General features: G+C 41.7%; 7 protein-coding genes, 1 long non-coding RNA gene and 4 pseudogenes across 12 annotated transcripts; 7 read left to right on the forward strand and 5 right to left on the reverse strand.

Annotated features, from left to right (window-relative positions):
* LOC129378896 (traf2 and NCK-interacting protein kinase-like) overlaps positions 1 to 12,250 on the reverse strand; it is a 45,617-nt pseudogene extending 33,367 nt beyond the window's left edge.
* Positions 12,251 to 16,115: 3,865 nt separating this feature from the next.
* On the reverse strand, positions 16,116 to 37,047 carry LOC129378937 (phospholipase D1-like; annotated as a pseudogene).
* A 14,174-nt stretch (positions 37,048 to 51,221) lies between these two features.
* LOC129378927 (myoneurin-like) lies at positions 51,222 to 58,750 on the forward strand. The gene is given in 10 exon segments (XM_055059434.1): positions 51,222 to 51,272; positions 51,833 to 51,891; positions 53,625 to 53,666; positions 53,669 to 53,903; positions 54,734 to 55,668; positions 55,867 to 56,026; positions 56,111 to 56,289; positions 56,368 to 56,460; positions 56,662 to 56,787; positions 57,165 to 58,750. Coding segments are annotated over 8 exon segments (2,160 nt in total). The 5' UTR covers positions 51,222 to 51,272; positions 51,833 to 51,891; positions 53,625 to 53,641; the 3' UTR covers positions 57,572 to 58,750.
* Positions 58,751 to 59,050: 300 nt separating this feature from the next.
* LOC129378933 (leucine-rich repeat-containing protein 34-like) lies at positions 59,051 to 62,823 on the forward strand. Of its 3 annotated transcripts, XM_055059441.1 has the most exons (10): positions 59,051 to 59,198; positions 59,967 to 60,079; positions 60,149 to 60,213; positions 60,305 to 60,391; positions 60,559 to 60,687; positions 60,761 to 60,856; positions 60,932 to 61,086; positions 61,601 to 61,756; positions 61,840 to 61,966; positions 62,520 to 62,823. In XM_055059441.1, exons 1-10 carry the CDS (start codon positions 59,065 to 59,067, stop codon positions 62,709 to 62,711), a joined length of 1,254 nt encoding a protein of 417 aa, XP_054915416.1. In that variant the 5' UTR covers positions 59,051 to 59,064; the 3' UTR covers positions 62,712 to 62,823. The 3 variants fall into 3 exon arrangements, with proteins under 3 accessions (XP_054915416.1, XP_054915418.1, XP_054915417.1); XM_055059443.1 differs by lacking the exon at positions 59,967 to 60,079 and having other exon boundaries at positions 59,057 to 59,198; XM_055059442.1 differs by lacking the exon at positions 59,967 to 60,079 and having other exon boundaries at positions 59,058 to 59,198; positions 60,080 to 60,213.
* On the reverse strand, positions 62,794 to 69,575 carry LOC129378929 (leucine-rich repeat-containing protein 31-like). The gene is made up of 10 exons (XM_055059437.1): positions 69,361 to 69,575; positions 68,631 to 68,813; positions 67,639 to 67,782; positions 66,928 to 67,095; positions 66,196 to 66,357; positions 65,941 to 66,123; positions 65,001 to 65,168; positions 64,773 to 64,937; positions 63,879 to 64,034; positions 62,794 to 63,316 (listed from the first exon to the last, which is right to left on the reverse strand). The coding sequence occupies exons 1-10, from the start codon at positions 69,371 to 69,373 to the stop codon at positions 62,949 to 62,951; spliced, it is 1,710 nt and encodes a 569-aa protein (XP_054915412.1). The 5' UTR covers positions 69,374 to 69,575; the 3' UTR covers positions 62,794 to 62,948.
* Positions 63,280 to 64,802, forward strand: LOC129378938 (uncharacterized). The gene is made up of 3 exons (XR_008608112.1): positions 63,280 to 63,336; positions 63,883 to 64,017; positions 64,675 to 64,802. It is a non-coding gene; the product is annotated as an uncharacterized LOC129378938 (long non-coding RNA).
* Positions 64,931 to 84,404, forward strand: LOC129378928 (kelch-like protein 15). Of its 2 annotated transcripts, XM_055059436.1 has the most exons (11): positions 64,931 to 65,058; positions 68,670 to 68,823; positions 78,837 to 78,924; positions 79,673 to 79,781; positions 79,925 to 80,063; positions 80,697 to 80,885; positions 80,966 to 81,190; positions 81,847 to 82,008; positions 82,096 to 82,305; positions 82,738 to 82,928; positions 83,357 to 84,404. In XM_055059436.1, exons 4-11 carry the CDS (start codon positions 79,762 to 79,764, stop codon positions 84,108 to 84,110), a joined length of 1,890 nt encoding a protein of 629 aa, XP_054915411.1. In that variant the 5' UTR covers positions 64,931 to 65,058; positions 68,670 to 68,823; positions 78,837 to 78,924; positions 79,673 to 79,761; the 3' UTR covers positions 84,111 to 84,404. The 2 variants fall into 2 exon arrangements, with proteins under 2 accessions (XP_054915411.1, XP_054915410.1); XM_055059435.1 differs by lacking the exons at positions 64,931 to 65,058; positions 68,670 to 68,823; positions 79,673 to 79,781 and adding an exon at positions 77,003 to 77,239.
* Positions 70,821 to 75,933, reverse strand: LOC129378930 (eukaryotic translation initiation factor 2 subunit 3). Its single transcript, XM_055059438.1, has 12 exons — positions 75,810 to 75,933; positions 75,010 to 75,073; positions 74,801 to 74,928; positions 74,525 to 74,646; positions 73,892 to 73,986; positions 73,653 to 73,811; positions 73,000 to 73,134; positions 72,842 to 72,936; positions 72,617 to 72,761; positions 72,065 to 72,234; positions 71,822 to 71,994; positions 70,821 to 71,059 (listed from the first exon to the last, which is right to left on the reverse strand). The coding sequence occupies exons 1-12, from the start codon at positions 75,876 to 75,878 to the stop codon at positions 70,996 to 70,998; spliced, it is 1,419 nt and encodes a 472-aa protein (XP_054915413.1). The 5' UTR covers positions 75,879 to 75,933; the 3' UTR covers positions 70,821 to 70,995.
* Positions 84,405 to 89,480: 5,076 nt separating the features above from the next.
* On the forward strand, positions 89,481 to 94,316 carry LOC129378935 (MICOS complex subunit MIC26-like; annotated as a pseudogene).
* Positions 94,317 to 94,627: 311 nt separating this feature from the next.
* Positions 94,628 to 96,245, reverse strand: LOC129378936 (diamine acetyltransferase 1-like). The gene is made up of 5 exons (XM_055059444.1): positions 96,195 to 96,245; positions 96,034 to 96,114; positions 95,207 to 95,308; positions 95,087 to 95,127; positions 94,628 to 94,977 (listed from the first exon to the last, which is right to left on the reverse strand). The coding sequence occupies exons 1-5, from the start codon at positions 96,223 to 96,225 to the stop codon at positions 94,801 to 94,803; spliced, it is 432 nt and encodes a 143-aa protein (XP_054915419.1). The 5' UTR covers positions 96,226 to 96,245; the 3' UTR covers positions 94,628 to 94,800.
* A 3,046-nt stretch (positions 96,246 to 99,291) lies between these two features.
* On the forward strand, positions 99,292 to 107,070 carry LOC129378932 (acyl-coenzyme A thioesterase 9, mitochondrial-like). 2 transcript variants are annotated; one of them, XM_055059439.1, is made up of 16 exons: positions 99,292 to 99,417; positions 100,851 to 100,945; positions 101,709 to 101,735; positions 102,030 to 102,075; positions 102,615 to 102,785; positions 102,855 to 102,892; positions 102,974 to 103,057; positions 103,135 to 103,238; positions 103,767 to 103,840; positions 104,497 to 104,564; positions 104,640 to 104,751; positions 104,841 to 104,931; positions 105,171 to 105,256; positions 105,335 to 105,422; positions 106,472 to 106,622; positions 106,785 to 107,070. In XM_055059439.1, exons 1-16 carry the CDS (start codon positions 99,404 to 99,406, stop codon positions 106,838 to 106,840), a joined length of 1,305 nt encoding a protein of 434 aa, XP_054915414.1. In that variant the 5' UTR covers positions 99,292 to 99,403; the 3' UTR covers positions 106,841 to 107,070. The 2 variants fall into 2 exon arrangements, with proteins under 2 accessions (XP_054915414.1, XP_054915415.1); XM_055059440.1 differs by lacking the exon at positions 101,709 to 101,735.
* A 945-nt stretch (positions 107,071 to 108,015) lies between these two features.
* Positions 108,016 to 116,646, forward strand: LOC129378931 (pyruvate dehydrogenase E1 component subunit alpha, mitochondrial-like; annotated as a pseudogene).
* Positions 116,647 to 119,685: the final 3,039 nt, after the last annotated feature.

Here is a 119,685-nt window from a genome sequence, read left to right on the forward strand (position 1 = left end):
GCTGAGGTGGGTTTATGTTTCCAACTGCATTGGAAACATTTCTCTCATCACGCGAGTCACATGATCAGCAACAGGAAGTTACTACTGGCAAAAACCACAAAGAATACGACAGGAAGTAGACAGAGGACGATGGCGTGTTTTTAACGACTCATCACATGAATAAACTTAATTTCAACTGCATTTGTTATTTAGTAGAAATCCTAGAATTGCAAAACAAAAAAATTCTCCTACATTATCACTGACAAAGTTTTGCTCGTATTTGTAAGAGAAACGAAGCTGCGACTTCCCAGGTAAATACAGTTATGTAACTCAGATGTAGATCTAACAGGCTGGAGCCAGAAAAGTCAAAAGTTAAATGCTTCAGGGTTGACCCCAGCTCTGCCCAAAACAATGTTTTAATATGAGACAAAGACATCCTGAATAAATCCAAAACCCAGTTTGTAAATGATGATTCAGGAAAATTATAATTTCTCCCTGCATTACATTATGAAGGAACTGCAATAAAATAAAGTTTTTGGACGGGTGAGTTAAATTTTATGAGTCACACCCAGACATGATACTGTTAGAAATTACTAAAACAGAACCTGTCTGACAACATGAAGGAGGCTGACAGGCTAATCGGTGAAAGTTCATAAATCACAAATTAGGTTTTAAACATTCTGGGTTAGCCCAGGCTGCTAGCCTCTCCAAAGCTAACGTAAATAGTTTAGCTAAATGCTGGGAGGATGGATGAAACAAACCATGTAGTTTTATCTATTAAACTGTTATAAATGTCTTCATGCTGTCCGATTTAAGAAGAGAATAGAAATATGTGTTATTTTCTCACAGAGGAGACATTCAGGTGAACCAGCAGCAAATCTAAAACCTTCCCAGTTAAAATAAAAACCTAAACCAGTATCAAGTTTGGAGCAGGAAATCAGCAGGAAACTTCTGCTGAAGAGTCCAGAACTTTGTTTGTACTTGTGTCTGCAAGGGAATGATTAATGAGTCTTTGAAATACAGGCAGTGATTTAAAATACTTCACAGATGAATCACACTCTGCTTTCTGTAGTCGGTTTTATTTTTCTGAGTTTGCATCAGATTGTTTCAGTCCAGGTGCCATAAAGACCCAGCAGTCTGCCTGAACTCACCTCTCTGAGGCGGATTCCCTGACAGTCTCTCGGGTTCTGGTTGTATCATTTGTCTAAAGCAGAAACTTTCAGTGCGACACGACTCAAACAGCTTTTAACAGTTTCTCCAGGCGGAAGCTAATAATGTTGTGATCGTTCACAGAACTTAATCCCAACTGTTGTGTGAACCTGTCGTCTCCGGAAGGTCCAGAAATTAATAAAACATCCAGAAATCGGCCCAAAGCGGACGGACGCATAGCGGCCGTCATCTCAGTTTATCTGCACAACTCAAACCTGCACAAAAACAAACAACATCTATCAGTTTCCGGCGAGGGATTTTACTTCCTGATGCTGTTTCTGCAGCGAGACGCTGAAGGTCAGATGATCCGTCAGCCTTTGAGTTACAGGCAGCTTTAAAGGGAAGCTGTTTTACTACGAATCTATTCTTAGAAGAGGAAATAGATCATCTTCAGATGGTTCAAAGCGCTTGAGAAATGATGTTAATTGGACCGAATCGAGCAGACAGGAGTCCTTTCTGCTGCTGAGGATTCTCCAACAATGTCACCATGACGAGTCAGAAGCAACAAATTCAACAAGAGTAACCGGCAGCTGACGTCAGGAACTACAGGAACTACTCGTTTCAAAGAAGAGGGGATACGATGCATTTCTCTGGTTTCTTTCAATCAACACTTTTTTTTACTAAACTATCATTTTAAAATCTACTGATTCAGAAAAATAATCAGTCTGATGTGGATGTCATTTTGAGATCGGTTTCTAAACGTGTTTTCACGCCTGATAGTACGATAGATTTGGTTCGACTGATGGGTAACCTGTTCCCTCCCTGGCCTGTGGGGGCGCTGCACTAAAAGCCACTGAAAGAAATGACATAAAAACCTCTGAAGACAGTGAGGGGAACTTCCTTCCTCACCAAATGGAAACAAAAATGAGGAGGCGTCAGATTTTAGTGTTGGAGGATTTCTCTTTGACTAGGAGCCATTTCTCCTGCTAGCGCGCGGCTAGCAGGTTTGTTTTGGTTGCATTTACCCAGAATGCCCTGCACTGTCATCCACTTCCTGCTTTTGGAGCGGCTCAAAAGAGTTAAGGGCTCAAAATAAAATGTTTAGGTTTTACTTTGGGGAAGTAATTTCTTCTGTCTTCTCTTTTCTTCCGCCTCTCAACGTCATAAAAGACAAAAATGAAACTTTTTCTCTCTCCCTCTGTGTGTCATGCTTCACTTCTTCATCTCAGATTTTTATCAGCATGTTTTGGATAGTTTAGTTTTTGTATTGTCTGAACCTAGTTTGCTATCTTGTTGATTTTACTCTCCCGGTTTTGGGTTTCGCTGCCCACACACACCTGGTGTAGTTTCTAATTTCAACATCTGCATTCCTTGGATTGTTATTTCTGTGTATCCTGCAGTTCGCCTCCAGTCAGGACCGGCTTCTTTTTTAAGCTTCTGGTTTCACTGTTTCATATGGAAGCAGATTCGCCATTTAATAACATCCATCTCAGTTTACGGTTAAATTATTATAACAGCATATCATCTTCCTCACTAAATCCAAAGGATGAACCACAGCTGACTTTCTGATGCTGTAATGAAGCTTTTAAATGAAGCTTGTTTGACCAGAGTAGAGAAGAAAACAGCCTTGACCCAGAAAGCAGTGATCTCTGTTGCAAACATTGTTGCACTCGGTTTCATTTGATGCCATCCTGGACAAACAGGCGAGTGCAACGAGGCGACATGTAACATTTTAGAGATAACGTTCTCACACGGAGCCCGGACGTTTGGTCCTAATCTCACATTTCGAACGCTGCTGACACAAACCAACATAAAACCTTTTCCTTTGGTGCTTTGATGGAGCTGATTACCTACATGTCATGAAATAAGAGTCTACTGGAGTTGCTAGATCCAGACGGTTTATGAAAGGCTCATTTTTCCAAACACCAAAAACAAAAACCAGCAGCATGAGTTCGTTTTAAATGACTGGGATGTTTTCAGAATCACTAGAAAACCAAACGAAAGTGTGGAAATGTATAAAACTCTGAATTTCAAATGAAGATGAAAGATTACAGTTAGATTGAAATATCTACAGGAAAATCCTAGTTTAACTATGTTTGTAAGATTATGTCTAGAAAAACCCAAAGTGGAGCCAAAATGTGATTATGTAACAATTTCCACCTTAAATAATTTTGGTTAACAGAAAAAAATGTTTTGTGCACATTATATATATTAAATAATTTAGCAATTGCAATTTCAAGGCTGAAAATGATAAAGCAATAATCAAACAATGATCAAAAATCTGCAGATACCAAGGAGACCATAAGATAAAAAGGATAGAAATACCAAGTAGATTTAATTTAAAAGGTAAATATGTTGTAGCTGATCAAACGCAGGTTGTAGAAACATGATTGGCTCCTGTAATTAATTAAGTGGAGAGCTGGTCACGACATGATCAGAGGTTAAAACACGTCACACGCCAAATTCCTCACAATGTTCACGGCGTGATTTCCTCCAAAATGCCCGTTTGTTCCTGTTTGCTTTGGTTTCAGGAGGAACCCGACACTAATTTGTTGGTTCCTTCTTCGTCCAGTGAGATCACCCTGCAAATTGCAGGCTGCATGAAAGAGTCACATATTGTGATATTTTCAGGAAGTAGAATCACTAAGATCCCCCTCTCTGCGAACAAAAGGCCGCGGCGTCGCAACATCCCGACATTTGTCTCCAAATTAAAGCCTTTCAGGGGAATCTGAAGGAGACAAGAGCTCTTCTGAAACTGCAGGGCGGTCACACATGAAAGGTTGCTCTTTGCTTTAGTTCACAGCAATTAAGAACAAGGGATTTATCAGCAAATCCATCAGATTCATGAGAAAAGGCAACACTTCCTCTTCATGCTGCGTAACGTCCCGCCGATGGAGGTCAGCTCAGGAAACGAGAAGAAGCTGCAGCCACCAAGGAAACCTCAGCGTTACAGGCCAGGATTTTAACATCCTGATGTCGGAAACCTTGTTGACGCGCTGATGGGAAATCCAGAGCTGGATTCCTGGAAGGCGACGCTCCTGAAGGCCTGATGGCCCCGAACTCTCAGCTCAACTGGAGACCAAAACTGAAACATTGGTTCAAATTTCAGCAGCTGATCGTAACATAATGAAGGGTTAAACCTGATATCTTTGTTTACAGAAAAACAACTGATTCATTTTATTTGTTGTTTTTGTTCTTTTGTTGATTTATGTTGTATATTTTAAATGTCTCCCAGTTTCAGAGTTAAATTTTAAAGTTTATTTATATTTGAGAAAGTGTTCTTGCATCAATTTATCATTTTATTACTTGAAAATGATCTGAAAACAACAATATTATGATTAATCATAATAACCTCTGGAATAATTTGACATCCTGTCTGTTATCATGTCAGGTCAAACTGTGACGTGATTTATACATCGACCGAGGAAGGAAGGAGAAAGAAAGAAATCCATTCACATCAGTTCAAAAAGCTATAAAAGATTCATAACCTTAAAAAGGATTGCATCTTTAATTTTAGTATGTTCTAGAATGATTTAGTTCCAGTTAGTTTTTTGTTATTTTGTCAGCTTCAGTAACTTTGGTCATGTTTCCGGCTGAGTGAACGTAGCTGTTGTTGTTCAGCCTTCCTGTTATCTGCTAAAGTGCCGCTCTCTCCCTGAATGAGCTGCAGACATGTCAGAAAATGTTTGCCAGAAATAAAGTGTGTTTTAAATAATCCTCACACCTCACTGATCCTGAAAGCAACTAAGTTTGAGTTTCCTTCTGTCGGTAAGAACTTCCACAACGAAGAGTGTTGCTAGCTCGACCTAGTGCGGCTAAATGCGGTGCGTTTACTTATCAAATGAAGGTCGGATTTTTCAGTTGAAAAGCTCAGGTGTATATTTCTGATATATTTTTATCTCTGAATGAACTGCAGGAGCATCTTCTTCAACCTGCTAGTTTTTACAGTGTAAACACAGAAACTCTTCACAAGGAGCTGAAATAAAGGCGACATCCATCCTTTCTGCTCTCCGATCAATCAGACAGACTGAATAAACTGATTCCCTGCCTTATCCGATGCAGCACCACCCGAAGAGGAAAACCGAAACAACCGCAGTCAGAAAACCTGCGCAGCCGCTTCACTTCCACGCCTGAATTAACAGATTTTAACGCTTCCCTGCTCTGCAGGAGCAGCTTTGCAACATCAACCACACTTCTCTTCTTCTTTCTAAAACCACAGCGCTGTCAGCGTTCAAATAAAAACCGGGAGCCGAGGCGGGAACAGGCGGAACACAGAAACCTGATCCGGTTTCTGAAAATCAGACTTTCAGCTTCTCTATTTGAGTTTTTTCCATGTGAGAAAAAAATTACATCAAAATGTCTTTGTCTCTTCAGATTCATTATAATTTCTGAAAAACAGAAGCCATGTCGTGAAGTTTCTAGGAAATAAAATTAGTTAATTTGGGATATTACAGAGAATGCTAATTAATTCTCATTCATTTCTGGCCTGGAGAGTCGAACGGTGAAATCCAATCAGGGCTAAGATGATTTGCAGCAGCGATGCATTATCACTCATTTGTCCAAGTGAAAAGAAAAACATGTTTTTCTGGTCCTGAGGATGGATTTTTAGAAAACTTCAAGTCACAACAGCAGCGTTCAAATCAACACTTTCAGAGGAAAACCTCTACAAGTTAAATAAAAAGGTTGGATGGTTTTCAAAATAAAACAGGAAACATGAAGTTGGTGCAACTGTCTGAATATTGAACAGTTAATTTATGCTTCCAAAGCAGAAACTGCATATATAAGTTGATTGTTTTTCTGAAATCAGGAGATTCTGACCCAGAAAACGACGAGTCCGACTGCAGGGTGGCTCCAGCTTTTCACAGCCGTTCCCCATTCATGTGTTTGTTATTTTTTATGAGCTCACACAGTTTGTGTTAATTTTGCCCCATCAATCATTTTCTGCAGAGGAGGTGTCAACTTGTAGAAATGTCAGATCGATTCGTCGCATCCAGCAGACGTAATCGCTTTCAAGGTAAAACAATCCACAAAAATAAACCGGCAGGTTATCTGCTGTCCAGCCTCTCACAGGAAGTCAATAATAACCTGAATTTCTTTGTGAGAATAAGATTTTTTGATGTGAAGTCATAATAAAGAGGAGGAAACAGAAACAGCCTGAGCAGATTCGACCGTCAGAATATATTAAATCAGGAAAAATGCATTTTAACCTCAAACATTTCATTTTGATTTTTATTTAATTCATGCAGGAATAAATATGAGTTGTTCATGTAAAAGGAGCAGAAAAATCCCACTTCCAGAAATTTCACTCAAGTAAGAATAGAAATATTTTATAGTGAAATTAAAAAGTAAGTTTTTCAAAAAAGTTACTCAAGTAAATGTAACGAGTTACAACCCAACTCTGAATATGGAGCAATCAGTGAGTAACAAGAAATATAAAACCTTTTTGTTCCATGATTCCTTCACATTAAAAAATGTAGATAAATGTAAACCGCAGCAAGGAGACAAAATGCGTTAGTTTTAATGAGCAGATATCAGCTGCAGTGAGTTCTGCAGGGTGAACAGTAAGCTGAGTTTCCAGGTTTTGCAAGTCTTACCTTGTAGACCTGCCCATAGGTGCCGTTTCCAACCAGTTCGACCAGCTCAAAGATCCCAGCCGGGTCCTGAAACAGAGACGAAGAGCTGAGCGACAGCTGAACGGATTTAAAACGCAGCTGACCTTCACACACAAACACCCGTTATTAAAGCGCCGCTGCAGACCCAAGTATTCACTTTAAAATCCTTCCTGTCAGCACAACGAGTCCTGCAGGAGGGAAACTCTGCAGCACGTTCTCAGGCACTAATCCTCTCAAAATGAACTTTCTACATCGTTTGTAAAACATGTTTCATGAAGAAGAGACTAATAAACGTCTGAATGAAGTCAGATAAATGTTTTCTACAGGTGACTACATTTTAAATGACTGGAAAAGCTTAATTTAAATACAGGTAAAGTTTTGAGTCAGACATTAGTTACTTTATTTCAGCCATCTTGTATCAGAAGTTCAATCAGTTTATCAATCGGTGAGAATCAACCGTCTTCTCTTGTGTTGTGAAATAAACAGCATTCAAAAGTATCTAAAGCAAAAACTGAACTAATAATTCACTTTAATCTTCTTGAGCTTGATGAAATGTTTTTATAACGTCTTCTGAATCATTTTGTTCAGGAATCAAAGGTTTGTGATCTGAGCTGAAGTTTGTTTTTACGCTGATAAATAATCAGCTACATGAACTTCCTTCATTTTATCTCATCATAAAAACACATTAATCTGTTGAATCTGATTATCTACCACAGTTTAAGCTAGCTGTTAGCCTCGGCTAAAGCTAACAGTTCTTTATTTTCCTCTTCATTAAATTAGAAACATACATTTCCCTTTAAATGTTTATGAATTTCCACCAGGCTTCTTTAAAACAACTGTAGATTTAGAATTTAAATATTTAATAATAGAATTTATTTTAATTTAAAAGAGAAGTAGCTACCTAGCTGAGCTAAGCTAAATAGCAATAGCTAGATGCTAAAGCTAGTTTTCAGTTGCAGCTTCAAGGACAGAAAGTTGGTGTTAAAAAGCCGTAAGACTGAAACACATCCAGGTAGCTAATTTAACTAAAGGCTAAATTAATTCATTATTAAAACATGACTGTTTAATATTTTTTAGCTTTTAACTTCAGTTATTTTAGCAAGATAAGCATTAAATTTTCTCCACCAAAGGTAAAACAAATAGCTAAACAGAATGGTTCTTTGTAAACATGTCTTATACAGCTCAGGCAAAAAAAAAAAAAAATCTCAGGTAAAAAAATATCTCAGGTAAAAAAAAATCTCAGGTAAACGAGGAGCTTAATCTTATTTCCAGGTTAATTAAAACCATAAAATACTCCAAACACAATCTTAACGTGTGAGTGTGTGTGTGTGTGTGTGTGTGTGTGTGTGTGTGTGTGTGTGTGTGTGTGTGTGTGTGTGTGTGTGTGTGTGTGTGTGTGTGTGTGTGTGTGTGTGCCTACAGTAGCCCACCGGAGAGCGTTGGGACTATTACAGTGCATCCTCCTGAAAAGGATTAGCTTAAAAAGCCACGTTCGTTTCCACTCAAGGTCAAAGTCAAGCACATGAAATCCTGGAGGACGAGCGTCACGTGCGCGTGCGCGCGCCTCCACGTGCACACGTTAACTGTTACACTGTAAGGCCACACAGAAGAAAATACAACACTGAGATCCGTCACAGCTGAGATTTCCACGCTGACATGTTTGTTTTGATCGAACACAGAGAAATCCCGTTGAGTCTGAATCCAGTTATCTGTGGCGGCTAACGGTTTCATGGTGTCGATTACATCATCATTGTTTCTGCTTATTGACTCAGACGTAAACCATCAGATCACAGGAAGATTACAGGTTAACTCCCAACACAGGACGGGAGGATTCAGCTGTAAGCTGCTGCTGTTTGCATAAAGCAAAGAACAAACAAAAAGGCAAAATAATACAGAAAAATAATGTGCAAAATGAAGAAAACACTCCAATAGAAACAGAACAAAACAAAAAAAGAGACACTATGAGGCTGAAACATGAGAATCAGGAACATGAGAATAAAGAGCTGAAATAATTAAATGAAAGTGCATTGTAGCTGTAAACTCAAACCAAATATGACTAAAAACTGATCCAATACAACAAAACATTTCCAAGAAATAATCCATATCTGTAAGAAAATTACAATCAACCCAACAGAACAAAAACGACAAGAAGGATTTCTCAAAACTGAGTTTCTACCAGTAAAACCAATGAGATGAAAATAATCACAATGATCTGAAGACCAGAAAGAACAAATCACAAAACAGACGCAACAAAAGCAAACGGAGAGACAGTTAAGAGAAGAAAGCGAGACACAATCTGGCTGTAAAAACAAGATGGAAAACAACCAGAGGGAGACACAAAGTGGACGCAGTGCGACAAACAATCACAGACGATCACAAAATGACAAAAAAGAACAAAAACGTGAAAGAAACAAGCACAGCTGGTCAGAAAAAAACCCTAAAGAGACAAAAATAATGTCAAAAAGAAGCAAAAACAAAAGAAACACAAGGAGAAAAGAAAAGAAGATGAAATGAAATCTCTTTTACAAACTGACACCAACACATCAGCAGTTTGAAAAACATTCCTGAGTTTAACAGTCTGAGGCGAGTCAACCCAAAATCAGCTAACTGCTGCTAAAGCTAGCTGCTAAAATACTTTGTATGTTCTTCATTAGCATGAAAAATGAACAAATGTTTCTCTAAATGCCTGAAATGTCATCAAATGCATAGAAAACAAAACTAGAAACATGAACATTTATCTGAATCTGAAACTGCTGAATAGCTAACTAGCCTAGCTCAATAAACTAGCCATGTTGCTAGCAGATTAAGCTAGATTTAAATCACACAGTTGATTTCCTGAAACTTTTCTAAATCTTCTAGCATTCTGGTAAATATTTTATGCATTTCAGATGCTTACTCTTAAAATGACAGTTTGTTAGGAGGCACAACCGTTTGACGTGTCCTTCTCTTCAGGACTCGGTTTGCAGAAACCGAGTCACAGCCAGATGAGTGAGTAGGTCAGATAAATAACCTCCATCTCCACTGTTTCTCTACAGCAGCAGGTGTGCAGTGACTGTTCAGTCTTTCTGAAAACTAAACAGTTTCATGCTCAGAAAATCATCAACTGAGCTGATTTTATCAGCAAAGCACAAAGAATGAAGCTTGCACAACTTATAAAAATGTTTTCATTAAAACACAAATTTCACTCGATTTTATGTTTCAGTGCAAGAGAAAGTAGAACAAAAAGGGAAAGTAAGCATTTAAAAAAATAAAATCTGAAAAATAGTGCATAGCTAAAAGATAAATTTTAGCTATGCACTCACTTGTGGTTTTCCACATGTATTTTAGGCAATGCATGTAGAAAAGTGTTTGGGTTTGATGACATCTACACACCCGGAACACACAACCCCCACAGTGACACACGGTGGAGGCAGCATCATGCTGTGGGGATGATTTTCTTCAGAAAGGACAACAAACCCAGAACATACAATGGAAGCCAGGTTTAGGAATCACAACTACAGATTCCTAAAATACACAAATACTGAAGACTCCCTCTAAAAACGTTCATAAATGTTTATGCTAATAGTTCACCTGATATTTTACTAATACCTAGTCTTCCTTATCTACAACTTGCAGAACAACCAATTAGCACCAAGGAACATTAAATGATTAGCATTCTGTCCAGGTGCTTCAGGTCTAAAGTTGCATTTTTTTTATATATTTTAAAAATCTGTGAATTTTCAGTGAACAGTTCGAACTTACAGGCTGAGTCCAGTACAACCAGGTCGTTATTCGGCGTATGGATGGTTTTCAGTGGAAAACCTCCAGCGAAAACTGCCTCCAGCGAAAACTGCGCATGCGCAGAACCGCCGGTGGGAGTTTTTTTTCCCCTAAGCACCGCGGACAAAAACAACGTCCGGTAGCTTTATGCTAAATGTTTTCTTCCACCTGTTCGGTTTAACACAACTGCTGACACTAAATATCTGTGCGACATGAGCTTTTCTTGATAAACTGGAGACGCTCTGGTTTGTGTTTGAGATGCTAGCTAACGATCTGAAGGCTACAGGGTGAAACCACAGCGCCATCTGGCGCCCTGGCGTGAAAACGACACCAGATTAATGTCTGACCGGGAAATTTTAGTCGATCAATATCCAGAATAAGTGCAGATTCCAGACAGTGGTCTTTACGGTTGTATTTCCTGATGGTTTGTCACAGTGAACTGTGCTGCGTCCTCAGGATGGCGCTGTAAGGCTCGTCCAAATGATTCAGCGGTGATATAACAGAAACCCAGACAGCTATTTATACCCTATCAGAGGTTCTGATGGGCCGGACCACGAACACTACACCGGGCTGGGAGATGGGATGCAGAAACAGGAAGTGACCTAATTTCTGCTCTGAAGCACTGAGGGAGACAGAGCTGGTTCTGGTCCTGGTTCTGCAGAACCTCTTCCTCAGTGTTTCCTCACATCTTTCTGCCTTCATCACCTCCTCCTCCTCCTCCTGCTGCTGCTGCTGCTTCCTGCAGGTGTGTGTGCTGCAGACACACACCGACACGCAGACCCACCCCGCCGCTCATGTCCAGACCTGACGGCGGCTCTGCAGGTACCGCCGAGTTGCGTAAGCAGCTGGAAGCAGAAACAGGCGGGGGCCGCGCGGATATAACCCTCCGCTCCATGAAACGCTTCATCCAGCCATCATGGCTGACCTGTGAAATAATCTCAGTTTTTTTTCTTTATAACGCGTGCACGCGCACACGCTCACATTCCGGCACTGCACTTCCTATCAGCAGCTGTGATGCAAAGCTGCTGTCGCCACATCACGAAATGGCGGAACTCGCTGCTGTTGCGGTTATCGTCGCTGCTATTCCGCCGCGTGCGTGAGCGCGTGCGTGCGTGAGTCTGTGAGAGAGGAGAGGAAGTGCGCGTGCGTGCATTTGATGTCTTTGTGCAAAGTGTCAGTGAGGAGCTTAACATCTGCCCCACATAGTGCAGACAAGAGCGGCTCTGCGCGCGCGCGCACACGCACGCATGCGCGCGCGCGCCAGCGGCAGCTCTGGGCCTCATTACATCACGTCCCAATTGTTGAGCAGAAAACACCAAAACAGAGAAACCACCGATACATCTGATCACCGACCTGATCTCCTCAATCAGCGTCCCCACGCGCGCGCGCATCTACACAAGTGTGGGATTGGCGCACGCGCGTGCACGCTGAAAGCGCCTTTGGAGACACATCCACTGTGATGCTGGAGAGGATGGAGAGCTGGAGGAGGAGGAGGAGGGAAGAGGGGGGACAGGTGTTGCACATGCACGCGCTCACACAGAAAAAGGACACGCACGCGCACACGCACAGAGCGAGACATTTACCCGTAGTGCAGACAGGTCTATCTCATCCAGACTCCGCGCCGGGGAGTCGCTCGCCATGGTTCCGTCGGTAGAAGCGCGACTCAAGATGGAAGCTTCCTCAACGACCATCGACCGGGAAGTGATGAAGGCTCGCTCCTCTTCTCCTCTTCACCAGGCCGGAGCGCCGAACCCCCACCCGCCCCGACAGGAGCCCCGAAAAATCCACTGAAGGCGATGCCGACCGGAGGAAAGATCCGGGAGGCGCGCAGCCCGCAGAGCCGAGAGGAAGAGGAGGAGGAAAAGGAGGAGGCGATGTGCGCGCAGCTCCAGGTGCTACATGCTGCTCGGACCGCCACAGCCCGTCCTACATGCCTTCATCCAGAACCGGGACCGCGGAGGACAGATGCGTACAGGAGCAGCGGCCGAGGCGCACTGAGGAGGCGGCGCGCTGGCCGGGAGTGGCCAGAGAGGAGGCTGCGCTTCACGGGGAGCCGCCCACCGCGACGCGCCGCACACACCTCCACGGAGCGCGGCGGGACCGGACCGAACCGCGCAGCCGCACCATCATTAGAAACCTCCAGCTAAAAGCGGCGCTTCATTCAGAGCCGCGCAGAAACAGGCTGGGGAGGGGGGACCGGCCCTTTAGAATGGGTTTTCTAACATTTAATATAATATAATATAATATAATATAATATAATATAATATATAATATAATATAATATAATATAATATAATAATGGCATTTTGTAAAGTTTTACATGTAGACTATATTAGTAATAATATTATAAATAGTGAATAAGTTAATATCTAATGTATTAATTGCAGTTACATATTAGTGTGTAATATTATAACCATTAGCATTATAACAATAATCTACTGAGTTCGTCGCTTCAGACCAAATACCTGCAGAAAGGAGTCGTTGCCACGGCAACCTGTCGATTATGGTCTTTAAATCAATTATTAATTTTATTCTGCAAAGTCATCGGCAACATGTTGGAGCAACGCTGCTCCCATTTCTTCTTTTCTAGACTTTTGTTCCATTTTTTCTAGTTGCGGCGTTGAATGTTTGAACAGTTAATCCTCTGCTCTCACTTTTTACTTTTGGACAGGTAGGATTTGTAACCATGGCAACAACGTTTTATTTGTATGATGCCGAGGAGCTGATTAGCATCTCAAAAGCTAAACTAATATTCCAACATCCCTCTAACTGACCAGAGATTTAACTGGAGCAGAAAAAGCTAATGAGATGGATTAGCTGAACTGGCTAGTTGATGCTAGCAGTCTTCAGTCAGAGGCGTTTTCAGATATATTGGAAGCCTGACTGCTAGTGGAGATTCTTCCTGCCCACATTTCATCTCCCTTTGGGAAAATCAGGTGATTTTGAGCTGAACTGAGCTCCAGGTAACTGGTTTTATTGTTGCGATCAGAAGGTAATGAGGCCTTGTTGCGATCAGAAGGTAATGAGGCCTTAATAAATAATATTAAATAACAGACTTTCATGTTGACAAGAAGCCATTGTTTCCACCAAGCTCAAGAGTTTATAGTAATAATAACTAAAGAAAAAGGAAATCAAAGGTCAGTTTTGACTCTGGCTAACAACCAGCCAGCAGAAAAACTCAGACATCCTGGAAGGGATTAGTTTCAGTTTTAGACAGACATCATGTTCAGGCAGGTAGAAGCAGCTTCCCGAACAAAACCAAACCACAGAACAGTCAGTGTTTCACCTGGAGATAAGACCGAGGGAGACACAACACCTGAACCTGCTGGAGTTCAGCCCTCAGTCACAGATCCATCATCTCCTCTCCGGTTGACCAACTGGCCTGCTGTCACCGCCGTCTATGTTCTACTGGCTCCACCTAGAGGCAGAGCTGAAAACTGCATCCTGGAGTGAATGAAGGAGCGAACAGAACAAGAGAAATAAACCATAAAAACTGGATTATGGTTTATAAACTGCTTATAAAAGACTTGTGCAACCACTGAAAAAAATATTTTAAAGTTTCTGGGAAAAAAGGCTGAAACGCCAGGAAACAATAGTGCAACAAAAATAATAAAAAAATTTTTTTTAAATGTGCTAACTTCAGAAAAATGCTGTTGCATCTTTAGGAGAAATTGCTGCAACCACAGAACAAATTGCTACAACTTGGGGAAATGCTGCATTTTCAGAAATACTGAAACTGCAAGAAATAAAAGCAAAAAACCCCAAAAACGTAGAAAATAGTTAAAACAAGTTTAAAACTTTACAAATTGGTTCCATAAAATAAAGTAATCCAGCCACTAGGTGGAGTCAAACGGCAGATCATTTGGAAATTTCATAGTTTTTTGATGTCCAGAAGAAAATGGAGTTTTACTTTGTCTTTTACGTTACAGAACAGTAGCAGAATCACGAATCCATTACCTATGCATGACTCCCCCTAGTGGTCTGGAGTACTTCTGTATTCTGTGAAGGAAGTTTGCAGGATTTCATATTTTGATTTAGCGACTTGTGGCATTTCCTTCTGTTTTTATTTCCTCCATTTGCAGCATTTTTCTGTTGCATTTGTTTTTTGTGTTTGCATGTTTCTGCCACCGTAACCGGAACCAGTCATGATTTACCAACCTGGACGGTTCAGATCATTTACCTCCAGAATTTAATCACCTGAAAACTACATTTTTGCTCCTTAGATGTTGAGAAATGGAGTCAAGAAATGAAGAAAAATGCACGATGTCTTCATTTTCATTAACCCTTAATTTATTGAGTCCAATGTTTCACTGGAGCAACATGATGAGACACAGAAGAGCAAGAAACAACAGTCTGTGCAAATAGTGCATTTCAAAGAGAAACAGGCAGACGAGAGAAAAACCAGGCGGTCAGATTCAGAGCCACTGCAGCCAGAAACAGAAAACCTCTGCTCAGTTTGTGCAAAGCTGCAAAAAGTCTTGATTTGACAGAAAAAAACCACTAACTGGAGGTAGAAACACAGAGGTAGCGTCATAGAAAGCTCTCCGGGTCATGCTGAGGTCAGCCGGAGGTCATGGCAACAGGCTGGGGTCAAGCTGGTGGCGACCCGGGTCGCGGCTCCATGCAGATAAACACCACAGAACATTTAGTTACAGTTTGGCCTGAAAAAACCGCAGCTGGTCATAAACAAAGGCCACCAGAGGGCAGCAAAAACAAACCAAACACTCAAATTTAAATCTTTAAGAGAAAATATTCCTCATGCAAATAGAGTTTCATATGGACGATCTTTTTATTGCACTTATTTATCTTGGTAAACTTCATTGCTTAATAATTTTACTGTTTGTTAATGGAGCGTTGCAGCAAACTTTCGCTCAATATTTTCATTTTAAACGTACAGTTAAATGATGATAAAGTCTGTTTATTTCTATGCCGAATAAGGATAGTATACAGATATTAAAAATAAAAAGGAGGAAGAAACTTAAGATTAAAACTAAAATGAAAGTTTAAAGGAAAATGTCAATTTAAAGAAATAAAACCTGAAAATAATTTTTTTAAGTTTTTTTCTTTCAGATTATTATTTTTTTTCATTTAAAATTTTCAGATTTAGACCATTTCAACCCAGTTATAGATTTATTGTTTCAAATATAAGTTTTCCAGATTCAAACCTGTGGTGAGAAATTATCCAGTAGAAAGTTGTACAATTTGTCCAAATAAAAAAAAATAATAAAAAAAATTCACTGACACCCAAATACCTCCAAAAATAATACAAAATAAATAAATAATATCTTCAACAGAATCAAATTAAGTGTTAATATTTCAGATTTTTAGTGACTTTAGGTCATTCTGCTGCCCTCTAGTGGCCAGGAAGTGACTGTACAAACCAATATAACCACTTCTGGACTCTTCATGCAGCACAACAACAGTTTCAGTCTGAGAGGCAAAATGTTGGTTGATTTTGAGAAGAAAAGCTATAAAGTGATTTAATTTGAGACGAAGTTTGTAAAATGATTTCGGCCCAGAAGAATCGCGTCACAGTGAAGGGAGGAGTCAGTGGAGCGAGTCCGACGGCTTCCATGGGTTTTGGCACATTAACAGAATTAGCATCGAATTCCGCCGTTTCTATCCGTTAGTGTTGAGCTGCGTTTCCCAGCGCTGGATGTTGCATAGTGTTCACAGGAGCAGAGCGGCAGAGTCAGTATCCTACAGGAAGTGGGTTTTCAGGCACCGCGGTGCTGGATGAGTTTCAACCAATCAGATCCAATGATCAGTGACTGGAGACATGAAACCTGCGACTGGTTGAGGAACTTTGGGAGTTTTGGCTGTTTGGACGAATCGGGCCGGTTCCCGTCCCTCCTGGAGAGCAGCAGGTCTTCTGTAGAGCGGGCCGCTCCGCTCTGCCGGGTTCAGGCTTGCAGGTTGATTCTGTCTTTGGCACAACGGCTGCTTCCGTCAGGCTGGACCTCGGGCGGGTCGCCCCGCCGTCATCGGACTCAGCCAGAACCTGAGCAGAAGGAGCGGCTCCCGGTCCGACGCGCCGCTCAGGTCCAGACCTCCATGGGGACCATGGCCTCCTTGCAGCCGATGGGCGGCAGCAGGTTCTGTTCGATCATGAACTGGAGCGGGAACTGGACCAGGAAGCCGCGGATCTTCTTCAGCTCCTCATGGGCGCGGGCCGGTTCGTCCCGGGCCAGGCCCGGTTTGGCCAGGAAGCCCTCCAGCTCCGAGATGTTCCGCACGTCGCTGGACGGCAGGCAGCGGAAAACCTGCAGCAGCGGAGAGAAAGGTCAGAGCGGCGCAGGGTGAGGGGTCGTTACCAGGGAAACACCGATATCAATACTTTTTATCATTTAGATCTGATTTAGCAACAAACTTCTGACTATAGGAGTTTTTATGTTTTTACCTTGAAATTATTTTGTTAAAACTTTTAGTTCTAAGTGCCCAAAAAAAACAACTTTAATAACAAATTTACATTACAAAACTACGGAAGACGATTAGTGCCACTGGAAAAAAAAGGATCTAACATTTCAGCTGAGAAGATTAAAGTCGAACTCTGAGAAAAAAAAAAAACAAAGTTTAAATTCTGAGAAACAAAAATTTAGAGATTCTCTCATGTTAAATGTTTGTAACTCGTGTTCTGACTCATGTTGGGTTTTCAGGAAACATCAACATCATTTAAAGCTAAAAAACTCCAGGATCCTCCAGTCAAAACCCAAAACCTGAAAACTGGTCATGTGAGGTTGCCGTAGCGACAGCCCCACCTTCTGGTAGATGGAGGCATTGCGGGCGCAAGTGGCCATCCAGGTCTCCTTGTAGAAAAGTTCGCTGATGGGATCAGAAACGTCGATGGACGGATCGGTGTTGGCGCCGAGGATCATCCTGAGGAAGAGGAGACAGGAAGTTCAGACATGGAGGAAGATCAGCAGACAGGAAGTTCAGACATGGAGGAAGATCAGCAGACAGGAAGTTCAGACATGGAGGATCATCAGCAGACAGGAAGTCATCATGAGATTATAGACGTATCAGCAGAACAAAGTCAGAAAATCTAGTTTTAAAGAACTAGTGTGAGCCGCTCAGTTTGTGTTTCTTGGTCTTTTCTTGAATTATTTAAAAGTTCTGCAACTGAAAACTTTCAGAACCTGAGCTGAGCTGGTCGGACTCTAATCCTCTAAAACGTAGAAAAGAAATCCAGTCTGGATCGGAGAGTGAATCTCTGTTTGTGAAGCTAAACTGTGGAAGTTGAGATGAAAAGAGAAACTGCTCGTTGTGGTTTCAGAGGATGTGAATGTCGGACCTGAAGCATTCCAGGCGCAGCTGCAGGGCGAACTTCCCGGCCCGGTACGGCCGCCCGTCCATGACGCCGTCCACCGTCTCCGAGTCCTCCACGATGACGGCCACCTCGCTGTCCCGCTTCCCCAGCATGCTGCGGTCGTTGATGTTGGCGGAACCTGCAGACAAACCGGATCCGGCTGAGTTCTGCGCCACCTGGAAGGCGGCGCCGCCCGCCGGGCCGGGCCTCACCGATGATGACGGTGTTGTCGTCGGCGATCAGCATCTTGCTGTGGACGTAGATGAGCTCGGTGACCAGCGTCCCCTCCAGGTCGGCGTGCGTCCGCAGGCCGGTGAACGAGATGAAGTTCATCCACTGATCGTCCACTGCAGACAGAACCGACCGGGTCAGACAGAACCAGATCAGACAAAACCGGATCAGACAAAACCGGTCAGACACAACTGGGTTCAAACATTGTGCAGCAAAAAATTTGTTTGTGCTGCTTTTACTTTGCACAGTAAATATTTCTATCCAGAGGTCAGAGGTCAACATCACCTCACATTTACAAAATCAAAAAAATTTGGCGTCAATCAAATCCGTTGGTACAGCAATCATTTTTTATTTCTGCTTTATTTCGTGGCAGCGGCACCGCGGCCGGCGGCACCGCGGTCCGACTGCGTCAGGCTCTCGTTCTGATCCTAAACGCGGCGTGGAGGAGGCGGCTTACTCTCGGCTCTCAGCTGGGAGATGATGGAGTGCTCTCCTTTGTTCATGGTCCTGCAGACAGAAAAGCAGCAGAGATGATGAAGATGATGATGATGATGAGCGGCAGGTGGATTCGCCAGGCGCCGCCTCACCTGTAGTTGAAGTGCATCACCGCCTGGATGGCGCTGCCGCACCCTGTGTTGATGTCGCCCTCGAAGCCTGGCAGCAGAGGCGTCACTATGTAGACGCGGTACTTCGCTCCCTCCCTGCATCGACAACGGCGAGACGTCACCAACACACCGCCGCCATTTTGTTTTTATTGCATCATCTCCTGCATTTATTGTGACAAATTATAAGAATTTCATTGTTGTCACAATAAATTCCTATTAATGATATTTAAATCCCCCAATCCGGGCTCCGATTGGTCAACTCTCAACAAAATCAGTGGTGTCCAAAGGGTGGTCTGGGGGCCATTCGCGGGCCCTGGAATGATTTATTGCGGTCTCCGACTGAAATTCAAGAACAATTCAAACTTCATCTGTTGGCACAAGAGGCTGCACAGCAAATATACAAAATATTACCAAGTATTTTTCTTTCAAGACAAATATCTGTGACAGGCTCTGAGCATCAGCAGTACGATGAGCCTCAACACACAGCAGGAACACGCCTGCATGCGATTCGGGGCATAAAGCATCATAAAGGGTCATAAAGCATCATGACCTCTGACCTGTAAGCTTGAGGATGCGCTGCGCTATCGCGTCGCCGATCTTATTGTAAACCAGCTTGTTGTCGGCGCAGCTGATGAAGAACTGATTCTGGACGAACAGAAAAGGGAAACCAGAAAAAGCTCAGATCATTTTCACAACCTGCATCATTTATCAGTAATAATGAAGAACAAACAGAAATGAAAAGTCAGAATCCACCACAGGATGACCTTAAGCAGGAAATCTGAGTTAGACACACAACTGGCTTCAGCATCACAATCGTTAAAATCAGGCTGATTTCGGTCCAAGCTAACGGCTAAACGCCACGATGACAAATGTTTCTGGACGATGAAATGTCCAAGGAGTGATTGGAATAATCAATAATATTATTGATTTTCAAGTAATATAATATATATATTTTATATAATGGTATAATAATGCAAAGACACTGGCTCAAAAATGTATAAACTTTAATTTCTAAGAAATATTTCACAGTAGATCTGGAAAATATCCAAACTAAACAAAACAACTAATGAAATGGACTCTGAGGTCAAAACACCAGGCTGCAGATTTTTCTCATCCAGTGTTTGGTGGAAAGAGAGAAACAATAAATTATTGTTTTAATTTATTATGTAATCAACTGATTTATAGCCATTGAAATTCTGACTCCAGGAAGTTAATAGTCATGGATGTTTGTCATGAATCCAGATGTTTAAAGCTGCTGTTGTGACGAATATGGGCGAATACCTCGATGTAAATGAAGTGCTGGCTGTTCTCGATGGCGTGGACGTAAGCGTTGTGGATGGACTCCTCGTGGTATTTGATGCCAGCTGACCAGTCTGACGACGCCGAGAAGGATCTGAGGACAGAGACAGACGTCACTGAGAGGAGGACGGATTCGTTTTCAGACCCGGTTCTACTGAAACCAGAACTTCTGCTCCTCCTCCAGCTGTGGTTCTGAGTCAAACCAGCCTGTTCCCCTCCTGGCCTGTGGGGGCGCTGCACCAACAACCACTGCAGGAAACGACACTAAAACCTCTGAAGACACTGAGAGCAACTTCCTGTTTCACCAGATGAAACAAGATGGAGGCGTCAGAGTTTAGTGATTTCTCTTTAGTCTTTGGCTGAAGACCAGGAGCCATTGCTGCTGCTAGCGCTAGGTTAGCATGTTAGCTTTGGTTGGATTTACCCAGAATGCTCTGCTGTAATCCACTTCCTGCTTTTGGAGCAAAAGAGGCTCATGTTTTTCCGTCAGCTCTAATCTTCTGTTCCATTTCTAGTAAAATGTGACATTTTGGAGCCTCAAATCACCAAACTAACTAACAGCGACGTTTCAAACTGTTCAAACCCTCAGAAGTTTTAAGCTATTTATCCAATTCTTCCTTTAAGCCATTAACCAATTGCAGATGTCTCATCTTTACTGCAACTTATTTTTTTAGTTAGCCTAAAATAAGAAGAAAAACAACCAGTAACTGTAATGCTTAATGTTAATGTACATGTTTAATGAAACAAGATCAACTTAATTACATCACAGCAAACATCATAAAAGCTGCATGCTAACCTGCACTTTAGCATTGGTGCAGTTGGGGACTTGGTATCGAAGCTCTCCGGCTGTGAGGTGCGACTTGGGCACCAGGTATGGAAACGTCAGAGAGCGATACTTCGGCTTCACCAGCTGGCATGCAGGAGAAACCAGGAAACACAGCACAGATGTATCCAAACGTTTGGAATTTAGCATCAAAACATCAAATCAATGACACCATTGTCTCTGCACACGCTAACAGCGCCAACCTTGGTGAAGTTCCACCGCTGGATGAAATGTCGAGCCACGTCTCGCGCCGCCTTCCCATGGACGACTGACGCGATGTCGTGCCACGGCATTCTGGGAGTTTTATGTCTGTCTATGAAATCTAAAACAGACCAAAAGGGGAAAATAAGTGAAACAGAAGTGAATCCTGTTGGAGTGGAGATGTCAGAGGAAACGCACCATCGAAAGGTTTGTCCAGCTGAATCCAGTCCTTGTGCACAAAGTTGCAGTAATCCTTCCCGTGCCAGAACCTGGTGTCTCCAAACAGATCGCCGACGCCCGTCTGAAGACTGCGCACAGAGCGGCTCCCTGCAGCACAGGCACGGAAATACACATATTTAATAAACAGAAATAATACAAGAAATGCAAACTCGGCAAACGCTTCACTAGCTTTTCAGAATTATTAAACAAGAGTGAAGGAAAAAAATCTGTCTGTGGATGTAAAACATACAAACATCAAACCAACATCTGGAAAACAAACTTCAAAATCTCCAAGCTTGGAAATTTCATGTTCCAGAAAACTGCAGTTAGAAAACAAAGAAAAGACTAAAAGTTGATTTAAAATTTGGCTTCATAATGAAAATGACATTAAAAATGAGCCTAAACTGAAGGAGTTCAGATGAGCTTCTGCCTGGTGACTAAAGCTTGAAATCATCTTCATGTTCAGCGACTTTACAGCGAGAAAAATGATGTTTGGAGAAAAACAGAAACATGAAACAGGTAAAAGAAAAAAATCACATAAACCAAACATGCAAAAATCAACAAACCTGAATGTTTCACCTGAAAATCACTTCATGTACGAGAGTTTAAATATAAACCTGCAGTTTCTGTTGGGCAGCTTCAGAAATAAATATTTGTGTTTATTCAGTTCAATAAACAGAAAGAGAAACTAGAGAATCTTAACTTTCTGTCCTTATTGGTACTGATGGATGAACAGGCAGGTTATCAATAACTATTTATGATTGATCTTTTACATCTGCAGTTGTTCCAGTTCAACCAGTAAAAATTATTTCTTTAGCCAAATATAATCAAGTAAAAGTAAAAAATATCCGTCCAAGAAATTAATAATGAGAGTAAAAAAGTATTTGGTAAAAAGTTTACGAAATTATAAAATGATAATGTTGAATTGACTCCATTATAATTTGATTTACCTGAAAAAGACAAACAGTCAGAAACACCATCAGAGATTCTGTTTGTAAAAACGAAGATCAACCTTTGACCCACAGGACCAAAGGTTGTCGAGTGAAGGTCAAATCCACAGCAGTGCATGCTGGGTAACGGGGTCAGGTGGCCGCCGCGCCGGGACTCACCGGGCTGGCCGAGCGGCGGCGGCGGCGGTGGCGCCGCGCGCAGCTCCAGCAGCCAGCTGGGAATCAGAGTCTGCTGGCTGTTGATGCTGGACGACCAACCTGAACAAACCGTCAGCAATCAGCAACGCAACTGGCAACGCAACAGGCAACGCAAACTGGCAACGCAACGCAGCAACCAGCAACGCAAAGCAGCAACATCCTGCTAACCAATTCCTACATCACGAGTCCAAACTTTTCATCCTTCGGGCCAAAAATGTTTCAGTTTTTAATTAAAACTGAAAAAATATATTTTTTTTAATAGACATTTGTGTCTTTATTGCTTCAATAATATAACAAATAGACAATATTCTAATAAAACAAATTGTGTAAATTTTGTAGATCTGCAGGATAAAAACAGCGTCTCGTGTAGTTACCGTTTTATTTTCCAAAACTTTATTGGATTCATTATCCGCTTTTACCCCCAACAAATGTTGAGCAGCTTAAAGTTTTATCAATGACAACAGAAACTATTTCTTTTAACAAAAACAAACTTTGTCTTGTCACTAAATCTATAAAGTGACAATCTATAAAAATCTCAAATTAGTTGTCAATTCACGCCTGTTGACCAAAGGGCCAAATAAACTCACCCAGAGGGCCTCAAATGGCCCTCGCACCACAGTTTGGACAACCTCCTCTGAACTGGTCAGGCACCGATTCTTTTAGAATTTTATTTCCCTGATTTGGGGAAAAAAGTCCAAAGAAAAATTTCTGAAAGAATATTAAATCTAGAAAATGATAAAAACCTTTTATTTATTAAATATTAAAAAGTTATTTTTAATTTGTTTGCTTCAATATTAAAAAATATTAATAAAAAATGATTGATCAAATGTTTAATTTAAACAAAAATAATTAGAAGTTTGATTATTTTCAGGGTTTTTAAACTTTTCTCACAAGTTTAGAGATGAAAAAAATGAACTAAAAACAGTTTAAATTCTGTTACATGATTTATTACTGGTATTAATAATGTCTTATAGTATTTTATGAGTGGATCAGGGTGGATCAGTATAGGTCACAGTGGATCAGAGTGGATCAGGATGGATCACAGTGGATCACAGTGGATCAGGATGGATCAAAGTGGATCAGGATGGAACACAGTGGATCACAATTGATCAGGATGGAACACAGTGGATCACAATTGATCAGAGTGGATCACAGTGGATCAGGGTGGATCACAGTGGATCAGAGTGGATCACAGTGGATCAGAGTGGATCACAGTGGATCAGGGTGGATCAGAGTGGATCAGGGTGGATCACAATGGATCACAGTGGATCAGGGTGGATTAGAGTGGATCAGGGTGGATCACAGTGGATCAGGGTGGATCACAGTGGATTAAAGTGGATCACAATGGATCACAGTGGATCAGACTCACTCTCATCCTGCTCCTCCTCCAGGTCGCTGTCGCTGTCGGCGCGCGCCAGCCCGTGTTTCTGCAGGTGCTTCTTGATGCTCATCCTCGTCCTCTTCATCCTGCCCCGACTCTTCAGCCTGGGCTGATCTCTGGAATCCGTCACAGAGAAAACCTTGTTCTGGCCGCCGCCACCGGGGGGCACCGCCGAGCTGGAGGCTGCGGCCTGACAGCCAAGAACGGCAAGAGGAGAAGAAAGTTCAAAACAGGAAAAATTTGGTCTGATTTAAGATAATTTAAAAAAATAAAACAAAGCTACTTATTTAAAAACTGCAACGTTTTTAAATAACGTAACGGATCAATATGAAGGTCATAATGATGACATCATTAACGATCAATAAACGTTCATTTCTAATGAGCGTTTAACACTGGAAGAAATTTAATACCCACAAGAAATGAACAAAACAAAATGTTTTTTAAAAGTTACTCCAGTAAATGTAACTGGTTCTGCGCCACTCAGTCTGTGATTATTGATCAATAACTGATCGACGGGTTCTCCTGCCTGCTCCAGGTGCGACAGCGTCACGCTGCCGATGTCGGTGAGCCGATGCTCCCGGTCGTCCAGCGGCCGTACGCCAGGTCGATGCCCACGAACGCCACCGACTGGTCGATCACTATGATCTTCTCGTGATGCGCCCACAGGTAGACGGCGGAGGAGACGTGGTCGGGGTGCCGCATCACCTGGGGAGACGGCGCGTCAGACAGGAAGCGGCGCCGCGGCGGCGGCATCGACAGGAAGCGGGTCGGACCTTGATGTTGGGTGGAGGCAGCAGCGTCCGCTTGCTGTATCCGGAGTTGATTCCCAGAGCCAGCTCCACCTCCTTGTAGAGCATCACGAAGACCCGGACGCCTTGTTGCTGCAACGGGTCGGTTTCACCGTCAGAACGGTGTCAAACCGGAGGCCTGCGGGCCACATACGGCCCGCCACGCCGCTTTACGGGGCCCCGCATCATCACAACATTCCAGATCAAACATTATTTAATCAAATCAACTTACATCAATCAGTTCAGATAGTTTTTGGGGAAATTCATTCAAAATCAACAAACTGCCACATTTTTTGCAGTTTTCTGCTAAAATGATCAGAAACTTTAAGTTAACTTACCCACTGACAGCTGTTTATTGATATTTTATCAGTTTGTTATCAGGTTTTATCGATTCATTCTGGAACAAAATGAAGCTCACCGCTTTGCGCTTCAGGATGCAGTCGAGACGCCACCGGTTTCCCTCAACGACCGGCCTCTTCAGGAAGATCTCTGGACTCAACCTGCAGCACGAAGCAGGAAACTGAACTCACTTCCTCTTCCTGTGTCATCCTGATTCCACACATCCATTCTAATCATAATAATAGTTAGAGCAACGCTCAGCAGGAGGAAGACTCTCCTCCGGTCAGTGAGGAAGACTCTCCTCCGGTCGGTGAGGAAGACTCACCACCAGTCCGTGATGAAGATCTCCTCTTTGGCCTCCTCCAGAGCGTCCGCCACGTCCTCCATGTAGGTTTTTCCGTTCACATACCTGCAGGAGATGAAGCAAACCTTCAGATGATGATGTCACTACTTTGTCAGCTTCCGATTGGTTCATTCAGAATCAATCAGGAACGCCAGTGGACGTGTTTTAAGGTGGAAGTGGAGAGAGAGTCGTTACGTTTAGTGAACCCAGAAGGCGTTCAGGAAGGAAGAAGACGTTAACCTGATGAAGCTACACTGAAAAAAAATCAACACCTTACCAGGAATTTTGGTCTAATTTCTAGAGCAAAAATATGACAGCGCATTGGAGACACTGTAAATACGAGGAGCCATTTTCCACCAAAGAAACTCTGAAAGATTTGGGAAGTTGAAAAGATGCTAGAAAAAAAAATGAAATTTCAGACATTTTGAGAATAATCACAGAAATCATCTGGAAAATAAATTTAAAAAAAGATGTTTGAGAAGTCAAAGAAATTACTAGGAAAATTTTTAGATTAATCTCGGAAATTTTCTGGAAAAAACAGGGACACTAAAAATTTTAAACTGATAAAAGGAGCAACATTTCATTTCAAAAACCTATTTTTGTAGCTAAATTACAGAATAAATTGACATAAGAGCTCAACAAAAAAGGTATTTATTGTTTTAGCTTAAAGTTGCTTCGTAATCCATCGTTGTTGCTTGTGCATCAGACTTACGGGTACCAGAAACAACTGAATTAAAAGGTTCCGCTAAGAACCTTTGTGTAAAAAAATAATTAAAAAGTGATTGATTGCACAAACATGTTCAACACATTAAAATCATTAAACGAATCAAAGCTGGATGCGTTAAAGTTCTGGTGAATTTATTTTTATAAGGTTTATGTAAATATCTGGTTTAAAACTCTGTTTTCAACTTGTTGGTCATGTGCAGAAACATTAGGCTTTAACTGACCAACACACACACACACACACACACACACACACACACACACACACACACACACACACACACACACACACACACACACACACACACACACAGCCGGTATCGAGTTGCCCAGGTGGACAGGTGATGAGCCACTGAGTGTCACTTTCCCTCTTTGTGTCGAGTTACAACAGAGAGAATCTCCACTGACGAGATGCATCCTTTAAACCCAACATTAACTTTCATCTCTTCGCATTAAAAAGAGAAAACAACCCTGGAGAAATATTTCTAAAGTTTTATTTTTACTGTTCTACAGACATGGACTCAGCTTTGGACCTAATTGGGACGATTTCCTTAAAAATGCAGAACCTTTCCAGGTGAAAACGGACTCTGCCAGCTGGACCAGATCTCGTCTAGACAAACTGCATCAGTTTACAGCAGACGACTCGCCTCCAGTTCACGCAGACGAAAATAATCCAATTTATTTCACTTCTGAGATCCTCATGAACAGAAACAAACCAAAGTCCAGATCAGAATTTATTACGATCCTTTAAGCGATAATAAATAAATCTGAATTATGCCGTTATTTTCACAGTGAAAGCTGCTTGTCATGGTTACCATTTGGCAGGGATGTTCTCCTCCGGTCTGGCGAAGGATCCGAAGCGATGGTCTTTGAGGAAGGCGGCGCCGAACCTCTGGGAGAAGACTTCGATGGCCTGGCCCCACCAGCGGGCGTGTCTGTAGCTGGAGCACTTCAGCACCAACGACCTGAACAGAACCGCACAGAACCGGTCCCATTCAGAACCGCACAGAACCGGTCCCGTTCAGAACGGGTCGCAACATGGCTCCTCTATTAACCCTTCAGCAAGGTTTTCAGCAGCTCCTTCACAGGTTTGCTAATTGCTGCTGGCTAGTCTGAAGGAGCAGAGTGGAGGAGATGTGCCCCGAATGGTTGCCATGGAGAGGAAAGCAAAACTCCTGGTATGTTGATGAAGAGGAAATAACTTTATAACATAATAAATCTGCCCGTTAAATTCACTAAACAGGAAATGGAAACCAATTATTGACTTCCTGTGCCTTACCAGAGGCACCAAAACTCATCCCCTCCATTATCTGCGATGTTTGATCTGTGCTAGTTTGCAAGTTCTGGTTCTTGTTTGTTAAAGTGGAGTGTGGAGTGTGTGTGGAGTCAACGGTTTCAAAAGAAAAAGTTCAGGAACCTGGACAGGCTGTCGATGCGGAGGCCATGTTTGGTTTCTGTCTCTTTGGAGTCCAACTTGACGCTGAACTCTTGTCGAACAGCATCACGAAGGAGATGGCACCAGAGTCTGGCTTCATGTACATCAGGAAAGAGTCTTTCACCACCAGCCAGCTGCACAGAAACATCAATGCAACGTTAGCAATAAACTCCACATTCTCTGATTCATAAAAACGCTACCAGCTGACTTCAGACCAAAACAAATAAAACTCTTTACGTTCCATTTTTATCACAGGAAAATGTGTATTGTTCCAAACTTCCCTGTTGTGTTGCAGCAGAAAATGTGTGAGGGTTTGTGTGTGAATGAGTTGGGACTAAGAACACAGCCCTGAGGAACTCCACTGAGGTTCCACTCTGACTTTCTATGGTCTGTTTGTACGGAGGTTTGTTTCTGGTGTTAGTTTAGCAGCTTGCTAACGTTGTTGAGCTTGTTTACCACTTTATGAAACAGAACAAAAAGCCAAAGCTCTAATATGTAAAGTCAACTTTTATGCAACAGCTTTTAATAAACTCCAGGAATCCAGTTTTTTAACTCTTCAAAATAAATGTTAAATGTATTTTGTCGAGTGGAAAGTTATTTTCCAACATCTTGCAGGATGACAGGATGTGAAACTGTCAGGTCTGATGAGCCTGTGGAGGCGTCGTCACACCTGGAATCGTTTATTACTGTCTGGCGTCTGCAGATCTGGTTACTGAACAAAATCAGTTTCTGTCTCTGTGTGAACAAGCAAAACCAAAACCAGGAGAAAAACTCAGGAAGAGGCTGATTGGATAATCTGCAGCTATTTCAATCAGTTCTGTTGACGGTTTGGTCCTGTGTGGTTCTGGTTCTGTGTGGTTCTGGTTCTGTGTGGTTCTGGTTCTGTGTGGTTCTGGGTCTGTGTGGTTCTGTCTGGTTCTGGTTCTGTGTGGTTCTGTGTGGTTCTGGGTCTGTGTGGTTCTGGGTCTGTGTGGTTCTGGGTCTGTGTGGTTCTGGGTCTGTGTGGTTCTGGGTCTGTGTGGTTCTGGGTCTGTGTGGTTCTGGGTCTGACCGTTTGGACCAGTGGTAGCAGATCTTGCTGCGCCCGCAGCAGTTCAGGCCCGGGAATCGATGGCCACCAGAACGTTTCAGAACCATTCCTTCCCTGGAGACCCAGAAAACAAAACTTGTCTAAAATAAACATCGTTTGAAATAAGATATTTGAGTGAGAAATATTAAATTAAAACCTAATAAACTTACAATCCTTTGGGACCCAAATCATGAATGAAGGAAAGTTGGCTGACGTCTATGAACTCCATCTGAAAAACAAGAAATGAAGGAATTAAACCTTCGACTCAAAGAAAAGTTTTATTTCAAGTTAAAGCAGGATAATAACGCGTCCGGCTGAGAGCAGCAGCTTAGCGGAGGTTTAAAACAAACAAATATTTTTAGCAGGAAACAGGAAACGTTTCAAAAATAAAACGGTTAAATAGAGTCTAGGAAAATAATTTATCCTGAAGCTGCAAAACCTTTGAACGCTCAAGGTGTTGTCTGTACCGTGGCGTGGCAGCTCCGGTACATCGGCATCTGCAGCAGCTTGTTCAAATAATCCTCCAGTTGTTTCTGAAGCAAAAACACCAGTCAGCAAAAGCTCCACACACGAGCGACCGGATGAAATCAGAGCTGGGAGGAAAACCTTGCGGCTGGAAACTCCTCCGCTTTGGTTCTTCACTTCCTCTCTGGGCAGGACGGGGATCTGCGACTTCTCCATCTTCATCGTCGTTCTTCTCCTGATCGAATTCCTGCAGAAACAGAGAAGTGATCCATCAGCCAGCAGGTGGCGGGTCGCCGGCCGCAGCTGCGGGGTCGTTTGGCTGCGGCGGGTCGCCCGGCCGGCGGGTCGCCCGGCCGGCGGGTCGCCCGGCCGGCGGGTCACCCGGCCGGCGGGTCGCTCGGGTCTCTTACCCTCGTGGCGGCAGGTGGAGCCTCCTCAGCGCCTTGTAGGCCCGTAGGTCTCTGTGCAGCTCCACAAAGTGTTTCTCCTTCTTCTTCACCTCCCAGGTGAACTCGCCGTGCTTCAGCTCGATCTTGTACATGGCCGGCGTCGACTGCAACGACAGGAAACTTTAAAAACTTCAGTGTTTCACCATCAGGACGCTCCGCAAGAAAAAAAACTTCCAGATCTGATGCAACAGCCAGAATGTTTTTCTTCGTTTGGTCATTTTATCGTTGGATCAGATTTTCTTTGGAACTAATTTTTCTGGGTTTAATGGCTCTTCGTTCACCCTGTGTGCCTCTTGCTGCCGCCAGATTCTCCTGGATTCCCACCTTTTTTAGGACGAGACGTTCAGTGACAGATTTAATTCTTAACAGAAACGTTTTGAACCAACAGTTTTTATTTTATTCGCCGTGTTCTCATTTTACTGTCACAGAGCAGTTTTCACTTAAAAAAGACCATTTATTCTCTTAAACTTGGATGTTCTCTGAATAAAGTTTTTCTGTTTTGTTGCTGGAAATAGACTGAAATACTTTATAAACCCCAACCCTGAACTGAACAAAAACGTCCAAAAACTTTAGAAACTGTCCGTATTTTATTGAGACAAAAAAGCTGCACGACAAAATTATTTTGTTTCATGTGAGAAAAACAAAATGGCTCCGAGGATTTTCAGTTTTAGGATTCTGGTTCATGTGAAAAGTTAGGACATCCTCAGCAGTTATTAATGGTAAAAGCCAAAGCATGAGGCTTGTAGCAGAACAAGTGAAAAGTGAAAGCTGCACCTTGTTGACGCTCCTCTGGACGGTGTTGTTGAAGCGATCCTGATTGGACGTGTATCGCTCCACCTCCAAGATTTTGGCGGTGATGGGGGAGGACAGGAACACCATGGCGTCGGACTCCTTGAAACCCACCAGCTTGTAAATCGCGGTGAAGGGCAGCCGGTCGCCTGCGAGGAAAACAACCAGCGGTGACAAACCGACAGGAAACGACGGCAGGAAATGAACGCGACGCCAAGGCAGCTACCGGCTTCCGTGGCGGGGAATTCGCCGTCGCAAACGTCGAGATCTTTAGTGTCCAGCTGCTCCATAATGGAGGTCATGTCGCTGGCTACCAGGTGCAGAGTACTGGAGGTCGGCTCGGCCTGTCGCAGCATGCTAACGCTCAGTCTGGAGCCCAGGGCTCACCTGGAGAGACAGGTAACAGCAGTGAGGGTTTCAGTCACCCAGAGAGTCGGTGGAGAAACACCAAAACATAAAACTCGTAATGGTGGAAGAACAACTGGGATCAGATGAAATACAGATATTTCAGCTGATGTCTAAAACATTGAGAATATTTTAATAGTTTGTCCTTAATTTAAGCCTTTTTTATACAATATTACAAATACATTAAATAAACAAATAATTAAATTCCTTATTAAATAAGAAAATCAAAGTATTATTGTCTAAAATGCAACTGAATATTTAGTCATTTGTAATAAAACTTGCTGAAAATAAATCCTTCTAACATCAACATGTGAAAAGCTTTTTTGGTCTGAACATCAGTGCAGAGTGAGGCTGATCTGGGGATTATTTCTGGATTAACAGGTTAATAACTAGACAGCAAAATGAGTTTAACGGGAACCAGGTGAAACTGAAACTCCCACTAAAGGAGTTCAGAGTGGAATCTGCTTTCCCATCGAATTAAAGAAATAAAAACATCATATTTAGATTCAGCACCTAAATAAACCATTAATCTACAAACCAACAAGCAGAAAAAATCCCTCGACTCCATCCTTTCATTCACTCACAGGCCGTTTGACCCGGTTTCTCTCCCGCGTGTTTTTACAGGAGTTCAGACATCAATCCGTGTTTCGCTGCTAATCCTGGATGTCTGGATTAGCGTCGCACCGAGGAGGGAAAGAACAAAACCATCTTCACCAATAAACCCAGTAAAATCACTCACTGGTTTTCAACAGCTGCCTTTTGCTTTAAAGCACAAATATTGGAGAAAACATCCAGAAAGCTTTGAATTCAGACTAAAATCATATAATTTCTCTGCAAACATTTTTCATGCAAGATGCTGTGAAAACCAAACTGGTTCACTGCAAAATCACTAAATCTGTCCAAGTTTTGTGTTTGGATTCCAGTGCAAATATTCAAGAACAATAAAAACTCAAAAATAACTTTTCAGTTAATAACTCCTTAATATTGATGGAAAACAATTATTTCATTGGTAGGTTATTTCACTTATAACATTCTGCATATGTTTTAACTGAATAATCTGCCAATGAGGAATTTGTTTATCAATATTCAGGAATTATTGACTTAAAACAAGATTCTTTGCAGAAAAGTTATTTATGTCTTATTTCAAGTGTATTAACAAATCTGTACAAGAAACCAAACCAAACATAGTCAGTAAGTCATTGTGCATTGAAAAGAAAAGTGACCTTCCTCTCTCTCATCCACTGTCAAAAAACTAATTATGATGTTTTTAAAAGTTTGTCACCTGATAAGTCATTAAAAACATGTGGTGCCTTCATGCTCCTGCCACTTCCTGTCGTCCTCTTCATCGTTTCCACCAGTAGTAACGTCTGGTTCGCGACCACATGAAGAAAGGCCACCATGTTCTCTTCCCTTTACCAGCTACAGCAAGTCGTTAAAATGTTCTCTGCTTGGTTTTTATTAAACAAAAAGCTCCACAGGTTTCTGTAAAATTCACATTAAAGTGCAGGAAAGCAGAGTAAACACAAACCGCTGCTTCACCAACCAGAAGCCAAAATCCTGGAGCTATTTGTTTACAATCTGATGATATCCAAAAAGGTTTCGCTGGTTCCTGTCAGATATTTCTGGCTTCCACAGAAAGTGAAAAGGTGGTTTTGCTGCAGTTCGTTTGCTTTCACTTCCAGCAGAGCCAAAGCCGCAGAAACCAGAGCGAGAACAAAACTAACTCACAAATAACCCAAGATAAAGAAATGCCACTTCCTAGTATTGATGAAAGAGTCATATTTATAAGTGAGATAATCTGCCAAGAGATTATGACAAAGTATCTTATTCCACTGGCTGATTATTTCTCTTTATAAATAAAACTTTCACATTAATATTTAGAAATTATTGACTCAAAACAAGTTCCTGTATCTTGCTGACAAGTTACTTTTATTTTACTTTAAGTTTACTAAGATATTTGAAACAAAACAAAAATAATCAGTTAGATCAGAAAAATTTCCACCAAAACATAATAAAGATCAGAAACTTCAAACTGAGGAAGTAAAAAATAAAAATAAACGTCAACAAAACTAAGGCAGGTGCCATAAAATATATTTAGTCAGAATTAAATTAGGATATGAAATGTTGAGTCTGTCAGCATAAGTTACGCCGAACCATAAGTTGTGCCAGAAGTTATCAAAATAAATGATAAAATTGTTGCTTTGAGATCATTTTTATTACCGTTTTTGATAATAAAGCAAGAACATATTATCAAATAACCTTTAAATCCTAATGAATATCTAACTGGAACTGGGAGACATTTTAAATATTTAAAATAAATAAAGGAAACAACAGAAACAACAGATAAAATGAATTATGAATTCTCTCTGAACAACGTTATTTTACAGAAAGAGGTGGAGTTGAGACCAAAGCAATTATCAGAACAATATCAAGGTATTTCCTAACAACTGATTTTTCCAAAGGATATAAGCAATGAATGCTAAGCTAACGTTTAGAAGTGTTCTGATCTGTGAAGAAGCCCACAGCATCACTCTGCCTCCACCAAATGCTGATTCCTGCAGTTTCCTGCATGTCAGAGGCAGAAGACTAACATCACCTCTGCAAACTAATAACTGTCATGCAAATCGATCCGGTGCCTTGGGGCCGGCGGGTCGCCACAACCTGGTTCCGGGATGCGTTTAGAGAGAGTTTGGTGTTTGTAGTATGCAAAGCAAGCAGAGCAAACATCCTGAGCTGTCGATGCTCTGCTGGAAACAGCCGCTCTTTGTTAACCCAGAGGAAAACGTGAGTCTGGATGAACCGGCGAAGCAGAAAGTTACGACACCAAAGGTCAACCAGAAGTCAGGAAGGTCTGAGCCGCCCCTGAACGCCTCATTTACAGTCACATTTTTAATTAAATCAACCTCAAAACATCAGCAAAAAGTCTAAACTAACATTTATGTTCCTACTTTATCCTTATTCAGTTGCAACAAAAGGTCCAGGAGGAACAGCAGCTTTTCCATCAACAAGAAACAGGTCAGACGAGTGAAACGCATGTTCAGGCCTGAAATAGAAGATCTTTGTTTTTACAATATGATTAAAGCAAACAGAGGAACTCTGATTTCTCAGAAAATACATTTAAACCAGAGCAGCTGAACTGGGCGGACTGGGAGTGGCTCAGCTCCCAGTGGCAACGAGCAGAAACACCAAACCTTCGGCCTTCTAGGACAAACTGGTTCAAAACACTCAATGGGGTTTTCTCTACAAACTATTTTCAAGATTTTAAGTTTTGCATCAATAATGTCTAAAAAACAAAAATAAGAAATATATAAAAGTCATGAAATTATTTTTGGGTTTTTTTTTTTTGTTAATGGGGTGAAATGAAATCAACAAATTCAAATTTTGGTAGAAAAACAAAATCTGTAAATATAAACATGAAAACAGTAAGAAAAGAAAAATCTAAGAAAAATCTACTTTCCATTTTTCAAATAAATTTAAAAATAAAAAGGCCATATTTTGGTTAATTCATGAAGTCTGAGCAACTTTAAGAGTTTTCACCACACAAGCTGCTTCAATTTTACGAGAATTTGACCAAAATCTAAATAAACATTCAATCACTTTTCTGCAAACATCTTGGAAAATTAAAAGTTAAATAATTTTTGTTTTTGCAGATTCCATCAGAAAATATTCACATTTATTTTTCACGTTTTTCCAGGTTTATTTTTTTCTTTCCAGCCTTGAATTTGTGTTGCTGTCCTGCAGTTTGTCTGGTGACCAAAACTGTACTCAGTCCAACTAATACTCATATAAAGTATGCATGACCGTCCTGGGATCTTATTCTTGGATAAAATATATAATGTGTTTTACTGCAGTTTCATTAGAATCAGATTTCATACGGCTGACAAATCCATTAAGATGAAAAGAAAACAAGGAACAGCAGTTTCATTCAGATTGTATTAAACTATATTACCAGATTTATTCAAAATACAAGCCGGAATAATAATAATATAAAAAACATATCAAACTGGAAAACTATTTATTATTCTTTTATTTATTCTGATTATTCTTACTCAGATCAAATTTCCAGACTCTATTTTACAGATTTGACCTCATGACCTTGTGCGTTGGGAACCGCTGTAGAAAGTATCCAACCAGAACCAGAACCAGGTGAACTTTCACCCCAACACGCTGCGCTCATTAACAAGTTGGACTTCAAGTCCAGACCTGGTGGGGCTAACTGGTTTGACTGGAACCACTGGTAATCTTTCTCCTTCATCATTCCTGGCAGCATCACAATGCTGCAGCTTCGCCTCTTCAGACAGGATGTGTTCAGTCAAATCACAGCACCAAGCAACAGAAGACAACTTCCTGACGTTCAGTCAGGATTACGTCTCAACCCGAATGAACACTTAGAGACATCTGCCAAGGAATCAAACCAACTGAAAACCTGACAACTGAAAACCTGACAAACTGAAAACCTAACAAACTGAAAACCTGACAAAAACTGAAAACCTGATAAACAAACTGAAAACCTGACAAACTGAAAACCTAACAAACTGAAAACCTGACAAAAACTGAAAACCTGATAAAAACTGAAAACCTGATAAACAAACTGAAAACCTGACAAACAAACTGAAAACCTAACAAACTGAAAACCTGACAAAAACTGAAAACCTGATAAAAACTGAAAACCTGATAAACAAACTGAAAACCTGACAAAAACTGAAAACCTGACAAAAACTGAAAACCTGACTCTAAAGGTTCAATTGGTTGGTTTCACAGCAGATTAAATTTTTTCCCCAAAGTATAAAATTTTATTTGCATCCAGTTTTCTGTAAAACAATAAATTAATAATATTTCGTGATAGACACGTTATCAATAGACAGTTTGACAGAATATTTAATATTCAACTGAAGTCAGGTCCACAGCCGCACGGCATTCTGGGAGATGTTAGCTGCTCGGCCTCTCACAGCTCACTAAGCTAAATTGGTGGAATCTACTAACCCTCTCACTCTCTAGTTGCCTAGCAACGCTCATTATTTGGTTACCTAGCAACAATCTGCTGAGTAAATTGCGCAGCAGCAGTTTATTGATTTTTATTGATACTTTCTCTGACAAAACAGTGAATAATATAGTAAAACTTGACCATACGGACCGTTTTGGTGGGATTTCAAACATTCAATGGAATAAATCTAAATTCTTTCAAATTCATCACAGTAAATGATAAACAATATTATAAGAGATGATGTAACTACACACTCTGCCTCTAAGTCAGGGTCAAAAGGCGTATGTTTTCAGTTTTTACAGTGTAAGTAAATATTTGCTCCCCTCTCTTTACTCAAACGTCTCTAAATGCATCTGCAGGTTGAATTCCTGAACTCTGCAGAGCAAATATTCCCTTTGGCTCCAAACATCCGTCCTTCTGCTCCAAGATCATCTTCATCTGAGCAACAATCCAGATTGAAACAGAAACACCTCGACTCTCCAGCAGGCAGCGACTGACGGCGGTTACGTCGGGGCCACTGAGCACTCTCAGTAATTGGGTACCTGGTGGACTATTACCCCCCTCACACACCGTCACTCAACAGGCTAACCAAACACACACACCGCTAATATGCCAAAGCTAACACTGAGATGAAACCAAGAGTCTTCAGGAAACGAAGATGGAAGGAAAACCTGAGCAGGTCGAGCTGCAGCTGTGGGAGAGACGCCTCTCTGCAACATCCTGACCGCCGCTGACATTTCACCAGAACTCCAGCTGGTTCGTTTCTATCAGAACCCAAGAATTAAAGTTTAATCACTTCCATAGAAACACAGAGATGAGAGAAACTGCAGACTGGTCTCATTTCTGTTCCTGCAATCTGTGAAATCAGTTTGATCTTCTTTCTAACGCATTCTCAGTTCATTAAAGTGAATCAAAACCAAAAAAAATCAGGCAAAATACTTTTTTCCAAATCAGTTTCTTTCTGACTTACAAAACTTTGACAGAAACTGCAGGTGTGAGTCTGTTTTCATGTTTATATTTTACTCAGTGGGAAGAAAATCCAGAAGTTTCACTTGAATCAGAGGAGAAATACTTCAGAATAGAAGTACTGAAGTAAAAGTAAAAAATACTGCGTGGTATTTTAAAAAAGTTATTCAAATATCTGATTATATATTCAATATTGTCCAGCTGTATTGGGTTGTTTGGTTTGCATGTTGATGTTCATCCAACCAACTGCTGATCATTTGCCTGGATGGACGAACCTGGTTCACATTTAACTGGATTAAAAACATTTCAGAAATAAACGATTTGTGTTTAAAATCCCGTCTCAGCAGAAATTAATCCTCAAACGGCCCATTTTAGGAAACTTTATGAAAAACAAACTGTGAGGAAACAGATCCACACAACACTGACCTGAACCCGCACACCCTGAGGGACGCCGAGCATCTTCACAGGAATAAAACGTCCTCTAGTCACCTGCTCAGGTCTGCAGCTTCACCTTTGACCTCCACACACACCGCCACACACACCGCCACTGGTCCCTCCAGCTGCTGGCCAGACAGGCTGACAGGCGCAGCTGAATCTGCAGCAGAGACTCACACCGGCCAGCAAGACTCCAGGGGGCGGGGCTTACAGACCAGAGCGGCTATGATTGGCTGGAGGAGCCACATCAGCCAATGAGAGGAGAGGGAGGAGCTTTCCGCCTTAAAGCGGCAGAAACATTCAGAATCTCTGATTTTAAATCCGTTTAAATATTTACACCAACAATAAGCAACCAATTAAACCCACAATAAACTAATAATTCTGATTATTAATATTGTTTAAAGGGCAATAATCCATTTTATTTACGAAAGGGCTGGGGAATCAATCAATGGTGATCAATTTCAATAGATATTACATCTAATAGAATATTCAATATTCAACATACAGAATAGTAATTGAACCGCACAGCATTCTGGGAGATGTAGGCATCCACAGTTAACAGTTAATCAAAGTTAATTAGTAGTTAAAGCTTAACTATTAAACTTATAAATGTATTTAAGTTATAAAAACTAGCAAACACTCCAAAAACTAATTGAAACCGACTGAATTAAATAAACAAACAGTCACAATAAAACTAAACTACAATGGAAAACTCAAAACTGTCTCCCTGCTCCATGGTTCTGGTCGTTTGGTAATGTCTAATAATTGTTAAAATGGAAAATAAAAATAATTTAGAGTCATTTCAGACGTATAACCAGTGAAGAGTTTTACCTCCAGACGCTGGTTCTGGTCCCACTACACCCAGCCAGACCCGCCGACGATCATCTGCTGAACCCTGAAAATCCTCTTCTGATGCCAACATGTTAAAGTCAGAACATGCTACCGTCATGCAAGACGCCATAAACGTCACGCCGATTATTGAGTGTTTTAATGGTCTGGCTTCAAAATGTGTTGATTCGTGTATTCAAGAAACAAATAACATCTTGTGGACCAAATCCTGAGCAACGGGGACAGTTTTGCATTTTTAGCTGTTTCAGTTGATTGGTTTGTTGGCTGCTGTTAAAAGTTCACTAAAACATCGACAATAAGGTCTGAATTTCCTGATCTTTGACCAGAGTTTCACCAAACATGCTAAACAACAAATCTGGAACAAACCTCCAGAAAACTGAACAACAGGCGAAACACTGAGTTTCTGTCAATCAAGGCTTAAACCCAAATGTTATAAGTTTGCATCATAATAAATGGAACATTAACCAACATATTTGATGTGTATTGATGATTTTGATTGTCACTGGGTCCTGAATTATTAGTCAATAATAATTGACTAATATTTTTTGTGTTTTTATGATTTAAAGCAATTTGATCTGCCTTGTTGATGAAATCTGCTACGTAAATTAACTTGATTGATTAATTGCCAAATAGAATAAAATGATTTCCAACAGATCTTTTCATGTTTTCAAGCATCATTTTGAGCCAAATAAATACTTTAAATTGAACATTATGAAATTAACCGCGTTACAAATAATAAATACACATCTGATCAGTTTATAAAAATGGAACCGACATAAAAACCTAAAACTTTTGCAAACACAGCAAGAACGTTCATCACTTCACCAACACGTGTTGCTGCGCAGCGATGCTGTCAGTCATTACACACAGAAATACCATTAACATTATGTTAGCACGTGATGGCTGAGCTTTTATCATGCTTAATTATATAATTACTATTATTTCAAATGACGAATTTGAACATTTTGTCAAGATTACTCACATTAAAACCTAACAAAAATATATATATTTACTTTAAATGTATCAAAACACGAGAAAACATTGATCAGATATATTTGGCAGAGATTTATACATAAAGCTAATGTCTCAGTCCAAACACTTGACACTAAAATAAATGTTTCTTTAAGTGTTTCCAGTCATTTCCAGTCTGGATAAACATTGACTTTGTGAACAGGTTGGACTTGTTGGATCTTCTGGAATGGAGACGGAGTGAAACTGGAGGGAGCGTTTTGAGAGAACTCATTGTTGACATTCCAGAGGAGGACCGAAGCATTCGGATTCCCACCCACACTCCAGCAACCGCGGCTATCGCACAGTTTGTGTCTTTATCTGGACGAGGAGGCCACAAAAACTCAACGCAAAGCAGCTAAACCAACATTTTCTGACCAAGAAACTGATGTTTAACCTTCCCAAAGCAGCAAGGAGACACACAAACAACAACTTTCAATATTTACAAGGCCAAAAATAGATAAAGATATGTGCAAAATGTCAGGGTGGGGTAGCTGCTAAGCTAAGCCTTATTGAACACTCCCAATAATAAAATATTACTAATATAATAAATAAATTGAAGAATAATGAAAGCCAAAAGTTACATATTATTATGTTGACAGAAAAAGAACGCTGTTATTTTCTGCATTTATCTTATCAGGAAATCAGTCAGTGAAAAATGTTCTGGGATATTTTTGTAACCTTTGTTCGCATATTTATGATGGTTTATCCATTTCAGTTGGTGTTTTTACGAAATTAAACTAGAAACGACAAAAGTGCTGCAGAAGTGTTGGCTTCATAACTCAACATAATATTGGTTTCCTCCCCAAAAATTATATTCTTAAGTGAGAAAAAGAATCTGAGCTAATCCAAAATTCTTATTTAAAATTGTTCAAGATGTCTTTTGGGTACTAATCTTTGAAAAATTGATTTTATTTTCACTATTTCAGACTTAAAGTAGAAGGTGTCTAATGAGCAGGACGCAGGTGAATCACCGGTTGGACGTGTTTTCATGAGTCATCGCAGGCAGGAACACAGGAATGTGTTAGCATGTGGACTCGCACATGTTCCACGGAAAAATATCATTCCATTACACTGACAGGTGCTTCAATCATAACATAATTATAAAAATGTAACACACACAACAAAAATCATACTGAAATCTTCATGAGAATAGATCCAGACTTACAAAGCACGTAGTCGAGCTGAACAACAACAACAAGCCCAGCAATGAAAGCCTGAGTTCAACTCCAAAATATCCTTCCATTAAACAAATTAGCACAACTTCATCATGTTAGCTAAAGGTTAAACCAAATAATGAAATCCCCAAAAAATAAAAAGAAACAAGATCACTAACTTTGTAGTGCTTTCATTGCTGCTCACTAGCCTAGCGCAGCAGCTAACAGAGCACCTAGCGGAGCAGCTAGCACAGCAGCTAACAGAGCACCTAGCGGAGCAGCTAGCACAGCAGCTAACAGAGCACCTAGCGGATCAGCTAGCACAGCAGCTAACAGAGCAGCTAGCGGAGCAGCTAACACAACATTGCTACATTCCCACAAGCTACAAATTTTAGTGAAGCTGTTATTATTTGCTGTTACTAGAGGAATAATTGAGGAAATAAATGTTAATTTTTAAATTTTAACAAAATTTTAATGTAATGTAGTTAAAAGCATTCATTAACAACATTATAAGCTGATTTTTCAAACTAGGAATGTCATATTTCATAGCTACAAATGTAGCTCACCATAAACTTTGCTTTTGGTTGGGAAGATGGGAAGTCAGCATATTAGATCCATAGAGAGAAAATAAATAAGAATAGCTGGAATGAAGTTTGTTTTACTTTTGCTAACCAGCTAAAAAGTTCAAACTTTGGTGTAATTGACAAAACTGGAGTGATTGAGAATCATTGCTATCATGATTGTCAAAGGTTAAAACATGGTGCAACAACTTTCTCTATTTTACCATACTGCTGCTAAGCTAATTTTTTATAAACGCTAGTTAGCAACTAGCTAGCTTGTTTTAACATAAAACCATGCTAGCAAAGATGTGCTGACATTTCTGTTGAGCAAGAGTTTAGTTTAACTTTTAATTTCTTTTAGCTAATGGAGTTATATTAGTTCATCACTATTGTATGAATTACAACAATTTTAATTGAAATAAAAAGATTTTAAAAGATAACACTTCTAAATATTTATCTTACACATCTTATACTCAGTAAATATTTTGTTTTTACTTGTAATTTATGTAGAGTTGTTTTCCAACATATACAGATAAACGCTGTAAAAAGCTGTAGACTTTTATTGTTTCAACAGATTTTCTCAGAGCTGAGCTGCACAGACCTGCAGAACTTACAGAATAACAAAAAAAGTCACTGCGCCGTGTAAAATGCCTGACTGAGCTGCTGTGCCAATATGTGGTCGGTTAATATTATCAGACAAACCACAAAGATACAGGAGCCGCTTTATATTTTTACTGACAACAAATTAACATTTAAAATAAATAATATTTAATCAAATAAAACCGGATCTCCAGCAGATTGACTTCTCTGCTAAGGCTGCTCATTACAGAGCATTTAGCTCCAGTAGCTCCATAATGTGAAGATAAAATCATTAAAAATCATTAATCTCAACACCTTTAGTTCTTAGGAACGCAGACACTTAGTCAGGACAAATATTTATGTGGAAGCTGAAAAACCCTGAGACGATTCCTGTTTTCTTTAATCGAGGAAGGGAAGTGGTGTTTTCAGGGCGGATGATCCATCACTGAGTCTGACATCATGTTTTCATCATGGGCTGCTGGTTTGTTCTGCTTTCTGCAGGAAATCTGCTTCATTATGACTCAGAGAAAAACACAGAAATACAAAACGAGCTTCAGACAAAACAGTTTCCTCAACTAATGTTACCAGATGGCAGAAAACAGAAAGTTACTGCATCACAGCAGACAGGCAGGTGGAAACTGCGGCGTTGCACCGCCCCCTGGCGGACAGTCGGGGCAGCTGCATGTGTGTTTGTGGTGCAATTCTGCAGAGAAGCTGGTCAAGCCCACGCTGGTTCAGTGTGTGGTTTCACTGAACAGGAAGCTGCAAATTTCAACAAACTTATAAACATGTTTCAGCAGCTTGCAGCTGCACAAATGCTCACTCCGGTTTCTGCAGCAGAAAGATTTACTGCTAGCTCAAATATATTCATACACTGGAATGGTTCAGTAAAAACATATTTTCATTGTTGCAAATATCTTCTGTGCTTTGCTTTTCGCCTCCTTAAGAGTGCAGATCAGCTTTTTGTTTCCACTGCTTGCAATCATTAATCTATGAGATTGGAGGAGCTCTGAGCAATCACTCTAATCTTTAGATCTTCTTTATGGGTCAAATTCAAGTTTAAAGCAACTGATTAAATCAGTCTTACTCAACATTGAGATCTGACGGGGGAAGGAACCATTTTGAGTCAGATTTTATACTTTCATAGCGGATTGAGTGCAGAAGCAAACAACCGAATCTAAGATGACGAAATTCTGCAACCAGGGATTCAAAATGTTGTTTGATTGAAAAAATGAAATGCAAAAGTAAATGGAAGAATAATTTGCATTTATGTGGTTTATAATCCACGAATAAGTTTGTTTCACTAAATGATAGAAAATATTTCAGATACTGATGAGATGTTGACATTTTGAGCTAATTTGCTTGAATTAACATGCAATTGATTTATAATATTGATTTTACATTAAGAAATTTTATGTTAATTCAACAAATTGTGTTTTTAATAAAACATGATTTGCTTGACATGTTTATCAAACCCAAATCTTATTTATTCCTCCTAAATTTGCATGATTTTAGTCGTCTTGCTTCATTTAGCAACAGAAACTGCAAAATGTCTCGAACTGATTAATGTTGAATTTAATGATCTGGGATTTTTTTCACTCTGTAAGACGAGTTTGCAGATTTCTGAAAATTATTGGCAGTAAACCTGGAGCAGACGACACCCTGTGGGCGTGAAGCTGATGTTCTCATGCTTCAGGGGCGTAGCGCACGTTTAAACTCGCCGTGTGAACTGGAAAGACAAGACGAGGTCAACCATCGCGACCCAGAAGCTCAACGAACCCGGTTCCATTTTCAGAACAAAGTCTGGACAGAAAAATGTTCAAATTTCACTGGAGAAACTGAAACATCCACAGAAATCAGTGATAAAAACAATATTTACAGCATTAATTATGGTTATGAAGGATGAGTCAGAATCAACAGGTCTGAACTTCAACATCAGAAACAATCAAGAAGCATGAAGACGATTTAAAGGCCACAGAGATTCACAGACGTCATGAACAGCAAACCGCTCAACTTCCTGACCTACAAACGAGAAACTAACTTCATATTCGGTGCAGTTTTACATTCTTCTCTCCTAGTTTCCCCAAATCTACAAAAACAACCAGTTATGATATGAGAGAAGTGACAATCTGGGAAGGCCTGGGCGGCCATTTCCAAGGTAGCAGCACAAGAAGAAGAAGAATTAATAAAAGTAGTAGAAGAAGAAATTATTTATAAGGTCATGCCGATCAATGCTCAGAAAAATTACTAAAAACACAAGAGCTCCTGCTCAGTTGGCAGGTTAAAGGTCAAAGGTCATGACAGGACAGCTTGGAGAAGCTGAAGTGGTGAACTTTGCTCTGAAATGCAATATGTCAGCAGGTTTTCAAAGCTGCTTCTGAATGGAGAAGACGGTTTGTTTCTTTCAGATAGCTGAAAAATCAAAGTTCTGCACCGGCCTAGTCAAAGTCCAGACCTCCAGATTGAAATGCTGAGGGAAAACAGATGTCTGCAAACAGCAATGAAATGAAGCAACACCTTGAAGATGGTTTCCCTCACAGCCACAGTGTGTTGTATCAGTTATCAGGATGTTTTAATTTCTGGTTCGGCGTCTGAAGTTACTAAAATCGACAGTCAGCTGATGTTGCACTTCCTGCTTCTGGCTCAGCCAGCGTTGCGTAATCGCTGAGGGGGCGTGGCCTGATTAAGGTAAAGTCAGAAAGGTCTCATGCAGGAATCATGTGTCTCTTGTTTTCTGTCACAGGATCTTAATCTCCTGCATGACACAAAAATGAATCAGCGCTGACCAGTCAAACCAGTAGCACAACAGACTGGTTATGAGTTCAATTCACCGAGACATGATCGGCATTCGGCCTGGAACAGGAGAACCTCAGTTTACACCAGACACATTCAAGAGACAATCTTATGCTAAAAAATGCTAATTTTAACTTTAAAGAGCTGAAATAAAAGAAAAGTCATTTTAAATTATTACATTTTCCAAACATAAATACCTGATTAGTAGTAAAATTAAACAATCAAAGGGATAATAACCTTACAGACAGCAGAGACGGTTCTGGAGGAAAGAAGGCCTGATCATCCTGCTGAGTGTTTCAGTGTTGATTCCTCCAAATGTGTCGGATTTTGACTCTTAGTGTGTTTCATGCATGACAGTCTGGCAGACAGTAGATTCAAAACTGCAACATTTGTTACATTTTCTGCTGCTGTGGTCAAACAATCCAAACTAACTGAAAAACCTGTTCCCCTCCTCACCTGTGGGGGCGCTGCATCATAAAGAAAACAACACAAAACCATTGAAGAAAACTCTGCTTTGTTTGTTTTGGTCCTATTTACCCACAATGCCCTGCGCTGTGGACACATCCTGCTTCTGGAGCGGTCTCCGGTCCGCTTGGTGTCCAATCATTCAACCCAACACCAGAGTTAGCTTAGCTTTCACAGCTCACCTGTGTGGATCATGTGACTCGTGTGATATGAAAACACGTTTCCGTTGCAGTTTTGACAAATGCACTCATTTCAATATGGATGAAAAAACACTTTATGTTGGTATTGTAATATGTTTTTATCTGGCATGTTTTGATGAAGCAAATTTATTTTCCAAATTCCAATTTGTGCAATTTTATGGCTAACAGTTTAAGGAAGAGGATCTATGTTTTTAAACCATGATGTTGAAGCTCCATCTCTTCCAAATTATTGTTACAAGTAATAAAAATGGTGTCTTCCTGTAGTTTCTATGTCGTTTTGTGGCTGTGCTACAGTGCCACCAAGTGGCCTGGTGGACATATTACACCATTTTCTGTGTCAACGCATATTTTTTTTCTTAATCGCTTACAAAAATATACCGTCTCTGTTCTGTTCAAGGCCAAAAGGACATTTTATAATAAATAATCCAGTCTTTATGCAGTAGTAGATGAACTGGTTGAGTTAGAAAATCTGTTTTTAATATTTAATTTCAGGCTGATTTCCAGTCCAATCCAAGATTTCATAAAGTCTGGCAGGTTTTTTGTTTGTCCTCCTATGTTGATTTAACTCCAGGCTGCTGCTGATAGGAGGAGTTTATAATCTCACTCAGTTGAGAAACTTCCTCTCTGACAGTATCTGCAGACCATAAGCCCTTAAATAAAATGATTTTTGGTTTAAACAATGACCTGCAGCTGCTTCAGATTCTGGTTTGATGAAGATCAGAGGAAGCGGCTGCTGATCTGGAGGGTTGATTTAACTGACACATTAAATTAAAGATAAAGCACACGACCTTTCTGCAGCAGCATAATCTGTTTAACACCGAGTCCAGTCGCCATGTCTCACTCAGGAGAGAAACCTGTTCAATCAGCTTTTAGAGTCTCAATGTTTCGCCCAGAAAACAACGATTTGAAACCAACAGTTAGAGGAGAAACAGATGAGACCTTCATAAACTCCTCTTTACTTATTAATTATTACTATTTATAATTATTCCTTCTTGCTGCTGCTTCATTGCATCACCACCAGGTTTACCAGAACCAGAACTCCTGGGTCTGTCTCCTAATAATCATTGTGTAGCTAATCTCCTGGAGCTTTATGGCCGCTGCCAAAGCGCGCACACCCACAAAGTCAATCCAGCACTCCCACCATCCTGAGGACTGGAAAAGCCATCAAGACTCCTAGTATCCTACCTGTTGAGGAATGGAACCCATTAGCCAGACTGGTCCATTAGCAGAGCAGCAGTAAACTGCATTTCCCTTAAGGGACTCATCTGTACAGGATTAGTTCAATGAGACGCCATATTGGACCAAAACATAATCTGTGGATCTACAGAGGAAAAATCCAGAGTCAACGCACAGAATCAGCTGGTAGAGCTGGAAACCCAAAGAACGGGAAGGTCCGAGTTCCCAAAGAATGGAAGGTCGAGTTCCAAAGAACGGGAAGGTCCATGTTCCCAAAGAACGGGAAGGTCCACGTTCCCAAAGAACGGGAAGGTCAGAGTTCCCAAAGAACGGGAAGGTCCACGTTCCCAAAGAACGGGAAGGTCCATGTTCCCAAAGAACGGGAAGGTCCGCGTTCTCACTGGGAAAGTCTGGACTGGAAAATAGTTCAGAATGAAACTGGAAACAGTCTGGTACTGGACTGGAGATGGTCCACTACTGACAAGGGTTGGTATTGGAAAAGAAACAGTCCAGTCCTGTTATTGTTCAGTCCAGTCCGGACTGTTTCTGGACTGAAATGGTCCAGAACTGGACTGGAAACAGCGGGGAACTGGTTCAGTGCTGGATTGGAAATGGTCCAGAACTGGACTGGAATTGGTCCGGAAATAAAAACGGTTGGATACTGGACTGAAAATGTTTGGTTGTCGCACTGGAAACAGTGACAAAGCAGCCAAAGGAGAACTTTTTAAAATCCTTCAGGTGAGGAAAACCGGAACCTTTCAACAGAACCAGTGATTCTGCTGCTTCTGACTTCCTGTCTGCTTCACAAGCAGTTAGTTCAGCAACCTCAGCCCAGTGTTGCAAAGCGTTTCAACATGAGCAACAGCCACTTTCTGCAGATGTGAAGAACAAGATGGAGGTCTGCAGGAGGACTGACTGCAGCTCCAACCATCTGAACACCGTGAATGGGTCGATGCGGAGGGGAAGTGGTTCTGTTGGTTTGCACCGAGGAATGGGTAAAAAGGGGAAGAGGCGCGTTGCTGTGGCAGGAGTGACACACCGGGTGGTGACACAACCCTCATACAGGTCCGACCCGTTCCCAATCGGTCGGAACCGACACGTTTAATTCACTGGGTCACACAGGAGGAAGAGGAGGAAGAGGGATTCCTCCACACAACAACAAATAAACAAATAAATAAATAAACAAGCTCATCAGCAGAGCGGCGCGTTTTCCCAATTAAGCTCCACAAATTAGGAACAAACTCCAGCAAAGTTCTCCCACAGCAGCGTCCATTTCAGGCAGAACCAGGAAAACAGAACCATCAAAATGACACAGAACCAGAGGGTCCAGACACGAAGCTTACCCTGCTGATGAGAAGCGACGCGACAGCAGCTGCTGCTCTGACTGAGCCGAGCAGCGCGACCACAACCTCCAGGTTCCCGGAGACAAGCTGCAGCGAAACTGCAGGGACGGAACTTCCGGTGGCTTTGCTTTCAAAATAAGAGTCTGACAGCTGAAGATCCGCTTTCGTTTCTATTTTAACAAATTGACACGAATTTAAAAAGGAAAAAAAGAAAACATAAATCACTTTTGATTCATAGACATTTTTATTAAATATTTATTTGAGCTTGAGTTGTTGAAATGTTATTTAATGATGTAAATTTTATTTTATAATAAAATAAATTATGATCATCTAAAATATATATATATTGTATGTCATTAAATGAAATTAAAATACTTTCAGATTGGCTGGATTATTAAAATAAAAATGTCCTCAAGCAGGAACAGAACATAAAAGAAAACACTTGAGTTTGTCTTTTCTCATTTTTAACAGAAGTAAAATATATCTAATATTTTAAATGTTTTATCTGAGAATCTTTGGTATGTTTTGGTTTTCTCTGTCACAAAAGACAAACCAGATGATCTGATGCTCTAATCATTCAAAATTCTGCATTTTTCTATTTCAAAGAAACACTTTTGTGACTCAACAACTCAAACTGATGTATTTCCAAAGAAAACTGCTTTGTTTTGATATTTTCCTGCTGTGAACCATCAGGATGACGTTTGTGACTTTTATTTTGAAAAGGGAAGCGCATCAGGTTCAGTGGTCATGTTGTGTCTTTCATGCAGATGTTGGTTTTCCCCTGGAGGCAGCATCAGCTTCCTTCTTCACGCATTACAGGTGAAGTTATTTGTTTACCCCTGAATGAGTGGATTCTGCAGCGGGAACAGGGAGACAAACAAACCGGAAGTTCCTTCATGTCCGATGATTAGAGGGAAGCTAGAGTTCAGAAATGTGAGCCCTGTTCATCCATCCATTAATCTGTTCATTAATCTGTTCATTAATCTGTTCATCCATCCATCCACTCACGCTGATCGGTTGGTTGTATCTCCATCTGTACTGAAGAATACTGAGGATGAAACAAATCTGAGGATCTGTTTCATCCTCAGATATTTCCTTCATTCATCCCCTCCCCACTTCCCAGTCCCCCTGCCCCAGTTGCCCCAGAGCTTCGCCATGCACCATCTTCTCCCCAACACTCAGGTTCGCCCATAAACAGAGGAGAAAACTCTGCATGAAGGGACTGAACAGTTTGATGAGCGGCTCAGACAGTCAGGTTTACCAGCGTTTCAGCAGCAAAGCAGTTTTACATAATAAAAACACAAAGTCAACAACTGAAGCATTAAATTCAGTAAAGCCCCATCGTTACACATCAGAATGTTGATTAATGTTTCAATTATTATGTTTCTAAAGCAACTCCAAGCAGGTGGGGCTTTAGTCTGGGTTGAAAGGAACTCTGCTTCTGTTCGGTTCTGGTTCTGGAGATGCAGAACCAGAAGTCCTGAGAAGTCTGGACAAAGGGAACCAGCAGAACCGTCTCGTCTCCTCCAGCCTCTGTTGGCTCGGTGAGATGCAGTGACTCAAGCTGAACAGAGCAGAACCAGAACCAGAACCAGAACCAGGTGAGGCCTTTTCTGGCTGTTTGATCTCAAATCTCCCCCAGCAGCAGCGCCTCAGATGAGCGAGTCGTAGTGAAGATGAATGATTTTCAGCAGACTGTTTCATTTGGAGGATCTGACTGATAACTGAGTGAATCAAAAGGTACATAAAGCCAGATAACCTATCAAAATAAATCAATCACACAATTATTCAAAACTAACTAAATTTCCTTTTGCATCATTTATCTTTTCTTAGTTTCTACAAAAACTGGATAAATAAAGTCTTCTGGTTGCTGCTTTGGTCTCAACTCTTTCATTCCAGCACCTGATCTTCTGTAGTAGAGAATGTGAGTCCGTCTGATACCTCTGGATGTTTAGTTTGGTGAAGTGAGTCTGAACATCATGGTGAGCTCTAAACGTCTGTCCAAGTCCTTCAAGAAGAAGAAGTCATCCGTATGAAAAGACTTTTAAACTCATCCATTCTACATACACTGTGTGAAAAATGTCCTACAAACCTGATCGTCCTAAAACCATTCAGCAAGATACTTAAAGAAGTCCTCCAAGACTTAAAGTGCTGTGCCAAAACAAAGCAGACTGTTGCTGATTGATTAGAAAGTCAAAAGCTGCACAATCTGAAAGCTGACGGAAAAGATTATAGGAGATGTACAAGAAGGAAATGTTTCTTCTTGAAGAAAAACAGGCTGAAGTCAGCCTGTAACCAGGCTGTTTGGACAGAAGAAAACAGAATTACTTGAGCAGCAGGACAAAGGACATTAGGCATAAATCAAACATGGAAAAATAACCTCATACCATCACTGTAGGATGGAAGACCCAAAGCCTTAAAAACAGAGAAACCAAACCTGGAAAAATAACTTGAAGAACATCATCTTTTACCCAGAATACAAGGTTCAACTATTGTTATGGGAAACCCTGAGACAACTCAAGGACACGCGACACTACCAACCGCTTGATGGCCCCATCTGGAATCACAAATCTTAGTCAATAACTCACTTAAAATTTTCAATGAACCAAAAACAAGTCCAATACCTAACAGATGCTCATCCATCCAGATCCACTTCTTCTGTTTACCACCCAAAATCCACAAAGAGCCGGCAGAATGGGCCGGATGCTTCAAACCCCCAACAGCAGACCCACTGGGTCAGACTCAGGCAGTGAGTCCAACAGCTCAGGGCTTCACTGGCCTTCTTCATTATCAATGCTGACATGTGTCAGAGAAAAATATCCATAAAAATATGAAGTCAGAACTGGACCCAGAAACATAATAATGAGCCAAAACATACCAGCAAAACCACAAAGAACTGGGGAATCCACAGGCCCAGTCAAAGCCCAGATCTTAATACCACTGAGGAGTTCGTGGTGAATTGAAGCAAATGGAAACTCCTTAGACATTTGTCAGTTGAAGGTGAGGAGTGGAAGAAATGTCCCTCTGACAAGAAGCGACTCTGAAGGTAATTCAGCCAAGAGGGAAACTCCATCCAGGCAGTCCAAAGTTCTCTACATCCTAAACACATGATATAGAAAACTCTGGTGTTGTGTCTTGACAGGAACACCTTGTTGCTGGTGTTCCTGTTGCTTCCAGTTTATGGAGTTCTTCATGGAGGCTTCCTGGGTTGGTCCAAATCATCCAAACCAGTTTCTGACAGTGGACAGCGACGGTTTTGGTCAAATGGTTGAAACTTTGAAACAATCAGGTGTTCAAAAATACAATAATTCCCAAATACAAAGAACAAAGCTGGAATTGGGGAACCTGGGTTGACATTGAGCCACTTCAGCCCTGGAATGAAGACTTGTGTTCATTTCGTATCTCATCTTCTCATCTCATCTTTCTGAGGCATGTTTCTGCTTTGTGTGGTTCATCATTACTCTGACAGGAAAACTTAATTCTCTCCATGTAGTGTACACTGATAGAGTCAAAAGAGTGTGGTTGTTGTGGCTGGATGTGTGAGTCACCTGATGTAGGTTGTGATAAACATTCCTGAGACACCGGATGTCCCTGAATGCCACCAGTCCGGCGATGTTAGGTCAGAGGTCATCATCTGTTTTCAGAAAGTGCTAAATCATGTGAATGAGTGCTCAAAAGTCCTAATTCACATGGATGAATTAAATATCCATTCATCCATTTTCAGCACTGATCCCACTCATAATATTGGACAAACCACAAGATGACCTCAACACATAAACAATGAATAAATGGGTTTGGGATGCTGGGAAATAAACACAAAGGTATTTTTACCATTTGTCATATTTTCAAGAAACTTATGTACAACCCGGAGCATTCTCTATTTGGGAGATCCTTCCTGCCCAAAGCCATCAGTATCTACAATAACTCTTTGACCAACCTTAGATTATATGAGTTAACAACATTTAATTTCTTTCTATGATTAATCCAATAGTTTTCAATTATAATGTTCTAATTGTGTTAAACATTAACGGTCTATTTTACTTTAAAACTCCAGAGCTGATTGATTATTAGCGTTAATACGGTAAAATCAAGGAATTAAATCCTTTCTTTACTGCCATGACTCTAATCGAGGAGAGACGGGCATCATCTCAACCCCGTCGAACATCTTTGTTTAACAGTCATGTCTCGCGAGACATTCAAGATCACGTGGCTAATGGCTGGAGATCACGGATATTAGAAGGTAGTTTTTTGTGCTTTTAAATCCGTCGCTTTGGACTAAAAATAACGAATTTGTGCAATGAAATTGAATGGGCTGATGCCATATCTGAACGGTGCGTCTGTGAAATGAATGGGTTTGCGGGGTTTTGTGGCCGCTTACGTCGACCCCGCCTGTAAAACCGTCAAACCTTCGAAATAAGAGCTCAATGTTTTCCGCGCTTTTTATCGCTGCGAAAATAGTTAGCTTTGGTCTGGGAGATGATCCGGTCCGCTCAGACCGCTGGGGAGGGCAAACAGGCTCTCTACTGGATCTAACTGGGGGAAATGTTCACCTAAACCGGGGCTGGGCACGAAACAGCCCGCAGAGGTCATTTAAAGAGGATGTACAGCCGCTGTTAGCATTAGCTGGAGCTAAAGGCCTGCTCTGAAAACTAGAGGGAGCTTTTATTTTCCAAAATCTGCTTCTTCAGCTCACCTGTCTGAGCTGCAGACTTCAAGCCTTTATCAGCATAATACATTAATATTCAGACTATTGATGAACTTTATGATTGTTGTTTATTTTGTCTGTCGCTTTCATTGCAGGGTTCTGCAGAGAAAAGGAGGGGAAAGTGACTGAAGCTTCACTGGAAACAACACTAAGGGTGACTTTTCCTTCTGCTTTAAACTTCATGTTATTATCTGTGTAGAAAAATCAGTTCAGCTCAATTTTGACCTAAATATACTCAGTGCTTATTTTAAAAGTTTCAAAAAGCATAGAATAATAATTTATAAATAAGTTATTTTTTTAGAGGAACTATTCAAAGTTTGCTGCTTGTCAGGAAATAGTGAGGTGATATTAGAAAAGCTCTATATTTCTATCTTTATTGGGTCAGTTTATTATATTGTTACTCACATGATCAAACTCTTCGTTATTTTCTGCTCCAGAAAATAATGAAAAAGCTCCTAAAATAAAATAAATAAAAATACAAATTATATTAGGAAGGAAAATCAATTTGTTGGTGTTTTTATGAATTGTTAACATAATTAAAACATTGATGGATTATAAAGTATAATAAAATTAAATAAGAAAAAAACGTTTTTGTTCTATATTGAACAATTTTTTACTGTATTTCTATTTTCTGATATATTCATTAAATTAAATTTTAACTTTATCTCAAATGTCTCCAAAAAGCCATAAATTATTATTTAAACTTTTTGTATCATTTTTAATACTTACAATAGTGATAATATTTAAATCCAGTAATAATAATAATAGTGGTTGTTGTGTATAATACAATAATAATCGTCATGACTACTATTATAGGAACAATATCATAATTAAAAATATCTTGTAAAAATCATTATCTGAACTGACATTTAAAAATAATGTAATAATAATCATTTAAAAAACAATGGTACATTTGTAGTAATATTTATATACTTACTTATTTTAAGTCCAAAAAAGCCAAAAATAACACTTATGAATTTTTTTAAATCTATAAATAAAATATATTTAAAACATGTGTCAAATATACTTCATTCTCTTGTTTTTAAATAAGTATAAGTTTTTTTTTAAATTATTATTTGCATAGTAGAGCTAACCAATCTCAGCCCTATGATATAACTAATAGTTATTTTCAGTGTTTGTATTTGTTTTGTTTACAGGAAATATAATAAAAACTTTTTATAATAAAAATTAATCAAAAATACTTTATTGCACCCAAATATAATATTTATTCATGGGCAGGAGAGTGTAATTAATCAGTAATAAATCAATATTTGGAGTTAATAGAAATAACAGTGATGGATGGTTGTTGAAGGGAAGCTGGACTGGTTTCCAGTATGAACTGGCTGCAGGTCACTGGTTCCCCTGAGGAACCATTAAGGGTTTATAACCAGGTGACAACATGAGGTTTATTGATCTTCTATATTTAGTCCATTCAGCTCCGGGTCCATAAAGCCTGATTTCATCTCCGTTGTAATTCAGTGCAGCCGAGTTCCTTTAAATAAAGAGGAACCGTCCTGAGCAAGCATGTGGCGACAGTGGACAGGAAGCAGCTCCCAGCAGAGGCAGGCTCAGTTTGAGAGGACAGAAAGGAGGCAGGTGCTCTGAGCCAGGAGTACTTTCCCTCAGGAAGTTAGAAAGAGCTGCGGTGACTCTGAGTCTCAACCAATCAGCACATTTCATTCCTCAAACTGACAGTCAAGGTGAAAAGAAAGTACACCCCCTTTACATGCTGCATTTTCACGTTTCTGGAAGTAAAACCCTTAAGGAGAGTCGGGGTGTACTTTCCTTTTGCAGTGACGTGATCTCAGAGTGTGATTAGCGTGTTTCAGTCACTCAGTCCCTGTTAGCGTGTGAAAGCTGACCCGGTCCTCTGAATCGCCCCTCCAGCAGCAGCAGCAGCATCGATGGCTCAGCTCGCCAGCCACGGACGCTCCTGCAGCGCCTGCATCAGCAGCGGGAGATGGACTTCCTGTGTGACATCACCATCATGGTGAAAGACGTGGAGTTCAGGGCTCACCGCAACATTCTGGCAGCCTTCAGCGATTATTTCTCTGTCCAGGCGGAAAAGGGCGAAGAGTTCACGACTCTGGACCCGGAGAAGGTCAGCCGCTACTCCCTGGAGAAGCTTCTGGAGTTCGTTTACACCGGGCAGATGAACCTGAGCAGGTAGGCGCCGAGTTCACACCTGGAAACAAAACGCAAAAGAAACAGCTGGGCAATAAATCAATAACAATATCAGGATAGACACAAGATCAATGTCAGCTAATAACTAGTATATTCACTGAACTCTGATCCCGAACCACATGGCATTCTGGGAGATGTAGGCAGAGTTAGTTGGTGGCATCAACTAACTCACTCTCTGGTGACCTAGCAACAACCTTTTGAGTAACTTGCACAGCCAGATTAGATTAAATTAGATTAATTTTCAACCAATGCGCGGCCATCTTGTTTTATAGCTTCCGTTTATTTGGACTCTGGGTTCAGGTCGTCTCACAGAAGGCATAATTTAAATAAAAATTTTTAAAAATATTTTCTGTCATTTGCGTTTATTTACGGAAAAAAGTCGATTGTAATCAAATTTAATATGAAAAAACAGTTTTTATTTAACCACTCAGAGCTTTTTCGTACATTATTAGAAATACACTAAAATGTGCAACTAAACATATAAGAAATTTCTTTTTTTAAATAAGGAAATAAACATGTCACTGAAATCCTTTAATGAATGAACCAGGTGAAGATAAAATGATCACTTGAGTTTTGGTTGAACATATTTACAAACAAAGAAGGTTTTATCTTTGTAGATAAGTAAACATATCTACATCAAATACAAAATGTAGATATGTTTCTGTAATTAATTCATTTGGCTTAACTATGGATTTTTCAACAAGAGGTATTTTTATTCGGTATTCTCCAGTTAACAGTCGATTAGTAAATTCATGAATAATTTCAATAATCTGATTCATTGTGTGATTCCTGTTCTTCTTCTGTGGTTTCAGCACCAGGCAGGCTGCCGTGCGCCGAGCCGCCGTCTTCCTGGGAATGTCGGAGGCCACTAAGTACCTGGAGAAAGTCCCCTGGTCCGAGTCCGGCGAGACGTCCCAGTCGGCCGCGGACAAAGAGGCGGAGCCTTGTCCACCGAGTCCCAGCAGCCCGCCGTCCCCCATTCCCCTGTCCATCGCCTCCGTGGTCGGAGACTTCAAGGAGGACGGCCTGGAAGGGAAGATCCACGACTTCGACCCGCGGGACGAGGACCTGGGCGACGACGTGGATTACAAGCCCGCCACGCCGCGGAGCTTCGGCCGAGCGACAGGCAGGAAGAGAGGGAGGAGGCCCAAGAGCTTCAGCGGCGAGCCGCCAGAGCCGAGCGGCACCGCCAAGATCCAGAGCTACAGAGGCAGGGGGCGGCCCAGAGGCAGCGGGCGCGGCCGAGGAAGAGGAACTCCCAGAGAAGAAGATCTGTCTGCCGGCGAATCGGACGGCAGCGTGAAGGACTTCGGCGAAACGCCGGCCGACTTCGGTGACACGTCAGCCGACTGGAGCCCGTCCAGAGAAGAAGAGCTGCCGGCCAAGAAACCACGGCTGGGCGGCGAGGCGAGGAGAGGGAGGGGCCGCGGGCGAGGCCGGGGGCGAGGGAGGGGACGAGGCCGGGGGCGGGGCCGGAGGAGGATGGAGGAGGAAGACGATGATGAAGATGAGGAGAGCGGGGAGCTGGGAACTGAGGAAGAGCGCGAGGCGGAGGGCGGGGAAACCGACGGACTGGAGCTGGGCGAGTCGCTGACCTGCAGCGAATGCAACAAGATGTTCAAAGACATCAGCAGCCTGCGGCGCCACGAGAAGATCCACAAGGGCCTGAAGCCGTTCTCATGCATCTTCTGCTCCAAGACCTTCAGGCAGGCCACGCAACTCAAGACCCACCTGCGCATCCACACAGGTGAGCAAGACACAGGAGAGAACAACAAGACAAATAACACAGCTGCAAATGACAGAGAAACAGGAAAATACAGGAGAAAATAACAGGAAATACAGGAAAAGACAGAAAAAAGAGAAAAATCTGCAGGATAAACACAGATGAAATATCTCCCAGCTCCTCATTTGAAATACCTAAACATTTAAACCTGTTTGTCTCCAGGTGAGAAACCGTTTACCTGCAGCAACTGTGACAAATGTTTCGCCCAGAAGTGCCAGCTGGTCGCTCACCGCCGGATGCACCATGGAGAGGAGAAACCGTACACCTGCGAACGCTGTGGCTTCAAGTTCGCCACATCGTCCAACTACAAAATACACATCAGGTTCTCATCCTGCTGCATTAAAATGACCGAGCTGAGGAGGAAATGGCTGAATGTTCACGTCTTTAATGTGTTTTTTCCCTGCAGACTCCACAGCGGAGAGAAACCGTATGTCTGCGACATCTGCGGCCAGGCGTTCGCTCAGTCCAGTACCCTGACCTACCACAAGAGGCGCCACACCGGGGAGAAGCCGTACCAGTGCGACCTGTGTGGCATGTCCTTCTCCGTGTCTTCCTCTCTGATCGCACACGCAAGGAAACACACAGGTGGAGCTCATTATTACACATATCCACCCAGGTGGGCGGAGCTAACACTATTTTAATCTGTTCTTGTTCCTGTTTCAGGCGAAACTCCGTATAAATGTTCGCAAACAAACTGTGACGCCAAATTTGCGACATCTTCTGAGCTGAAAAAGCACCTGAGGAGGCTTCATCCAGGTAAATTCAGATTAGGATTGACCGCAATGCCGCTCTGAACGAGGAAGACAGAACAACAGATGCAACTCTCTTCCTTTTGAAACCAGATCAAGTATCTAAATGTGCCCCCCTCCCCTCTTCTCTGTGTGTGTGTGTGTGTGTGTGTGTGTGTGTGTGTGTGTGTGTGTGTGTGTGTGTGTGTGTGTGTGTGTGTGTGTCCAGATGGAAACTCTGGCGTCCAGTGCCTGCTGTGTGGGAACCGTTTTGCCAGCGTGAAGAACATGATCAAACATCAGGAGAAGGCTCACGCCGACGAAGTGCGACAACACAAGGAGCGTGCGCGAGCCGGTGAGCCGATGGGCGGGGCTTAATTTACACCTAAACAGTGTTTTCACAGTTGGGGCCACCAGGGGGCGCTGCAGAGCTTTAGAAGACTGTAGAGAACGAGAAAAAAAAAGGGAAAATAGGGAAAACATTTTTAAAGATTTTGGAAAAATTGATGGAAGACGGTCAGGGGCCGCACAAAACCAGGTCAAGGGCCACACATGGCCCCTGCGCCACATTTTGGACACACCTTTTCTAGATGGACATAATTCTTAGTGAATAATAAATTTTAAAAAAATTAATGTTCCTTTGCATATTTTGTAGCATTGTTTGTAGACAGCAGCCAATCCCGTTTGGGAACCCCTTTCTCACACGGTAACCATGGCGATTTGTCTCTGCAGTTGTCCTGCTGGCCTCCAGCCATCCGGTGGCCTTCGTTCAGAGCAAACTCACGCAGGACAAGAGTCTGGTTTCCATCCCGGAATCAGAGCCAAGCAACCCGGAACCTCCGACCCCGAGCCCCAAGGCCTCCGACCCGTCTGCCGCCGCCGGCACGGAAGACCCGCCCGCCGAAACCACCGCCATCATCCAGGACTTCAAGACGGAGCCGGACCACCAGGCGCTGAGCGCCGACGCCGGCCAGCAGGTGACCTTCGAGGCAGACTCGGAGCAGACCATCAACTCGGACACGCTGCACGCGCTGGTGGAGCAGCTGCGGCCGGCGGCGTCGCCCGCCACGGGCCTGGAGCAGATCATCATCATCAAGACGGTGGACCCGGCCGAGGCGCCGCCGCCGCCACCGCAGTGAGCCCGGAGGCGGGACGGACTCTGGACTAATATCTGACCCAACCTCACGTTTTCAGAACTGTTTCATTTCCAAAAACAACCAGAACCAGTTTAGATAACAGTTTCACCACTTAACAGCGTATTATCACATTAATGACCTCTGACCCCTCATTTTGTCCTATTTAAAGAATATTCTACTCCTTTTTCTTTCGACTAATTTTTACTTCTTTTTTTATTATTTCTGATGAACATCTTTAAAGTTTGTTCTTCCATAAATTACTATGTAAAAACATATTTTTTAGCTGATTTAGATTTTTCAGTTGCAGGGTAAATTAGCATGATTAGTTTTGTTTTGTGTTGGATATATTTTGGTGCATACAAAAGAAAAAGTCAGTTTTCTGGTTGTTTGGCTTTAATCTGGTGAAACTTTGACGTTTCCAGCTGCAGAACGGCAGTTGAATTTGAAATAATATTGGAGTGAAACATAAAAGCAGGTTTCCTCCTGAACGATGGCGTCATCAATTTGTCGATTCAAGAGTAAAATGTGAGCTTGAAGTGAAGAAATGGCTTCTGTTTCAGAGCAAGAGGATGAGAATCGAATCCTGCTGGTACCGGTCCGGTCTGCAGGTCAGAAAAGTTTTAATTAGTGCTTCTATCAATTTCCTGATGATTCATAAGAACAGCAGATGTTTTACATACTTGATGCACTTCAGTGTTTTATTCCAGGACTTCCTGGAAGAGATTCACATATTTTTGAGCTTTTTTCTCCTCAAAACATAATTTAATACTTAATAAGACATGATAAGTTTTGCAATATTTTGCTTCAAACTAAATATCCTAACTATGAATAGCTTCAGTTAAATCCTGTAAATTTTTTTCTCTGTTTATTTTCATCTACCTGAAACAATCTCATTGTTATTTTACAGCTTTATTCTGGGTAGAATAATCAGTGTATAGAGAAATTAATCTTTTTATTTTCCCATGTTTTGTGTAGAAAGTAGGGGGCCAGGAAAAGTTTTATTTATCGTTTCTACATCTGTTAGAGAATGTGTTTGTTTAGTTGGAGAACTGCTGTACACAAAGCATTTTCAGTTGGTCTTATTTTTGCAAAATGTCATCATTACTTGTACAGTTGTGAAGAATAACTGCGTTAGGTCATGTATAAAAAAATGAGAAAAAAATAAAAACGATGTGAAATAAAGCTAAAATGCATCAGTGTTGATTTGTTTCGATAGAAAGTGGAAAAATATTCATTATTAGCATTAGCTTTTAGCATTGCTGTCAATACTAAACCAAAACTGCAGAAACATCAAACTGAAAAAATGAACTAACATACATTCATTCTGTGTGATTCAAATTGTTGTTTTTATATTTCAAAAGACGATTCAAAACGGAATCAAGTGAATAAGCACAGCAGCTAAAAATACAAGTTAAAACTTAAAACAGTTTTGTTTCAGTGGCGGGAAAAACCCTGAACTGTTGACGCAGCGCGTGACGCAACTCTACCTTGTTGCCATGACCATGGCGTTTCTGGCCAAAGTGATCGCCTCTGAGACTATATCCGAGTGTTACAAAGCGATTTGTGACAATGAAGGTGTTACTATAAACCCGTTTGTTTTAGAAAACTTAGAGAGAACAACGGCGACAAGGTGAGAGTTTGAGCCTGGGTAAAAAAATGGCTGAAATGTGAATTTTTAACGAGACGAGACATTAGCTTCTGGGGCTAATGCTAAATATTTGGTTGAAGAAAAACTAATCAGAGCCGAACTGACTGACTTTCTTTAACTTCTAATTTTCTTGCATCCTTCCTTCCTTTATTTATTTATTTCCTTATGTCCTAACTTTTTTTGTTTTGTACTTCCTTAGTAACTATAACTGGTGATACATTTCTGGTAAAATTTCTAATTATTTAATTAAAGTTATACTCAGTATATCAGAATATATTTACAAAATATTTATGTAATGTAACAACAAAATATGTAAAAGTGTACAAAACTATCAGTATTATGAGCAACAACCCTTTTAACTGTTAAAGCTGCTGTATATGTTTTTACATATCTGTTGAAACTATTATGGGACAGCATAATATGAGACAGATAATCTGAAAAAAGCTAAAACAACCAATCGGAGCCAGGAGGCGGGTCTTGGTGCTGTCAATCACTCTCCATGAGGCTGCTCGTGCCTCCTCTGACTTACTCCCCTCTGCTCAGCCTGGTTAGCATAGCCTCCAATAACAGTGGATAAACGGTTTGCCTGCAGTGTTTATCTGTCATTATCTGTCTTCAGGTAACATTGTGCTCTTTATCGTGAGTGGGGCCATTTGAAAGCTGAATATTAATATTAATAATTAGTGAAGGTAACGCATTAAATGTGAAGCTTTTATTGTGAAAAACTGCTCCAGTTATTCCTCGTTGCAGGAGTTTCACCTTGAATCTAGCAGGAAACAGGAAGCAGAAAGGCTTCCCGAGACTTACTGACAATGACGCCCTCGCTCTGTCAAAATGTCTCCTGAACTATCCGACCCTTACAGGTGAGCGGCCCGGTCCGGATCCACAGAACCAGAACCCGGCGTGTTTTTCACCGGTTTTCGTCTGAACAGGTCTGGATATGGGGTACCACAACATCAGTGATGAAGGAGCAGCTTACCTGGCCAAGCTTCTAGAGGTGAGGAAGAGGAGAGGCCTGCTCAGGCGTTGGCGTGATGTCTCTTACTGTCGTCATGCGTGCTGTCGTTGTCATGCGTGTTGCTGCGCAGGCGCAGGACATGATGCTGCGATCTCTGGACCTCACCTTCAACAACATTGAGACGAATGGAGCCGAGGTTCTCGCCAGCAGCCTGCAGGTAGGTCAGATAAATGTCTGCTGCTGATCTTCTCCTCCAGGCGCAGAACTGGTGACACCAGTCCAAAACAGGAAGTGATCCTCACTCATAAAGGGATAGCAAACAGGAAGTGATCGTTTTCTGTGGGAATAGCAAACAGGAAGTGATCATCTCTCTCCGTCCTGCAGGGTAACAGCAGCTTGCTCTCTCTCAGGCTATCGGGGAATAAGATCGGTAGAAATGGAGGCCTGAAATTGGCCGGCATGCTGCGGGTGAACATGACGCTGCAGGAGCTGGAGCTGGGCGAGTGCGACCTGGTAACCTCCTGTGGACCAGAACCTCCTGGTACTGTGAGCGGTTCTTCCTCTGACCCTGCCTCTGTCCCTCCAGGAAATGCACAGCATGATTGACCTCAGCACCGCTCTGAAGAACAACACCACCCTCCGGTCTGTGGACATGAGCCGGGCGCTGCTCTTCAGCCTCCTGGTAGGAACTTCCCCACCAGCAGACAGCAGGTTCTGTTTCCAGTTCTGATCTGAATGCTGTGTGGTTCTGTCTCAGGAAGAGTGGGCTGTTCACTTCTCGAAGATGCTTCCAGTGAACAGCACCCTGGTGGAGCTCCATCTAGGTAAGATGGGCCTGACAGACACGGGCATGGAGAGGCTGTCTGAAGGCCTGAAGCTGAACCACAGACTGCGGTACCTGGACCTACGCTGGTACAAACCCGGTCCTCATGTTTTCACACATAGACAGGTCTTCATCATCAGTTCTCCAGGCTTCCTGAAGTTTCTGACTGTTTTTTCAACCAATTTTCAGTTAATTTACCTGACAGAACAGGTTTGGTAAGACGGGTCCGTCTGACTTTGAGAGGAAGCCAATGTTTGAAGAAAATCAGCAAAATACAGGCAGGAAGTCTGGAAACTAATGATCAAGATAACGAACAGAAAACCACCTAAGCCCCCTGGTGGAGATGTTAGGTCAGTCCACCAGCGACCCGCCATGTTTCTGTGTTAAAAAATGTTAAAAGTTACAAGACCCACCATCCTATTGGCTCAATGCGTCAGCTATTAACCTGGCTTAGTCCATCTTTACTGTTTCTGGTGTATAAAAAGCTCAATTTAAAATAATGCTTAGTCTGGAAGTAAAGCCCGGAGGCCCGCCAGGCTTATGATACAAACCCTGACTGAGCACCAGGCTTCCCGGATGCAAAATCAAACCTTTCATCTGCAGCAACCTTGTGAGCCGGGATGGCGCCCTGCATCTCTCCAAAGTCTTGAAAGAAAACTGCCCTCTGGAGGTCATTGATCTGTCGTCCAATCGGATCGAAGACCCTGGCGCAGAGTATCTGAGCGAAGCCATCTGCTGCGAGGGCTCCGTCCTCAGAGAGTGAGTCAGTTTAGTTTTGGTTTCTTCTGTGGTCTCCGAGGAGCCGACAGGATGACTGGAGGATCTGAGTTTGTGTTTTCCAGGCTTTCTGTCTGCAGAAACAACATCGGTACCCGCGGCCTGCTGTCCTTGGCCCAGGCTCTGAACGACAGCTCCACTCTGACCCACATCTACATCTGGGGGAACCACCTGGAGGAGCCGGTCTGCCAGGTGAAACCTCTGTTATTAGGGTTACGGTTAGAAACTATCCTCGTTTTTCACCCTCAGGAATCTGACAGAAGGACTCAGAGAAGATGAAATGGATAAATTATGAAATAATAAAATCAGCTGAAATCGAACCAAATAAGAAGAAAACAAGGATAGGAGCTAAATATTAATAACACTTTAAATCAATTAGACTGTTCATAAAGACCTAATATTAAAGTTAAGGCTTTGTTGTTGCCTATTCTAAGGAGTTTGCTAACAAAAGGCAGTTCTTATATACATGAGGTGAACAGAACTGGACCAGAACTCAACCCTGGGGAACATTGGTTGACTTCTGCTGTAATCCATCATCAGATGAAGCTTTTAAAACAACTGACAAGTATTTCTATCAGAGCCTGGAGGGTTTTCAGGAGTAAAAAAGGTTTTATTTGGTTTGTTTTTCATATAAACTTAAGGTAGAAGCAGCAATAATCCAGATTTGGCTGGAATAGTAGTTAAAAATGACTGTAGACTTTAACTGTTAATTTCTGGGGCATTGAAGTGTTTTTGCCTCCTTCAGGCCTTCAGGGAGCTGCTCAGCATCGGCCGCCTGACGCCTGAGCAGACCGACGTCAGGCCCTACGAGGTGGACGGCCATGTTTTCCTCGCCGAACTCTTCCATCGTTTGAGGAAACACCTTTTCTTTATAGACGATAACGATCAGGACGCAGGTTCAGATCCCCCACAACAGCAGCAATCAAACACTCAGTGAAACAATTTCATCAGAGGAAATGGGAGCATATTTACATCCAAAAAGGTCGAAATGTAAAAGAATGAAATAAAAGACAATAAAGTTAAATAATTGTGAATTTATTTTCTTGTGCAACGTGAGAATAATTGTTGACTTTAAGCCTCCAACAGTCAGAAGCTGAAATGTTTGGACCTCAGGAATCAGGTATGATTGATTGTTTCTGATCTGTTGAAATCCAAGTGACCTTTGACCTCCTCCCTACTCCTCAGAGTGACTCTCCTCCTGGCTGCTGGTCTTCCAGTCCGAACCGTCCGGATCCCAGTCCAGCCAGATGTTCCGGTTCTTCACGCTGAACCGCAGCTGCTGTTCCTCCTGCGGCCCGGTGCTCCAGCGCTGCATGGCCAGCCGGGCCAGCGCCGGCATCCGAGGCAGAGCCCCGAGCAGCGCCGGCAGCCAGGCCGAGCAGGGAGCCCAGGTCAAAGGTCGGAGGCTGAGGTCGGCCTCCTCCAGTGAGCCCAGGCCGCCCGCCGTAAACAGCGCCGCCCAGCCGGCGTCCCCGACCGAGCCGTTGTAGGACAAGTCCAGGACCCGAAGGGAGGACACGCAGCCGCGTCGGCACACGCCAGCTGACCCGGGAACAATAAAGGTCAATCATTCAGTACACAGGTCACAGCTTAGTCGCAGACAGCCGCCATCTTGGTCATGACAGTTGCTATGACAACAATAATTAAGCCACAAGCTTCAGAGTAGCTCTGAGTTATAATTGAAATTCAGTCCAACTACAACGAGATCCTGACAGCAGCGCCACTGAACCGCCATCTTGGTAGCCAAGCGCAGCGTGGAGCTTCGATGAAACATGGCGTCCAGACCAGCAAAACGAAAGCACAGCGCTCAAAAACTGCTATCAACCAATAGCTGTGTCGTACTGGTATTCTTTATAAATTAGACAGGAACAAGGCTAAAGCTCCAGCTACGCTGTGGTTTGTGTCCTGTTGTCACAGCAACTGTTATGTTATGAACGCCTTTAAGATTGCTGTCAGCTACAAACTTCCTGCAAGTGTGACATCACATGGCAATTATGTATAGCATTAAAAATAGCCCAAAATATGAATAATGTGTCAAAGCAAAAGCAGTTTTCACCTGAATGATGGAACGTTTCATTTAAAGCTAAATCACTGCGTTGGTTACCTAGGTGATGCAGGTCAGCGGTGGTGAGGCAGCAGCTGCTCAGGCGAAGCTCCAGGATCACGGACGGCTGCAGCGCGTCCATCAGCAGCGGCAGGCGACCGCCTACCACCTTACACCAGGAAACATCCAGGCTGCGCAGGTATGGCGCCACCAGAGCTGAGGGAAGTAAAACCTCCAGGCTGTCAGCTTACTCAGCTTTTACTATTCAAATATGACAAGTAAAAATATTATTCATTTTGAGACACGTTTTTAAGTTCATCAGTTTGTGGAGGAACTTTGTCATTAATGTTTTTCTGCTTGGCTCAGTTTGGAGCCAAACAGAGGCCCACTTTTCTAAACTAATAAAAAGTGGAAGACAGGCAATAATAGAAATTCACATGGTGACTGTGTCGGCCTTGTATGAACTTAACGTCCAAAAGGAAGCAGGCGTTCAAAGATATGGATGAGTCTACCTAGATTTAATGCTGGAAATGCTCTTTGGCTTTGGAACCGACTTTATGTGACTCTGAAGGTTCAGGTCAGAGGTCATCACTGCAGCCAGATTTCAGGCCTAAGACTTGTTTCTAGCTTACAAAAAAGCTATAAAATAATCTGATTCCAGCGGCGGCGATAGTTATGCTAATCTGCTAGTAGTGCAGCTAACCTTTAACTTCTCAATTTTGAAAACATTTAGTGCACCTAACGCTGGATAAATTCTAAAGCACTGATTTTCTTGGTTTTTCAGGTGAATAAAGTTCAACATTGTTGTGCTTTGGCATTAGTTTCCTCTAAATACTACCCTTTTGTGGTGCATTAGGGTTTAGAAGCTAACATTTGGCTAGCGGCGCCGAGCCCTGGCTGACTGCTGGGCTCATCTGCTCCAGCTGCGGACGCAGTGAGCCTGTCGGTGTTTACCCAGGGCGGTGAAGGACTCCTCCGTCAGCCTGCAGCTGCTCATCGGCAGCCTCCTCATCTGAGTCAGCGGCAGCACCGACACCAGCTGGTGGACCGCGCCTCCCGCCTCCTTATTGGACGAAACGTCGAGCGCCGTCAGCGCCGTCAGAGAGGGCAGCACCTGGACTGGAGAGAGGCAGGAGGTGAAGCCTGCAGCGGCTGCTGGCCGTGGCGGTCACAGAGACTCACTCAGAGCCTCCATGTCGACGCGTTTGAGGCGGCACAGGTGGAGGTCCAGGCTCTCCAGGTGAGCCATGTGAGGCAGGTGAGAGGCGAGTCGGCTCAGGCCTCCAGTCATACTTCTGTTACAGGACAGGTCCAGCTGGCGCACCGAGGGCAGGCAGTGCAGGGAAGCACCTGCAGCCACAGGTAACATTTACTCAATTAGAATTACTATAGCAACTGGAAAAAAGTACTTTTAGGAGTATTTTTACTTTGAGTACTTTTATTATGAAGTAGAAGTACTACTAGTAACATTTTTGGATACTTTACCCATTGTGAGTAACTTTACTGAATAAAGAACGAATTGTTTTAATCATAAACAGACACACACCTACAGGTTTTGATAAAATTTCATAATTTTCAAATTGAAAGAAACTGATTTGGAAAAGTATTTTGACTGCTTCTGCCGTCTTGTTATTTATACGACTTCTTTTTATTTTGGTCTTTAAAATACAAAAGTTTCCACATTACTTTATATTTTGGTTTGTCTGATGATGCAGTTTTTAAATTTGATTTAAGTTTTGATCAAATTCAAAAATACTTTATGATTGTAACGCATTAATTCTTTAGAGTTATTGCAGATGTTGTGGGCAGGAAAGATCTCCTGTAGCAGTCTGCATTACAGCAAGTTTGAAGAAGTCTCTGACTGAAGATGCTCAGTTCCTCAGTACTTGAATAGTAATTTTAGTTAATACTTTTTAATTCTTACTAGAGTAATTTGTCAGTTGGTTACTTTTTACTTTTACATAAATAAAAGTAAGAACTTTTAGGTGATTGCAGCCTCTTTGCTACTCTACCCAGCTCTGCCTGCAGGATGCATCAGGATTTGTTTTCTACTGAAAATCAATTCTAACAAGAAAGTAGTCAAATGTTTAAGCCGATCAGAAATCAGAGGTTTTGCTCCCACCAAGAGCCTCGAGGTCGTCAGGTTTCAACCCGCAGGCCTGCAGCCGCAGCACGGTCAGGGAGGTGGCGTGGGACAGGGAGGCAGCCAGCTGCCTGAAGCCGCCAGCGTCCACTTCCTGTGTCAGCCGAGGGTTACAGGAAACGTCCAACACACAGAGTTTAGGCAGAACGGCCACCAGGCCTCCTGAAGGGGAACGCAGACTGAGATGAGCCCAGCAAACAGAAAAATCAGCTGGTCCAATGAAGACATGATTACCCAGAGCAGCAGCGTCCGCCGCAGTGAGCTGACAGGCCACCAGGTGGAGCTCCCTCACTGATGGCTGAAGTTTACCCAGCAAGCTTTGCAAAACGCCGCCAACGCTGCTGTTCCAGGACAGATCGAGGATCTCCAACACAGGAACAGAAGTTAGGGCTTCACCTACATACGCACAGGGGAAGAACTTTATTTAGGGTTTTCAGAGTAAAGGGGGCTGAATATAAAGGCCTGCCACACTTTTCAGTTTTCTGTTTGTGAGAAGTGTTAAATCCTGCATTTCTTTCCTTCTACTTCAGTTATTGTGTTCACCGGCCATAAAGAAAATAAACTGAAACTTATAGGAACTTTAAAGGTGTCAAACTTGAGGCCCAAGGGCCAAATTCGGCCCGCTACAGCCTATTTTGTGGGCCTCTAAACGTGAGCATAAATACAACAGTTGTGCACTTAAATATTATTTAATTTAAGCGCACATCCAAAGTATGTCAGCGTGAAAAGATGATGTATATTATTTAGTTTTCAGAAGGATGCAGAAATGGCTGTTCATTAATAATATATATATTTTAATGGATTTCATCAATTCATCAGTCGAGAACATTCGATCACGATGTGGCCAAAAAGGAAAATGACATGTTTGGTGTAGAAAGACTTTTCCAGATCAGATCTGGAGGAAATAAGCACTAAACTGCTAACAGCGTCAGGACTGGACGGTTCGGCTTTTAACCGAAGACTCACCCAGCGCGGCGACATCGTCTGCGTTCAGCCTGCAGCTGCAGAGCTTCAGCGTCCTGATCCCGCCCACATGTTGGAGGTGAGAGGTCAATGTTGTCAGACTGCCACCAATCAGTTCGTTCCAAGAGACATCCATCTCCTCCAGCTGAGGGAGGAACTGGAGCAGCGATGCTAAAAGGACAAACGCGCCGTCAGCGATGGCGTTCAGCTTTACTTTGTGTCTTTTGGAAGGTTTCAAACGTCACAGATAAAGAACCAAGGAGATCAAAACTAGTTAGAATGAACAATTATCAAATCTAAAACTCAGTGTGAAGTGGTGTAGTTCTCAAATCCAAGTTTTTATTTGTGGAACAAATAAAATTCACTCAGTTATATGGAATTATATTATATTACATTATTCTCCAAACTAAAAAACATATTTTCCACTGCAGATAAGATACTGACTGCATGAAACTACTCGCTATGAGCAAAGCAAAAAAAATTCCTGTGAATCCAGATGAATAACAAGAGTCTATGGTTGAAACCTGGATCTGATCTGATCAGGTTGTGGTTTGTTTTTGAGGCTGTTGGTTATAAAACCGTCTGAAATGATTATTTCAAACACTGATGGAGTCAAACGTCTCATAAAATCTGCGCTCAGCTCTGTGGAGCGGTGATCCTGCTTCCAGTCGACGGTTTGATCAAATCCGAGCAGCAGAAACTCTGAGTGAATACCGAGCTCCAGCAGGTCTGTGGCCGTCAGATCGCAGTGAGCCAGACTCAGACTCCTACTGTCCGCTTTCTTCCCCAACTTCTGCAGGAAAACACACACTCTTCCCCAGCCGGCATCACGCTGGCTCTCCGCCGGCGCCGCAGCGCCTGGACAAAACAACAACAAAAACAGCTGCTGATCCTGTAACTCTACAGACTCTGTTTCACACCAACACTTTATGTTTGGAGAATTACAAGTATCACTAAATAATGCAAAACAAAATGTGTAACATTTGGTAAGGAGTAAATAAACTGATGATAAACATTATAGAAACAACAGTATGAAATCAGACTTTTGGGTTAAAAGTCTTAAATTGCACAGGACGGTTCATTTTGATGTAAAATCTAAAGTAAAATAAATCATTTACATGACACAAAACCTCCTAAAGAAAGCTATCCTAATCATAACTGCATCTGATTATTGTCATCCAATTGATGAAATATTTTTTACATGTTTTAAAAGTTTTATGATTTAGTTGAGCTCAGAACAGCATCGCTTGTGTAAAAAGCTTATCCTAAAGTGGTTTGAAATTAAACTGCATTAAGATTTATTAAGGATTTATTGATAAGGATTTATTTAAAGGTCGATATGAGAAACAAGTCTAGTTCAGTTAGATGGATTCAGGTGGGAGAAGTTAAAACCGTTTTTCACTCTTAAAGTAATTTAAAATGTTATCTGCTAAACAAATACAAAAATGTTTGATTGTTTCTGAGTTTGTCAACAGACTCATCTGGAATTGCTTGATAAGGTTCAGGAAAATAAAAGGGAAATATTCTGCTGCTTTGACTTTTATAATGCTTTGAACAAATTTAAACGTTTATAAGGCTGAACACTTTTCCACTTTGTGTTCTCGTCATCGACAGGAATTTAAATATTGTTTCTCATTGTCAATAAATGGAGGCTCTTTAACATGAAACCTGATGCCAGTTTCTCTGCAGCTGGTTTTATTTCTCACCTGGACTCTGTCCTCTGTTCTCGGACTCTGCGTCCTCAGGGATCGCCGTCCGCTCTGAGGTTCTCGACAGGAAGCGGCCCAGGGGCTTCCTGTCTGCTGCTGAGCGCTTCCTGCGGATCTGACTCATGATGACGTCGAGGGGGGACCATCTCTGGCTGCCTCCGTCTCGCCCCCGCTGACCCTCTGGGCAAAGGTAGCATCACTCAGCTGGGAAAATAATCCTTTACAAAACTTTAAAAAATGGCCCCAAAATGCAAAAGCTGCTACATAAAGACAAATATTCTGTCTTTTTCTACAAAATGTAACAGTAAACATCTAAATAACTCAGGAAAAATCAACATAAAGTGCAGATTATGAGTCAAGCACAGAGGTGGAAGCATTATGCTGAGGGGTGTTTTTTTATCCACAGTAAAATGTGTCAGGATTGGTTCTTCCATCCCTCCAAAGACCAGAACAACCAGAATGTGTCTATAAACCTGGCGACCAATCAGAGCGAAGCTGCTTCTCTACCAACATGGCTGCCTCCCATAAACATGAAAAATAATAACCTATAAATACAAATATTTTACCTGTTTTTGCATGTTGATGAGCATTTAGAATAAAAATGCATTTTAATAAATATAAAAATATGTTCGGCTCACAGATTAAACAGAATTTTTAAGTTTATTGGAAATTAAAAGATGAAAATGCAGAAAAGATAAAACCTGAGTAATGTTTCAGCAGATCTTACCTGCAGCCTCCATGTCAGTTTCAAGTCGGAATAGTTTAAAGATTTAACTCTCTGCCGGAGGTTCGGTTCGGTTCCGCGGTTCGGTTGGAATCACATGAGAACATAAATGACCCAGAAAAAGCCAAATGAAGTCTGGATTTCATTGTTCCTATGAAAGGTTTGTTGGCGACATTTAAGCGTTTTTAAAATCGCCTCTTCTCCTCGGCGGAGGAACACCTGTCACCTGCGCGACGTCACGTCTCGTGCTCGTCAGGTGAATCAACCCGGAAGTGCGGCAACCCCTTCTGTAAATGTTTATCTCGAGCTTTGAGATCAATGATCATCTGATCAACTGATCAGCTATAGGTAGAATCTATAAATGGAATCTCTGTTCATTTATTTACTCATTTCTGGTTGAAGTGAAAAAAAAGTATTTATTTAAAGTTGATTTGGGCTGGAAAAAAAAACTTTATTATTATTATTGATTTAAACCCAAATCAGCTTTAAATAAATGTTTAATAGAAGAAAAAAGCAGATTAAATCAGATTAATAAATAAAACAATAAACAAAGTTCCACAATTCACTGTATAATATTATAAATGTTTATTTTATGGAGATATTTATATTGTATTAACATGAAAACTAACATTTTAAAGGCGTCAACAATATAACTACCTTTCTATAAGAAGTGATCGATCTGTTACAGCTCAACCAATCGCGTTGTCTATCGCAGTTTTAGCCCCGCCCACTGGTTTGTGACGCGTTGCTCTGACCAATGAAGATGTGAGCAACACAAGGCTGAAAAAATGAAAACCAAAGCAGTTCGAGTTTCTTATGTTGGCAAGCTGCTGCGTGTTTAATAAATGATCAGATAAAAGCTGGTTTTATTCACAGAAACGGACACATTTTTAGTTTATGAGGAGGAAACGGAGAATCACCGGCAGTCCGGAGGAAAACATGAACAGAGCTTTAATAAATTCATGTCTTATTGTTTCATTATAGATCCAAATAAGAATTAAAACAGAATCTGGACGTTAAGCTTTGATAATCTTAAAAGTCTGACTTCATTTCTGTTTAAACATCTCATAAATTAGAAAAATATTCCAAGTTTTTATAAAATATTTTTTAATAAGAGTCCCAGGCGAGAACTTCCTGTCCTCCAGTGTCAACTTCCTGGAAATGACGGATTCCTCAAACATCAGAAAAATATAATTATTCAAAAAAAAAAATCCACAAGTCAGAACTAAAACAAAATCTAAAGAAAACAAAGAGTAGATCAATTTTACTTTTAAGAAAATAAAATGTTCGATCAAAACTTATGGTATAGTGAATTTACAAATTATCACCAGACCAACAACTTTTCATTCAAAACCTTTGTTTCTGTCAACATGTGACAAAGTCATTTAAACTGCAAATGAATAGAATAAATAAAACTAAAAACAATTGTTATTTAATGAGGGAATAATTCAAAGACTCTGAACTTCCTTCCAAATAGATTTTATTGGTTGTGAAATCTGAGGCCAGCCACCGACTGGACTCCTCTTCCTCCTGCGTCCTTCGTCTCCTCAAATGCAGAGGTGACGTCTATAAACCTGTGAAATGTCCCAGCTGTAAAAATGAAACTGAAAAATCCTAAAGGAGCGGCGCGTCGTCGTCTCAGTCGTCGTCGACGGTTGGTGTGATGGTGACGCCTCTCCGGATCTGTCCCCACCCGATGAGACTGACAGACGAGAAACGGCGTCAACATTTCATTCTGCTTGTCTTTCTGAATGTTAAAGTTGCACGATGCGACTTTTATTAACTATACTTCTCTTTACAATATTTGCCTGCAGTGCAAACTAGAAACACCCAATCAGAGCCAGGAGGCGGGTCTTAGTGCTGTCAATCACCCACCATGTGGTGAGTAGCTAGCACAGTCTGTTGCTAGGCCTGTTAGCATAGCCAGAGATGACGGCAGATAAACGGTTTTCCTGTAACTAAGTTGTAGATTCTCTATTAACACATTTAGCAGTATGTACATGTACAGTACATACAATGCGCCATTTTATAGCACAATGAAGTCACTACGCTAACGTATGCTATAGAAAATGCTATATATCAAATGTCACTTGATTCTTAATTTAATGCCTTGAAATTGCGCCTCTGTCTCTTTAAACACACTTGCTCTTCCTGAAGCTCCGCCTCCAGGAAGTGATGCCAAGATGGCTCCTCTGTTAACCCTTTAATGTTTTAGCAGCGTTTCACTGAGCAGCAGCTCCTATGATGAGCTCTGCAGCTCTCCAGGTGTTTGCTAATTGCTGCTGGCTAGTCTGAAGGAGCTGCACCTGGAAGGCAATTTGCAGCTGAGTGGTTGCCATGGAGATTAAAGGATTTCTCAAACATGCATGAAGGATTCAAAGCAACACTGCAGGGAAAACATGATAACCTGATGTAAAGCTCTAATCAAACAGCACAACCAGGTCTGGGTTGTGCTGCGTCTCACCGCCAGTGTTTCTCGACACGCCGGCTCAGCGCGATCTTCTCGCCGACCTCAGTGCAGACCGGGTTGGTCAGGACGATCTTGGCCAGGTCAGCCTTCACAGCGCTGACGCGGCCGCCGGTCGACAGCGAGCCGATGTTCACCATCAGAACCTCGTTCTTGGACAACTTCTGGACCTGCCGGCCGGAGGGATCGGGTCAGAGACCGGAAGAGGCGGGAACGGGTTTCCCATGATGCACGGCTCACCTTGGCGGCCTTCTTGTCACCCTCGGTGCGGACGCCCAGCAGCCGCCGCAGCAGGAAGTAGGAGATCTCCAGTTCTGTGAAGATCTCCGGCAGCGCGCCGACGGCTCCCAGAACCTGACCCACCATGCGGTCGGCCCGGCACAACGTCGGGTCGATCTTCGTCCCAACACCTGCAGACACCGACCCGTCATCATTCAAACCCAAAAGAATTAAGGACAGAAAGAAGGACATTAGGAAGGACAGACAATGACAAAAACAGGAAAGGCAAGTAGGACAAGAAAAAAGGAAGAAAGGAAGGAATTAAGGTTTAAAGGAAGGAAGTGAGAATGGAAAGACACAAGGAGCAAAGGAAGGACAGAAGTACAGCATGAAGGAAGGAAGGAAAAACAAGTGAGGGTGAAAGAAGAGAGAAAAGCTCCAAGCATCTGGACTGAACGACATCGATGTGTTGATTCAGTCTGCAGGAGTCAGACAGACTCCATGGATCCTCAGATCATTCCTGTTGAACCGTTCCTCCATGGAGGAGTCTGGTTCTGGTTCTGGTTCTCTCACCGATCAGGCCTCCTGGGGCGGCGTACTGCAGGTCGTTGTGTTCAGCAAACAGAGACACGATCTTGGAGAAGATGGGTTTGCACATCAGCTTCCCCTCCTGGTCCTTGGAGACGATTCCGGGCCGGACCTCGATCTCCTGGCCCACCTGCAGGACAGACGAACGGACGGACGACGTTCAGATCACACTGTGACATCACAGCCGGCGGTTAAACCTGTGGCCCTGACCTTCAGAACGCCCTTCAGGATGCTGCCTCCGGCCACGCCTCCCTTCAGGTCGTCCACCTCGCAGCCCGGCTTGTTCACGTCGAACGACCTGATGACTGAAGCCGTTTACGTTAGAAACACACCGATGGAAACAGAAGCAGCGCCAGGTCCGTTCTTACCGATGAGCCGCGGCTCGGAGGTGAAATCTCTGACGGGAACGGGAATCTTCTTCACGATGTACTCACAAACAACCTCAATGTTGTACTTGAGCTGCGCAGAGATGGGAATGATGGGAGCGCCCTCAGCAACGGTTCCTGCAGGAGAAACAGGACAAACGTTAGCAAGAGAACCATTAGCAGAAGGAACGTTAGCAAAATAAACGTTAGCAACAAAAACAGCAGAACCATTAGTAGAAGGACCTCGAGCAGGAAGAATATTAGCTACAGACACTTTAACAAGACATTTGCAGGAAATCTTTTCATGAAAACATTAGATGATTGTTAGCAGGCGAAGCCTTGGCTATTCATTAGCAGGGGAAACAGCAGGAAGTCAATCATACCAGCTATTAGCATGTTTTTAGCTAGAGAAACATTAACTTTTAGTTGGTGATTCAGCAGTTCTTGTTTCTTGAGCTAGAAATTTAATGTGACAAAAGCGCATTTCTCTTGGTGACGCCTCAAAATAGGAAAGATGAGAGAACATGACATTCTAGTAATGTGTCAAACAAATGTGGAGGTGAACTAATGGAAGCCAGAAAAAGAAAGCTTAATCTGAGACTTTAAAGCTGAGATGTTTGGTCAGATTTCACTTCTTTCCAACCACACCAACCCACCCTGCACGAAGGCCAGGATCTGTTCGTACTGCTCCTTGGCCTGGCTCTCCTTCACCAGGTCGATCTTGTTCTGCAGGATGAGGATGTGCTTCAGCTTCATGATCTCTATGGCAGCCAGATGCTCCGACGTCTGAGGCTGAGGACACGACTCGTTCCCCGCTGGACGAACACAGAACCAGAACCGGTTACAACCGGACCCCTGCTGGGGGCGCCAACGAGCCGCCAACAACCAGACTCACCGATCAGCAGCAGGGCGGCGTCCATAACGGCGGCGCCGTTCAGCATGGTGGCCATGAGAATGTCGTGACCGGGACAGTCCACAAACGATACGTGTCTGTCAGAGAAAGAACTTCAGTCAGAACCAGAACCAGCTGACCCGTTTAAACTACAACCAGAACCAGCTGACGAAGTGTAAAAAAGAAAAGTAAATGTTAAAGATGTTAAAGATTATTAATCTGAACATTAGTATGAATTTAGGTGTGATGAATTTATTACCCTTGGTAGATATATATTTTACAAACTTTATATTTATCACATAAGATGGAGTTGCTTTAAGCAATTTCCCCTTGGGGATTAATAAAGTATATTCTATTTTAATCTCAATATTATTGATTACGTTATTGATGCTACTATTGATCCATCAGGACATAAATATTTAATCAGTGTTTTGACGTTTCATTATTAAGGAATGGAAATGAGTGATACTGGTATGAAAAATTGTAGAAACTATAAATTCTGGGACTGTATTTCAGTTAAGCAACTCTGAATCCAACGATTACTTTAGATTCCAAAAACAAACAGATAATGATGATGAAGTAAGTGGCGTCCTATCTGAATATGAATCTATTTTTAAAAGCTGGGAACAGCCTTACCGGACCAGTTTGAAGTTGCCCTTGGTGCCGGGGATGTCTGTGGGAAACTCATCAGGGGTGCTGCTGCCACACGACCTGTAGCACTCGGGCCTGGGGCAGCTGGGGTCGTCCAGCTTGTAGACCTGTAGCGTTAAAGAAGGAGCGTAAAGAGAGAGACAGCAGTCACACTCGGCAGGTAGTCTGGTTCCTGAGCCTCACTGACAGATGGCAACTGTATGGAGATTCAAGACGTCACCTGGATTTCTTAATGAATGACAGTAATTAAAAGTTAAAAACCTTAGCGTTAGCATATCCGAGCTTAATGGTGATGTTCCTCTCCAGCTCGTTCTTGAACCTGACGGTGTGAACGCCGGAGATGGCCTTCACTACTGTGGACTTTCCATGGGCCACATGGCCGATGGTGCCTTCAGGAACCAGAGAAAAATACAGATTTTAATGCATTTATCACCGAGCATAACGACGGGGAAACAGAATGAGTTCAGTACCGATGTTAATGGTGGCCTGTCTGCTGATGATCTCTGGAGACAGAGGAGTTAAGGTGGACACGTCCTGCAGAGAGACAGACAGAGGACACAATGAGGGATTGGAGGGAGCAGCAGCATTCCTGTTTCTAATCCTGGAGCAGCACAGTGACGCAAAACAAACCAAACTACCTTCACATCTCTGGGAAAGAAGTCAGGACTGTTTTGATCTAAAGAAACCAAACTATTAAAACACACCAACATTTTAAACCGAGTTTCCGGGAAATATCTAGACAGCAGAGATCGTACTCTACAGTGACATGTCCAGGAGGATACCATCAGTGGTTAGCTCCGCTAATCCACCTCCTTTGCTTTTGCTGCTTCTCTTTAGATCTCCGTCTGGCTGTACTAGGAGAAAGCTGGACAGAGAGATGGTTTAAACTTCCTCCTTTTCTCCCTGTTATTTTCACCCACCAGGGAACCAGACGCATATATCGCGTATGCTTTGATCCGACTGGGACTAGGACTGGTTTGAGGACGCAGATGATCCTCAGTGGAAACCAGACATGTCAAACATAACCGACACTAGAAACGGAGGTTCGGAGACTCTTAACGTAAATATTTCGGTTGGCCGAGGAGCGGCGGAGGGGAGCTCCGTTTCCCCGCTGGGCCTGCCGTCATGTGCCGGGTGGAAGCGGCGTTGCTCCGGCCACCGTTCAGCACAACCATTCCCGCGTTTCCCCGACCTCCTTTCGGCCCAATAACCGTCCCGGAGTAACAGCCGGGGACCGTGAAGCCGTGGAGGCGGTTAAAAGGAGGCTCACCAACGTGCCGAGGTCCTGCCTGGCCAGGTGAGGCTGACCGAGCGTTGTACCAGACTCATCCCCCGCCATCTTGGATGAAAAGGGAACGGAAGAGGCGGCGGCTCCGCCTGATCCGTGAACAAAGATAATCACTTATTTTTTATTCATGTGTATATATATTCATGTTCACTCCTGGTAATTTTCAAAAAAATACGAACCGGTTAAACTAAACCGATAGGGGAAAAGTCGCTGTTTTAAAGAGAAACTCCCCGTTGGAGCGACGGGGTCCTTCCTGAACGGCTGATGCAATTTATCACCGCTCGGCTCGGCTCGGTTCGGCTTTCCACCGCTTTTTCCTCATCAACACCCGCTTCTTAGGAAACTGGAACATTTATCCGCTAGCCTGCATTCTGTAAATATAAGTTTATTTGAATAAATATAATGTTTCTCATGTTTGGGGTCCGTCAGTAGAAAGTGACGTCATTTGAGAACGATTTGTAGTTCTCAAAAGGCCATTTTGTAGTTCTTTTTATTGATTCTATTTTCTCAGCAAATGTACAATAGTTAAAAAGTACATTCAAGTACATATACTACAGGGTCTGACACAACAACTGGAAGAAAGTTGGAGTCTGCTTATGAGATAATTATTTATTTTTCAAAACTGATTATTAAAATGTAGTTTCAGCCATCTATTTGTTTTTCAAAACTGATTATTAAAATGTAGTTTCATCCATCCATCCATCCATCCATCCATCCATCCATCCATCCCTCCATCCATCCCTCCATCCATCCATCCATCCATCCATCCATCCATCATATTTATATTGTTCCAATTATATTCCTTTGTCAGGTTAAAATAACAACCTTTATGAAGATATTAAATATATTCTTCACTAAGTCAACATTTCCGTCTTAAATTAAATATTTTGTTTGTTATTGATGTAATATTCGGATCTTACATGTCATCTTTTCATTGACTGTAAGCAAAAAAATATCCCAAATAACAGAAACCAACTCTTGAAAACATCAGTCTGTATAAAACTAATCAACATAAAGTGTCTCAGTTACTGAAATTAATACACGTTTTAATGCTGTTCTAACTTATTGAGTGGGTCGGGAATAGTTTTTCCTCTCCATTTGTAGTGACGCATCTTCTTACACACACGATCTTCGGCGCTCCGCTCGCCGCCCTTCAGTTCCGCCCAGAAGGGAAATGACGCCGGTGCAGAAGATGGAGTCCGTAAATCCTGTGGGCTGCCGTGGTTCTGGAGCCGTCTAATTCAGAGCCGTGTCGGGGGGTCCTTTCGTCCGGCAGATGGATTACCGTCGGGATCCGGCAGTCCACCGCTGCCCGCCTCTCTCCTGATCCCGGAGCTGAACCCCCAACTTCATGTCCGACGAAGCCAGAGCTGCCTGGTCGAAGAGGGGTTGTGGGGATTCGCACCGCCGAGGTGAGACGGCTGGATCTTAGCCGTTAAGCTAAAGCCCGTCCCCCGCGTTCAGGACGGAGCCTCAGACCGGCGCTTTAAACCGTCTTCCTCCAGGACTAAATGCCAGAAACGAGCTTCTGTCGGCGGCTGTGAGAGTCGAGGTGACCCGCTGTGTGGAGCCTTTGTTTTGGAGCCATGGTCTCGGCATGAAGCAGAGCTGCAGCTCGCTGGAGGAATGAAAACAGCCGGGTGTCTGGAACCCTGAGCCGGGCTGGATATGTGGCTGCGGTCCGCCATCCTGGAGGCTAACCCCAAGCATCCAGGGTCAGGTGTTAGCCTGGCCCCAAGCATCCAGGGTCAGGTGTTAGCCTGGCCCCAAGCATCCAGGGTCAGGTGTTAGCCTGGCCCCAAGCATCCAGGGTCAGGTGTTAGCATGGCCCCAAGCATCCAGGGTCAGCTGTTAGCCTGGCCCCAAGCATCCAGGGTCAGGTGTTAGCCTGGCCCCAAGCATCCAGGGTCAGCTGTTAGCCTGGCCTCAAGCATCCAGGGTCAGCTGTTAGCCTGGCCCCAAGCTTCCAGGGTCAGGTGTTAGCCTGGCCTCAAGCATCCAGGGTCAGCTGTTAGCCTGGCCCCAAGCTTCCAGGGTCAGGTGTTAGCCTGGCCCCAAGCTTCCAGGGTCAGGTGTTAGCCTGGCCCCAAGCTTCCAGGGTCAGGTGTTAGCCTGGCCCCAAGCATCCAGGGTCAGGTGTTAGCCTGGCCCCAAGCATCCAGGGTCAGGTGTTAGCCTGGCCCCAAGCTTCCAGGGTCAGGTGTTAGCCTGGCCCCAAGCATCCAGGGTCAGGTGTTAGCCTGGCCCCAAGCTTCCAGGGTCAGGTGTTAGCCTGGCCCCAAGCATCCAGGGTCAGGTGTTAGCCTGGCCCCAAGCTTCCAGGGTCAGGTGTTAGCCTGGCCCCAAGCATCCCGGGTCAGGTGTTAGCTTGGCCCCAAGCTTCCAGGGTCAGGTGTTAGCCTGGCCCCAAGCATCCAGGGTCAGGTGTTAGCCTGGCCCCAAGCATCCAGGGTCAGGTGTTAGCCTGGCCCCAAGCATCCAGGGTCAGGTGTTAGCCTGGCCCCAAGCTTCCAGGGTCAGGTGTTAGCCTGGTTTCAGAATCAATGAGCCAGGAGTTTCTAAAGGAAAGAAAACCAGCCCAGAATAGACAAAGATAATAAATGTCAGCAGCATCTCCACTAAAAAGACAAAAACACAGTGGAATCACAACATGATTGAGTCAGGAGTACTTTCTATCGAAAACTGAAGAGTACACAAAGGAAGCTCCATTTAGAAAGCATTGTTAAAGACATGAGTCTCAGACAAGAACGTTTTCTACAGAACGAGGAAAACAGATTTTCTTTTTTAGCAGCAGTGTGTCAGTTTCAGAAACAGAAACTCTGAACCAAGAATACTTTCTATGGGGAATATGAACAAAGATTTAGTGGCAACAATTGCTTTGTCCTTATTCCCGCTCAAGAGGGACGCACAGTTAAACATTTCTTGTATTAGAAATAAACAATAACGATCAACACAGATATCGGTTGTTTGAACGTTTCCTGACTTCCTGTTTCTGTCCCTTTCTGTCAGAACCAGGGAAACATAAACACAGGAAATGCGAGCGGCCTGTTAGCGCTCAGCCGTCACAGCCTGCGATCGTTCGGCTGGGCTCCAAAAGGTACTACCCGCCTCCACATACACACACACACACACACACACACACACACACACACACACACACACACACACACACACACACACACACACACACACACACACACACCCTCTGCTCTGAACCCCAATCAGCTCATCCTCTCTTCCACTCCTATCTGATTTTCTGTCATTTTCTTTGTTTTGGGATGTGAACAAAAACTTGTTTCCAAAGTAATAATTTTTTTAAAGCACTTTAAGTAATTTTTGTGATTTCTGTTCTCATGGAAACCGGATTAAACTGATATTCTATTGCGTAAGTAGAAAAATGAATGTAGAAGGTTTGGCTTATTTCAACATGTTTGTTCTGCCAAAAAGTAAATAAAAACTTAAAAGTTTGAGGAAAAGCAGGCATAGTTCAGTTTCTAAGACTCTCTGGGTTTCCTGATGACTCCACAGCGCCACCTGCTGAGCTCCGTTGCTAAGTCTGTAACAGGCAGGTTGCTCCTCTCCCACAGGCTGCCGGCAGCTTGAGGTCCTGACCTGACCAACATGGCCGACATAAACACAATTAAACCTTTATTGACTGACTGGTCAATAAAGGTCAGCAGCTCAGGAATCTGTTTTTATTTCAGTTATTAATGCAACAACAAACATTTATGCATGAAACAAACTGGTCCAGTTTCTCCTTCTTTCTATTTCTTGACGTTAAACTTGACGTGTTCAGCCGCGCTGTGACCCGGTGACCTTTAACCTGTTCTGGCTCTGTCGTTCAGGTGATTGGCGCTCACTAAAGGGAGTTTGTTAGCATCTACTGGACACAAGGGGCACTGTCCTCTGATTGGCTCGGACAGCCCCCTCTGACATGCCCGTGGCCAATCAGAGGTGAGTGTGTGTTTCCGTGTGTTTGCTGAAGTTCTTCCTTTCACTGCGTTTTCCCGCCTCTGCCTGATGCAGCGCTCACACCAGCTGGCCTGCCTCTGTTTGTTTTCTGACTCTTGTGTTCCTCCGCTCTCCTCCTGCCTCAGGTGTGTTATGTCGGGGGGAGATGTGGAGGTGTACCTGTCCCAGGTGCATGATGGGAGCGTGTCGTCGGGTTTCCGTGCTCTGTATGAGGAGCGTCTGCTGCTGGACGTCACGCTGCTGATAGAGGAGCATCACTTCCAGGTAAAAGTTGATAATTAAGCAGCAATTAGCATAAATTACCATAAACAAACTGAGACAGGTGCAGATTCAGGCATCACTGAAAACAAAAGTGAATTTTATTCTTAAAACCGATTTTGAAAATTGGTTTTTGAAATTAAATGTTAATTTTGACACCTGGAATAGTAATTAATCGATAATTGAAATAATCATAAAATATTTGGGTAATCAATTAAATTTAACTAGAGTATCTAGACTAAAACATCCAGTTTGCTCAACAGTCAGAGCAGAAATTCAGACGAAACTGTTCAAAAGTTTGTACAGTTTTCTTTTATGTTTAAGAAAAAGCCAGCCTGTCTGTAAATATGTTGTCAGAATAATCAATCATCAGAAGCATTGATTGATCTGTCATCTGCACGTCAGACTAGTGGATAAATTTCCAGAACAATCAAATGATTGTAAATAATAGATTGATAATCAGAGCAGTTAATTGTCAGTATAGTTGGTTCCTGGCCAAAGAAACTGATTATTAATCAATCATAATCATTATTAATCATTAATTAATAATGATTGATTATTAATCAATCATTGATTAATAATCAGTTTCTGCCAGCTGGTGTTGCTACGGTAACTGAGGTGTGCTGACTCCGCCCACAGGCCCACAAGGCGCTGCTGGCCACGCAGAGCGACTACTTCCGGGTTATGTTCACGGCCGACATGCGGGAGCGGGACCAGGATAAGATCCACATGAAGGGGCTGACGGCCGCCGGCTTCGGCCACATCCTGCGCTTCATGTACTACGGCTCCCTGGAGCTCAGCATGCCCACCGTGCAGGAGATCCTGCAGGTATCCGCGCCTCTGTGGCGACTCCCCAGAACCTGAAACTTTAACTCGCCGCTTAAAAAAACGTGTTTGTGTCGCTGCAGGCGGCCATGTACGTCCAGCTGACGGAGGCGGTGGAGTTCTGCTGCTCCTTCCTGCTGGCTAAGATCTGCCTGGAGAACTGCGCCGAGGTCATGCGCCTCCTGGAGGACTTCAGCGTCGGCGTGGAGGGCGTCCAGGAGCAACTCGACAACTTCCTCCTCGACAACTTCGTCCCTCTGATGAGCCGAGCCGACTTCCTGTCCTACCTCAGTCTGGAGAGACTCCAGGTCTGACAGAAGATCTGAGATGTTCATGCCATCCGCGTCTCAATCATTGATTTGATCGTAACATAAAAACAGTTTTTAGCTGATAAAACTTTCTGCAAGGCTTAATGAATCTGTTGGCATCATGGAGTGAAGAGGCAGAGTTTTAGGTTGACAATATGAATCAGAAATTAATTTTTCTATTCATTCTGTTTATGAGACATGAGAGGAAAATAAAACGCAAACAAACAATTATAAGGTTCCCTTCTGTATCAGATTTAATCAAAAACAGGATTATGACGCTTTAAATTCAGTGATTTAAGTGACTTTTCGTTAGCTTGGCTGCCTGGCTTAAAAATATTTTTAAAATGTTGATATTTCAATACATTTTTGAGCATTTTAAATCAATTCACGATTCCTAGGATTGTGTTTTGTGGTGCGTTTTAAAGTTGTTGCCGCCAGGGGGCGCCAGAAAATAGATGAGGAATTTTATTATAATGCGAAAATAATAACTTAAATCCCATGAATTGTTTTAATCTTGAACAGTGTTTTGTATTCAAGCTGTTTCTTTTTGTCTGTCTGGGTTTGCTGTCGGGTTCTGGAGCTCGGTGCTGTTGGGGTTTGTGTCTGGAATCGTTTTCTTTCTCTGATGTTTTTTCTCCTGTTGCGTTTTGGCGCAGGCCTACCTGAACAGCGACGCTCTGAGCCGCTACCCGGAGATCGAGCTGTACGAAGCCGTCCAGGCGTGGCTGAGACACGACCGGCGGCGCTGGAGGCACACCGACACCATCGTGCAGTCCATCCGCTTCTGCCTCATGACGCCGGCGGACATCTTTGAGAAGGTGAGCCGCGCCACGCCGCGCCACGCCGCGCCACGCCGGCTCCAGGGCTCCTCGGAGGTGTCCATGCTGAGGTTTCTGTCTCCTCAGGTGAAAACGTCGGAGTTCTACCGGTACTCCAGGCAGCTGAGACAGGAAGTGGATCAGGCGCTCGGATATTTCCACGATGTCAACCAGCAGCCGCTGTTGGAGACGCGCTCCAACCGCATTCGCTCCGTCCGGCCGCAGACCGCCGTATTCAGGGGAATGATCGGCCACAGCATGGTGAACAGCAAGATCCTGCTGCTGCAGCGGCCGAAGGTGACGCAGCGCCGTCTGTTTGGCTCAACGACTTTCAGTATCTGCTGGTCGATTATTCGATGTTCGTTTTGTTCGTTCGGTTTGTTGTTGGACCATTTGCTCCATGGTTTGTTCGATAATTTTTTATTCTTCTATCCTTCATTCTATCTGTAGTATTTTACAATGAACTGGGCTTAGTGATGCATAAACATGCTTTATTATTGTGCATTCATTATAACTAATACAGTTTTATTAAGTTAGAACCTAAAAGTGACGATCTTTTAACATCTCTGCTATAAAAATCTTATTTTCCAGAAATTCAGAATGTTTAACAGCTTTTGCTCACAGAATGATTTAATTTCTTCATTTTTCATCAGTTTGTTCAGTGTTGGGTTCGTGTATTTAAAGGCTTTGTCGGCCCAGCGGTGTGTTTCTAACGGCGCTGTGTCTCAGGTGTGGTGGGAGCTGGAGGGCCCTCAGGTGCCGCTCCGACCCGACTGCCTGGCCATCGTCAACAACTTCGCCTTCCTGCTGGGCGGCGAGGAGCTGGGCCCCGACGGCGAGTTTCACGCCTCCTCCAAGGTTTATCGCTACGACCCGCGGCAGAACTCGTGGCTGCGCATGGCGGACATGTCTGTTCCCAGGTCAGAGCTCCTTCCTATGAACTTTGACCTTTGCTCTGAAAGCAAACAATTCGGCCTTATCTTGATGATGCTCAGAGGTTCTCCATCCAATCTGAGGAACTTTATTTTGTAAATTTAATTAGTTCCGTAACATTAATCGGATAATAGGAGTTAATTAACTGGAATAATTAATTAACTGCTTAATTATTCCATCAGCTAATTTAGTAACGGATTAATTGACTAATCGATTAACTTGAGCATAAAGACTCTTGAAAAGGTATAATTTTCCGGAAGAACACACTAGCAGTAACGAAGCCTGTAAAATGTTGTCAGAATGATTAAGTAATCAATAGATTAGCCGATTGATCATCAGAATAATTAGCAGCTATCAGAACCACTCGCTACTTAGTTCTGGTAAATTATGGTTGTTCATTTTGCTGGTTTTGTAGGTCAGAGTTCGCGGTGGGAGTCATCGGGAAGTTCATCTACGCCGTGGCGGGCCGAACCCGAGACGAGACCTTCTACTCCACGGAGCGCTATGACATCACAGAGGACCGCTGGGAGTTCGTGGATCCGTATCCCGTCAACAAGTATGGCCACGAGGGAACCGTCCTGAACGGGAAGCTCTACATCACCGGCGGCATCACGTCCTCCTCCACCTCCAAGCAGGTGTGTGTGTTCGACCCGGGCCGGGAGGCCGGCGGCGGCGGCGGCGGGTCGGGCGGGTCGGACTCCCACAGGACGCGCTCGGCCCGCGGCCCGCTGCTGCCCGGAACCCACGCCAGCTGCTGGGAGAACAAGTCCAAAATGAACTACGCTCGCTGCTTCCACAAGATGATCTCCCACAACGGGAAGCTGTACGTGTTCGGCGGCGTGTGCGTGATCCTGCGGGCCTCCTTCGAGTCGCAGGGCTGCCCGTCCACCGAGGTGTACGACCCGGAAACGGACGAGTGGACCATCCTGGCCTCCATGCCCATCGGCCGCAGCGGCCACGGCGTGGCGGTGCTGGACCGGCAGATCATGGTGCTGGGCGGCCTGTGCTACAACGGCCACTACAGTGACTCCATCCTCACCTTTGACCCGGACGAGAACAAGTGGAAGGAGGACGAATATCCCAGGATGCCTTGCAAACTGGACGGCCTGCAGGTATGCAGCCTGCACTTCCCAGAGTACGTGCTGGAGCACGTCCGGCGCTGCAGCTGAGGTCCGCTTCACGTTTTGTACCGACGGACTGGCCGCCTGGCGCGGGAACCAGGCGTCTCCGGGCGGGTCGACCCGGCGGCCAGCGCTTACCGACAGGTGAGGCGCCGGGCGGCTCGGGCGTTTTCACAGTTACCCTTTCTCAGAAAATTAAAGGAAAAAGTGATGTCAGGAAACAAAAAGGTTCCATTCATTTACGTTTGGACTGGAGAGACGCACTGGAAGCATCAGAGCCTGGTTCTGGTTCTGGTTCTGGTCCTGGTCCTGGTTCTGGTCCTGGTTCTGGTTCTGGTTCTGGTTCTGGTCCTGGTTCTGGTCTGGTCCTGGTTCTGGTCTGGTCCTGGTCCTGGTTCTGGTTCTGGTTCTGGTTCTGGTCCTGGTTCTGGTTCTGGTTCTGGTCCTGGTCCTGGTTCTGGTCCTGGTCCTGGTTCTGGTCCTGGTTCTGGTTCTGGTTCTGGTTCTGGTCCTGGTTCTGGTCCTGGTCCTGGTTCTGGTTCTGGTTCTGGTTCTGGTTCGGTTCTGGTTCTGGTCCTGGTTCTGGTTCTGGTTCTGGTTCGGTCCTGGTTCTGGTTCTGGTTCTGGTTCTGGTTCTGGTCCTGGTTCTGGTCCTGGTTCTGGTTCTGGTCCTGGTCCTGGTTCTGGTTCTGGTTCTGGTCCTGGTTCTGGTCCTGGTTCTGGTTCTGGTTCTGGTTCTGGTCCTGGTTCTGGTTCTGGTTCTGGTCCTGGTCCTGGTTCTGGTCCTGGTTCTGGTTCTGGTCCTGGTTCTGGTTCTGGTCCTGGTTCTGGTTCTGGTTCTGGTCCTGGTCCTGGTTCTGGTCCTGGTTCTGGTTCTGGTCCTGGTTCTGGTTCTGGTCCTGGTTCTGGTCCTGGTCCTGGTTCTGGTTCTGGTTCCTCCTGAACACCTTTCAAGCTTAGCTGAAATACTTTAAACCCAGCAAAACGAATCAGATATTCAACACGATACTCCGTAGCGTCGCTGAACTCGGTGGTTTCGGACTCGTCTGGTCCCAGTTTGGCTTCCAGTGCGTTCCAGTTTTCAGTCCCAGTTTCCCACCGAGCCACAAACACGTTCATCCCTCGTCGCGTCTCTGCTCCCCGCCGCCGCACTGAGGAAACCGCGGCGTCAGATTTAGGATTTGCGCTGCGGCCCGTTTGGTTTTGTTTACATTCCTGCACTTTATCGGTTCTCAATGTGAGTGTAAATAGTTTCCTGCTCTGGAGGAGAGAAACTGACCCGGTTTGACCCGAGATCTGGGCTTTTTGGGGGCATTTCAACAAATCTGGACCTCATTCAAGAACATTTGGACGTTTATTTCCCACCTGATTGTTGATGGGAATAAAAACGTTTTAATCTGGGGATGGAATCTGTGACTAGTGGAGATTATCATCTCACATCCTCATAATGTTAGTTCGATGGCCACGAATGACTGCTGCTACTTAAATATCCATAATGTGTCAAAAGAAGCCTTAAAAGGAAAGAGCTTGGAAATAAATTCAGGAGCAAAATGTCATTAGAACCAGAGATTCTGGTTAAAACAAGATAAAATAAGAAACTTCCTAGAATGTAAATCAAGAAAACTTTTATAAATAGATGCAAAATTCATTAAAACAAGAAAACCTTGTTTAAAACATAAAGAAAATGTTATGAGAACAAAAACATGTTAAAAAGAGATAAAACATCTTAAAACAAGTTTCTAATTTCAAGTTTTAAATCTTATTTCTCATTTTAACAAGAAAATTGAAACATTGTCATAAAGAGATAAAAAAAATATTAAAATGAGAAACATTGTTATGACAATAAACTTCTGTTTTATTGGAAAGTTTTACATTTACAACATTTTCTTATTTAACAGGGAAGCATTTAGATACAAACCTGAGTTTTTAAAATCTTGTGAATCTTTTTGAAACCAGACATTTGTCCTGAATTTATTTGTGTGTTAAAGTGTTTCCATATTAACAAAACGTTTACGTTAAAAGTTTTATAATCTGCTGTCTGCCAAAAACATCAGCTGGTCTTAGTTGCTTTATTTGTTTTGCATTTGCTTTATTAAAATATGCTAAATTAAATACTGAAAACCAAAATGTGATTGAAATATTCAAACTGGCACCAGAATTTATAATATTATATTAAATGTAAGTTCTAGATAACAAAATTGGTGGTAAAATTAGCTTTGGTTACACTAGCTCCTGCTGACTTGATAGCTACATTTAGTTTTATTTGACAAATAAAACCCAAACAATTTTACTTGACTTCTTCTGTAACGAAATAAACTAACTGAAAGAATAACTCCAAGTAAGTTTAACCTCAATATCTTCAGTTATTTGAAACAAAGGGATCCAAAATGCTAAAGTTAGCTTCTGCTAATGACGTCACTTCTGCTATCTTAGCAGCTAGCTTTAAATTGTGTATATATACAATAAATATAAAAATAGTATGCGATTGAACCACAAATTGCAAAAAAAGAAATTAGTAAAGTTAGTTTATAAACATTTTAAAAATGTGTTTCCATCATGAACTGATTTAACTGCTTTGTTATGTAACTGTGCGAAAGAATGACAATAATATTTTCATTCAGTGTACAAGTTATAGACCAAACATGAGCACATAAACGTACCTTTAGTTTATGCTAACTATAGCTAACCTAGGTGTAATTAGCTAGATAATGCTAGCATATTATGCTAAAATTAGCTAACAGTTAGTATTCACTTCATTTGGTATACAAACACTGACTAACTTATTTATTAATATGTAATTATGTAGGATGAGTTAAAAATAAATATAACATATTTACACCAAATAGACACACAGCTCTAGTTTAGATTAGCCACAGTTAACTTTATTAACTGTGGCTTCATTAATTTTATTTCATCGCAGTTTTTTCTCAAAATAGAATGTTGTGTGTTCATTATTTACAAAAACATGGGTAAAATTAGTGTAGTTAAATCACAGCATTTTATCGCAGGAAAAGTAACTCGAATGAAATAAACCTTTGGTAGAACAGAAACATTCAAACTTCATTATTAATACGTTTTTCTGCTTTCTTATGTAATTATGTGAAATAGCAAAACAATACTTCTGTTTACTTAATTGAATCTCATTTATAGTTGTAGATAATGCTAGCATATTATGCTAAAATTAGCATTAGCTTAAACTAGCTATGTTAGCTGCTAGCTTTCACTTGATTTGGCCTGAAACCTTAATTTATCCAATTAGTTTTTTTCCCTGAAACATGTTGATAAATTACAAGTTAATAAATATAAAATGTTTAACAGTTTAATCGTATAAACACTAAAAAATAATAAACTGTTGTTACTCCACTTTAGGTGTAGGATTATTTATTATCATAAAATTGAAACTGTTATTACAGAAAACCAATCTTGGATTACAGTCAAAGCACTTAGCTTTAGCATTAACTAGCTAAAACTAGCTAGCTTGATATTAGTGACCTCCTTAATTTAGCTGATCTTCCATTCTTGTTTTTTTCTTTGCATTTTGGACACAGCTGGTCAAATATGTTGGTTTTTGTGCCAAAATAGACGAAGAAGAAAAAATATTTGTAGTTCAGTTGGAGGATTTTCTTTGCCAGATATTTCTGCTGTTATTCTAAGATGTTCTTGTTTGAGGTCCTTTGGTAATTTACCTCGGCTAAATGATTACCAGCCTTCGTTTCAACAAAAATAGACTGTTTTCATTTCAGACAGATAATTTAATCTGCACGTCCGTTCTCTGGCAGATCTAATCCCGCCGCCGTTTCAGATTAAAGCTGCACATTTCATCCTCCAGGCCACGTAGCTCAGCTGACGACCAGCCTGTTTTATTTTGAGCTAACTGTGAAAAGGGCTAGAGCAAATAATGATGCCGTCACGTCTTTCTGCTGCGTATTTATTTAATTTATGAGGTAGTGCTTTTCACTGAGCTATGCAGTAACAGTATTAGGAATGTTTTTATTATCAGAGTTTCATTCACAGCCCGATTCTTCAGTGTTTCTGTTGTTTTTCATCTCCACACTGCAGCAGCATGTGAGTTTCTCCGATTTATTTATTTTTCTGTTCTTGATGAATCAGTAAAGTCAGAACAGATTTACTTCCTGAAGTCTGTCTTGATGTAAATTATAAATCTATCAAGAACTTGAAGGAAAACATTCATTTCAAATGGTCATTCTGGAACATTTATTATTGCGTCATCCCTTTACGTTTCCTCTGGGTCGCCGTTAATCGCCGCTCCGCTTCAACGTTGCTGTTTGAAGAAGAAACTTGTAACCAATAAAGTTCAGCCGTCCCCAGCTGAGGAACACGCAGCATCCTTTAGTCCGCCATTTCCGGCTGTCCATAGGAAAACAGATCAGAGGACGCTAAAAAATAAACTTTCATTGCTTCAACGACTGTACGGGGAAAAGAGAAAAATCTGAATAACATATCTTACTCTGAGTAGAAACTCTTTGGAAACGATTTGTAACCTTTCCAGAAATAAATGTTCATACTGGTCAACCTTCAGCTGCTGCTGAGTTTTTATTTGGTTTTTCTGTCATTTGTTTATTATTTATTTCCAAACATTAACTTTCATTCATTAAATGTTTTGTGGAAAAATCTGCACATAATCAAGAAACTTATAGCATCATATTTTAATATCTATAGACACTTTTAATCCATCCAGTTAATTTCTATTTTATTTTAAAAATTACAAATGAATTATTTTTGCTCTCTGTGGCGACTAGAAAAAGATGATCCATTCATTAAATACAACTTAGATATATACACTAAATTTAATTGCAATAAATTTATTTTAATTAAAATTAATATTTTAAATTGTATTAAAAATATTTAATAAAAAACAATTTATTATATATTTAATACCAATATTTTATCTAAATAAACATTTTATTTATTTAAATTAAATATTTTGTAATAAATATTTTTAAATGTAATTCTTATTTTTCTTTTTTTAAATAAATGTTTACCATTTTGTATTCAAAACAAAATATGATTTAAGAAATATAGAGCATACTATATTAACATTTTTTATAAGATATATTGAATAATTGTAATTCTTGTGATCCTTCCTGCTTACAGCCATCAGCATCTGCAGCATCTTTGAACAAACCTGGATATTACATCAAGAATTACTTTTATTAATAAATTATTTTAACAGAATAAATTTAGAAAATAAACGTAAATCAATCAAAGTTAAAATGTTTCAAAGGAATAAAATGATGAATATTCCATTAGTGTTAATTTACTGAATCATTTTAGATTCCAGATGAGTTTCAGTAGATTTTCAATCAGAATTCATTAAGCATTTTTACTCTTCACAGTAAAACAATTTAACACAGAAATAAGGAAATCTCTCGAGTCCATGTTGCATCAACGCGCATGCGCAGATTACTCCTGCGGCTTGCCGTAGTAAAGCGAATGTCATCTGAAAGAGAATGTCTTCTCTCAGACTGGTAACTATCCTGAACGTTGTCCTACATCTTTTCCAGCTGTAATCCGTATCAGTAATCTGTATTTCGCAGTTTTGTATTGTTATTTGAGAGTTTAATGACGATATGCGCAGGTTTTGTCCGCGTCGGTCTTTAGCATGTTGCTAGCTGCTAACTCTTCGGTCCACACAGGCCAATATAAAACACCGAGTGTTTGACATTTTAACTTCTCTCTTATTCTCGTCGCTTTGTTTTGTGTTTGAATGATTATATGTGGGTTTTTTTTTTTTAATAAAAACGCTGCGGGAAGCTCGGACTCATCTCTGCGTGTTGCTGTCGTGCCGCTGTTTCTCCGCCAGGCGTCGCTGTTTGCCGCGGCTCCCGGGCTAACGGCCCTGATGAGCGGCTCGGTTCTGGCTGCCAGCGAGGCCAAGAAGAAGAACTCCCAGGCCGCTCTGAGCATCGACGAGGTGACGTCATCAGCCACTGGGTTTGGGTTGAGTTTTTTTTCAACTCAGATTTGTTATAGAAACACTAAGCAACTAGTTGTTAAAATCAGACATTAGTTACCAAGAAAACCATTAATCTAAACATCTGTCTTTGCTGGTTGCTCCAGTTGCCGTCTCTGTACACCAGACCCGAGTCGACGCCGGCGCCGCTGCAGCCGGAGGCGGGCCAGCTGGAGCAGAGCGTGGCGTCCATGAGGAAATGGGCCACACCGTATACAGACAGCTGTCAGGTGGGTGAGGCACAGTGGTGGCAGCAGCGTGCTGTGGGGAGGCTGTTCTTCAGCAGCAACACTCAAGCAGAAGGGAAGGTGGTTTTCCTTCCACTAAACTTTTATTCACGGCTTTCTGTGCATCACATAAAATCCGAATGAAACAGAAATTTGTGTTTGATTATTTGGTTTCTGAGAATTTTAATTATTGCTGTTTTGGTTGTTTGTATGTTTAAAATGTTTTTCAGGTCCAGTGAGAAATGTTCTCTAGAAATTAAAGGGTTGTTTTGCTTGTGAGAGTGAATATTTGCATTAATATAATATTATTATTGTATATGTATTATATGTAAAAAGTAACTATCGTTTGTCGCAATAATTTCTGGAACAATTTATGTTCAGAGTTTTTGGTGACAGGCCTTTTGATTCCTGCAGGAATCAGTTCAGCTTCTTTCTGATTTATTTCTGTTTTTGTTCATAAACCAGATTAACTCTGCTGTTTTTTTCCCATCATGCAGTTTTTACTTCCTGTTGTACTAGTTTAATAATTAGCCGTTAATAAAGAGTTTAAAGGGTTTTTATTGTTTTGTTTTTGCAGCAAAATGTCCGGCTGGCAGTGGAGAAAGTTGAGGTAAATTCACCAAATCATTCACTGCTTAGACAGAAGAAAGTTTAAGTTTATTTAAATGTTTTAGTGATATTTTTATAAATGTATATAGACCGGTAACGTCTTTAGTGTAACTCACTTTTAGAACATAATTGACCAATAATTGAATGTTTAGGTGAAAACAGAAGCAAAGATGTGAAAAAACAATTTTCCTCTTTACAAATTTTTCTGGTTTTGCTTTTTTTGTTTCATAAATACTTTTAAATTAATGTTTTATATAAAGAAGTCGACATAATTTTCATTTTGATGGTTAATTTTTCAGTTTTTTCAGGAGTGAATCAGTTTTCTCTGTTATAACAGCCTGTGTTGGATGGACGGTTCGTTTTTACGGTTTATGTGAATTAATCCGATGTTATAATGTAATTTATAAAGATAAATGTGTTGTTAAAATCAAAAAATTTTTGCATTACAGCAGGTTTACAGAACGGCGGAGCCGACAGTGAACGCATCGTTATCGACCATCAGAGGTGAGCAGAACAAGATGGCGGATGATGAATATTCAGACAAATAATTAATAAACATGAATAAAATATACATAATATTCTCCCTGGTTGTTGTTGGTTCTGGTACTGAAAAGCTTCTTGGTTCTGTTATGTTCCTGGTTCTGGTTCACTCAGAAACGTACGGTTCCTCAGGACCCGCCTCCGGACCCTATCCCAGCGCCGCCGCCATCGGTTTCTCCGCTTCCTGGGACTCTACCTGGCCAGAGGTACCGTCTGTGTTCTGTACATGAGACCGGACCGGGTCGGGTCGATCTGGACCCATCTGACCAGGTCGGGTTGATCTGGACCCGGTCGGTCTCACATGTTCTGCTCCTCCAGGCTCCAGGCTGAAGCAGTTGGCGTTTCCTGCGGGCCTCATGGCGCTCAGCGCCTCCATGTTTTACCCCCAGCAGGCCGCCGGCCTGGCCAAGGTGAGCAGCCCGACCCGGAACTGGTTCTGGTTCTGGATCAGATTTCTTTCAGGCTTCCTCTGAACTGGGATTAAACCTGTTGGCCGCCATGACACTTTTATTGATTATCTATCATTATTTGTATCAGGTTACTTTGGACTCAGTTCTTGTTTATGTTGCATTCTGGGATCATTTCAACCCATAAATTCATCCTGAACAAAGATGGCGGACGTTTGACCTTTGAACCTCATTTTGACATCAAATAGTTTCTAAAGTTTTTCTTTCATTTCTTTATTAAACTCCAGGAGTTTTACTGGTTTCCAGTTTCATAACCTTCATGCTGGGAGATAAAAATATTTTCTTTGAGGTTTAACTCGGGAAGCAGCCGCCCGTTCTGCTTCTCTTCATGTTATTGATCTTTAATAGATGATTTATTTTCTGGTTTAATTTGGGGGAAAACTTTTCTGGCGTTTGGAAACAAACATTTTCCTTGTGACACATGATGATGTCAACATGGTGGAATTTAGCTCTTAGCGTTAGCTTCCACTAAATGCCACTATTATTGATCTATTTCTCTGATTAGTCCTTTCAATGTGATCAGTTTGGTTCTTCTAAGAAAAAGTTTCGACACAAATCAGGGACGTTTTTTTCCAGTTTATTCGTTGTAACTAAATTACTTGATTCTGAATTTTATTGTCATTTATTTTCCATTTTCACCAGTCGAGTCGAGACCAGGTGCTCACCTGGACTCGGCAGGGCCGCGTTGCCATGGAAACTCTGTGGAAAGATCCCCCATTTAGCAAGAAAAAGGTCAGTCTGCAAAAAGTACCCTCTGCTGACCCCACTGTGACCCCACAGTGACCCCACTGTGACCCCACACTGACCCCACTGTGACCCCACACTGACCCCGTTGTGACCCCACACTGATCCCACACTGACCCCGCTGTGACCCCACACTGACCCCACACTGACCCCGCTGTGACCCCACACTGACCCAGCTGTGACCCCACACTGACCCCACAGTGACCCCACACTGATCCCACACTGACCCAGCTGTGACCCCACACTGACCCCGCTGTGACCCCACACTGACCCCGCTGTGACCCCACACTGACCCTGCTGTGACCCCACACTGACCCCGCTGTGACCCCACACTGACCCCGCTGTGACCCCACACTGACTGTTAATCCTTTCATGTCAGAATAGGTTTTGGTGTGAAAAATGATTTTTTCAGTTTAGTGATAATAAATATTGATCTGTTTGTGTTTGAGGCGGTGAAACCCAGGAAGTCAGAAGAAGCAGAGAGCAGAAACAGCTGATCAGCTGCAGGTCGCAGAAACCCGAACCGAACCGGTTCTGAAGCACGGCGGCCGTTTCCAGGAAGCTTCTTGGAACCGGTTCTTCCTCCTCTGCTCTTCATCGTTTTCTCTCTCCTGTGATCTGAGCGACCCGGCGCCGTAAACACGGCGCCGTAAACACCCGGCGCCGTAAACACCCAGCGCCGTAAACACCCGGCGCCGTAAACACCGGCGCCATAAACACCCGGCGTCGCCGCGGCTTCAGACCGACGCTGACTTGGCCTGTCAGTTCGCAGGATCGGCTGCGGTTCTGTGCTTCCTCGCTGGTTCTGTCCAAACCAAATCTCACTGCCGTCTCACACCTCCCAAACATTTAGTTGGAAAAGTTTAGATTATGAATCACGACGCTGGAGAGGCAGCATCACCTGCTGACCCACTGCTGACCCCACCGCTGACCCCACCGCTGACCCCACCGCTGACCCCACTGCTGACCCACTGCTGACCCCACCGCTGACCCCACTGGGTCAAGGTGTCAGGAAATGAATGAAATGAAATCATTAATCCAGAAAATGAGTTGTAGTTGCAGCCCAACGTCAGTTGATTAAATACTCATCATGATGCTTTCTGCCTGTTTATCCTCCATAAATCTGATTAAATTGATGTTCATTCATGGCTGCATGTTCTCACTAAATATTATTTAATGATAATAAAACATATTTGGTGGTTTTGAAAGAGTTTTCTGATCTTTTCAGTTTCTTTACACTGTAAACCTTTTAAATTACGTCCAGTGAAACCAGTTCATGTTGGGTTTGGTCCCATCACCTTGTCAGGTACCAATACCTGCAACATGAATAATTATTGTTTCCTTTGTTCTGTTTTTATTGACGACATTTGAATAGTTACTGCATTTTAAACTTGTTTGTTTAACCAGAAAAGATCTGCAATGTTTTAAAAGTCTAAAATGATCAGGTTGTAGTTTCATAATCAAACCTCAGTGGCTTTTATTCTGTAGATTTTAAGGCAGTTTGGATCCATTATTGTTGCTCTGATGTCATCTGTTTATTTAAATAACTAAATTTCTCCTCTTTTCATTCATTACTATGTAACTGAGCCACCTTGTTCTCAAATTTCCATTCCCTGTTAAAATATTCAATAATCTGATTCATGTATTTCCTACAGATAATCAACCAGTAAAATGTTTCCCCATTTAAAAAACTGACTGATTCACTGGATTCTTCTGTTTTTATGGTGTTTGGAATCAAGTTTTAGATGTTTTATTACCTTTAGAAATGAAAAATACTAAAAACTTCATCCCAGATGATCTGAAACAATTTCCTAATATCCAATTTACTTTTATTCCTATCTCAATGTTAACATTCTTATTACATTCTAAAACTATTTCTAATTGTTCACAGTAATTCGAAGCTGTATTTTGTTCATCATTTCTTCTTGTTTTCCAGGTGACTAAAGACATTTTGTCTTTGCTGCTCGTTTATTGATTCTACAGTAACAAACCCAGAAATGCTGGTTAACATTAAGCAGAATAACATTTTAATAAACTAGAAGTAAACTCAGAATCACAATGTTGATACATTTTCCTGTTTGGAAGCTGAACTTGTAGAAATGAGCCGGTTTGAGTGGAGAGCCGAGACGATGGGTCGGTTTGGGCCTCGGTTTGGACCTCGGGTTTCCTCCCTGCGGTCACTCCTCTGCTGGCGTCGCCATCTTGACCAGGCTGTCCTTGTCGAACCGGAAGAGCCGCCAGCCCTCCTCCTGGGACAGATCCTCGGCGCCGCGCCGCTTGTAGAACTGGACCGACGGCTCGTTGTTCTCCGCCACCACGAACATCATGCCGGTGCAGCGAGTCTTCATGGCCAGCTGGACGAGATTTCAGACATTTTAATTATCTCCACGTGTAAAATATTTATTATCTGGGAAAATCTGGAGGCCGATTAAAGAAGCTAGAAGCGAGTTTCTTGTTTCTTACGTCACTGAGGTGCCGCAGGATTCCTGATCCGATGCCGAGCCCTGAACCAAGAGACCCAGTTCAAACTCTTTACTGGGGAAGCAGAGGAACAGAAACTGATTCACTCGGCGGTTTTCTCACCTCTGCATTTATCCATCACATAAAACTCCTCCAGGTACAGCTGCTTGCCCACCCAGGGGTCATAGGTGAAGTAGTACATGGCAAAGCCCACAACGTTCGGCTCTGCAGACAAAAGGGCGGTTAGTTTTTGTTTCTACAATCAGAAAATAGTCTGAGAGAAATCTCCACTTATCAACCTTTATTTATTGCAAAATCAGACTAACGTCCAATGATCTTTTTTTTTTACTGAACAACAGATTTTTATGCATCCAGTCAGAAAACAGCAGAATAAACATCAGGGATCCACATCCTGTTGGTTTTAAACAGAATAAACTGTTTAGAAAAATCTCAACATTTTGGTGTTTGCAGGTTTTGTTTTATTAAAATTTAACTTTTTGTTTGTAGTTTGAGGGGAAAATTTAAAAACAAAAATTTTTCTATTTGTGACCCTCAGTCTCTTTCCACTCGATGTTTTTGGTTTAACAACAGTTTGTGTTATCTCTGCTGATCTTGACTTTAATTCTGTATTTATGAATTTTAATGAGTTTTCCACCCGTCCTGATGAGCGGTCGTTCGCTCGCTGTGGGGGTGGAAATGTTTTTCTCCTTCTGAGGTGGTTGACCTCTGACCCCTTCTCCTGTGTTTCATGTGGAAACATCCCGGCTCTCATTTATCTTTGCTGTTACTGCTGAGTTTTTTCTGCAGATGGCTGAACACCTGCAGCCCTGACTTGGCTCTGCTACCGGACGTAAACAGGAAGCAGAGCTGCTGACGGACAAACCCAGGTGCTGGGAAACTGGAACTTGAAACCAGTCCAGTCTGCCTAGTTTCTCTCCACTGGTTCGTACCGTCGCTGCTGCTCTCTCCTGGAGTTTCAGCGATGATGCAGTGGTAAAACGGCGTTTCACCGAACCCATCCTCTAGGAGATCTGGAAGGAAGAAACTTTGTAACCAAACCATGAAGAAGAGCAGAAGAAACATCCAGACTGAAGGAGAACGAGACGCTCACCCTTTTCCGTCAGCGTGACCTGGCTCTCCATCTCTTCATATTTGCAAGTTCCTGAAATGACAGGAAGGTTTTAGTTGGGTGACTTTAGCACTGAACGCTAGCTTAACCGTAACAGAGCCACTGCTAGCAGCGTCTCACACTCAGGTTTAAACCTCCAGAGATCAGATTTGTCACTTTGAGTCAATGATGGTTTTAGTTAAACTGTTCTTTGGTTTACAGTAACTTCTCTCACGTCACTTCTCCTCACTGACTCTGATTGGGAACAAAGCTGCAACATTTGTTGCATTTCCAACTGCTGAAAATGAGTCAAACCGTTTGAGAAACATGTTCTCCTGCTCACCAGAGGGGGCGCTGCACCCAGAACCACTGAAGGAAACAACCAAAAATACCTCTGAAGAAACTTTCTTCTTCAGAAAATGAAGTGGTGTCATTTTTTAGCATTTGTAGGATTCTTCTGTTGTCATTTCTCCTGCTAGCACTAGCCTAGCATGTTTGTTTTGGTTGCATTTACCCAGAATGCAATGCGCTGCAGTCCACCGCCTGTTTTTTCTGTGGTTTTCGGTTTGTTTGCATTCAAACTGAACCAGTTCATTATTTTACGTGTCATCACAAATATTGAAACCTTTCATTTAATTGATCATTTCTGCAATGTTTTCAAACACAAACTAAAATCTCATTCTTTGATATTGTTTAACTCCATTAAAACAAGTTTGATATATTTGTATATTTTATTTGTGGTTTCTGATGTGTTATTACCTGTATTGGATTTCTGCACACAGCTGCAGTTCTGTGATCATTTCCAGTAAGTTTATTAATGTCCATAAGCCTCGCTGCCATTATGTTCCATTGTTTTATATAAAACGTAGTGAGATTAGACTGTAATCTAATATTCATATTTTGCAGAGATGCTGTGATGTGAAGTCAGGTTTGTTATTGATTTGTTATTGATGTCAGGTCAGCTGGTCACATTTTAAGCTCTACCACAGACACATGCCCATATATGGAGAAGCGGAAGTGAGAGCTGTTACGCGTCTCGGGGATCTGACCTCATTCTGTGTCATCCGCCACCAACCGACGTCAGTTTTATTTTTCCCCATCAAAACCATCAGCAGCCAGTTTGTCTCCTACCTTCACCAGTCGTAATATATCGGACACGTCTTTGGGCTCCGCTTTGCGTAATTTATACTCCATTTTCTTCTTTTACTCTTTTTTCCTTTCGTTAGAAGACCTCTGTATGTGAAGTGGAAGATCAGGTGTTTCTTCATTCGCTTCGCAGTGGCTTTTCCCCACAGTCAGCCTCTGGTCAGGTCCTGTTCGTCGGCGTAAGCTCATCCAGCTCTCGGTGGCCCTCTCTGGGTCGCTGCCGGTCAACTGCTCTGCCTTTGTTTACGCCGGCTGCTTTATAGCCGGCTCGCGCTCGACTCCTATTGGTCAGCTGACCGGGCTCTAAGATTTCTGACCAATCAGCAGCCGCCAGAGTTCTGTTCGTCCAATCAGCATAAAAAGGGCTGAACGTTGGATTTTTGTTTTGACTATTTAACATAAAAACTTTAAACATGATTTATTCTTCAATTAAAACAAAAAATAATAACTTTAAAGCGTATCTACATCGAATCATTCAAATTTATTTACTGCAGAAATGAATACATAGCTTGAAAACTATGTTTTAGTGCTCCAAATGTTATTAAATTGTAATTAATTGGAGGACAGCAGCTGTTACTGACCACAGAGGCAAGAAGAGGAATTTTCCATCCCTCCCAGAAGGGAAACCATGAGGGTTGGACTGAGGTCACAGCAAGGATTCTGATAATTCATGAATACAAGACGGTTAGAAGTGAATGTGTAACCAGACGTTGGTGTTTTCTGTATCTTTCACTGGTTGTTACTCTAAATCTTTTTGAATCAGTTGAAACTTTTTAAGGTCACAAAAACAACTCAAATAAATATGAGCTGATGATACTGATGATACCCTCTGAAGGCCTTTTTTATATTTTTTCCCAAATAAGAGACAATCCCAGTGCAGAGTCTGAATATTATAGAAAAAAACTAATGTACTAAAAGTATGAAAAGTTTGTTTCATACTTTTAATACTTACTTTTCACACCTGCTTAAATTTTAATATTTTCAAAAGGTCCTTTTAATCCAACAAATGAGACTAATTGGGACACATGTTCTAATTTATTGAATATAATTCAATAAATCAATGTTGCATTTAAAGTTCAGAAACCTGTTTAGTTCACAATGAGTTTCCTATGTTATATATGATTATGTTCCTTTAGAAATATAAATATCCATTATTGTCCCACAGTGGGAAATTTTAGTGCAGCATCAAGTTAAAGGTAAATGGAAAATGCATGTTGTTATATTAAGCAACTCACTGTGTAATCAGGGCAAGTTAAAAGTAGCATTTTCTTTTTAGATTCAAATGAACATGTAACCGATAAACAGCTACAGGAATATCAGTTGAAATGGTAAAACCTCTGCAGGTGCCAGCAGGGATGTAAACATTTAGATTTTGTTGGGAGCAGTGATGATTCTAAGTCTAATGGCTGCTGAGGGGGAGGATCTGTGATAATGTGCATTTAGGAAGCAGCACTGTGTCACTGGAGGAGCTCTGCAACTCAGCAGCCTCTTCATTACTGAGGTGAAGACAATAGTTTTAGCAACTGTAGCCACACTAACAGTTATTTAAAATATCAAAATATCTGTTTGATTATTGGAATTAAATTATATGAAGAAAACTATTTTATATTATCATATTTTTATGAGTCACTTATTTTCTAAAGTTATTTTTGATTTAAAATTACTATTTAATAAAAAGTAATATTTGAAGATGAGTTAATCCAGGATGTTAGTGTGAATCATTAAAGATAATAGTTGTGAAAGCATAAAAATAGAAACACTGCAAGTTACAACAATAATGCAGATCAATAGACGAAGTAGAACGTGGGTTATCTCGCTAGAGGTGCCTGGCAGACAGTACTCAGGGCATAAAAACCCCTTGCTGTGCAGTGACGCGTCATGCGTCAATTTAAGGGGAACGTGATGACGTATGAACCGGGAAGCAGATGTTTTTATGCCGAGTGTTCGGCGTCGCAGCGCAGCGCAGCGTCCTCCAGAGAAAGCCTGTGGTTTCTGTCCGGTTTCTCTTCTGTTCGTCGCTCAGTTCGGACCCAGAAACCGGTTCCGCTGTGAGCTCAGACTACATCATGTTCTCACCGAGGTTGGTTCCGATTTAAAACCAGTTTTAACGCTTCCGCTGCGGATTTCTAGCTCCTTCACCGCCGGTCTGACTGTCTCTCTGGGCTGATTAGAGCCTAATGAACTGGATGTAGCGGAGATTATTTACCTAATTTCTGGGATTAATGATGATGTATTTCTGTATTAATGTTGATGTATTTCTATCAAGAAGAAGTCAGTGAAGTCTGGGCGGAGGCGTTCATAAAAAGGAGTGTCTCCAGAACCGAGACCAGCAGAACCTTTCAGCCCATTAAATAAATCTTTACTCATATTTTCTATTCGCTCCCTGCTGCGTTACTTTGTTAAACTTCAGTGAAACAAATATAACTCCATTAAATACAAAGTGTAGTTTGAAACGAAGCTGTGATGATTTAAAGGGGAGAATGTGTGAGTTGGTGGATGTTTTGTTGATGTTTTGCTGATGTTTTATTTATGTTTTGTTGATGTTTTATTTGTTTTGTTGATGTTTTGCTGACGTTTTGTTGATGTTTTGTTGATGTTTTGTTGATGTTTTGCTGACGTTTTGTTGATGTTTTCTTTATGTTTTGTTGATGTTTTGCTGACGTTTTGTTGATGTTTTATTGATGTTGTTGATGTTTTATTGATGTTTTGTTGATGTTTTATTTATGTTTTGTTGATGTTTTGCTGACGTGTGTTGATGTTATTGATGTTTTGTTGATGTTTTATTTATGTTTGTTGATGTTTTGCTGACGTTTTGTTGATGTTTTATTGATGTTTTGCTGATGTTTTGTTGATGTTTTGCTGAGGTTTTGTTGATGTTTTGTTGATGTTTTGCTGACGTTGTTGATGTTTTGTTGATGTTTTGTTGATGTTTTGTTGATGTTTTATTGATGTTTGTTGATGTTTATTTATGTTTTGTTGATGTTTTGCTGATGTTTTGTTGATGTTTTATTGATGTTTTGTTGATGTTTTATTGATGTTTTGTTGATGTTTTGCTGATGTTTTGTTGATGTTTTATTGATGTTTTGTTGATGTTTTGTTGATGTTTTGCTGAGGTTTTGTTGATGTTTTGTTGATGTTTTGCTGATGTTTTGTTGATGTTTTGTTGATGTTTTGTTGATGTTTTGCTGAAGTTTTGTTGATGTTTTATTTATGTTTTGTTGATGTTTTGCTGACGTTTTGTTGATGTTTATTGATGTTTTGATGATGTTTTGTTGATGTTTTGTTGATGTTTTGCTGACGTTTTGTTGATGTTTTATTGATGTTTTGTGATGTTTTATTGATGTTTTGTTGATGTTTTGCTGATGTTTTGTTGATGTTTTATTGATGTTTTGTTGATGTTTTGCTGATGTTTTGTTGATGTTTTGCTGATGTTTTATTGATGTTTTGTTGATGTTTTGCTGATGTTTTATTGATGTTTTGTTGATGTTTTGCTTTATTTTGCTGCCTCTCCAGGTTGCTCTCTCTGAGGCCTGCTGCCTCCCTGCCCTGCAGATCTTTCTGCTCGGCTGCAGCATCCAGACGCGGCCTGGCTCCCGACATGGACCAGGGTGAGTCTGCAGACACAGATCTTCTTCAAGATCATATTTTCCTAAGAGTTTATGAAATTGTTGCCTTGAAAACTATGAACAGTAAAAAGTATTGACGCTCTGCTGGTTTTATGCTTCAGAATTGATTTTAAATTGATACATTTTACATTTTGAGCATCAATTTATATTTGTTGACCATCATCGATTGCAAACTATCAAAGTTTCACATGAATAAAACAATTATAAGTGACTTTTTCAATAAAACTGCACTTCTATTCAAGTAAATAGACAAAAACAATGCAATTTTAAATGCATAATATAATGAAGGACTAATAACAAAATAAATAATTGGATTAAATTATATTTTATGTGAGAAATGTTCACATTTCTGTATTTAAAAAAGTGATTCCATATTTGCTTTGCTTCATAATTTATTCATAATTAAAATTATTCTGTCATCTGATTGGTTGAATTTCACACAGACTCACCTCAACCAATCAGCTCCTATATAGCAGAATAAGCCCCGCCCACTGAATTTAATGTTGAAGCTGAATATAAATGAATGATTTACAGCAGTGTAGAAATGTGTTTAATATTATTAATGGTTATAACGATGTAATGAATCATAATAAATGAACATCATTACTTTATTTTCAATCATATGTAATTTTTCTCCAGATCAAACTAATTATCTAAACATTCCTGAGTTGAAGTAAAAATTAATTTGAGTTGTTTTTAGTTCTCTGGATGTTTAATGAGTTTTTATCTTGTTTTCTTTTTGCAGGAAATCCACTTTTACATGTTTCAAATGGTAAATTTAAACCAATCCTTTAATGATTTCATTTTCATTTTACTCTTAATTCCTCCTGCTTGTTGTTTTTATTCTTCCATTTTTTTGAAACTCGTCTGATTTCAGGGCTGCTTTTTAACCACAGCGTCTCTTTTAATCCTGTTTTTTCAGCGTTTTAAGCTGTTTTTCTCCTCCCTGTCTGTAGTTTTTAGTTTCTGGCTGGTTTAGTGGAGAAACAGTGAAATCTTCTGCAGTCCTTCATTCCTCTTCATCGTCGCTCTGGGAAACAAATCTGACTGTTTTCTCTTGTTTCAGTGCGAAACAGGCTGAGGGAAATAGTTGGAGCTTCAACAAACTGGAGGTAAATCAGTTATTTTACTGGTCGACGCTGAACTCTGATTTTCTTTGAGCTCATTTTCTTTTTTGTTGTAATTATTAGACAGGAAAAGATACTCAAGATGTGTAGAAAGAGTTTTAAATGACATTTTATTAACATAATTTCAATGTTTTTTCTTTACTGTGTGTTATTGTTGCCTAAAATCCATTTTTTTAATAAACATTAATGTTTAACTTAAACTAAAATCGCAGTTTAATATATAAATGTTATTTATCTCTTTATTTAATATTTTAAATATCATTAAATGTTATATACCTTTAAATGCAATAAGAAACATTTTTTATTAAAACAATCAGATTTTTGGTCTATAAACATTTCAAGTTACTAAACTTTAATTGCTGTTAATCACTTTGTTTCCTTGACGACTGAAGCTAAAATTTTCATCCTTTTTTTGTTGCCATGGCGACCTTAACAAGTAGCTTACCAAAATAAAAGCCTGTAGTCTCGGTTTGTCTGTTAAAGTAAAGAGTGAAATGCTGTCCTCTGTTTCTCTGTCGCTGTAGCGACCACCAGCAGGCCATGGCGGAGCGCGTGTCCCTGTCGTCCATGTTGGTCAGGTCTCAGGAAGAGCTTCCCGCCAAGCGGATGAAGGACAGCTTCCTGGAGGTTCACCTGCCTCTGGGGTCGGAGCCGGCGCTGCGGGAGAAATACCTGACCTACCACAACACCGTCAGGTAGCGCAGCGCCAGCCCCCACTTCCTGCTATTGCTCCTCTGACCTCTGACCTCTGTGTCTCTGATCAGGTTTGGGAGGATCCTGGAGGACCTGGACAGCCTGGCAGGTAAAAATAAGCAACAATGATAAATATTATATGTATATTTTTTTAAAATGAGAGACTGAAACGTTTCCTCCTCCTCCTCAGTCCTCATTTCTTACTCTCACACCTACAACCCGGCGCTGAAGCGTTCGCCGCTCTCCATCGTCACGGCGCTGGTGGATAAGATCGGTACGAGTCGGCGGTTCCGTCCGCGTCGCTGCCGGTTCTGTCGGGTCGGGTTCTGACGTTTGGTTTTCATGTTGCAGACATGAGGCAGCAAGTCGTCTACCCCGACTGCGACATCAAGTTCACGGGTCAGGTGACCTGGGTCGGGAGGTCGTCCATCGAGGCCAAGATGCACATGTCACAGGTGAACGCCGACCGACCCGGTTCTGGTCTGGTTCTGAACCGGTTCTCTGAGATTCTTCGTTGAACTTTGACTGTTTTTCTGGGATCTGAGTCCAACGGCACATTAGAGCCATGATGGAGGAAAGTTTGCACAAAAAATCTCAGAAATTGTCTAGAAAAAAATGTGAAAAGTCAAAAAAAAAAAAAAACTGAAATATTGAAATTAATCTCAAAAATGTTTCAGGAAAATTGTCAAAATTTCTGAGTTTGAAAAGTTTACAATTTTTTCAAAGTTTTTTCTAGAATGTGTCCAAGACGAATCACAACATGTTTTTCTAGAATATTTGCAACGTTTTCAGCTCAGAAATGTTCTTGACGAGTTCTGAGATCATAATTATGTTTTTTTTTCTCTTACAAATTTTGACTCAACCAACTGAGTTTTTTGTTGGAAATTTGCTCCGTTTTTATCTCTGGTGGCTCTAATACGATGTGGTAAAATCCCGAAGGAAGTAAATGAAGGTTTTGTTAGACGTTTTTTCTCCTCCTGCAGTACCGGGACGGAGCGTACGCCCCGGTTCTGGACGCTACGTTTGTGATGGTGGCCCGAGATCCGGGCAACAAGAGGTACCGACCCAACAGCTGCTCTCCTTCCTGTATACACATTAAACCTTTTAAAAACTGTCAAAAATGAAGCTCAGAAGTGTCAAATTCCTACAATTTATAGCATAATTAGCATCATTACTTAGCTTGGCCTTTGCTTTCTTATGCAGTTTGATTCTCATCTCACTTCTCTGCTCCATCTGGGATTTCTCCCATTGAACTCAATTCCTCTGGTACAATTTCAACCAATCAACAAACAAAATGAGACGGAATCAGAATGACGTCGATTTCTGGTGGATAATCTAGATCATTATATAAACTCTTAAATATGTCAAATGAAACTTAAATACATTAATCAAAGGCCTTTAGATTTTGTTGTGGCAGGTTTATTTACCTTGACATTTTCAGAGCGTTGTGTGACTTCTTGCAAATTTTCAAACCCTCAGATCAATAAATGTCTAGGTTTTTTTTCTCACAATGTTTCTGAAAATAATCTTAACATTTTAGAGCTTTTTGTAGCTAATATTTGACTTTTCAAGCTGAAACATTTCCAAGTTTTCTCTGGAAAGTTTCTGAAAATAATAATTTCAAGTGTTTTTTCCAGCAAACAAAATTTTCTGTGTCTTAAAACAAAAGTATAAATCTTCCCTTAACCCAGCTGATTGTTCTCCTGTTTGCAGAGCGGCGTTTGTGAATCCGCTGGCGCCTGAAGGTCCAGTGGAAGAGAAACTTCTGCAGGAAGGAGAAGGTGTGAATCCTTCAGGTGAACTTCTGACCTGCTGGACGAACTCTCACCCCGCTTTCTTCTTCTTCTTCTGTCCAGCTAATAAATCCCGTCGTGTGGAGCTGAGCACGGCGTCTCTGCTGAAAGTCGCTCCCACAAACGAAGAGCAGAAAATCATCCATGATCTGTTCCTCAACACTCTGGATGCAAAGTACGACCAGAAGTTTTTCTCCCGTCTTTATTTTGAACGTTTTGTGTTGATTTTATTTGTTCTTCACGCTGCTTTATGTCCGGTTTCAGCACAGTTAGTTTCCGCAGCAGAGTTTTGCCTCCCAACTCTGTCTGGATGGAAGACGCTAAACTGAAAGGCCTGGAGATCTGCCACCCTCAGGTGAGACACAACACATGCACAATGTGTCCATTTTAAGAGCTTTATTTTTGAAAATATATTTTTTCTAATTTGGATTGTGTCAATAGACCACAAAAAATCAGTCCAGGGGCCACAAATGGCCCCCGCCCCCTACTTTGAACACCCTTTGATTGAGAGAACAGAGATAATCCTGAGTTGAAGTGTGAAAGGTTTAGTCTGGAATAGGTTTTCTAACCTCCAGCTGTTTGTGTTTTGAGCAGCAGAGGAACATCTTCAACAGGATTTTCGGAGGTTTTCTCATGAGGAAAGCTTACGAGTTGGGCTGGGCCAACGCCTGCTCCTTCGGGTGAGAGACTCACTGACATCAGAGCAGACAACGCTCGGATGTTAGAGTTCAGGCCTGACGCTGCTCTCTGTGCTGCAGAGGATGCCGACCCAGTCTGGTGGCCGTGGATGATATTCTGTTCCAGAAACCCGTCGAGATCGGATCGTTGCTGATGCTCTCATCGCAGGTCAGACATGCAACGCTAAAGAGGTTTTAGGGTTAGGGTTAATCCTAATCTGCATTTTCAGTCTGTATGGATGTTAAAGACATGACAAGGTGGTTGATTAAATCTGCATTTAAATATTAACAACAAGAAAAGCATGAAAATTAAAAACTTATTTTTAGGTCAACGTTGCAAAAACACAAAATATTACCAAGTATTTTGTTTAGTTTCTAAAGTAAATATCTTTGTTCAGTTGAAATAAGATGAAACTAAGTTGATGTTTCATCAAGATGGAGAAACTTAAGTTAATATTTTCTTAATGTTGCTGAAAAAATATTAGTTCAACTGGAAGATTATTTAATTTATACCAACACATTTTCCCATGTTTAAGTAAAATAATCTATCAGTGGAACTAGAACCTTTTCCACAATATTAAGGAATTATTGACCTAAAGAAAATCTCCTACATTTGATGAAATGTTATTGAAAGGTTTCATATATTTAAACAAGACTGAACTACTTTAAGATTTTGTGCTTTTGCAAAATCTTTAAAAAAAGCAGAACCTCCTTCTGTCTTTCACCAAAAGCAACATAAAAAGCTACATTTATGTTTTATAAACTCATGTTTATCTTTGTTGTTGTGGCCGTTGATGGGTCATAAACGTCGGGGGCTTGTCTGGGATTTAAACATCTTACATGCCATCATGGTAAAGTATAATTGTACATTTATTGCAAATTTTCCCCAAAATGGTAAAAACCGTTGGGTATTTGTTGCTAACTCCCACCTGCAGGTGTCAGCGTTTCATATTTCTGATGCATATCAGCCTGGCTTGATGTGATTGAAATGATTAGCAACAGAAATTGAGCTTTTCAAGTACTTTAAAGAAAAGAAAGATGTGTAAAAGTTTTTTTCCCATTATTCTTCTATTTAGAGATTTTGGAATAAATTTGAGGGGAAAATATTGAAAATTTTTCCAAAGTTGCATCATTTAAATCTGTGATTTCATTACAGATTTCTGTCAGAAAATCTTTATAATTGAGTCGTAATTATTAGTTTTTGTTCCTGTGTTTCAGGTCTGCTACACCCAGGGGAAGTACATCCAGGTCAGAGTTCACAGCGAGGTGTTTGACCCGCTGACCCGGCAGCACAGCACCACCAACATCTTCCACTACACCTTCGCTTCGGACCGCGACGTTCCCAGCATCGTTCCCCGGACGTACGGAGGTGAGCCGGTTCTGGTTCTGGTTCTGGTTCTGGCTCTGGTTCTGGTTCTGGTTCTGGTTCTGGTTCTGGTTCTGGTTCTGGCTCTGGTTCTGGTTCTGGTTCTGGTTCTGGTCTTACTGGCTGCTTCCTCACAGATTTGACTGGAGTTTGTTTGTTTTCCAGAGTCGATGCTCTATCTGGACGGGAAAAGACACTTTAACCAAACCGTGGAGTCCTGACGGGTCGGAACCAAACCACAGGAAGCTTTCATGACAAACAACGAATGAAATTAAAATATTTCATGCCAAAGTTTTACAAACGTTTACGCTTTTGTTAGTATTTTTTATAAACCAAAACATTTAGTGGCGTCTCACCTATAGAAACACATAACTATCATGAATTATCTACATTTATTATGCTAAACTGACGGATCACGGCACTTTGTTTCTGCATGTGTTGATTTAATGCAAAGAATAATTTATATTTAGCTCATTTACAGTCGTTCCTGTTTTTAATTTTGTCTTAAACAGTGCTTCTTTCCTCTTGATTGTTAAAATCACATTATTGTGACATTTATCCAAAATAATTTTGTTCTATTTTTTGTTAATTTTTCCTTTCAGTATTTTTACTTTTGATTGGTAGTTTATGTGTTTTCATCAGAAACGTCAGGAATCTGCAGCTACGAGCGGCTCTTTGACCTACTTACTATGGCGAATTATAAAATTTTGCAATGTTTTATTTGGGTTGTTCTGTGTCCCTGTTAAAAAACAAAACATTGACAAATATGACCCAGACAGTGTGGTTAAGATCGATAAGTTAGTTATTGTAGATGGAAAAAATAAAGGAGTAAATTTCCATTTAAAGAAAAGTCAGAAGTTTTATGATTAACCTCAGAAATTTTTGACCCACAAAAATTTTACATTTTCTAGAAAAAAAAACATTTTAGAATTATTTTACATATTTTCTAGAAAAAAAGTAAATTTTCTGAGCTCATAAAGTCAGTTTTTGTCTTTTAGAGATTTTCTAAGTCAAACATTTTTGACTTTTCAAGCTCAGAAAATGTCCATGGTTTTTTTTCTTAAAAATTTCTGAATCTAATGAAAGAAATAGATTTTTTCTCTCTCAAATATTTGACTTTTGAGCTCTAAATGTAAAAAAACAAATTTCAGAACATTTTTAGAAATGTATTCCTTTTCATGTTTACAGTGGCCCAAATAAACCGGTCGTTTGGAGCTTTATGGAACCAAAGCTCATTCTGGTCCTTTCTGCTTATGAAACGTCAGATTTCTTGTTTTATCCATCTATGTGTAGATTGAAGTTGTGGATGTTAAAAAATAAATCGTCTTCCCACTTTACTTAGGACGGAATCTTTATTTAAAGCCCCCTGTTTCCAGTCGGACGGTAAGAACGCGGACATTAGCCACTAGCAGCAGCAGTTAATCCTGTCAGCAGTCACCGCGTCCTTCACTAGGATGAAAACCATGATGGCGATCATTTCAAACGCTCTGTGCCGGATCACAGGGAGGAGTGCGGTGAGTGGTTCTACTCTAGTTCGGAGGATCCGGACGGAACCGGTTCATACTAACCGGTAGCTGACCTTGCTAGCAGCAGCTAATGTCTTCCTGTGGTTATGTGACGCTATTTCTGCTCGGATGTTGCTTTTTGAACACGTGCTTAATGTCAGGGTAACTTGGTGGGTTTTTAGATGTTTTCTGAGTGAATAATTCTCTGTGTTTGTGGTGGTTTCCTTCCTCTAAGCAGCTTGTCCTGATGATGATGCTCTGATTTAACCATCAGTGAAGCTTGTTGCTCAAAATGCAGCTAAAACTTTAGGAGCTTGAATCATATAATCTTCTTTTCACAAGAAAATCTACTGAAATGTTGAATGAAACTTCAGTTTATGGTTGAAAACATCCAGTTGATTAAATGATCTTTTGTCAGCTGATGTTGCTCTGGATGCTGAACTCAATAATGAAGTTTCATTATAAAGATTTGTTAACTTGTTTCATCCTGAGCTGCTTTATTATTGTAAACTATTCCATTAGATCATTTATTAAACTGTAGATTTTTAAAGTTTTAAGTTTAGAAACTTGAATATGTCTGATTCTCTAGAGGCATGTTTAATACTCATCCAGATGGATAACCTTGACCTCCTTCCCCTAGGTTATTTATGAAGCTGATTATTTGGAAGTTATGAATAAATAACTTTCCACTCAATCATTGCATCTCTATCAGTAGTGAACCTGAACGCAGCATGTAAAGGTTAACCTTATGGGGCGTTCAGGGACAGCAGGTTCCTACAGACTCTGGAAATGAACCCAAACTTCAGTTGGGTTTAATTCTGATGCTAATTTTGACCTTTGAACCTTAAAACACAAACAAACACAGTCTGACTGTAGGATCCTTGTTGTTGCTTTTTCCCTCCAGTTTTCTCTCCTCTTCCTGCTCTGCCGCCTTCAGCCTTCACAAACTGATCAACCTCCCATTCATTTGTTGCTTCTCTCCCTCCTCTTCCTCTCCTTCCTCCCCATCCCGGCACCTGAACCGTAGGGAGAGCAAACCGTGTCGGAGGTAAGCAGCAGCTGACGTTTGGTCCCACATTCCTCCCTCTGCAGTGATCAGGTTTATCTCCACTGTTTTTATTCTCTAACTTAGATTTGCCTTCCTCTTCCTCTTTATGTTTAGTTTCCAGGTTTTAACTCAATGGCACTGAGAGACTGAAACTGATTTTAGTCATTCAGTTATAAAAAATGTAAAAAAAATCTGTGCACCTCTAAAAAATATTTCTTATGATTGTTTTATGCTAACTACTTAAATATTACCGCAGTAATTTATTCAACAGCAACCAGTTGGTTTCCAAAAACAAATGTAAAACTCCACCGACTGCTAATAAAGTCCTCCAGACCTCTGGGGGGAGTATAGAGTCCGTAATTTACTACTTAAATATAAACCAACTTTTCTTCTGGACATTCTGTCTGTACTGAGAGTTTGGTCCCAGATGATCGGCGCCCTCTAGTGGTCTGGAGCAACGTTGCAGCAGCATTTGTTTTAACCTGTCAGCCATCATTGTTTTAATGGCATCATTGTTTTAATGACATCATTGTTTCAATGACAAACAGCCTAAAGCATCAAGTAAAATCTTTCATATGATCACATAAAGCTCCACCATATATTATTGTTTAAATATTTATTTTGGTTATTTAGCCAAATGGGCAGATGAATATAAAATTACCCAGAATGCTGCAGGCCAGAGTGATGGATCACAGATGAGGAGAAAAGGAGATGATCATTGCAGTATTTTGTGAAATATTTAGATTTGAGGGTTTTTCATTGTTGATTTAAAATTGAGATTAGTAAAGATTAGAGATTAAATACCAGCTGGATTATAAATGAAGTTGTTTGTGTCTAGATTTTGTTTCTCTGTTTTAGCCTCCAGTTTCCTCACCTGTAGCCTCTAGCGCTCCCTGGCTGTGCTCAGCTCTGATTGGTTGGCTCCTTTGTTCCCCAGCTGCTGATTGGCCTGTCAGAATACGTCAATCTGACGTCTCCTCCAGCGGCGGCGCCCATTCCCCCACAGGCCCGACGGCTCCCACCCAAACCACCACCAGTACCAGCAGCAGCAGGCGGCGCCGCCCAGTTAGTGAGCAGCCGGCCGGACCGGACCGACCGACCCGTAAGAACCTCCTGCAGCTCCTGTTCTGTCTGGCTGCTCACTAACTGGGCCGGGAACCAATGACTGGAAACATTAATTACTAAGAAATTAACCCTGCTGGTCTGAAATCACTAAATATTTTTAAACGAGTTTTATTTTACCACAAGTTTAACAAAATGGCTGCTCAGTTCTGCAGTTTTTGTTTTGAAAATGAAATGATTTATTCTATGAAAAACTGTAAATTAAGTTAAATGGGATCGAGTGGCATCTTAAAATTGATTCATGAATCTGCTGGAATCGATCTGGTTCAGTTCTTTTGGAGCAAATAAAACCTTCAGATGACAGGACTGTTGATTAAACCATTCAGTACCTGTTGGGGGCGCTAGAGACCACATTAATGTTACAACGGTCGCTGTGTTGAGGAAATAAGAATCAATAAAGATTTTTACGTTCAATTATTCTAGATGTGGGGTAAAAATAGGAAGAATATTGTAAACCTTTTTACCCGTTATTGTTAGTTTTATTTAATATTTTTTGGCCACTGGAAGCTGGAGAAAACAAATGGTCCGAGCCGACGTCCTGGTGGAACGCCACCACTGATGATATCTGGTTCTTTAAAGAAAACTGTCCAAATGTTTTTAATGTCTAACAGAAGACAAGCTGCAGATGTGGCTAAATGTTTTTTCTTTTTCTAAAAGTTTTCTTGAATTATTAAACCATTAAATTTTCTTCTCAGAAATTTATTTATTTTTATTTCAAACAAACTGGACAGAAACTGAAGGCTGAGGATTTGTTGGTTCTCCCAATCGGTGTGTAGCTGCAGCCAAACCCGGACCCGCCCAGTCCAGTCCAGTCCAGCCCAGTCCAGTCCAGTCCAGTCCAGCCCAGTCTGTCGTGTCCCAGTTCCCCCACTGTGAAGAGGAAGGCAGCCTGGCGCTGCTCAGTGCAGCCGATCCGTTTGCTCTGATCTGTAATCCTGCCGTCATCCGATGAGCTAATGGAGCGCTGATCTGTTTCAGGGCGCCAGAGTCGTCGCCTCCCGCTCCTTATCCGACTTCACTCCTCAGGCGACCTTTGACATCAAGGTGAGGAGCCAATCGCCCTCTGACTTCAGGCTCGTCTGTAATTTACCAAACTAGAGGAGGAAACCAGATTGTGTTGTGAAATTGTCTCTTCTCTGCTGCAGAAATGCGAAGTGCACCGGCTGGAGGCGGGGCCTCCTGTGAAGGCGGAGCTAACGCGGGAGCAGGGCCTGCAGTATTACCGAACCATGCAGACGGTGCGGCGCATGGAGCTGAAAGCCGACCAGCTCTACAAGCAGAAGATCATCCGGGGTTTCTGCCACCTCTATGATGGGCAGGTACATCAGACTGTTCCATTGCGAAACAACCAAATGATTTGGAAAACCTGTTCCACTCCTCACCTGTGGGGGCGCTGCACCAAAAACCACTGAAGGAAATGATGTAACAACGTCTGAAAACACTGAGAGAAACTTCCTCCTTCACCAAATGGAAACAAAATGGAGGGTCGTCAGATTTTAGCGACATATTTTCATCTCACCATGAGGCATTTCTCCTGCCAGCATCAGGCTAGTTTGTTTTGGTTGTATTACCCAGAATGCCCTGCGCTGTAGTCCACTTCCTAGTGTTCACATGCATTTGAACTGATCCAGAGTTCATGACCGAGGTTTGCAGACGACCAGAGTTTGATTAGAGTTCAGACGTCAACTGAACTTTCTAGAGTAACAAACTGGAGTTGGATTAAACTGGATTAAACAGAACTGGTGTGAATGAAACAATCTGGTCTGACTTCAGTATTAACCTTTAAGGCTGTGGGAGGAGTTGAAAAACACTTTCCAACCTAAACATAGTTCTCATGTGACATCACAGTTCCAGAAACTTCGTAGTTGACGGCCATCTTGAGTGTTGCTATGACAACTAAGGGCCACAAGCTTAGAACTAATTAATCAGGTTTTGTTTAAAAATTGACACATTTACTGTTTAGCCACAGGTTTAGCTGTGGCCTAGTCAAAGTCCATGATGTGAGGGGATGTTTTTGAAGCTTGTGGTTCTGGATGTTGGAGTCACGTCGTCTCTGCCCACAGGAAGCGTGCGCTGCTGGAATCGAAGCCGCCATCGACCCGTCGGATCACCTGATCACGGCGTACCGAGCGCACGGCTACACCTACACCCGCGGCGTCTCCGTCAAAGAGATCCTGGCCGAGCTCACAGGTGAGACGGCCGACCCACCCGGGTCTGCCCGGTTCTGCCCGGGTCTGCCCGGTTCTGACCGGGTCTGGTGGCTGACGCCGTGTTCCATCTGCTCCGTTCAGGTCGCAAAGGGGGCGTGGCCAAGGGGAAGGGCGGCTCCATGCACATGTACGCGCCTCACTTCTACGGCGGCAACGGCATCGTGGGCGCTCAGGTAGCTACAGGAAGTTAGCATGAGGCTCCTCCACCTGTCTGATGATGTCATCGGCTGATGATGTCACCTGTGTGACCCGTCCAGGTGCCGCTGGGCGCCGGCATCGCTCTGGCCTGCCAGTACCAAGGAAACAACCAGATCTGTGTGACGTTGTACGGCGACGGAGCCGCCAACCAGGTGAGGAAAAAACTACTTCCTGTTTTTCTAGAACCCAGATGAGGTCATGAAGGTCGTGTTAAATTTACTGTAAAGGTTTATAAAAGAAAAACGTGACTTTGATGCACAAACCTGAACTTAACACAGATTTGATCAGGTTCATATGAGGTCAGAAATATTCATACAGGAACAAGTTTTACAGCCACACATGAAAAGTCAGGAATGATGGTAGAATTAGGAAAGATCGTAATAATAAAAATAATAATAGCATTAAGTTGTACAAGAAAACAGCAGTAATAACAGGAAAAGATTACGAAAGTCATAAAGGTGAAAATAGTTGTAGTAATATGAGAGAAGTTAAATTACCACATTTTATATTTACTGTCATAATTAAATATTTGTCTTATTCTGGCCTCATAATTTTGTTCAGTTTATTAATGTTCCTTTTAAATTGCCTTTGTTTTCACCGTTTAGACTCTGTGGAAAGAATAATTTACATTTTTAATTATTTTTTTGGTTCAGAAAAATGTCTGAAAATCGATGTAATAACTGGGAGTTCAGGTTTGTGTGAAATCTGAGGAACTGAGTAACGAACATGAAAACTGTTCTAGATTAGTTAATTTAATTCAGTTTGAGTTCAGTTCCTGGATTATTTTAGCAGCTGATGTTCATTTAACGTCTTGTGTGACGTCATCAGGGTCAGCTGTTTGAGTCCTTCAACATGGCCGCCCTCTGGAAGCTGCCTTGTGTCTTCATCTGTGAGAATAACAAGTACGGCATGGGGACGTCGGTGGAGCGGGCGGCGGCCAGCACCGACTACTACAAGAGGGGCGACTTCATCCCCGGCCTCAGAGTGAGGCTCAGACCGGGGCGTTAGCATGGTGTTAGCATAGCATTAGCATGGTGTTATTATGCTACCATTGTGTTAGCATGGTTAGTATGTTAGCATGTTGTTAGTATGTTAGCATGGTATTAGTATGTTAGCATGTTGTTAGTATGTTAGCATGGTGTTAGCATAGCGGTCCCGGGCAGCGGCGGCGGCGTCGGGCCGTACGCCGCGGCCGCCGCCCTCCAGACCTAGATTATATCGGGACGCGGCGCCGTCCCTGCAGCTGCAGGTGTGAGCATGCGTCCAGCCGCCCGCTGCTCATGTATGATGCTGCACACAGTCCGTCCAGGAAAGCTCGGGTTTGCCGTGATGGCGCGGGGCGGGACGCTGCGGGGCGGGACGCTGCGTTAGTGACGCTGTTTTCTCCGCAGGTGGACGGGATGGACATGCTTTGCGTCAGAGAGGCGGCGAAGTTCGCTGCAGATCACTGCAGAGCCGGGAAGGTGAGTTCAGCTCTTCTTCTTTTTTTTTTTTATATATATATTTATTGCAAAAAGAGAACAAATATAAACAACATATAACACTCTTAATTACAAACAGATACATTTACAACAATAAAGGGCTTTATAGAACATAGAACAATTGTTTTACAATATTGACATCGAATCAGTGCTCCAGGGTTGAATTTCCTTAAGGGCATCTAAGATTTGAATGGGAGTTCAGCTCTTCTTCTGCTGCTGCTATCCGGCGCGGTGACATCACTTCCTGTTTGTTTTCCAGGGGCCAATCATCATGGAGCTGCAGACCTACCGTTACCATGGACACAGCATGAGCGACCCCGGCGTCAGGTGAGTCTCGGATCCACGGAGATTCTGCGTGTGCGTTTGTTTTGTTCACCATGCGCCGCTGTGCAGCTACCGGAGCCGGGAGGAGATCCAGGAGGTCCGCAGTAAGAGCGACCCGATCTCCCTGCTGAAGGAGCGACTGCTCAGCAACAAGATGGCGTCTGCAGAGGAGCTGAAGGTAGGGAGGGTTGTCTTGGACACACAGTTACCTTTTCACTGCACAAGTTTATGAACAACAGAGCAGCTGCAAAATATTCTTAATAATGTGAGAAGTTGTATTAAAATAAAAAAATCTTGTATAAGTCTTTATTTGAGAAATCGTAGTAATAGGGGAAAAATTCGTAAAAGTATTTCATTTTGATCGGCCAATTCCGATTTGAAAAAAATTCAACTAAAATAAAATAAAACTTTCGTTAATAAGCTTCCCTCAGATTATGATCTGATCATCATGCTACTGTTTACTGTTGCTAAACAACATTATAATTAACCATAGACAGCGGCGGCCATTTTTACTTTCATAAACGTTGTTCTGGTCTTGCCGGTCCCATCATTGCAACCAGAACCCAGAGTTTACGTCCGGAGGGAGACGGTCGATATGGTGATTGCTGCTGACCTTTCACCTTGGCATCCAGATGTTCAGGTGTGCTAAAAACACCTGAACATCTGGATTTAGATCAAAATGATCAGTTAGTGGATCATTTTAATCTTGTGAAATCAGTCGGTCGATTGGTTCTGGTGAAGTTTCTTCTTTTCTGGTTCAGTTCTTTCGTAACTTTTCTGTAAGTAGAGAAACAGGAACCTTCGTTTTGTTGCTCATAAAATCAGGAAATTTTGAAATCCAGAAACCTCAACGACTCGGATCGTTTTTATTTTGCTTTAGATGCTGCATCATGTTTCCAGTTTCACTGGGAAAAATGCTCTGAAAATATGAAAGCCCTGCAGGAAGTGATGGAAAAATTCTCCTGTTTCAGGAAATCGACATCCAGATCCGTAAGGAGGTGGAGGAGGCGGCTCAGTTCGCGACCTCTGACCCCGAGCCGCCGCTGGAGGAGCTCTGCAACCATATTTTCTCCAACAACCCCCGCTGGAGGTCCGCGGGACGAACCCCTGGTCCAAACTGAAATCCATCAGCTAAAACGTCCCGACTGTGAATCAAACCTGCCAGTATTTATTCACCTGAAACTGTTTTTAATAGGAATATAAATTATTGAATGAGCTGAGAGTCGGACCAGGCTGCTAGCGGCGCAGAAACACAAGCATTAGCTTAGCATCTGAACGTGCCGTCATTTTCGTTTCATTTCCGACCCGAATCCAACGTCCTGCTGGGATTTTAAACAGTTCTGGAACTTGAAGGAATTTTAGGAGCAACGATGGAAAATTTGCAGCATTATTCTTGAGTCATGAGGTCCAGTCAAAGTAAGAAGAATCAGCTGAACACTACAAAAACAGAACATTAACTTATTTCTAGTTTTATGTAAAAATGAGTTGAATTTTCACTTAAATTTTCACTGATGCTGTTTTATAGCAATTATACAAGAAAAGGAAGTTTCTACAAAAAACTCAAATTCTGTTATCTCTGAAATATTAAATATTCAAACTCAAATTTATTAAATTAATCTCAGAAATGTTGTCTTCACATACTTTTGACTTTTCAAAATCAGAAATTAAATTTCTTCTGCCTAGAATATTTATTAATCTCAAATTTTCTGAACTTAATCTGAGAATTTTTTTTTCTTGTACATTTCTGAGATGAATCTCAAAATGTGAGTTTTTCCTCAGAAATTGATTTTTTTTCTATTCATGGTGTTTCCTGTCACGCTGGTCCTGTTTCCTCTGTATTGAGGTTAAAATCTGAATATTTTTGTTATTTTAAGACGTTTCCATTTTTCATTTTGCAGATATAAAATCTGACGCTGTGTTTCTGAATGTTCAAAGCTTTACATTCTCTATGCATTCAGTTTATAAAAACATTAATTTGTTTTATGGACAAACTGTAAGAATCTGTAGTTTGAATTATCTGAGGTTCTTCATGAATTTATTTATTTTCCTGAACTTGTACAGAAAGTTTTATTATTTATGATGTTTTGAGAATTGTAACTGAGCCACCGAGTTATTATGAAATAAATTAAGATGAAAGTGTTTCTGTTTCAGAGTTTGATCTTTTTTGTTCAGATTTTGTGTAGATAAAATAAATTCAGCTTTGAACTGAATGGAAAAGTTTTAGGTCTGGTTGTTCCGTCCTCCACCAGCAGGTGTCGCTGTGAGACTTAACATCTGGTTTTTAATGGAATGGAAACAGATTTTAAAGTGAAGAGTGATGCCGACTCATGATTGCTTTAGAAAGTCTGTCAAAGTGTCACTCGGTAAATAATGACAGTTTTAATCAAAAATGCTTAAGTTGCATTAAAAGTCACGTCTTTACATTAAAGTGATTATTTACAAAATAATTTGCAGCCCAGAATAATTTCTGGGCTGAAAGCTGCAGGTTGAGATTCAGCACAGAACAAAAACATGAAACCAAATGGTTCCCTGATCATTAGAGAATTAATTATAAACCACAAAAAGAAAAGTGATCAGTTTCTGATCGGTGTGAGCTCTGACTGAACAGATGAAGCATCAAGATTAATCCAGATGTTATCCAGATGTTTACCTTTAGTGAAACCGAATTGATTTAATTAAACCAGAATATCTGGAAAATTAATCTGCAAACCTGGTTTTGTGAAAAAGTCATCTGGATATTTATTAGCCTCTCATTACTGTAACATAAAGTTACAACCAGAATTATAACAGTTTTGGACTTTTAAATTTAATTCAGTTTTTTTTTTTGTTTGTCTAATTCAGTTTTAATTTATTTCTGGAGTCTTTGCTCGTTTTTATTAATTAATAGATTTGTTTTTTATACTTTTGGTAATTTTTTTAGTGCAGAATTCAAAGAGGTCAATATTAATATTATTATGCAAACATGTATTGTGTAATGAAAGCTCAGCAGAAAATCCCAAAAAATTAAAATATTTATTTAAAATCATCAGTAAAAGTTTTGTTGCATCATTTCCTCTCTGAGCCGTTTACAGCAGCAGATAGAAAGACCAGAGCTGCACAAACATCAGAAACTGGATTCAAATGAAGCAAACATGCAGCCTGGAAACGGCTGAACGGAAATATGTTTCATATTCATGTTTTAACCCCAATAATATGAAAATATATATATAAAATCAGAGAAAAATAATAAACTTTACAAACTGAATGAAGTTCAGATCAAAACTCCATGAAGCCTCTAAATGGAGCCGAGTTACAATTTCATCTTCATCGACCAAAGAGAAAAACAATATCAGATCCAAAATGGCAGACAGGATGAATCACTCAGGTCAAAGGTCATCATGATCCAGTCAGTCTCTTTAGACTCAAACTGCTGCAGCTTCTGAGGATCAGCAGGAAACAGAGACGATTCTCTTCTTTACACAGATCACCAGATCCTGCAGAGAGAAGCAAGACGCACAGATCAGATCAGTGAGTTGCCAGTTTCTCTCCAGCAGCAGTCAGTGACGCAGCACATCCAGTAGAAACAGCAGCAGGGCCTTCAGTCCTGATCAGAGCAGCTTCCTTTCAGCTCTCATCTTAACGTGTTGCAGTGAACACACTGAGCTCCAAGCTCACACACCTACACACACTTTCAGCATCCAGTCTGCTTCCTCTGCAGGTTCCACTCAAGTCCACAGTGGAAACAAACTGCTGAGAGTCTGAAGGCTTCACTGAGGACAGAGGACACATGTCCAGATGGGAGGAGTGGACTTGGGCAGAAAGAGCAGCTGCTGACTAAATGAATGATTGTTTGTGAAATCAGAGCCAGTGGTTTCCAGGCTGCAGTCAGACTGATCTCAGAGCTGTGACCAACGTCAACCTGATCACTTGTTTCCTGTTGAACTGAGAGAACAAGCAGGTCTGAGATCAGATCTGCTGCTGCCACAGGTTGATGAATGAGGACCACTGTCTCTAGACATGTTGGACGGCTGGACGCTGGAGTCCAGCTGGACTTCCTGGAGACATGGACACAGCAACACAAACACAGGAACACAGCAAGCTGCTGCTGCTCTGATTGGCTGATTGCTGTCTCTGTGTCCAATCAGGAAGCCTGAACCATTCTCCTCCCCCACTGAGAAGCTGCAGCTTTACTGGGAACACTGGAGCTTTGCTTGATAGGAACTGGTTTAGTTCAAGATGCTGACAGCAGCTGGACTCAATGAAAACATTTACTTACTGAACATCTTTTACAAAACGCTTCAACTGATGAATGTCTGAATCTTCCAGGTGGTTGAGGGTCAGGACCAGTTCAGTCAGATGGGACGGGTTGGACTTCAGAGCAGAGACCAGATAAGAACAGCTGATCTCTGACAAGCTGCAGTCCTCCAATCTGAATTAAAAAAAGATGTGAGCTGAAGCCAACAGGATGCAGGTTAAAACTGAAATATCAACAAATTAATAATAAAATGTAGAAAATTAATTTCACTGAATGTAAAAGTGAAACATGATGAACTGATGTTTAATATTTGATCCAGTAAAACTGGTTTATAGAGTCCAAACCAGCAGAACCAGAACATGTTATTATGACGTGTTGTTAGAATATTTCAGTGGTTCTGGTCGGGAATTAAAATGGACTTTCAGAACCAAAGTGTGACATTAGAGATGTTAATGAATGATGCAGTGATTTAATGGCAGCAGCTCATTTCCACAGTGACCTTTGACCTTCTATTGACTGGAACTGAGTGATTTATCTGGAGGACCAACAGCTGCAATAATTACACTTCACTCATTCATAAACACATGAACACATGAGTGGAAACTGAACTGACTGATTTATCTGCAGGATCAATAACTTCCTGCTTCAAACCAAATGTTGACTTTTGTCTAAGTTTGAATTTGATCAATTTATTGTTATTTTCATCTATTTCCATTTGCTTGATTCTGACTGACTGTATGATTATCTTCATATTTTGATCCAGGGCTGTTGTATTGATGATTATCTCCTATTGATGGTTTATTGGTTGATTATTGGATCATGTGACTGCTGCTCCATGTCTTCTTTGGTCCTGTTTAAAGTTGTCTAGAAATAAAGCTGCTCTGCTATCCGCTGTCCCACCGTGCGTCCATCCAGCTCCTCCTGTCAACGTCACAACTTCCTGC

The sequence above is a fragment of the Poeciliopsis prolifica genome, unplaced genomic scaffold (genome assembly GCF_027474105.1).
Source record: "Poeciliopsis prolifica strain line A6 unplaced genomic scaffold, Auburn_PproV2 SCAFFOLD054, whole genome shotgun sequence".
Taxonomy (NCBI): Eukaryota; Metazoa; Chordata; class Actinopteri; order Cyprinodontiformes; family Poeciliidae; genus Poeciliopsis; species Poeciliopsis prolifica.

Bases quoted from the DNA above. Each gene is read 5' to 3' on its own strand.
- LOC129378933 (XM_055059441.1), top strand. From the start codon at position 59,065: ATGACCATGGCGTTTCTGGCCAAAGTGATCGCCTCTGAGACTATATCC. The intron at 60,080-60,148 runs GTGAGCGGCCCG...TCGTCTGAACAG, and splicing joins GAACTATCCGACCCTTACAG to GTCTGGATATGGGGTACCAC. The intron at 60,857-60,931 runs GTAGGAACTTCC...GTTCTGTCTCAG, and splicing joins CGCTGCTCTTCAGCCTCCTG to GAAGAGTGGGCTGTTCACTT.
- LOC129378930 (XM_055059438.1), bottom strand. From the start codon at position 75,878: ATGGCGGGGGATGAGTCTGGTACAACGCTCGGTCAGCCTCACCTGGCC. The intron at 73,987-74,524 runs GTAAGGCTGTTC...TTTCTCTGACAG, and splicing joins GGCAACTTCAAACTGGTCCG to ACACGTATCGTTTGTGGACT. The intron at 72,235-72,616 runs GTGAGAGAACCA...CGGTGTCTGCAG, and splicing joins CGCCCCAGGAGGCCTGATCG to GTGTTGGGACGAAGATCGAC.
- LOC129378929 (XM_055059437.1), bottom strand. The intron at 66,358-66,927 runs GTGAGTCTTCGG...GTGCGTATGTAG, and splicing joins AGACGATGTCGCCGCGCTGG to GTGAAGCCCTAACTTCTGTT. The intron at 64,035-64,772 runs GTAAACACCGAC...TACTTCCCTCAG, and splicing joins GGAGTCCTTCACCGCCCTGG to CTCTGGTGGCGCCATACCTG.
- LOC129378928 (XM_055059435.1), top strand. From the start codon at position 77,179: ATGTCCGACGAAGCCAGAGCTGCCTGGTCGAAGAGGGGTTGTGGGGAT. The intron at 78,925-79,924 runs GTACTACCCGCC...CTCCTGCCTCAG, and splicing joins GTTCGGCTGGGCTCCAAAAG to GTGTGTTATGTCGGGGGGAG. The intron at 82,929-83,356 runs GTCAGAGCTCCT...CTGGTTTTGTAG, and splicing joins GCGGACATGTCTGTTCCCAG to GTCAGAGTTCGCGGTGGGAG.
- LOC129378936 (XM_055059444.1), bottom strand. From the start codon at position 96,225: ATGGAGAGCCAGGTCACGCTGACGGAAAAGG. The intron at 96,115-96,194 runs GTGAGCGTCTCG...TCTTCCTTCCAG, and splicing joins GGTCACGCTGACGGAAAAGG to ATCTCCTAGAGGATGGGTTC. The intron at 95,128-95,206 runs GTGAGAAAACCG...CTCTTGGTTCAG, and splicing joins TGTGATGGATAAATGCAGAG to GGCTCGGCATCGGATCAGGA.
- LOC129378932 (XM_055059439.1), top strand. The intron at 103,058-103,134 runs GTACGAGTCGGC...TTCATGTTGCAG, and splicing joins GGCGCTGGTGGATAAGATCG to ACATGAGGCAGCAAGTCGTC. The intron at 106,623-106,784 runs GTGAGCCGGTTC...TTTGTTTTCCAG, and splicing joins CGTTCCCCGGACGTACGGAG to AGTCGATGCTCTATCTGGAC.